We start from the raw sequence: 144,179 nt of genomic DNA, 5'->3' as shown, positions 1-144,179 counted from the left end.
GATCACTCTATCTATAGGACCCAGAGCCATCCCTCTCAAAGGTATCTTTTTTTTTTTTTTTATTTCAGTTTTGCTTTAAATAATGTGAATGTTCTGGAAAGGCCAAGTCAAAGTTAAAATATAGAAACTTTTAAAGAGTCACCAATGACAAATAACATATAACATCTGTAGCCCACTCAAACACTATACGTATAGTATCCCAGCCCCCACTGGGTTCCAGGCAATTAACTACAGTGTTATGTGGCGTTTTGTGGAAAATATGAATATGCATAAAGAAGGTCCGAACACTGCAATTCAGGAACCGTGCATTAACCACCTTACCCCCCACGGTACGGATTTCTCCGTCCCTTTTTCCACCCTTATAAAATCAAGGGACGGAGAAATCCGTACCTCCCACGCTCCCGCTGCTCGTGCGCGTGCTGCCGCCCACTCGCCCAGAGATCAATGAACGGGAAAATCCATTCCCGTTCGTTGATCTAAGCCCCCGCAATGATCTGCTGCTTCTATGAGAAACAGCGCGATCATTGTGATTTTCCCAGCCTCATAGTGCTTCCTGTAAGCGTCCTTCCGTACGCTTACAGGTCGCATGAACACAAACTCACTGTTGCCATCTTGTGGCCAAATAGTAAAACTACACATAGTTACATAGTTACATAGTTATTTTGGTTGAAAAAAGACATACGTCCATCGAGTTCAACCAGTACAAAGTACAATTCCAGCCCGTCCCCCACATACCCCTGTTGATCCAGAGGAAGGCGGAAAAAAACCCACAAGGCATGGTCCAATTAGCCCCAAAAGGGAAAAATTCCTTCCTGACTCCAGATGGCAATCAGATAAAATCCCTGGATCAACATCATTAGGCATCACCTAGTAATTGTAGCCATGGATGTCTTTCAACGCAAGGAAAGCATCTAAGCCCCCTTTAAATACAGGTATAGAGTTTGCCATAACGACTTCCTGTGGCAATGCATTCCACATCTTAATCACTCTTACTGTAAAGAATCCTTTCCTAAATAAATGGCTAAAACGTTTTTCCTCCATGCGCAGATCATGTCCTCTAGTCCTTTGAGAAGGCCTAGGGACAAAAAGCTCACCTGCCAAGCTATTATATTGCCCTCTGATGTATTTATACATGTTAATTAGATCTCCTCTAAGGCGTCTTTTCTCTAGACTAAATAAACCCAGTTTATCTAACCTTTCTTGGTAAGCGAGACCTTCCATCCCACGTATCAATTTTGTACCCTAAAGCATTTTACATATACAAATACATTAGTTTTACACAATAAATTAACTCATTACCTCCCACACTCCCCAATTATTATTTTTTTGTAATTAAAAAAAAAAAATACAATAAAAAAAAACAAAAAACATAAATAGTTGCCTTAGGGACTGAACTTTTTAAATATTTAAGAGGGTATAACACTGTTACTTTATAAACTACGGGCTTGTAATTAGGGAGGGATGCAAAACTGAAAAAAATGCACCTTTATTTTCAAATAAAATATTGGCGCTAAACATTGTGATAGGGACATAATTTAAACGGTTTTATAACCGGGACAAATGGGCAAATACATTTCATGGGTTTTAATTACAGTAGCATGCATTATTTATAAACTATAATGGCCTAAAACTGAAAAAAAAAAATTTTTTCCCATTTTCCCATTAAAACACATTTAGAATAAAATAATTCTTGGCATAATGTCCCACCTAAAGAAAGCCTAATTGGTGGAGAAAAAGATATAGTTCATTTCATGCGATAAGTAATAATAAAGTTATAAACGAATGAATGGAAGGAGAGCTGAAAGGTGAAAATTGCTCTGGTGTTCAAGGGGTAAAACCCTTCAGTGGTGAAGTGGTTAAAGGGCAACCGAAGTAAGAAGGATATGGAGGCTGCCAGGCAACTGGTATTGTTTAAAAGAAAATAAATATGGCAGCCTCCATATCCTTTTTACTTCAGTTGCCCTTTAACCACTTCAGGATCACACATTTCCCCCTTGAAAACCAGAGCAATTTTCACATCATACTCCTACCATTCATTTGCCGTGGGGCAGCACGGTGGCGTAGTGGTTAGCTCTCTCGCCTTGCAGCGCTGGGTCCCTGGTTCGAATCCCAGCCAGGGCACTATCTGCAAAGAGTTTGTATGTTCTCTCCGTGTCTGCGTGGGTTTCCTCCGGGCACTCCGGTTTCCTCCCACATTCCAAAAACATACGGATAAGTTAATTGGCTCCCCCTAAAATTGGCCCTAGACTACAGTATATACACTACATAATATAGACATATGGCAATGGTAGGGATTAGATTGTGAGCTCCTTTGAGGGACAGTTAGTGACAAGATATATATATATATACACTGTACAGCGCTGCGTAATATGTCGGCGCTATATAAATACTAAATAATAATAATAATAATAATAATTTGCCAATAACTTTATTGCTACTTGTCACACTGAAATGATCTATATATTATTTTTTTTTGCGGGACAAACTATGCTTTCTTTGCACAGTACTTTTTGCTAAGAATTATTTTATTTTAAATGCATTTTACAGGAAAGGAGAAGAAACAAAATGAAAAAAATCATAATTCCTCAGCTTTCAGCCATTATAGTTTAAAAATAAATTGTGTTATTGTAGATAAAACCCACACATTTTATTTGCTTATTTGTCCCAGTTAATACAATATATAAATTAGGTCTCTAGTACAATGATTGTTGATAATATTTTATTTGGATGTAAAGGTGTATTTTTTTCCATTTAGTGTTTTGTTTATACTATTGAAATAATTACAGTAATATACCCTCATGACATACATATTAAAAAAGTTCATAAGGTAACCATTTGTTTTTTTTCTAAATTATGTAATTTATTTTACAATGGTTAATTTGCATATATTCAGCAGTGATGCACTGGGAGACATCTCAAGCTCACTCCAACCTGAATTATCGCAAATTCTTTCTGTTTTAAGGAAGCAAACTTTTGTTTTATTTTTGTTACAAGTGTTTTATTTTGATAGCTATGAGTTAGGGGTGGAAGGGGTTAAAAAAAATAATAAAAATGTATTTAATTTTCCTATGTAATAGTGTTTTTGGGTGTATTTTTACTTTTTGACCACAAGATGGCTCCACGCTTAGTTTCCAATAAGCCAGGTACAGGTGAAGCCAGAAGACTTAAAAAAAGCCTTGTGTAATCAAGTACATACTTGCAGTAATGGCATCCTTTGGCAGGCTGGGTCCTCTGACCCCCCCCCCCCCCTCCTTTCATCCATTATAAGTCATGTTAGTAGGCCCCAACTAATGCTAGTCAGGACCTTTGAATCAGAAGTAATCAGAGGCGGTCCTTCCATGATGAAACCTGGTGGGCAGGCATCAGGCAGCATTACACCCCTCGCTCCCCGGCTGCCGCTCCTTTACCTGCTGGAGCCGGTGGCCACCATCCTCCACCACATTGTCCCTTGCCGGCTGATCCTCGGCCCTTCTTCGCTGCATGCCCAGCACGGCATGCAGCACAGACCTAAGCATGGTAGCACGCCCGCAGGCAGTGAGACAGGAGAGTGGTTCCCCTGGTGACTATGCATATACAGGAAGTAAGTACTTCCTGTACATGCAGCTACTAGGAGCAGCCGCTCTCCTGTCTCACTCATTTCCTGCGGGTGGGTCTCACCATGCTGAGGTCTGTGCTGCGTGCCGCAGCAGAGCATGCAAAAGTGTACTAGTGTAAGGCATATTTCAGTGCATGTTAGTACCAGGCATAATAAATTCAGAAGATTAGTCTTGTGGTTCAATGAAATACATTTTTTTCTTTTGATCGGAATGATCTTATCGAAAATATAATTCCCCAAAAATTGTACCATCAATGGGCACCTTCAGTCTCCTTATAGAGGAGACTAGTGCTGGACCAAATGCAGCACCCAGGAAGTAAAACATCCATATGACCAACGTTTTATGGCATGGACACAGACAAGGAACATTTGTATTGTACTATTCTTCTGGCAGACTTAAAGTGCCAGAGCTGCAGCCATTAGGAGGCGCTCAGTAGGCAGTAGCGGTGTAAGGGAGTCTTGCCCAAGGTCTCCTTACTAAATAGGTGCAGGCTTACTGAACTGGAAGAGCCAAAATTCATACCCTGATCTCCTGTGTCAGACACTTTATGGATGCAACCATATTCTGAATCAGAAAGCACATAGTCATTCTGGTAAAATTACTCAACAAAAAGTTTTCGCTCTGCTACTGTGGATGTGCTATGTAAATCTGGAGCTGTGGAACATTTTCCTCTATGAATAAGCAAACAGTTGTTTTTATCTTGGGAAATAGGGAGTTATCACATCAACACTTAAAGGGAACCTTAACTGAACGGGGGGTAAAGAGTTTCACTTACCTGGGGCTATTACCAGCCCCCTGCAGCAGTCCTGTGCCCTCGGCGCCGCTCTGGAATCCTCTGGTCCCCCGCTGTCACTTAGTTTCGTTTTTGACGACTCACCAGTCGCCGGCCGCCATGCGTATTATTGGACGCATTCACCAATGCAATTAGCGCTATTGCGGACCGCAACGCGCACAAAAATACGCGTTACCGCACATCTACGCGTGCGGAATGCGGCAACGCGTGCGGAATGCGGCAACGCGTATTTTTATTAATTGCATTGGTGAATGCGTCCAATAATATGCATGGCGGCCGGCGACTGGTGAAACTCTTTACCCTCCGTTCAGTTAAGGTTCCCTTTAAAGAGACTCTGTAACAAAATGTTTAGCCTTATTTCTTCTATCCTTTAAGTTCCTATACCTGTTCTAATGTGCTCTGGCTTACCGCAGCCTTTTCTAGTTGCACTGTCTCTGTAATAAATCTTATCTTCTTTCCTCTGTCGGCTCTGGCTGGAATGTGTGGAATGTGCAGCACTGCTTGTTATAGGCAGAAGCTTTACACACCCTCTCCAAGCTCTCCTCTCAGCCTATCACACTCTGGTTAGCAGCCATGTCTTTTGTTTGTAAACACTGCCTAAAACTGGCAATTACAAGCCAGGATCGCAGCAGGGAGTGGCAGAAACAGCACAGAGGGGCCCAGGAGAACATAATGAATAGAATGGTATGCTTTTTATTGTAATATAATGAATTGTATGTGTAGTACGGATAATTAATAAAACATTAGTAGCAAACAAAAAGAGTCTCATATTTTTATTTTCAGTTATATGGCTGTATTGTTATAACATTGCATCATACTCTAATATTTGCAGTTTACAAATTATACTCTGTATTTTAAGCTATGACAGAGAGCAGAGCTGATGACCCTTTGAGCTTTTCTACAGTAACAAAAACGGTGAGAGACAAGTTGAGATAAGTACTTCAGAAAATATCACTGCTTTCTAATTAGCCTGAGAGCTCAGAGAAGCTCTTTTGCATAGATAACAAGTGAAGTTTCTTAAAGAGAATCTGTATTGTTAAAATCGCACAAAAGTAAACATACCAGTGCGTTAGGGGACATCTCCTATTACCCTCTGTCACAATTTCGCTGCTCCCCGCCGCATTAAAAGTGGTTAAAAACAGTTTTAAAAAGTTTGTTTATAAACAAACACAGGAAGTAGGTTGATGTACAGTATGTCGGATGTCCACGCATAGAAAATACATCCATACACAAGCAGGATGTATACAGCCTTCCTTTTTAATCTCAAGAGATCACTTGTGTGTTTCTTTCCCCCTGCAGCTATCTTCCACTGAAGTGTCAGGCTGTTTCTTCCTGCAGAATGCAGACAGCTCTGCCTGTATGTAATTCCTCAGTATGTGAAAGCCCAGCCAGCTCAGAGGAGGATTTATCAAGCTTGTAAAAGATAATAGAGCAGAGAGAAGCTGCACTAATCTAAATAACACACAGGCAGTGTGCAGAGAGGGGCCTGGAGGGGGGAGATGCATCACAGAACCACAACACTGAAGAACTTGGCAGCCTTCCAGACACAGGCCGACAAGTCTGACAAGAGAAAGATAAGTTGATTTATTACAGAGATGGTGATAGTAGAACGTGCTGCAGTAAGCCAGAGGACATTAGAACAGATTTTGGAACTTGTAGGATGGAAGAAAACCAGATGAAATTTTTGTTACGGAGTCTCTTTAACTCTTCCTGTACTGGAAACATTATTAAACTCATATCTGTGCTCCTAATGTTCTATTTCTTAGCTGTACCACACATACAAATCATTATATCATAAGTTTATTTTCACTTCAGATTACCTCTAAGGGAAACCTTAACTGAAGGAAAAAAAACAAGTTTAACTTACCTGGGGCTTCTAAAAGACCCCTGTAGCTCCCCTGTGCCCACGCTGTCACTTAGCGATCCTTCAGTCCCCTGCAGCGACCCTCTTCCAGCTAGCCGATGCAGCTAGTTGATGGCTGCTGCACATGCACATCCTCGATCATGCTCCTGTCGCCAGGAGTGTTCTGCACATGTGCAGTAGAGATTTTGCATGCGCAGAGCGCTCCCGTCTACGGGGGTGTAATCAGAAAGCGCGCGGACAAGTGACAGAGGGTCGCTGCAGTAGACCGGAGGATTGCTTTGTCACGCCGCGGGCACAGGGTGGCTGCAGGGGGCTGGTAGAAGCCCCAGGTAAGTTAAACTCTTTTCTCTTCAGATTAGGTTCCCTTTAATAACTTTCTGTGATATACAGATAACTACTAACTAGTTACAGATGTGCTTGGCTTTCAAAGGGCTCCTATCAGTTACTCCCTATTCTGCCTGAAGAAGCCGGTCACACCTTTTTTTTGTTTTGTTTGAAATCGACTGAATCGAGTCATCTATGGGGAGGGGTAAATCCACCACTACCTCAATATACTGTTTTTAGTTTACTGTATATTCATCTTTTTGGCACCTCTGTTGTATTCCTATTTACAGTCCTTATTTTTAGTAGTTGGGAATGGTGTCACCCATTCTTAAAATATCCCACAAAGGTTTAAATAAATAGTTGTCCTATGTTAATATTTCATAAAACTTTTATGTCCTGTAAAAGAAAGATCCCTAAATACAACCAAGCTTAACTTTTTGTAATCATTATTCAAAACAAAAATTTGCCTTCTTAAACAAAAGGTATTTGCTATTATTCAGGTTGGAGTGAGCATATGATGTCTCCCACAATGCAGCACTGCTAAATATGCAAATCATCCTTCACAAGGAGATGTCACAGCGCTACTCACATCTGTGTATGCTGAATACAAATCACATCCAATGCATTGATTCCCCAAAGGTTCAGGCACATCACATTGCTTGCAGGCTTAAAACATTTTTTTTTTATCCATTTTCGTGTGTTTCTTGCTGAGTGACCTCATTGTTTTTCTCTAGTTTAGTTAAGTGGATGGGCTATGCCTTTTTCGCTGTCATGTGTTTATAACAATTTCCAGTTTTGCTATTCTTCTTTGTGTATTATGTTTTCTAACTCTTTTGCATTGCTGGCAGCTTGTACTCTTTGAGCATACAGTGTTCCCTTTATTTTTGTATGCATATTCTGTGGTCAAAATAAAGTTTCTTTTGAACACTAAAACAGTCTGCTGATGTCAGATGATGCACAGTAATGTGGATGCTTACCCCACACAGACTATACACGGATGCAGTCTCATGGCTGTTACCATACAAGAGGTGTGGAGCAGGTCGCCATCGTTTCGCCCCTCAATAAGGGCTTTCTATGACCTTATCTCAAGACCTAAGGGCTCGTTCACACCTAAGCATCCCTAAAGCGCTAGGTTTTTTTTTAAAACGCTAGTGCTATAATAGTCTATGGCAGTGTTCACACTTGAGCGATTATCGCTAATCTCGAGCGTTCTGCGATTATCGCTAATCGCAAACGTGTTACATGCAGCATTTTTCTGTCAATTTTGGAGAGATCGCCATTAGCATATATAGAATATATATCGTGATCGCTCCAAAAACATGAATTTGTCAGTGATTTTTTCACGTTAAATTGCGGAAAAATCACCCACGGAAAATGCTGTGGTTAGCGATTTTAGGAGTGAACGAGCTCTAAGGGTTATTGTGGGGCGAAATGATGGTCGACATTCACCGCACCTTTTGTATGGTAACAACTATGTGACTGCTATTGAAATCTGTGTATTGTCTGTGTGGGATAAGCAACCTTCTCAATATTAAAGGAGAAATGTAATCACCTTTAAGAAATGACTGTTCACTTGCTGGCCAAAACACTGTTAGGTGCCATTGTAACAAAATATTCATGTTAGTCATTGGTTTTCACACCACTTATCTGCAGTTTTAAAATTCTATTTGACTGGAGTACACATCAGTGCCTGATCTTTGCATCAACATTGCTGTGCATCATCTGACATCAGCAGACTTGTCAGTAGTTTACAGAATGTGTGAGCTTCTTAGCTGCAGGGAAAGATCTAAAAATAATGGTGAACAGTCCCCTCAATATGTTTTGCATCTGAATTACCAAAGGACAGATTATTTGTAAAATAATATGTGTACATTTTACAGGCCATGCTGTTTACAGTGTAAGTCATTATAATTAGTCATTATAGCTGCTATTATAACTCCTACTTATAACTCCTTATTATAAGTCAAACCATCAAGAGCAATTAATATTTTCATTTTACCAATGTGTTTAGCCAGGCTACATGGATAGCTGGGGATAATTCTCTGTGGAAACTGGAAAATGCAGAGCAAATTTCTAAACCACCATTTTCATTAGTCAGACTTAACAACATACAGTGGCTTGCAAAAGTATTCGGACCCCTTTAAGTTTTCCACATTTTGTCACATTACTGCCACAAACATGAATCAATTTTATTGGAATTCCACGTGAAAGACCAATATAAAGTGGTGTACACGTGAGAAGTGGAACGAAAATCATACATGATTCCAAACTTTTTTTTACAAATAAATAACGGCAAAGTGGGGTGTGCATAATTATTCAGCCCCCTTTGGTCTGAGTGCCGTCAGCTGCCCATAGACATTGCCTGATGAGTGCTAATGACTAAATAGAGTGCACCTGTGTGTAATCTAATGTCAGTACAAATACAGCTGCTCTGTGACGGCCTCAGAGGTTGTCTAAGAGAATTTTGGGAGCAACAACACCATGAAGTCCAAAGAACACACCAGACAGGTCAGGGATAAAGTTATTGAGAAATTTAAAGCAGGCTTAGGCTACAAAAAGATTTCCAAAACCTTGAACATCCCACGGAGCACTGTGCAAGCGATCATTCAGAAATGGAAGGAGAATGGCACAACTGTAAACCTACCAAGACAAGGCCGTCCACCTAAACTCACAGGCCGAACAAGGAGAGCGCTGATCAAAAATGCAGTCAAGAGGCCCATGGTGACTCTGGACGAGCTGCAGAGATCTACAGCTCAGGTTGGGGAATCGGTCCATAGGACAACTATTAGTCATGCACTGCACAAAGTTGGCCTTTATGGAAGAGTGGCAAGAAGAAAGCCATTGTTAACAGAAAAGCATAAGAAGTCCCGTTTGCAGTTTGCCGCAAGCCATGCAGGGGTTACAGCAAACATGTGGAAGAAGGTGCTCTGATCAGATGAGACCAAAATGGAACTTTTTGGTCAAAATGCAAAACACTATGTGTGGCGGAAAACTAACACTACACATCACTCTGAACACACCATCCCCACTGTCAAATATAGTGGTGGTAGCATCATGCTCTGGGGGTGCTTCTCTTCAGTAGGGACAAGTAAGCTTGTCAGAGTTGATGGGAAGATGGATGGAGCCAAATACACGGCAATCTTGGAAGAAAACCTCTTGGAGTCTGCAAAAGACTTGAGACTGGGACAGAGGTTCACCTTCCAGCAGATCAACGACCTTAAACATAAAGCCAGGGCAACAATGGAATGGTTTAAAACAAAACATATCCATGTGTTAGAATGGCCCAGTCAAAGTCCAGATCTAAATCCAATCGAGAATCTGTGGCAAGATCTGAAAATTGCTGTTCACAAACGCTGTCCATCTAATCTGACTGAGCTGTAGCTGTTTTGCAAAGAAGAATGGGCAAGGATTTCAGTCTCTAGATGTGCAAAGCTGGTAGAGACATACCCTAAAAGACTGGCAGCTGTAATTGCAGCAAAAGGTGGTTCTACAAAGTATTTACTCAGGGGGCTGAATAATTATGCACACCCCACTTTGCAGTTATTGATTTGTAAAAAATGTTTGGAATAATGTATGATTTTTGTTCAACTTCTTACATGTACACCACTTTGTATTGGTCTTTCACGTGTAATTCCAATAACATTGATGCATGTTTGTGGCAGTAATATGACAAAATGTGGAAAACTTCAAGGGGGCCGAATACTTACAGGGGTGCCTCTAACCATTTTGTCACTCCAGGCGAGGAAACCTGTAGCGCCCCCCTCCCTAAAAAAAAATAATTATCGTAATGCGGCAGCGTTTTCACTAGAAAATAATCGTAATGCAGCAGCGTTTCACCCAAAAACAATCGTATAGCAGCAGCGGTTCACCCGAAAATAATCATAATGCGGCAATGTTTCACCCGAAAATAATCATAATGCAGCAGAAAATACACATAGGCAGGACTCCACTTTCGTGAGGCACAAAGGGGGACAGAAGGAGGCACAGGGGGATTGAATATGGCACACAGGGCGACATAAGGAGGCACAGGGGGACAGAAGGAGGCATGAGGGTCAGAAGAAGTCACAAAGAAGGACATAAAAAAGGCACAAGGGAACAGAAGGAGGCACAAGGGAACAGAAGGAGGCACACAGGGGGACACAAGGAGGCACATGGGCAACAAAAGGAGGCACAATGGGGGACAGAATGAGACACAGGAGGACAGAAGGAGGTACAGAAGGACAGAAGGAGGTACACAGAGGGGCAGCGGGTGGTACAGGGGGAAAGAAGAAGGCATGAGGGCCAGAAGGAGGCACAAAAAAGGACAGAAGGAGGCACAGGGGGAGTGAAGGAGGCAAACGGGGACAGAAGGAGGCACAAATGGGGATAGATTGAGGCACAATAGGGGACAGATTAAGGCACAAAGGGAGACAAAAGGAGGCATAGGAGGAAATAAGGAGGCACAAAAAGTGGCAGAAGGAGACAAAGAAAAACAAAGGGGGCAAAGGGAGGCACATGGAGACAGAATGAGGCACAAAGGGAGACAGAAGGAGGCACATGAGGACAGTAGGAGGCACAGTGAGACTGAAGGAGGAACAGGTGGGCAGAGGTAGCACAGGAGGACAAAGAAAGGGACAAGGGGACATAAGGAGGCACAGGGGGACAGAAAGAGGCAGAGGTGGCACAGGGGGACTGAAGGAGGCACATGAAGACAGAAGGAGGCACAAAGGGAGACAGGAGGCATAAAGGGAAACAGAAGGACAAACGGGGTTAGACATAGTACAAGACACTGAAGGAGGCACAAGGAGACACAAAAGGGACAGAAGGAGGAACAAAGGGGGGGGGGGATGTACAAAGCACAGAAGGTCACAGTGGCAGCTGCCTGCAACTTACGCTAAGCAGAACACCCATGGGGCGGGGCTTAGTCAGGGCGTGGCTTATGTCAGGGGGCGTGGGTTAATCCAGCAACATGGCGCCCCCAGGACCAATGGCACTCCAGGCAATGGCCTGTACTGCCTATGCCTAGAGGCTCCCCTGGTGGCAGTACTCAGAGCCGGGTCAAGGTTCTCCAGCGCATACATATGAATTGGCTGCCGGGAGACTTGGGCACAGGATACAGCCGATACGGCTTATCCTGCTTCTGCACAAGTTCCCGGCGGCATTAAATACTATTCCCCCTCTAGGTCCATGTGGATAGTGGGGAATAATGTAATTTGGCTTCCAGCTATTGCTGGTGGCCGAATTACAGTGTTTTAGAAGCAACTTCAGCTCCGTCTTCTGACGGCGCCAAAGTTACTGACTGTGCGCCACTATAGCCGTAATACCTATTACGGCCTATGGTGGCGCCGGCAACGCCCAAATCTCCTACACTGTAATCACAGCGCTCGCCTCCAGCACCCAAGGCTGAGACACCAAAGTGCGCCCCTCCATCCCTCCCGCCCCAGCTGTCACACTCTGATTGCTATTAGACTAAGAGGCGCCCCAGGGCTAACAACCCCCCCCCCTCCTCCAACACCTTAATCATCTCTAGTTATCTGACTTGCAGTCACTGCCATTTATCCCTTTTTCTTATTTCTCTCTGCTTCAAACACAATAGGGGAAAGATAGCTGAGTGAGTTGTGCGCCCCCTCCTATACTGCGCCCTGAGGCTGGAGCCTCTCTCACCTCTGCCTAAGTCCGGTCCTGGCAGTAGTCATTATTATGTACATAGGATGGGTAAGAGACAGTCAGTCTGAAAACTTGACTAGAACTACAATGGATAATGGCTGACATAATACCATACATTCACAATGGTAAACAAACATGGATACTGCACTTTAATTTGCAGTAAAAGAAGTCAAAAACAGTCTTGCTGCACCATGACAATGCACATTCTTGTGCAGCAGTTGCAGTCATGGAGAAAATGCAACAGCTGCGGTTTGAACAATGTCCACATCTCCCATCCGTCCTAGATCAGGCATCATGTGACTATCAGGTGATAAGCTTTGTACACATGCTAGATGGCTCTTGGCCATGTACTGAGCTAGCGGCCCTGCTCCCCCATGCCCCAAGCAAGTGCTTTCGGCACCCAGAGCCGGACGCGTAGCGACTTACTTGGGCACCGCTGTAGCACTACTGCTCAAGTGCGAGCCCTGCGCATGGGTAATTCTTCTCCCTTTGAGTTACTTATCCCTCTGAGTTGCTACGACTCAGAGGGGGAATAGTATTTTATGCAGCTGTGAATTTGAGTGGCAGCAGGGTGAACCGTCATTCGGCTCACCCTGCACCCAACTCACCGGCAGCGTGCCTATACGTATGCCCCCCTCCATAGTAACAGAAAGTGTCGCTAGCCTATAGGCAATCATGTCTGAACAGTACTCAGCCCCAAACTGATGCCCGAATGATGTTCCAATCCCTGTGGATAACAGTCCTTGTAGGTGTGTACAAGGCACAATTCACAGAGGGGGTTGCGTTGGAGCTGCAGACCTGGATTCATAGACACCTAAAAAGCTTCTGGTACTGAATAATGAAGAAGCTTAGGCCCCGTTCACACTTGCGGTTTTGTCAAAACCGCACCGGATGTCCGGACCGCACCGGAGCCGGACCGGACCTGATCCGTACGGTTCCTATCCGGATCCGGTCCGGATCCGGTCCGTTTGCATCCGGTTTCCGTGCGGTGTGAACACGGTTGCGGTCCGGATCCGGTTTCTTAAGGAGATACCATCCTGTAAATACCTGGGGTCTGGGAGGTCAGCAGAAGGGTCTGGGGTCATTGTTGGAGACAGGTGGACGTGTGGAGACCATCCGTGGATACAGAGACTGCAGTTGGGACCATGGATCCAGGCATTTTTTACTCGTAAACCTGGGAATTCTCTCCTTCCTGTTGTTCGCCTCCTCGTTATCAGACATCAGACATGTTGCTGCCAAAACGAGCTCCAGCATGAAATCGCTGCTGCCCCACTCTTTGAACGCTTGGCCCATGTGGTCCCCATCCAAAATGCATAGGAAGTGGGGTAGAACGTCCGGTTTTTGTAGCCAGTGTGTTGTGCGCTCTCCGGCTCTCATTGCTTTGTATTGGCCGGATGGTGCAGTCCGGCTCCGCTCCGGATACGGCTGCCGGAGGAGCCGGACCAAAAAATAGCGCATGTTGGAACGGACGCCGGAGTCCGGATCCGGTCCGGCAGAACGGACGCATGTGAACGGACGCATAGGCTTTCATTGCTATTGCCGTGCGTCCGTTCCGTCCGTTCTGCAAGCGGTCCGGCTCCGGCACGGCGATTCCGGACGGCCACCGCTAATGTGAACCGGGCCTTACAAAACGTGAATCCACCTGCAGTGGGGCTGTGGGTAGAAGGGATATAACTATTATTTTCATAGGATCACAGTTAGCAGGGTACTTTTGCCTTTAGTCAGGGTTTACACTTGCCTTCTCTCAGCAATGCAGAATGCAGTCGTATGGATAAGCTATGCGATTTCAGAGCGGGTGCTTCATGTTGTCCTTGGCACTACAACGTGCTATAGGTATGCATAGTAGGCAAAACCCATGCTGCATTTGTTTTTAAACCCTGAATCTAAAAACGCAGATAGACAATGTGAACCACTCAAGGAATAGCATAGTATTAGCATAGTATTTCCTTGCAAGTGCATTCCGCCATTCTTGCCTAAAGGGCCTGAGCACACTTGTGCACTTTTGTGTAGTTTTCAGCAACACATCAATTATAGACTGATACGTATTGCTGAAAAATGCAAAAAGCCAAGTAAATGTGATCAGGTCCTAATTGTCTGATGCTCCCTTGTGCTATGAAACTGTGGAAAATGTATGTAGAGTCCAATGAATTTCCCTATTTTAATTTAAACACATTTGATTGAGGATGAAAGGTCCACATGGGGTAACGGTCTATTATATCAAATGCCAAAGCTACAAAATCGGACAGATGTGGTTCTGTTGTTCCCACTTCCAGCCAAGTCACACAGATGACTTGTTACTAGACACCCCAACTACTAGCTGGGCACAGTCTCCAGGATGCTGTAACCAGCTGATAGTGAGAGAGTTGCATTAGTGTTCTCCTCAAGAAAAATGGCAACCTTTAGTTGCTGGGTAACAAAAGTTAGCAATTGCAACAGTTACTCTTAATGCAAGTCCATTGTTATTCACTAGTTGTTGCAATGATGCACACCCTCTAGCGATAAGTTACACAACTCTCCTTTGTGACATGGGCCTTAAAAGCACACTTGCCGTTACTACAATTCTAATCCACTGGCTACAATATTGTTTGAATCACTCACCTGGACCAGGTATATGAATCAGGCACACTAACTCACTCCACTAGACTACAAAATTGTTCCAGGGAGATAACTCCACTAGACTACAAAATTGTTCCCGGGAGATGCATTGTTGCTTAACAAAAAAACAGCTTTCCTACCAGTAATACTATTTTTTTATACATGTTCAACATGGCAGCTTACCAATCTCTTTAATGACAGGTATGCTTTAATTTCTGTTACATCCACAGGAAAAAGCACATTGGCACATAGACCAAGACTGTACATTGGACCTTATATATGCATAGCATAACAAAATCACATGATTCCTTCTGCAGTTAGCAGTACGCTTCATATTATCTAGCACAGACAGACCATAACTTGCTACATAGCGTACTGGAACACACAGGTCTCACTAAACTCGAAACATTCTGTGAACCTATAAGGTCTCTTTCTAGGTTTACAGAATGTTTCCATGTGTCATGCCAGTCTCTAGCATGACACATGGATCAAAGTAGATATTGGAAACACAACATGCATGTTTAGGAGTACTCACTTTTACGCAGTAGCAGAGAATTGGCCCCATGGTGACATGTTTTGTGTGACTGATGATTTGTTCAGATGCTGGTGGCGGCTTGGTGTCAGGCAGCACACAGTCCTCCTGGGGCTTTGCATTGAACTCCACATCCTGCTTTGCTCGAGAAGGACGCATATAGCTATTGAAAGTGATATCTGCAGAAGTTGGGCTCCTCTGATCTCTCTGTGTATCAGTAAGTTTTAATTTGGGCACCTCTTTTGTCCCCAGAGAGAAGTGCCTCAGCCTCATCAGGCTGCCTGAACTCGGGAGTTTGAAGTGAGACATTTTGGGTAACAAAGTGCATAGTGTGGTGGGACTGTCCTGTGCCACCAAGGTGAGGTTTTCAACCGGTAAAAAGGAAGTAGCAGCTGCCTGGGAGTTGGCACAAGCTTTGGCATTTATAGTTGGTTTTTGTACACATTCTTCAGTGGATGTTAAAGTGTCATTCCTAAATCGACTGTATTTTGCCCTTTGAAGCATAACTGGATATCTGAAGAAGAATTCCTGCAGTAATTGCCAGCTGAGCTTACTGGGATCTCTCATAGCCTTATTTCCATTGTCGCCAGCTCTAATCGGTTTCCTTTTTTGCCACAAAAATAAGTCCTTGTAAATCTTAGATGCATTTACATGTTGTTAGAATATTCTGAACGATATAAAAATATAAAAGAGCATAAAATATACTACATTCTTACAGAACTCTGCATCCTTTTACATCTACAAAAGTAATAGGGGTGCATGCAGAAATGATATACAAATTCATTTCTATATTTCTATATATAAAAAATAGGATCAGAATATAGTTACAGGAGGAGCTATAGGAGCTATAAAAGAACAAGTCAGTGGATTGCAGAAGAGAAAAATCCAGGCAGGAAATATGACAGCTGAAAAACAGAAGCTGGCTTCTTTCAGGAACACAGGGCAGCATGAAAGGCCATGGAAGCCGTGGAAAGTGTCCTTCATCTTCTGTGCAGCCCACGGCACACTGGCAGCATCCTGGAGTTAAAGAGTTTGGAGGCGTTGCTATGTTCCATGAATGAACTCCACTGAATGAAATGCTCCCTATGTTTGCACGCTATCAATCTGTGAATGGAGCTGAGAATGGCTGTAATTGACTCACGATCCTGAGGGTGTTCAGCTCTCGTCCAATTACAGGATGGCAGGATGACTCACACACAGCACTGAGCTACTAGTGAAATCTCCAGCTTCAGTGTATGCAATGGATGGATGGATATAGGCAGACAGAGATAGATATCCATTATGTTATACATACATATGCAGAGAAATAAAGAATATTTATATTATAATTTGAAAAAAAATCTATGATCTATATTTTACTGAGTCAGATCATTGCCTAGTACTTGTTTCATTCATATAGCAGACATTGGGCCGATCAACAAAAGAAACTGCTATTTAAATCATCAGGCACAGGGCAATTACAAAAATAAAGAAAAGGTATAGCCTCCTTTCCATGTCCACATTCCCTCACTTTTCACCCCATAGTGACCCCTACAGCCAAGGGTCATGCAAAAGTGCGACCAGCAACATGACACCACCAATCCATAACAAGTGTGGTGACACCACCACCTGCCCTAAAGGGGGAACCCGGGGAAGCACTTCTGGCTACACCTTCAATAGTTACGCTTCTGAAAAACACCTCACACTCAGGTGTGGTGGGGATGTACTGGGGGTAGCTGCTGTATCCAGACAATCTATCTATCAGGCCTCCCAGAGATTTGTGTTAGTGGGTTGTTGTTTTTTTAAATTATACTAAAAGCAGCCCATTCTATGCTGGATGTAGCCAAAAAAAAAGGGTATTGGAGCAAAATAGACTGGCTGGTGGGTGTGAGGGAAGGAAAGGATTCACACTGGGTGCTGATGGTGTGGCAGGATTAGAGCTGTGGGACAGAAGATCAAAGTGGGCACTATTGGTGGGTGTCGTTGGAAGGGAGGGTGAGTCGCACTGAGCGCTATTGCTAAGCAGGTATTGTGGATTTCAGTGGGTGCTGGGTTTGCGGGCGATCACAATGGGTACTGCTGGAAGACATGCATATAGAAACATACAACCTTATGTCCTAGTTGGAAGGTGATCAGATGTCAGAAAGTAGATGACTATGCCATACATTCCTTAGCACAAGTCACATTGTCACACCTAGAGGGGTCTGTAGTCTGTTGTCACTAAATGGCAAATCGGCAGTGGGGCAAGTGTGTGTGTGTGTGTGTGTGTGTGTGTGTGTGCGTGTGTGCGTGCGTGCGTGCGTGCGTGCGTGTGTGTATTACAGGAAATACATACTAAACAGAGCTTCCCTCAGAAAATACAGGCTTCAAAGCATTGCCTAACCAAGGTTTATTTATTTAGTTATAAATACTCAAGTTTAGACTCACAGTCTACTTATGGCAATTAACCCCTAGGGCTGGACAAAGCTTGTTCACTAGTGATTGGAACCGGACATAGGCGATATATACAGTGCTGCCCAAAATTATTCATACCCCTGGCAAATTTTGACTTAAAGTTACTTTTATTCAACCAGCAAGTAATTTTTTGACAAGAAATGACATAGGTGTCTCCCAAAAGATAATAAGACTATGTACAAGAGGCACTATTGTGGGGAAAAAAAACATTTGTCAGCTTTTAAATCCAAAGTGCTATACCATTCCAAATAGTCCAAGTTGTTCTAAAGCATCCTAATTACCCTGATTAATTGGGAACAGCTGTTTTAATCAACTCAACTGTTGAAAAACAGCAGCTCTCTGCAGTTGGTTTGTGGACAGTCATGGCTAAGACATAGGCCAGTGAGGACCTGCGGCTACGCACTGTGGCTGCTCACAAGTCAGGAAAGGGCTACAAGGCCATTTCTAAATGTTTTAATTAAAAAAAAATACAAGATGTTCCGCACTGTGGGTAATCTCAGAGGACGTGGTCAGAAGCCAAACGTGACACCTGTGCTGGTCAGGAGGATAGTGAGAGAAATAAAAAAGAATCCAAGGATCACCACCAAGGCCATCTTGGTGAATCCAGGCTCTGCTGGTGGCAATGTCTCAAGGCAGACAATCCAACAGACACTGTACACTGCTGGGTTCCATGGATGCAGACAAAGGAGGACAAAACTTCTCCAGATAAGGCACACAAAAGCTTGCTTGGCCTTTCCAAATACTCATCTGGACAAAGAAGAAGACTTCTGGTCTTCTGTGTTATGGTCAGACCAAACAAAAATTGAATTGTTTAGCCACAATGATGTTTCCTTCATTTGGGGTAAAAAATTAGAAGCCTTCAAGCCAAAGAACACTATGCCCACTGTCAAACATGGTGGTGGGAACCTAATGCTTCCGTGATGTTTTTCAGCCAATGGACCAGGGAACCTTATCACAGTAAACGGCACCATGAAAAAAGAGCAATACATGAGGATTTGCAACGAACACATCAGGCAGCCTGCAGAGAAACTTGGCCTTGGGCACCAATGGACATTTCAGCATGACAATGACCCAAAACACACAGCAAAAGTGGTGAAGAAATGGTTAACAGACAACAACATTAACGTTTTGGAGTTGCCCAGACAGAGTCCTGACTTGATTCCAATTGAGAATCTGTGGAGGGCGCTAAACATGAGGGTGATGGCAAGAAGACCCTCCAATCTGAAAGATTTAGAGCTCATTGCTAAAGATGAATGGGCAAAAATACCTGTGGACATGCAAAAAGCTGGTCTGCAATTATAGAAAGTGTTTGATTGCTGTAAACCTCTATAATAAAACCCCTGTGTCCCTGCGTGCGCTGTCTCTGTGTAGCTGGGTCCGTGCATTTTGCTACTGCACATGTGCGCAGCACGGACCCAGCCTCACAGAGACAGGAGGACGGGGCCAGGGAGCCGGGCGCGCGTGTGGGCTGGCGGCCAGGTGTGCGGCGGGTGTGTGCGCGTGCGTACGCAGAAACATGCTGCGGGCGGCGTCGAGAAACAGACCCTGGAGCCCGTTTTTAAACGGGCTTGGGTCTACTAGTGGCCAATAAAGGCTTTTCTATTCATTATTGGAAGGGTATGAATAATTTTTTTTTTTTATATATATCTTTATTTATATCATTCCATTCATACAAAATTTATACAAAATCAATCCATAAAATCTTCAACAGATATATTCCCTTATACCCACATATACATTTAATGTTAGTTTTTTCAGATCAACGGTCTTCTCCTATCACCCCCTTAAAAAAAAAAAAAGCGTGTCCAATCCTTAGTATCTTGGGTGCTTCATCTTAATAATCTCTAATACTCATGCATTACCCTCATGCACCTCTTACTCTCATACACCTTTCATTCACACTCATCCTTCATTCATATACTGGGCCTCTTCCATTTTCTTTCGTTTTCATTCTCCCCTCTTCCTCTTTTCTCTTCTCCACCCCTTTCTTTCTTTTGTCACTGAACCCCATATGGTGCCTCCCTGATGGTCACCTTCCCCTCACCAGTCCATCATATTATCTTCCCTCTTAACCCCCTTGGCGGTATGAAAAATACCGCCAGGGGGCAGCGCAGCAGTTTTTTTTTAATTATTTTTTTTTAAAATCATGTAGCGAGCCGAGGGCTTGCTACATGATAGCCGCTGCTCAGCGGCATCCCCCCAGCCCCGCCGATCGCCTCCGGCGATAGGCGATCAGGAAATCCCGTTCAAAGAACGGGATTTCCTGGAGGGCTTCCCCCGTCGCCATGGCGACGGGGCGGAATGACGTCACCGACGTCAGCGACGTCGGGACGTCATTGGGAGACCCGATCCACCCCTCGGCGCTGCCTGGCACTGATTGGCCAGGCAGCGCTCGGGGTCTGGGGGGGGGGCCGCGCGCCGCACCGGATAGCGGCGATCGGGCGCGCGGCGGCGGCGATCGGGGTGCTGGCGCAGCTAGCAAAGTGCTAGCTGCGTCCAGCAAAAAAAAAATTAAGTAAATCGGCCCAGCAGGGCCTGAGCGGCACCCTCCGGCGGCTTACCCCGTGTCACACACGGGGTTACCGCTAAGGAGGTTAAACACCTCCCATTGAAACCATTTCTTCTCATATAAGTCCCCCTCACCCTTAACATAGCTAGTTAATTCCTCCATTCTCTGTGTTTCTATCACGTCTTTAATCCATTCCTAAATTGTTGGGCTTTGGGTGGATTTCCAATGTCTTGCTACTAATATTCTTGAGGCATTAATCAGGGATTTCAGCAAGGAATTTTTGTATTTTTTAACTGACCATCTATTACTATGTAAGAGGAAGAAAGCGGGATCCTCCTGTGTCTCTATCCCGGTGATCTGCTTTATTATACCCCTAACCTCCGACCAGAACCCCCCAGTTCTTTACATCCCCAAAAGATGTGAATAATATCTCCCCTCTCCTCCCCACATCTCCAGCACATTGATGAGGCACCTGGGAACATTCTACCCAATTTGTCCGGTGTATAATACCACCTTGCAAAGATCTTGTATCCTGCTTCCTGTCCTCTTGTGGGCATTGCTGACCTACTAGCAAAAGTTAGTACTTTTTTCCATTGTACCTGTGAATGCCTTCCCCAAATCTTTTTCCCACTTCTCCCTCAAAGTTCTTGTGTGATCCTCACTCTCGTTGAGAATCTTATATACCCTTGATAGCATCCAGTTATTTTGCCCTCTACCTCTACACATCTCCTCGAATGGGGTTAGATCTCTGCTTAGTGCCTCCTTGGACCCTTGACTTCTCACAAAAGATTTTATCTAGGCATATCTCCATTCATCCATGTATCCCCCTTCCCCTGTATCCACCAATGTCTGAATCGGGGTCCATTCTGCGCCAACTATTATATTACCAACTTTCAGCCCCTGCCCCCCCCCCCCCCCCCCCCTTCCAGTGTGGGTAATTAAGAGATTCCATTCCCGCCGGGAATTTTATATTCCCAAAAATAGGGATCATGGGGGTAGGCCAGGGCGACATACCTGCATTCTTCCTCCACTTATCTAAAGTATTCAGTGTGTGCCTCACCAATTTAGTCCCCTTTTTCTTTACCTCTATCACACTTTTCTCCTGAATCCAGGGGAGGTTACCTATCGGACTCCCTATAATTTCCTCCTCTACTATTACCCACCTCTTCTCTTCACGATTGCTATTCCAGTCTATTATTCAAACCAATACCGAGGCCTCAGCATATTTTTTTTAAATCACGGACCGCCAAACCCCGTCTCTCCCTTTCCATCGTCTGTAGCCTATAGCTCACTCGAGTTTTCCGACCCCTTTCTATAAATCTACCGATAATACTTTTCAGATGTCGATAAAAAGGAGGGGGTATTGGGACTGGTAGAGCCTGGAACAGGTAGAGAAAGCGAGGGAGAACATTCATCTTTACGATGGATATTCTGCCAAACCAGGAGAAACATGGCCGGTCCCAGGCTTCCAGGTCCTGTTTTATCCTTTCCAATAAGGGGAAGTAGTTATCATTTACTATATCCTTTAAGTCAAAACCTATTTTTACTCCCAGGTACCTCGTCATTCTATTCTGCCATTTAAATGGGAAGTTCTGGATCAATTCTTCCCTTTGTTCCCCTCTCACCCCCCAAGCGATTGTTGTACTTTTGTCAAAATTGATCTTCATATTAGAAAGCCTCCCAACTTTATCAAATTCCCTCATTAAACTAGGTAACGACCTCTGAGAGTCTCTAAGGTAAAATAGCATGTCGTCTGCATACGCTGATACTTTATGTATCTGTCCCCCAATTTCCAAGCCCCGTATGCTGGAGTCCGCCCTCACCCTACACAAGAATGGTTCCAGTGATAGGGCGAATACTAGTGGAGAGAGGGGGCAGCCCTGTCTCGTCCCATTTTTAATTTCAAAAGGGTCAGAGGTCACCTCATTAACTCTTATCCTTGCATTTGGGAAGGTATATAGGCCCATTACTCTTGCACTCATCTTTTCTCGTAGCCCCACATGTTTCAACACCCCTTCTATATAAGCCCACTCCACCCTGTCAAATGCTTTCTCAGCATCTGTGGACAAAAATACGACAGGGTTGGAGTGGGCTCTAGACCAACATGCCAGATCAAGGGTGCGGATAGTGCCGTCCCTTGCTTCCCGCCCCCCAATAAACTCCATCTGATCCGGGTATACCAATTGATTCATAAGCGGTGCCAGACTATTGGCCAAGACTTTTGCAAAGATTTTAATATCTACATTCAATAGTGCTATCGGTCTAAAACTGTGGCACTGCATTTGGTCCTTTCCCTCCTTGTGCAGCAGCGAGACGTAGGACTCCAGCATACGGGGCGTAAATCCGCAACCCTCTCCCTCCCCCTCAGTCATTCCATTGAATGCTTCCGCAAGATATCCCGCCAATTGTTCACTAAACCTTGCATAATATTCCATTGTTAGCCCATCCGGGCCAGGCACTTTACCTAGTGGCATTTGTTTTATTGCTATTTTAATTTCCTCCACCTGAATCTGACCTTCCAAGGATGAGGCGTCTTCTTCTGACAGCCTGGGCATTCCACTTTCCTCTATATGGCTTCTTATTTTCTCTCTTCTCTCCTCTTTTTCTCCCGGTGATGTCTCCACTTTCAAGTTATACAACCCTTTATAATATTCTTTAAACACCCGCGTTATTTCTCCCAGCTCATAAACAACTCTAGACTTTTTATCTTTTATACAGGGAATATAATTACTCCTCTGCTGTTTTTTTAGGGCCCTCGCTAACATAGCGCTGCTCTTATTCCCGTATTCATAGAAGGAGTGTTTGCATCTTAATGCCATATTTTTAACCCCCTGGAATAGCAATGCCCTTAAGTGCTCTCTTTCCCTCTCTAATTCCTCCCAGCACCCTTCCATGTTCTCCCCCTTATGCTGTTGTTACAGTCTTTTTATATTTTCCAGCGCATTTTTTATATTCCTATCCCTTTCCTTCTTTTTTCTAGCCCCTTCCTGTATCAGTATACCCCTAATATAACATTTGTGGGCCTCCCATACCGTCATTTCAGACGCCTCACCCCTGGAGTTCGTCAAGAAGTAAAAATCCAATTCATCTCTCATCTTTTGTATAATCCCCTCATCTCTCAGTAATGAATTATTTAATCGCCACATCATAGGTCCCTTTATTTTTTTCCCCCCACTCAAGTTTCACTATTACTGGTGCATGATCTGACAGTGTTATGGGGCCTATTTCTGAGCCACTTACTACGGAAAGTATATCATGCGACACCAGGACATAATCTCTCCTGGTGTGGCATTTATGCACCTGAGAGTAGTATGTGTAATCCTTCACCGTGGGGTTACACACGCGCCAAGCGTCCACGAGTTGTGCCTTGCACAATAAATCTCTACTTTTGTAGGTTTTCAAAGATGTCGTTGATCTTCCCTTAGATGTATCCATTCGGGGGTCCAAAGACATATTCAAGTCTATGCATATTATCACACCCCCCTCCCTAAATGACTCCAATTTATTAATAAATCTCCCCAGGGTTTCTACCTGTTTAACGCTTGGCGCATAGTATGACCCCACCGTGATCATCCTATTCTTCAATTCACCCTTAATTAACCACTTCCCGACCGCCCACTACACAGGGGCGGCGGGGAAGTGGAGCCCTGCAGGACGGCCTCACCCACAGAGGCGGCGGTCCATTTAAGGGCATGGGCGGAGCGATCGCGTCATCCGTGACGCGATCCTCCGCCGGCGCCTGTCACCGCTCGCTCGCCGCAACATCCCGCCGGCTATACGGAAGCGCCGGCGGGATGTTAACCCCGCGATCGCCGCATACAAAGTGTATAATACACTTTGTAATGTTTACAAAGTGTATTATACAGGCTGCCTCCTGCCCTGGTGGTCCCAGTGTCCGAGGGACCACCAGGGCAGGCTGCAGCCACCCTAGTCTGCACCAAGCACACTGATTTTCTCCCCCCCCCGCCCCAGATCGCCCACAGCACCCATCAGACCCCCCCCCTGCCCACCCCCCAGACCCCTGTTTGCACCCAATCACCCCCCTAATCACCCATCAATCACTCCCTGTCACTATCTGTCAACGCTATTTTTTTTTTATCCCCCCCCCTGCTCCCTGCCCCCTCCTGATCACCCCCCACCCCTCAGATTCTCCCCAGACCCCCCCCCCAGACCACCCCCCCCCTGTTTACTGTATGCATCTATCCCCCTGATCACCTGTCAATCACCTGTCAATCACCTGTCAATCACCCATCAATCACCCATCAATCACCCGTCAATCACCCCCTGTCACTGCCACCCATCAATCAGCCCCTAACCTGCCCCTTGCGGGCAATCTGATCACCCCCCCACACCAATAGATCGCCCACAGATCCGACATCAGATCACCTCCCAAATCCATTGTTTACATCTATTCTCTCCTCTAAACACCCACTAATTACCCATCAATCACCCATCAATCACCCCCTATCACCACTTGTCACTTTTACCTATCAGATCAGACCCTAATCTGCCCCTTGCGGGCACCCAATCACCCGCCCACACGCTCAGATTGCCCTCTGACCCCCCCTTATCAATTCACCAGTGCATTAATTACATCTGTTCTTCCCTGTAATAACCCACTGATCACCTGTCAATCACCTGCCAATCACCTATCACCCATCAATCACCCCCTGTCACTGCCACCCATCAATCAGCCCCTAACCTGCCCCTTGCGGGCAATCTGATCACCCACCCACACCATTAGATCGCCCGCAAACCCGCCATCAGATTACCTCCCAAATGTATCGTTTACATCTGTTATCTTCTCTAAACACCCACTAATTACCCATCAATCACCCCCTATCACCACCTGTCACTGTTACCTATCAGATCAGACCCTAATCTGCCCCTTGCGGGCACCCAATCACCCGCCCACACGCTCAGATTGCCCTCAGACCCCCCCCCCCCCCCCTTATCAATTCGCCAGTGCATTAATTACATCTGTCCTTCCCTGTAATAACCCACTGATCACCTGTCAATCACCTGCCAATCACCTATCACCCATCAATCACCCCCTGTCACTGCCACCCAACAATCAGCCCCTAACCTGCCCCTTGCGGGCAATCTGATCACCCACCCACACCAATAGATCGCCCGCAGATCCGACATCAGATCACCACCCAAGCGCAGTGTTTCCATCTATTCTCTCCTCTAAACACCCACTAATTACCCATCAATCACCCATCAATCACTCCCTATCACCACCTGTCACTGTTACCTATCAGATCAGACCCTAATCTGCCCCTTGCGGGCACCCAATCGACCGCCTACACGCTCAGATTGCCCTCAGACCCCCCCTTATCAATTCGCCAGTGCAATATTTACATCTGTTCTCCCCTGTAATAACCCACTGATTACCTGTCAATCACCTATCAATCACCCATCAATCACCCCCTGTCACTGCCACCCATCAATCACCCCCTGTCACTGCCACCCATCAATCACCCGCTGTCACTGCCACCCATCAATCAGCCCCTAACCTGCCCCTTGCGGGCAAACTGATCACCCACCCACACCAATAGATCGCCCGCAGATCCGACATCAGATCACCACCCAAGCGCAGTGTTTCCATCTATTCTCTACCCTAAACACCCACTAATTACCCATCAATCACCCCCTGTCACTGCTACCTATCAGATTAGACCCCTATCTGCCCCTAGGGCACTCAATCACCCGCCCACACCCTCAGAATGCCCTCAGACCCCAGCCCTGATCACCTCGCCAGTGCATTGCTTGCATCCATTCCCCCCTCTAATCACACCTTGAGACACCCATCAATCACCTCCTGTCACCCCCTAGCACACCTACCCATCAGATCAGGCCCCAATTTGCCCCGTGTGGGCTCCTGATCACTCGGCCAAACCCTCAGACCCCCTTCCGATCACCTCCCCAGTGCATGGATTGCATCTATTTTCCCCTCTAACCACACCCTGAGACACCCATCAATCACCTCCTGTCACCCCCCTAGCACTCCTATCCATCAGATCAGGCCCAATACAACCTGTCATCTAAAAGGCCACCCTGCTTATGACCGGTTCCACAAAATTCGCCCCCTCATAGACCACCTGTCATCAAAATTTGCAGATGCTTATACCCCTGAACAGTCATTTTGAGACATTTGGTTTCCAGACTACTCACGGTTTTGGGCCTGTAAAATGCCAGGGCGGTATAGGAACCCCACAAGTGACCCCATTTTAGAAAAAAAAGACACCCCAAGGTATTATGTTAGGTGTATGACGAGTTCATAGAAGATTTAATTTTTTGTCAAAAGTTAGCGGAAATTAATTTTTATTAGTTTTTTTTCACAAAGTGTCATTTTTCACTAACTTGTGACAAAAAATAAAATCTTCTATGAACTTGCCATACACCTAACGGAATACCTTGGGGTGTCTTCTTTCTAAAATGGGGTCACTTGTGGGGTTCCTATACTGCCCTGGCATTTTAGGGGCCCTAAACCGCGAGGAGTAGTCTAGAAAACAAATGCTTCAAAATGACCTGTGAATAGGACGTTGGGCCCCTTAGCGCACCTAGGCTGCAAAAAAGTGTCACACATGTGGTACCGCCGTACTCAGGAAAAGTAGTATAATGTGTTTTGGGGTGTATTTTTACACATACCCATGCTGGGTGGGAGAAATTTCTATGTAAATAGACAATTGTGTGTAAAAAAATCAAACAATTGTCATTTACAGAGATATTTCTCCCACTTAGCATGGGTATGTGTAAAAATACACCCCAAAACGCATTATACTACTTCTCCTGAGTACAGCGGTACCACATGTGTGGCACTTTTTTACACCCTAAGTACGCTAAGGGGCCCAAAGTCCAATGAGTACCTTTAGGATTTCACAGGTCATTTTGCGACATTTGGTTTCAAGACTACTCCTCACGGTTTAGGGCCCCTAAAATGCCAGGGCAGTATAGGAACCCCACAAATGACCCTATTCTAAAAAGAAGACACCCAAAGGTATTCCGTACGGAGTATGGTGAGTTCATAGAAGATTTTATTTTTTGTCACAAGTTAGCGGAAAATGACACTTTGTGAAAAAAAACTATTAAAATCAATTTCCGCTAACTTGTGACAAAAAATTAAAAACTTCTATGAACTCACCATACTCCTAACGGAATACCTTGGGGTGTCTTCTTTCTAAAATGGGGTCATTAGTGGGGTTCCTATACTGCCCTGGCATTTTAGGGGCCCTAAACCGTGAGGAGTAGTCTTGAAACAAAAATGACCTGTGAAATCCTAAAGGTACTCATTGGACTTTGGGCCCCTTAGCGTACTTAGGGTGTAAAAAAGTGCCACACATGTGGTACCGCCGTACTCAGGAGAAGTAGTATAATGCGTTTTGGGGTGTATTTTTACACATACCCATGCTAAGTGGGAGAAATATCTCTGTAAATGACAATTGTTTGATTTTTTTACACACAATTGTCCATTTACATAGAAATTTCTCCCACCCAGCATGGGTATGTGTAAAAATACACCCCAAAACACATTGTACTACTTCTCCCGAGTATGGCGATACCACATGTGTGGCACTTTTTTGCACCCTAAGTGCGCTAAAGGGCCCAAAGTCCAATGAGTACCTTTAGGATTTCACAGGTCATTTTGAGAAATTTCGTTTCAAGACTACTCCTCACGGTTTAGGGCCCCTAAAATGCCAGGGCAGTATAGGAACCCCACAAATGACCCCATTTTAGAAAGAAGACACCCCAAGGTATTCCGTTAGGAGTATGGTGAGTTCATAGAAGATTTTATTTTTTGTCAAAAGTTAGCGGAAATTGATTTTAATTGTGTTTTTTCACAAAGTGTCATTTTCCGCTAACTTGTGACAAAAAATAAAATCTTCTATGAACTCGCCATACTACTAACGGAATACCTTGGGGTGTCTTCTTTCTAAAATGGGGTCATTTGTGGGGTTCCTATACTGCCCTGGCATTTTAGGGGCCCTAAACCGTGAGGAGTAGTCTTGAAACGAAATTTCTCAAAATGACCTGTGAAATCCTAAAGGTACTCATTGGACTTTGGGCCCTTTAGCGCAGTTAGGGTGCAAAAAAGTGCCACACATGTGGTATCGCCGTACTCAGGAGAAGTAGTATAATGTGTTTTGTGGTGTATTTTTACACATACCCATGCTGAGTGGGAGAAATATCTCTGTAAATGGACAATTGTGTGTAAAAAAAATTAACAAATTGTCATTTACAGAGATATTTCTCCCACCCAGCATGGGTATGTGTAAAAATACACCTCAAAACACATTATACTACTTCTCCTGAGTACGGCAATACCACATGTGTGGCACTTTTTTGCAGCCTAACTGCGCTAAGGGGTCCAAAGTCCAATGAGCACCTTTAGGCTTTACAGGGGTGCTTACAATTTAGCACCCCCCAAAATGTCAGGACAGTAAACACACCCCACAAATGATCCCATTTTGGAAAGTAGACCCTTCAAGGTATTCAGAGAGGGGCATGGTGAGTCCGTGGCAGATTTCATTTTTTTTTGTCGCAAGTTAGAAGAAATGGAAACTTTTTTTTTTTTTCCTCACAAAGTGTCATTTTCCGCTTACTTGTGACAAAAAATAATATCTTCTATGAACTCACTATGCCTCTCAGTGAATACTTTGGGATGTCTTCTTTCCAAAATGGGGTCATTTGGGGGGTATTTATACTATCCTGGAATTCTAGCCCCTCATGAAACATGACAGGGGGTCAGAAAAGTCAGAGATGCTTGAAAATGGGAAAATTCACTTTTGGCACCATAGTTTGTAAACGCTATAACTTTTACCCAAACCAATAAATATACACTGAATGGGGTTTTTTTTATCAAAAACATGTTTGTCCACATTTTTCGCGCTGCATGTATACAGAAATTTTACTTTATTTGAAAAATGTCAGCACAGAAAGTTAAAAAAATCATTTTTTTGCCAAAATTCATGTCTTTTTTGATGAATATAATAAAAAGTAAAAATCGCAGGAGCAATCAAATAGCATCAAAAGAAAGCTTTATTAGTGACAAGAAAAGGAGCCAAAATTCATTTAGGTGGTAGGTTGTATGAGCGAGCAATAAACCGTGAAAGCTGCAGTGGTCTGAATGGAAAAAAAGTGGCCGGTCCTTAAGGGGTAGAAAGCCCTAGGTCCTCAAGTGGTTAAGTTAAATCTCCCCTGTGGGTCAGCATATTCTTCCTTTAAAATAAATGGGACATCTTTCGACAGTAATATGGCTGTCCCCTTCACTTTAGATGGTTGTAAGCCACTCAGGTGTATTGTCTTGTAGTGCCTGTCATAAAGATTTGGAGCACATGGGGCTTTAAAGTGGGTCTCCTGTATCTGCCCCTTCTCTATGGCACAGCCTGAGAATAGATGCTCTCTTCTCCGGGATATTTAAGCCCCTAGCGTTCAGTGACAAAATTTTAAGGCTACCTAACTTCATCTTTATGTACCTTCGTTATTCTCAATTCTGTCCCAGTATCCATTTTTTCAACTTTTCCACACATTCCTCTCCCCCCTCCCCCATTCACATCCTTCTTCTCACTCATCCTGCAGCAATCCCCCTTCCCATCCACCCTCGCCCCTTTTTTTCCCTCTAAGGAATCTTTCCACTTGAAACCCATCCCCAGTTTCTAAGGCGTGCTGCTCCGCCTTCTGGGTATTAAGCCACCACCCCCCTAAAGCGTGGAGACTCGATCTCCCCCATGAAGCCCCGCTTATTTCAGCTACCCACCACAAACTGCAGAGGGCAAAATCGTCAGGGAGGGGCGGGAGGGAGAGAGAGAGAGAGAGAGAGAGAGAGAGAGAGAGAGAGGACGAACAAAACAAGGAAAAAAAAATCCCCAAGCCATAAAGGGTCCCCCTGACTCCTCTGCCCCCCCCATGCCCCACCCCCCATACCACATCCCCTATATTACATCTTATTAAATTAAACCGTGAGGGTATGAATAATTTTGAACTGTATACTTTATGTAAATGAAAGCTGAGAATTTTTTTTACCACAATAATGCCTCTTGTACATCATCTTATCTTTTGGGAGACACCTATGTCATTTCCCGTCAAAAAATTACTTGCTGTTAAATAAAAGTAACTTTAAGTCAAAATTTGCCAGGGGTATGAATAATTATGGGCAGCATTGTAGTTCATGCAATAAAAATGTGTTCTTAAGTATGCTGAAACAGGTCTGAGCCATGGGCCGTCCCGCAGAAGTCTGGATTCAGCAGAGAAAGAAGGTTGAAATGAATGCTTGAACCTCCTAAACTTGTGTACTCAATATTGAGGCCAGTTTCACACTGCAGATTGGCTTTAGCTTTCGGGGATTACCGTATTAGTACGCGGTAATCTCCGTCTGGTAGTTGGCCAAGCAGGAAGTGACACTCACTTCCTGCGGCTGCAGCGATCACATGCACGGAAGAGTATTGATAAAAATGCGCAATGCGTAAAACTTGCGGCGGGTTTTCACACAAGTGTCGCCACATGACTTTAGTTCACGACACACAACGGTGCAGGAGCGCGTGGTAATGTAGATTTATCCTTGCTTCGGGGATACAGTGAAAAGTCACTTCTGTCTGTAAGGATCCCTCCTGTAGCGTGTTCTATCCGTTGCGGTGGAGATGCAAACGGACAGTTCTGGCTTATCTGCTTGCATTCGGTTGTGCATTCGCAATAAGTCTCATTGTCATTTTCAATCGCTCTGCAGTTCTGGGCAGCTCAGGATGCTGTCATCATTCCACCAATTGCTTGTTGCAGCTGAGCTGTGGCCAGATAGCCCTGGATTTCCTGCATGCATGTTGTTACATAATACTGCATGTATTTCTTATGGGAGTCCTTTGCATTCACAGGCAGATAGCAATTGGTAATCAAGCCAGCTCAGGATTGAATGATTACCATTCAGCTGTGTGGGAATTTGCACACCAGCATCCATTGGCTGATGCCAGCATAAAAGTCTGCCTCCCATTTCCTACCCCGCCAGACATAGCGTTCAGCTCTCTGAGTTGTCATTGGGTCTATGCTGTGAAAATTGTTATTGTAAATGTATAATGCCTTGCTCTGTATTGTCATGTCTGCTGGACGTTTGCTGACCTGTGGGGGTCAGTGAAGTCCTTCTGATTCCTTCTAGCCTAGTTCTTGAGAATGAACTATAGCAGGGGTTGCCATTAGTTCACTCCTACCTGTTAGTCTTGTCTATCTCAGTGTGAATGTTCCTGTCGCTGAAACAGCGACTAGATTGGCTGAGCATTCTGTCTGACTGTCTGTTGTCTGTCTTGTTAACTGTTATTACATGTGCTTTAGCTAGTGAGTTATTTGAGAGCTACATTTCATATATTGCGCATCAGCACGATATATATGTACTCTAGTCCAGGGGTCCCCAACCACCGGGCCGCGGCCCACTGCCGGTCCGTGGGCAGTTTCCAGCTGGGCCGCGGCGGGTCTGGCCTCTCGCCCCTCCTCCCCCGCGGCCGCCGCTCCTGTCACCTTATGAGCTGGCGGTCGCTTCCTGTCACAGATTCCCCGTAGCCGCTCTCCTCTGTGTAGCATCTCCTTGTTACAGCAGCGCTTCCTTTGCGGCTGCTGTAAGGAGGGAAGGAGGCGGGGCAGCGGCTTCCTGTAGCGGCGATCGCCGTTACCATGGGAACCGCTGCACCGCCTCCTTCCCTCCTTACAGCAGCCGTGTGACGCGCTGCTGTAAATAGAATATGCTGCACGGAGGAGAGCGGCTACGGGAATCTGTGACAGGAAGCGGCCGCCAGCTCATAAGGTAACAGGAGAGGCGGCCGTGGGGGGAGTGGGCTACACTGGGGCACTATACTAGCTATCCTGGGGAACTATACTAGCTATACTGGGGCACATGGGGAACTATACTAGCTATACTGGGGCACATGGGGCACTATACTAGCTATACTGGGGCACATGGGGCACTATACTAGCTATACTGGGGCACATGGGGCACTATACTAGCTATACTGGGGCACATGGGGCACTATACTAGCTATACTGGTGCACTATACTAGCTATACTGGGGCACATGGGGCACTATACTAGCTATACTGGGGCACATGGGGCACTATACTATCTATACTGGGGCACTATACTAGCTATCCTGGGGCACACTGGGCACTATACTAGCTATACTGGGGCATACTGGGGCACTCACTATATTAGCTATACTGGGTCACTATACTAGCTATACTGGGGCAACTATACTTGGTCACTTTGATACTAAGTATACTGGGGCAATATACTAGCTGTACCGGGGTAACTAGACTCCCTATACTGGGGCAACTGTGCTTGCTGTGCCGCAGCGAATCCCCCCCTCCGTTCCACCCCCCCCCCCCCCCCCCCCCGGGCCCCAGAGAAAACCGAAAAAGGTTGGGGACCCCTGCTCTGGTCAGTCAGTCTTTTACTTTGTAGTTATATATCTTGTAATTTATTTGTAATATTCTAGTAATATTATTGAAGTAGCATCTATTGTAATATTGTATTGTGTACCGACCTTTGTCCACTTTTCGACTACAAATCTGCCTAATCCTTCCAATATGACACATCTGAATTAACGAGTATGACCCAAATCTGTAAATCTGTAACCAACTACGTCTGTTGTGTTTTGTATCACATAGCATCTAGCCTGACAGGCGGCCAAGAGCTGCATTTGCTCTGGGCAATCTTGCTCCCTTGTTCATTACTCCTGTGTCCATCTGTGGAGCCCCTTCCAGTATTCAGCTTTTATGCTGGGGATACACGGTATGTTTCTGTAACGTGTATCGACCAGCTGATCCGGCCAGCTGATAATATTCAGCTGGCCGGATCAAGCCGCTCGACTCCCGCCCGCTCGATCCCCGCCGGCGGACAATGGCAGGGAAGCGAGCGCTGATAAGGAAGCGCCGGCGGGGGCGAGCGACAATCGATCCTCGCGGACGAGCGGGGACGCGGCGGGGACGTGGCTGGGGTCGATCCGCCGGATCGACTCGTGTATTCCCAGCATTAGCCTTGTTGCACTGGGTGGTCAGAAAGTATGACCCCTCCAGCATTACATTATGTCGGGCCAAACACAAACCCACATGGAGGAGGGCTCTGACACAGTGAGTTATGGTTCTTTGTCTTTTAAAAGATTTGAAAAGCTTGACCCTGAAACTGCAGACACATTTTTGCATGAATGTGTTAGATTTTTGTCAAACCTAGAGTTCCAAGCTACACCTGTCTCTACTTGGGCTGTTCAGTTAGTTTAAACTCTGTTCAACTTATTGATTGGGCAATTGATGTTTTGAATCACTCTAATTTGAGAGAAAAACCTTTAAAAATGATAGCCTTTGTGATTCATAACTGGTTAAAAATATCTCAATTACCATATCCTCTTTATGAGCTCCTAGCAGCTAGCCAGTCAGCTGTATCCAAAAACAATCAGGATGCAGGTGATTCCAATCAGCTTTCTCAACCTGCAGTGTCATTGCCCATAGCAACCAGTCATTTGTGTAGTTGCATTTATTTAAGACATTCCATTTTTGATCCTGTGATGCTGAGAATCCCTAAGCAATTACCTTCTGTAAAGAAAAATGCTCATTCTGTTTTGTTATTGCCCTTAGCAACCATGCATCAGGTTCCTAGCAATGATCCAGTTAGTCAAGTTGATTCTCTGTCAGGAGTAAACCAAGCCAAGTCCACTCCAGCTAGCTTCCTGCAGACTGGTCCAACTGTAAATTATGCCCAGAATAATTGTTTAGTTCCTGACAAAAATGAATGGGATCCTCCGTTTGAAAAATGGGAAATTGAAGCTTTGATTTATGAATTGTAGAATGATCGAGAATATTTCTATGAATTTTACACTGCTAAGAGTAACATAACTTTGCATGCATGCATGGAGTCTGCTTTTTCTTTGATTGAAATGAATCTGTGTGTGCATGACTTTGTGACTCCTTTAATTGATTCTTGGAATGAGATCTTGAATGATCGCTCTGGGAGTCAGTGTGAGCAACACTCAGTAACCAATGTCAATTCTGTCTCTTCATTGCCCCTAGCAACAACATCACCTGCTAGTCTTGTTCCAGATGCACACTTTACTTCTCTAGCCCGTTATAATGGTGGCAATAAGTCTTTTTTGAATTTCTTGCAGAATTGCAAAATTTTGAATTTGCGTTCTTTTTTTAGATCAGCTACTGCATTTCAGCAGTCCAGGTTTATTATCTTATGCCTGCTTGATAGCAAAATGAGAACCTGGGCTGAGGAAGTTGCTGATGAAAACGAGGAGGTTTTTGATGACCCCCTGGAATTTGTTAAATTGATCGCAAAACGTTTTGCGAAAAAATACAAACAAATTCCTACTGATTTGTTTTTTGCATCCTGCAAACCATATGATCCAGCAGACACCAATGGATGCACTGCATCAGTTCCTGAGTCTCAGCAATCATGTTTGGTAGCCTTGGAAACCCCAGCATCTGAATTTTCCAACTTCACAGTTAAAGAACTGTGGTTCAGATTCGCAAACTCTGAATCCTGATCCTCCTGTTTCAGCACCTTGCTCTAGTTACGCGAATGGTTCCGAGCATCTGTTATGTGAACCTGAAATCATTGCCTTATCCAGAAAATGTTCCAGTAAATTCGCCCTGTACCATGAATTATTCAGTAGTTCTGTCCAATGAAGCTCAGGTGACAGAATCATTATGCTGTCCAGCAGGTGCTTCCATGGTTCTGCCCTGCAACATGGATTGTTCAGTGATCCTGTCCAGTGAAGCTGAAGTCGCAGAGTCTTATGCTTCACCCAGTACTTTGGATGCTTCAAGTACTCTAGCAGAGGACTCAGAGCTTCTGCTTACTTCAGTTGGTGTTGCAGTAATATTCACCGGTTTAGCAGCTGTCTTAGAATTCACTTAGAGTCCACTCTAGTAAAACTTGATGAATCTCTGTCCAGTGAAGCAGAAGCCATTGAAGCATTGTCCTCATCAGCAAGTGCTTTATATACCTTACCCTGTACACAGTCTGATTTAGTTAATGTTGTTGAATCCCTGTCTGATGTTGTAGCAGCCAGGGAACTCCAGCCCTGTCCTCTGAATGTTTCAGAAGTCTTGCCCTGTAACATCGATAATTCTGACTCTCTGGTAAAAATAATACAAGTCTCAGAATTTCAGTCCTGTTTAGTGAGTGTTCCTGAAATCCTGCCTTGTATCTTGGAAAATTCTGGTTCTCTGTCCAGTGTGGCAGAGGTTCCAGAGGCACCTTCCTGTCCAGTGAGTTCCTCAGTCTTGCCCAGTTCAGTAGGAGTTGCTGCAATACTGACTTGTTTGGCAGCTCTTTTGGAGCTCCAATCCAGTGTAGTTGGCGATGAGTCTCTGTCCAGTTCAGAGGAAGTTGTGGAGACTATCTAGTTCAGTGCATACATCAGAAGATTTGTCCTGTCCTGTTAATGCCCCTGAACATGACTTGTTAATAACCTTGGTGGAATCAGTGACCCCTAAAGGTGCCCATACACTTGTCAGATTGGCAGCAGATAGATAAGAAATGCATCTGATGATCTATCTGATGCCCAGAAGTTTCTCTTGTACCAGTGTGCCCAGATGTGCTCTGTGTGCCAGAATGCCCAAGTGTGTCTTGTGTGTCAGCATACTCAGATGCTTCCTTAGTGGTGACATGTTCTGATTTTGCCAGTCTGCCTGCATGCCCAGAGATGGTTCTGGTCCCTAAAAGCCCTGATCTCTATGTTTGTCCTTGTAACCCTGACTCTGGAATTGCCCTAGGTTCCATAGGGGTTCTTGATAGTTCTCCATTTGAGCCTAAAGGGCGTTCTAACCTCTTGGGATCTCGATGGCGCTTCAAAGTGTTCTGGGAGATTTCTGAGGAAACTTGTCCTGGTGCCTTGGACTGGTTTGACAGTGGGTATTGTGTTGGAAAGGACAGTTCCGGTGGGCATTGCATTAAAAGGTTTGGCATTTTTGGACAGTCCCTGGAAGGTGGTGGGTATCGCTTGGAGAGTTTCGGGGGGCTTTTTCCGGAAAATCACAGTTCTGATGAGTATCATTCTGGGGCTTGTAGTACTGATGGGCATGGTTCTGAAGGTTCTGTTTCCGATTGGTTCAGTCTTGGTGTGACTGATTCTGGAATTTGGTCTTGTCGGGCTGTCCCAACCTTCATGAGTTATCGGTCAGATCAGTTTGCTGGATTTTCTGCATCTGCTTTTCTGGTTTGGGTGGTTCAGGAGAATTATGCCAGTTTCTATAGGCGTCTGGAAGCTGCCTTTAAAGGAGGGGGGTACTGTAAGGATCCCTCCTGTAGCGTGTTCTGTCCGTTGCAGTGGAGCTGCAAACGGATAGTTCTGGCTTATCTGCTTGCATTTGGTTGTGCATTCGCAATAAGTCTCATTGTCATTTGCAATCGCTCTGCAGTTCTGGGCAGCTCAGGATGCGGTCATCATTCCACCAATTGCTTGTTGCAGCTGAGCTCTGGCCATATAGCCCTGGATTTCCTGCATGCATGTTGTTACATAATACTGCATGTATTTCTTATCAAACAAACAAACAAATGGGAGTCCTTTGCATTTACAGCCAGCTAGCAAATGTTAACCTCCCTGGCGGTTTATTTATTTTGCCAGGGAGGCTGCAATGTGGTTTTTTTTAATTTAAAAAAAAAATATTTCATGCAGCCAACTGAAAGTTGGCTGCATGAAAGCCCACTAGAGGGCGCTCCGGAAGCGTACTTTCGATCGCCTCCGGCAATCGAAAGTAACAAGATAGGCCGCAATGAACGGCCTATCTTGTTTCGCTTTCCTCGTCGCCATGGCGACGAGCGGAGTGACGTCATGGACGTCAGTCGACGTCCTGACGTCAGAGCCGCCCGATCCAGCCCCTAGCGCCGGCCGGAACTGTTTGTTCCGGCTGCGCTGGGCTCGGGCGGCTGGGGGGACCCTCTTTCGCCGGCGATCGGGCAGCACACGCGGCTGGCAAAGTGCCGGCTGCGTGTGCTGCTTTTTTCAGAATTGAAATCGGCCCAGCAGGGCCTGAGCGGCGACCTCCGGCGGCATACCCCGAGCTCAGCTCGGGATTACCGCCAAGGAGGTTAATCAAACCAGCTCAGGCTTGAATGATTACCATTCAGCTGTGTGGGAATTTGCATACCTGCATCCATTGGCTGATGCCAGCATAAAAGTCTGCCTCCCATTTCCTACCCCACCCGACATAGCATTCAGCTCTCTGAGTTGGCGTTGGGTCTATGCTGTGAAAATTGTTATTGTAAATGTATAATGCCTTGCTCTGTATTGTCATGTCTGCTGGATGTTTGCTGACCTGAGGGGGTCAGTGAAGACCTTCTGATCCTGATAGTTAGATTCTGCCAGCACTATGTTGGTGACTGGCAGTATTCCTTCTAGCCTTGTTCTTGAGGATGAACTCTAGCAGCGGTTGCCATTAGTTCGATCCTACCTCTTGTCTATCACAGTGTAAATGTTCCCGTCGCAGTGACTAGATTGGCTGAGCATTCTGTTCTTGTTAACTGTCATTACTTGTGCTTTAGCAAGTGAGTTATTTGAGAGCTACATTTCATATATTGTACATCAGCACATATATATATATATACTCTAGTCAGTCAGTCTTGTACTTTGTAGTTATACAGGCCCGCCATCAGGGGGGTACAACCGTCACTTCCGTCATGGGCCCGGGCGTGATCAGGGCCCGCAGCCTCGGGCCCCCCAGGCATTAACTTCCTGACTGAGCGCTCCTGTCTCCTGTTTTTTTGGCCATTTGAACGAAATAATTCCCCTCCTACTTCTCCCCTCCAGAAACTTTTTATTAGGTACAGGGCAGAGAGGCAGGCAGGTGAAAGTGGACAAAATATAGACCTGCCTCTTCACTGCGCATTGATCTCTCCGACAATAAACTTATAGTTCCGGCTGGGAACAGAATCAGAGACCTGCTAGACTGACTTGTCTTCCAGCCGCCCCGCCCCCTACACTCACGCTGCTGTGAGAGGACTCCTGTGATCTTCCTTCCGTTCATTTACTTTATGATGTCCTGGACTCCTGGCTGGCTCCTGGGAAGTTCGCTGAGAGTAAAAAGAAAAGCTGCCTGAAAGAAAGTGTTTGGCTTTTCTAAGCGCTGTGGTCGGAGTGAGTGGTTCCTGACAGTCTGTGGTTGTAAAAAGAAAAAAAAAAGTCTGACTTCTTGCCTTTCTGTTTTGTTTTTTACTATCCCCTGCTCCCTTTCTGTCTTCACTCTCTCCCAATACTCTTCACAACGTCTCTCTCTCTCTCTCTCTCGATAGCTACCTACTGTCCATGCTACGTAATCGCAGTCCCTTCCACCCAAATCGCTACTACCTAGCCTTCTATACAGCACCCCAGCAGCAGCTACCTATTCTTCCTACTGCTTTGCTGCAGCTACCTAACTACCATTCAGCTGCAGCTACATTACCTCCTTACCTATCTACACTCCTTCCTGTCCTACAGCAGCTGCAGCTAACCTACCTACCCCCACTCCCCCAGCCACAGCTACTTAACCTCTCTCTATCCTCCCTCCAAGCTACAACTGCCTTACCTTCCTACCTACATTCCCCCCTGTCCTTCAGCAGCTAAACAATCTACCTATCCTCCCACCTAGTCGCAGCTACCCAACCTCCCTATCTACCTATAGTTCTTCCCCACCAGCCGCAACTACTTAACCTTCCCAGCTATCCACCCATCCAGCTGCGGCTACCATACCTACCGTACACTCCCTCCTGTCCTACTGCAGCTTCCTAATCTCTACCTACGCTACTTAGCCTCCCTACCTACCCCCCTCCCCCAGCTACTAAACCTCCCTACCTAGCCCCCCCACCCCGCTAGCTACTTAACCTCCCCATCCTCCCTCCAAATGGCCATGTTGGCACTCTGTGATAAATAAGTGGATTTTGGGTGGCAGTTTGGGCACTCGACCTCTAAAAGGTTTGCCATCACTGCCCTAGAGTATTTGCTAATTGCTAGCCAGCAGTTGGCTCACTCCCACCCCGATGCAGGTGCTGGCATTGACTGAGCAGCTTCCCGTCCAGGGACCCGTCCCAGCGCTCGTCTGTGCTGCATATTTCCAGCCGACCTTCCGGGCTCCCTTCTTCTCTGATCGGGACTGAGCGGCCACGTCATGACGCTGCCGCTCAGTACCTATCAGAGAGAATACCTGGGAGGCCGGAAATGTGTAGACTGCACTGTGCAGTGAATTTGAACATAAAGAGCGCGCAGGGCGGAACAGGTGAGAGAGTTAGGAATTAAGAGCCTGAGTCACACAGTAGAGTTAACACTGCCAGCACCTGGATCAAGGAGGGGGTGACAAAGCATTTAATTGCAGGCAGCAGGTTTACCAAACTAACTGTGTGGGGTGGCCCTCAACTACTATTTATGTATAGCGCTAACATCTCCTGCAGTGCTGTACAGAGTATATTTTGCTATTCACTACCAAATTAACTGTGTGTGTGGGGGGGGGGGGGGGTCACCTGAACCTTAATTATTAATATTTATATAGCACCATTGCATCTTCTGCAGGCTGCAGTGCTGCTCTGTACAGAGTGTATATTGTTGCTGGCGCCTGGCAGCCGGCTCTCTCATCACGAATAACCACGGTGGTTACTCGTGATTCAAATGAGTTGTAATTGCCTCAGCTGAGTGGCTGTATGCGGCAGGGTTAATTACCCATAATGCCACCATCCACCCTGCATTTCAAAGAGCTTGCAAGCGACCTATTCATCGCATTGCAAGCCTCGCTATGGCGCACTTCCTCCTTCCAGCTTGAAGGAGGAAGTGCGCCATAGCGAGGCTTGCAATGCGACCAATGGGGTGCTTGCAAGCTTGTTGAAACACAGCGCGGACGACGGCATTATGGGTATTTAACCCTGCCGCATACAGCCACTCAGCTGAGGCAATCACAACTCATTTGAACCACCGTGGTTACATGTGATGAGCAAGCCTGGTTGCTGGGTAGCAAACTAACTGTGTGGGGGTGGGGAGCGTGGTCACCTGAGCCTCATCTATTATTATTTAATATTTGTATAGCGCCGATACCTTCCGCAGCGTTGTACAGAGTATATTGTTTTGTTCTTCAGGCGGCGCATGACTGAATGGCTGCTGCTGGGAGGTCTCCTCTGGCCTTGATTGGGGAAATCAATACCTAGATTCAATGTAATGTTTTTCAACATCATTTTATGTATACTCCGGCCCCCCAGCAGTCTGAAGTATGTTGACCCCGCCCTTGACCGAAAAAGTTTGGTGACCCCTGTTGTAAATCTTGGTGGGCACGGGGGTGGGGTGGCTAGAGGGCGTGCACAGCAGTCAGTAGGGGGGCCCAGGCTTGATGTTGTGTGAGGGGCCCCAAAATTTCTGATGGCGGGCCTGTAGTTATATATCTCATAATTTATTCGTAATATTCTAGTCATATTATTGAAGTAACATCTATTGTACTATTGTATTGTGTACCGGCCTTTGTCCGCTTCTCGACTACGAATCTGCCTAATCATTCCAATAAGACATCTGAATTAACGTGTATGACCCAAATCTGTTACCGACTACGTCTGTTGTGTATTGTATCACATAGCATCTAGCCTGATAGGTGGCCCAGAGCTGCATTTGCTCTGGGCAATCTTGCTACCTTGTTCATTACTCCTGTGTCCATCTGTGGAGCCTCTTCCAGTATCCAGCTCTTAGCCTTGTTGCGCTGGGTGGTCAGAAAGTATGACCCCCCAGGATTACACTGTCACATTGCAGCGTACCACATCGGTATGAAAGTCCCCATAGATTTTTATAGCCGTGTGGTGGGGTGCGATAAAAATACCACACCGGTGTGAAAGGTCTCCAGTGTGTTACTTACCTGCAGCTTCTTTCAGCCCCTAAAATTCTATCTGGTCCAGTGCTGTAATTCCGCTGCCTACCAGGGTGGTGCTGTCCCCTCTATAATATCGCCCAGGCCCGCCATCAGGGGGGTACAACCGTCACTTCCGTCATGGGCCCGGGCGTGATCAGGGCCCGCAGCCTCGGGCCCCCCAGGCATTAACTTCCTGACTGAGCGCTCCTGTCTCCTGTTTTTTTGGCCATTTGAACGAAATAATTCCCCTCCTACTTCTCCCCTCCAGAAACTTTTTATTAGGTACAGGGCAGAGAGGCAGGCAGGTGAAAGTGGACAAAATATAGACCTGCCTCTTCACTGCGCATTGATCTCTCCGACAATAAACTTATAGTTCCGGCTGGGAACAGAATCAGAGACCTGCTAGACTGACTTGTCTTCCAGCCGCCCCGCCCCCTACACTCACGCTGCTGTGAGAGGACTCCTGTGATCTTCCTTCCGTTCATTTACTTTATGATGTCCTGGACTCCTGGCTGGCTCCTGGGAAGTTCGCTGAGAGTAAAAAGAAAAGCTGCCTGAAAGAAAGTGTTTGGCTTTTCTAAGCGCTGTGGTCGGAGTGAGTGGTTCCTGACAGTCTGTGGTTGTAAAAAGAAAAAAAAAAGTCTGACTTCTTGCCTTTCTGTTTTGTTTTTTACTATCCCCTGCTCCCTTTCTGTCTTCACTCTCTCCCAATACTCTTCACAACGTCTCTCTCTCTCTCTCTCTCGATAGCTACCTACTGTCCATGCTACGTAATCGCAGTCCCTTCCACCCAAATCGCTACTACCTAGCCTTCTATACAGCACCCCAGCAGCAGCTACCTATTCTTCCTACTGCTTTGCTGCAGCTACCTAACTACCATTCAGCTGCAGCTACATTACCTCCTTACCTATCTACACTCCTTCCTGTCCTACAGCAGCTGCAGCTAACCTACCTACCCCCACTCCCCCAGCCACAGCTACTTAACCTCTCTCTATCCTCCCTCCAAGCTACAACTGCCTTACCTTCCTACCTACATTCCCCCCTGTCCTTCAGCAGCTAAACAATCTACCTATCCTCCCACCTAGTCGCAGCTACCCAACCTCCCTATCTACCTATAGTTCTTCCCCACCAGCCGCAACTACTTAACCTTCCCAGCTATCCACCCATCCAGCTGCGGCTACCATACCTACCGTACACTCCCTCCTGTCCTACTGCAGCTTCCTAATCTCTACCTACGCTACTTAGCCTCCCTACCTACCCCCCTCCCCCAGCTACTAAACCTCCCTACCTAGCCCCCCCACCCCGCTAGCTACTTAACCTCCCCATCCTCCCTCCAAATGGCCATGTTGGCACTCTGTGATAAATAAGTGGATTTTGGGTGGCAGTTTGGGCACTCGACCTCTAAAAGGTTTGCCATCACTGCCCTAGAGTATTTGCTAATTGCTAGCCAGCAGTTGGCTCACTCCCACCCCGATGCAGGTGCTGGCATTGACTGAGCAGCTTCCCGTCCAGGGACCCGTCCCAGCGCTCGTCTGTGCTGCATATTTCCAGCCGACCTTCCGGGCTCCCTTCTTCTCTGATCGGGACTGAGCGGCCACGTCATGACGCTGCCGCTCAGTACCTATCAGAGAGAATACCTGGGAGGCCGGAAATGTGTAGACTGCACTGTGCAGTGAATTTGAACATAAAGAGCGCGCAGGGCGGAACAGGTGAGAGAGTTAGGAATTAAGAGCCTGAGTCACACAGTAGAGTTAACACTGCCAGCACCTGGATCAAGGAGGGGGTGACAAAGCATTTAATTGCAGGCAGCAGGTTTACCAAACTAACTGTGTGGGGTGGCCCTCAACTACTATTTATGTATAGCGCTAACATCTCCTGCAGTGCTGTACAGAGTATATTTTGCTATTCACTACCAAATTAACTGTGTGTGTGGGGGGGGGGGGGGGGGTCACCTGAACCTTAATTATTAATATTTATATAGCACCATTGCATCTTCTGCAGGCTGCAGTGCTGCTCTGTACAGAGTGTATATTGTTGCTGGCGCCTGGCAGCCGGCTCTCTCATCACGAATAACCACGGTGGTTACTCGTGATTCAAATGAGTTGTAATTGCCTCAGCTGAGTGGCTGTATGCGGCAGGGTTAATTACCCATAATGCCACCATCCACCCTGCATTTCAAAGAGCTTGCAAGCGACCTATTCATCGCATTGCAAGCCTCGCTATGGCGCACTTCCTCCTTCCAGCTTGAAGGAGGAAGTGCGCCATAGCGAGGCTTGCAATGCGACCAATGGGGTGCTTGCAAGCTTGTTGAAACACAGCGCGGACGACGGCATTATGGGTATTTAACCCTGCCGCATACAGCCACTCAGCTGAGGCAATCACAACTCATTTGAACCACCGTGGTTACATGTGATGAGCAAGCCTGGTTGCTGGGTAGCAAACTAACTGTGTGGGGGTGGGGAGCGTGGTCACCTGAGCCTCATCTATTATTATTTAATATTTGTATAGCGCCGATACCTTCCGCAGCGTTGTACAGAGTATATTGTTTTGTTCTTCAGGCGGCGCATGACTGAATGGCTGCTGCTGGGAGGTCTCCTCTGGCCTTGATTGGGGAAATCAATACCTAGATTCAATGTAATGTTTTTCAACATCATTTTATGTATACTCCGGCCCCCCAGCAGTCTGAAGTATGTTGACCCCGCCCTTGACCGAAAAAGTTTGGTGACCCCTGTTGTAAATCTTGGTGGGCACGGGGGTGGGGTGGCTAGAGGGCGTGCACAGCAGTCAGTAGGGGGGCCCAGGCTTGATGTTGTGTGAGGGGCCCCAAAATTTCTGATGGCGGCCCTGATATCGCCAACTCCAGCACATGTGTGCCTCCCGCAATAACACTGCCATGGTGCTTGCACGGTTTACAAAGACTTGAACTGTGCAGAATGCGCCCAGCCACAGCAGCGCTATCACAAGAGGTGCATGGCACACCCATGCATGCCCAGAAGCCAGTGGCCTGGCCGGGGTTGGCGATCTTACAAAGGGGACAGTGGCACCTTGGAAGGCAATGGAACTGAAACACTGGAACACGTTCACTTCTAGGGGCTGGAAGAAGCCAGGTAAATAAAGCTTTTTTTTTTTTTTTTTTTTTTACAGCTCAGCTGTGTGTTTGCACTGGTGAGATTTTCCCAACCTGACTTGTCCAGAGAGAAATTGAAACTACATTACTACAGAGAGGAACACAACCCTTTCAGTTCATAACTACACACTGCAGGGATAAATGGTACAGTATTCGGTAGACCTTCTCTTCCAGCAGGAGTGTTCATGTTTACTACCTGTCAATGGATTACTGTAGGGTTGGAAAATGATTAATTAGATTCAACTCTTTGCAGCTAATTACTGGGTAAAAGTAATTTTACACTAAGTATAGATCATAGGCTTGCAAAGAAGTGAAATTTCAGCTTCTATTAGTGTAAGTGGTTAAAGTACATTTTATTGGGAGAATACATTTCCCCCCAAAACACCTTCTATACCAGATCTATTACTGCCACACACTACAAATAGATTTTATCTTAAAGAGAAACTCCGACCAAGAATTGAACTTTATCCCAATCAGTAGCTGATACCCACTTTTACATGAAAAATATAATGATTTTCACAAACAGACCATCAGGGGGCGCTGTATGACTGATTTTGTGCTGAAACCCCTCCCACAAGAGGCTCTGGTACCGTACGGTACTCTGGGCAAACTGCCACAATGTAACAATGACACACACAGGAAATGGCTGTTTATAGCTGTCTGTTAAAGCCAGAACAGCTACATAATCTGCCCACAGTAACAATGTCACCATGTAATACATGTCAGAATGTGAATCTGGGAGAGGAAAGATTTTACAATGAGCAAACTCTGACTAAATCATGTATACATAATTATTGTAAAAATTAAGCACCTTTTTATATTAAATTATTTTCACTGGAGTTCCTCTTTAAAAAAACATATGGAACTACCGTGCAGGGCCAACTGCCGAGCTGCAGGTCTCCCACCCCCCCACCCCTCTCCCATATAAAATGCTTCCCTGGACGTGTTGGCAGCGTAGCGCGCACTCACCTGTCCACTGGTGCGCCTCTCATGTGTCCTCTCTCCATCCCTGCCGATGCACCTGTACCCCCATAACCATGCGGCATGGTCTCGTAAGGTACGTGCCATTGGGTCACGTTAACGCAGGTTGAGCGGGCTAGCAGAAAGGGGAATGTCTGCTCTGCTGCTAATAGTGTATGTGCATCTTAAAGGGAACCTGAGGTGAGAGAGACATGGAGGCTGCCATATTTATTTCCTTTTAAACAATACCAGTTGTCTGGATATCCTGCTGATCCTTTGCCGCTAATTTTTGTAGCCACAGAACCTGAACAAGCAAGCAGCAGATCATGTACTCTAACTCAGGTTGTACTGGATTAGCCATATGCGTGTTCCAGGGTTTTGACTTCGACACTACTTATGCCAGAAGCTCCACAGGGCTGCCAGACAATTGGCATTATCATTCCAGCGGATCTGGAGGTATGTTTAGCTTCTAAGGGCAACAATGGTTAATTTGCATATATTCAGCAGTGATGCACTGGTAGACATCTCGGAGCTCACTCCAACCTGAATTATCGCAAATTCTTTCTGTTTTAAGAAAGCAAACTTTTGTTTTCCATAGCATTTTAGTAAGGGGCTTTTTACACAGACCGTCTGGTTGCCTAGCAATAATGTAAACACATGCTGAGGAGCTCAGCGGAGCTCAGCTGTTACAATGGCAATTCCTACCAGAAGTGGATTATACCACTGAAAACTAGGTAGGCAGGAGTTATGGTTGTGAAATGAAAGTTAAAAAAACACCCCTAACAAATGGATTAGCCTCCCAGTCCGTCATCTGTCACTGTTTACATTACATGTTGTATTGATGAAACCATTCATTTAAAAAAAAACAAAAAAACTTTTTACACTATTTTAGAAGGGTGTTAAATAGTTTATGCATAAACCACTTTTTATTTTTTTCCTCATTCATGAAATAACCCCTTTAATGGTGTCCTCTACAGACCTATTTGCCCTATAAGTAAATTGATGTGAGTAAAGGAGGACATTGGTGGAACGCTCCAAAAAGGCAAGAAACAGTCGCTCAAAATTCATGATGGTCAGGGCCACTGGTCTGCAATTCCTGCGATCTCTATTTCACAGTTTTTTTTGGGACTGGAATAATCATGGACCTTTTAAAGCAGGAGGGAACCTTGCTCTCCGCTAGGGACCTACTGTATATGGAGGGGAGGATGGAAGCTAGCTGATCCAAGTAAGTTCTCAAATCAGATTGATGACAAGCAATCCAGGCCTGAGGCCTTTCTGGGTTTGAGCTTGTGGAAGGTGTCGCAGCACACCCACCTCCTGGACTGCAACTGTTGCAGAGGCGCTGCAGCCCCCGGGGAGGGTGGTGTTAGTGGGGGAGGCCTCCTAAGTCGTGGACGCCGAGACACCAGGCTGCTTGGAATGATGCTCGTATCTACAGTAGAATTCATTGAGTCCCTTAGCCAGTTGAATGCTAGGGAGGTAGGGAGAGCAACAGTGTGCTCAGCCATAGCTGTCGTAATAATGAGGCATGATCTTTAAGTGACCTTAGGGACACCTCTCCATATGCTCGATTCTTAGCTAAGATGGCCCCAAATGACCAAGTTCCATCTAGTGTGGGTATACAATTTAAAAAAGTTTTATTACTGAATTTGCCATTAAACATCCATTGGAATGGCAGTTCCTATCACTGCTACACTCTATGCTGGGGAGACAGATGACACTACATATGGACTAAAGCAGCAGAGGCTCTTTCACCTCATGCTACACCGCCGGACATCACAGAAAAACTTCAAAGCGGCCCAGACCGCGACTCAGAGGAAGGATCGTGGGCAGGTCACATACACGCTCATTTTAAAGAAACCTGAATGTAAGCGCAATATTTTATTGCATATCTCATTAAAAAGTTAATGCACTATTGGAGCGCTTCTTTTTCTTTGTTTTTCACTGTCTTCAGCATCTGGCACCACCTAGTGAGAAGCAGCTCCATAGTGCACCAACAAAGGATAACACCATTTATGTGTACATAACTTTATAACTTCAATTAGATAGTGCAGGGTAATATACCGTATTTTTCAGACCATAAGACGCACTTTTTCTTGCTGAAAAGTAGGGGGGGAAAGTCAGTGCGTGTTATGGTCTGAATGTTAAACTTCGGCCCGGTGCCACTGAGTCTCCCGCACTCCCCGTCATAATTTGGCAGCTCAGGCAGGAACCTGAGCGTGGTGGAGTGAGCCAGTAAGCTCGGTCTGTGCTACTCCCACCCCTAGGTTTTACCTGCCTGTCTGCTGCCAGGACTGGGGAGCCATGCGTAGGTAAAGAGGAATCTGGGACTTCCGGTTCCGGCGCCTGCATGATCGGAGGCTAGCAGAGAGAGCTCTGTGCGGCCTGCGGCTTCACCACTAACCGACAACGAAACGAACACTTGGAGGTGAATCTCCGAGTGACCCACTATCCCCAGCACACACAGAGCAGCCGATGGATAAATATCTTACCCGCTCATCGCGGAAAAAGGCGGAAAATAACGCCCGTCAAGACACGCGAGCAGACAAGATGGCGTCGGGCAGAACGCACCACACGCAAAGCCCCGAGAATCACTCGCCTGCCAGAGCTTGGGACACGGATAGTGTCGGAGATGATCGCCCCAGGGGTGCACTACATAGCGAAGACTATAAAGCAATAGCCTTGGAGGTGGCCAAGTATATCACCCCGGACCTTCAATCAATTGTAGAGGGTGCTGTAAAGAAATCCCTCGGCCATGTAACGTGTCAGCTTCAAGAGCACTCAGGGAGGATCGGAGAAGCGGAACGCCGCATAAGAACCCTGGAAAAGGACGTGGAAGACACAACCAAGCAGCTCGAGGAATCTCAGCGACATGAGACGATGTTCTATGACCGCATTGAGGACTTGGAAAATCGCTCAAGGCGTAATAACCTCCGCGTGGTAGGCCTTCCAGAAAAGTACAAGCTCCAAGACATAGACGAATTCTGTGAAAAGACCCTACCTGAGCTGCTGAACATAGAGGGGATTTGCCGAGCGGAACGTGCACACAGAGTGGGCCCTCAGAGAGAAGAGGGAGATAAGAGGCCTCCCAGGCTAGTGATGGTACGTTACCTAGATTATAAAGATAAAATTAAATTACTTTCGGCTTTTAAGGCAAGAAGGGAACCTCTGCTGTTAGATGGCAGGAAGATTATGATCTTTAACGACTACTCAGTAGATGTTACCAAACGGCGCCAGGCCTTCAATGAAGTCTGCTCGGAGCTAGTGGAGAGGAAGATCAAGTTTGCCTTGATGTATCCAGCAACCCTAAAAATCAACGCGAAAAATGGAGAGACATACATCTTTAAAAAACCTTCGGAAGCAAAGAAGTTTCTGGCGCACCCGACTGCCTTTAACAGCCCGGCAAGAAATTCTCCACAGCGCCAAGCTGAGGATTCAGAAATGGACACCTGACCCCACTCCAGTTAATGTAAGTTGGTTAATGCTGCAAGCTGGGGACTGTTATAGAATGTTAAAGCTAGTTCACATAGTTGTGTACAAATCCTAAGCGGTTCGTTTAATAGAAAAAAGAAGCCAAAGGCACAGGAGGTTAAGTTTCAAAATGGAGGAGCCGGTAACTGCTGCGACATGCAGGGAAGAAGAGAGGTCTGATGAAAAGGAGATAACGATCGGGGAACTGAACTCACAAAGGGAAATAGTTAGCAAATTTGGTTGTATTAGTTCTAAGGGTCAGAGATGGGAGGGTGGGTTTCATAATGGTCACTCCTTGCTTTGGGAACGTAAACATGAAAAAGTGTCAGAAACTGCACAGATGTATAAGATGAAGGTTCCGATTCGGAAGCGCCTTGCTGAACACACCCTGCTTTACGTATATTCCTAAAAGTATAAATGACGATTAAAATTGTTTCGTGGAACGTGAAGGGCCTGCGGTCCCCGTTAAAGAGATCGCAGGTCCTGCGTCACCTGAAAAAGCTACATGCAGATATTGCGCTTTTACAGGAAACGCACCTTAGAGTGGGGAAAGCTAAATTCATGCGTAAGAGTTGGGTGGCAGAATCATATGAATCTCCAGCACCAAATCGTATAGCAGGGGTCTTAACACTAATCAGCAAAACGATTCAAGCTAAAACGGAACTATTATGGGCAGACGGAGAAGGGAGATGCGTAGGGATAAAGCTCAATCTACCTGGGGAATCACTTGTAATATACAATGTCTATGGACCTAACGGGGGCACGAGTCAATTCTTAAGTAATATACAATGGCAATTAGTTAAAGAAACCCCCAATGATCTCATAGTAGGAGGTGATTGGAATGCAGTCGTACACCCGCTAGAAGATAGAACAGGGGAAAGGCAAACCCGGCCACACCAGCAAGGCAGGGAATCACCCCTGTCTAGATTCCAAAGAGATCTCCAGCTCACAGACTCCTGGAGGTACATCCATCCATATGATAGGGAATACTCTTTCCACTCTGCAACGCATGGAACACTGTCACGGTTAGACTATATATTTACGAGTGAACGCTTAATAAATAGAATACAAGCGGCAGAAATAGGGGATCTGGTGATTTCTGATCACGCTCCGGTATTCCTGGATTTACATGAAAAAATCCAAAGAGGCTCAGAAATATCATGGAGACTTCCATCTTTTTTATATGGGGATGAGGGATTCCATGCGTTGCTGAGGGGCTGGTGGTGCGAATATAAGGAGAATAATAGCAGCCATGAGACAACCCCCCTTCTCTTTTGGGACGCAGCTAAGGCAGTTCTAAGGGGCCGCATCATAGCATATACCAGCACAAAAAAGAAAAAAACCTCAAAAAAAATACATGGAGGCGGTTATAAGAGTTAGGGAATCCTTCAGGAAATACAAAGTAACCCCAACCACACAGGCAAAAAGCGAATGGTTAGCAGCAAAATCCAACTCTGATAAATGGTTTAAAGACCGAGAGGCACTATCCAGATCATATATGGAATTAAAATTCCATAAGCACGGTAGCAAGGCCGGCCGTATTCTGGCCCGCATGGCAAGGGGACATTACACACCCACAGGTATACATTCCATACGGGACGAGGGAGGAAGCCTGATACACCATCCAAAACAGATCAATGAGATATTCAGACAATTCTACGAAACCCTTTATACAGACTCGGGTGAAATAGATATGGAAAACATTCAAAACATACTGCAGCAGATCCACCTTCCTCACCTTACCCAAGAGGAGGTAGAAGGGCTAAATGCCGACATCACGATACAAGAGATCAAAGCAACTATTAAGAATCTAGCCAATCACAAGGCCCCGGGTCCAGACGGCTTTCCTGGGGAATTTTACAAAATTCTACAGGAAGAGGTAGCCCCGACACTCCAGCGAGTCTATGACACCACGCTAAAGGGAAAAGGCCTTTTAGGAACAGGGAATGAGGCACACATTAAATTATTACTAAAACCTGGAAAGGACCCACATAACCCAGGATCCTACCGCCCAATATCATTAATAAACCAGGATGCCAAACTACTAACCAAAATAATGGCAGACAGACTGGCTGAGCTAATGCCTAAATTAATTCAAGGGGACCAGGTGGGATTCATAAAGGGGAGGGCAGCAGTCGCGAATATCAGAAAAGTACTTCTGATTCTCGAACAGGTAAAAGCTTATCCTAAGTCATACAAAAATTGTGCCCTAGTAACCTTTGATGCTGAAAAGGCATTTGATGCCGTCAGATGGAAATGGGTTGAAGCTGTCCTCATTAAAATGGGATTTCAGGGACCATTCATCAACATGTTTAAACTAATATATAACACTCCCCAGGCTCGGATCTATACACAAGGCTTCCTCTCTCTCGTCCCTTTATATTACAAAGGGGCACGCGGCAGGGTTGCCCCGTCGCCCCTTTTGTTCAACCTATCCTTGGAACCTATGGCGAGACTCTTACACAAGGAGTTGGAGGGTCTACGTTTTGGGAACACAAAACTGGTACAAACACTTTTTGCAGATGATCTCCTGCTATTCCTCACAGAACCACCACAGCAGCTACCGAAAGCCCTGCGAATCATACCAGACATAGGTAGACATTCAGGGTTCAAGATAAATGCGACAAAATCCGAGATATTAATGCTCTCTAAACTAGCAGATCGGGAATCAATCAGAGGGCTGGGGCTACAAGTAGCAAAAGAAAAAATACGCTATCTGGGCATTGATATTGGCACAGACCCCAGCTCACTATACGTACGTAACTTCCCCCCTCTTATCAAATCTATTATTGGCCAACTCCAGAGCTGGAAAGAAATACCATTGGGGGTCACTGGGAGAGCAGCACTAATCAAAATGATTAGCTTCGGGAGGCTACTGTATCCCATGCAGGTCATCCCTATGTTACTAAAACAAAGATATTAGAATCCTTAATTCAGAGTTCACTAAATTCCTCTGGAGGGGTAAGCGTTCCCGCATCAGCCTAACAAGACTGCAGCTCCCAAAAGAGATGGGGGGGGACTTAGTTTCCCAAACATTAGGAAATATAATCTAGCCTGCATGTTTAGACATGTTAGAGACTGGGTAGCAAACACCAACCACTTCTCCAATATAGCGCTAGAACAGGCCATAGCTGAGCCTTGGGAATTAACAGGGCTACTGCATGCGGGCTGGTCCTCCCTACCGGTCAGATTAAAATATAATGTAATTTACAGAGACACCCTCTTAACGTGGAGGGAAATTCGCAAACTTTTTCATCTCCCCTGGAAGGTCTCAAAATATATGTCCCTAGGGGGAAACCCAGCATTCAAGCCGGGATCCCTACATGAACATTATGCCATCTGGGCCGAGAAGGGTATCACAAAACTGGGAAATCTGTTGGATCTCCGAGGCCATAGATACTTAACTCTAAGAGAATTATCTCAACTCCACAATATACAGAGAACGGACTTTTTAATTTACAGCCAAATTCAATCATACGTCAGAGCCAATCTGCATAATATAACCTCAATAGCTGAAATATTACCATTTGATCTCTTCCTAAAGCCAAGAGGAGAGAGGCTATCGCTCTCTGAGATCCAAAAAACTATAGCAGCAATTGGAATGGAGGAGAAAGCAATACACAATATGAGCAGCTGGTCGAAAACATTTCAGATCCCCCAGCTAGAAAAGAAGATATTAGAGGGAAATAATTCAATAAGACGGGTCATAGTGAGTGAGAGGTGGAGGGAATCACACCTCCTGATGATTTACAAAGCCAAATACGCGTTTAATATAACTTATAGAAACCCAAAACCAGGATACATAGACCACTGCCCCAAATTTCAACAGCTCCAAGCAAATATGGTACATTGTATATGGGAATGCCCTGTGATCCAAAAATTCTGGGACTCTGTGTGCGTTTTTGCAGGCAAAATGGGAAAATGTACTATAGAGAAAGAACCCCTGCTACTACTATTCAACGCCACCTCAGCGGAGGATACGACAGACCGCCATAAAGCACTACCAGACATTATTCATGTGATTATGCTCGCGGCAAGGAAATCAATCTTTAATAGATGGATATACTCAACGCCTCCTACCCTATGGGATGTTCAAGAAGAATTAAGACATCTCATGCTCATGGAAAAGTTGGATGCCACTATAAATATGGATAAAGGAACTAAAAAAATTCTTCAGTAGATGGAAACCTTTCCTGCTCCACACAATGTCAGACCCGCACTTACAACAACTTGTTCAACCCTTCAAATATACTGCATGGTATGCAAAAGCAGACTTATCTGGCTCTCTGGGCAGGCTGAGAATTAGGACCAGAGGAATCATTTCTACATTGAATTGAAATATCTATAGAGTAGGGTCTAGAGTAGGTCCTTACAAAATATCCTTATAGAAGCAGGAGTGACCATGGGTGGAGGGAAGGATGGTTGGGAGGGAAGGTAAAGCTGGTCTGTTTGTTCACTCGGAGTTATACTTTCGCTATGAAGGTCATTTCATCTGTCATTGTTTAAATGAAAAATGAATAAAACATTTTGAAAAAAAAAAAAAAAAAAAGAGGAATCTGTGGATTGCGGGGTGCTGGGCACGGTGCAGGGAACTCTTTCAGCTGGCGAGGAGGCGAGAGGTATTCTTCCTTCGTGTGGCTGATGCATTTGGTGAAGCTGCCGAGTCCCGGGCTGTCATTCCGCTGCACCCTCTCCATACAGAGTCAGGAGTCTCTCCTCATCGTGTGGGTGCAGTGGCGGCACTGGTAGGAGGGCTTGTAGAGGAGGTGGCTGCCGAAGCAGATGGCGCGCATGGAGGAACTGCCGATATCTGGGCTATAGTCCTGCTGTCCGCTCCTGCACACAGATAGCCCACTAGAGACCCGGAGCAACCTGGAGTACTCTTTCCCCTGTCGAGGAGGCGGCAGCTGGTGTGGGAGGTGTTCCTCCTCCTGATGCGATGTGGCTGGTGCTCTTGGTGGAGCTGTCGAGTCCCGCGCTGTCATGCCGCTACACCCTTTTCTTACAGAGACAGGAGTCTCTCCTAATTGTACGGGTGCAGCGGCGGTGCCTGATAAGAGGACCTGTTCTGGAAGAGAAGGCGGCGCCCAGTGCAGATGGCATGCACGGAGGAGCTGCCGAGGTCCGGCCTACAGTGCTGCTGTCTCCTCCTGCACACAAACAGTGCACTGCTTGGCATCGAGACTGCTGGAGACCTGGAGCAACCTGTGGCTCTTTACTTCCTCACCACTGCATTTCCGGGAGGGTGCCAGTCTGCATAACCACATATACACGTCGGCCTCCAGCACCCTGGTTGCTTTGACTTCGTCAAGATGGCTTAGAGGCAACCATGTGACTATCAGAGGTGGTTATGTAAGTCCTCTTACTGTACTTAGTGTAACTGTGGTGAAAAAGTAGATTACTCTAACTGGGAGGTTGTTAATGTAATGGGACCTTACTGTAACTGGGGTGGGGGCCAGGGAATGTAACTGGGGGCTATTAATGTAATGGAGGTATTACTACTATAACTAGGGTGGGGCCAGTGGATTACTGTAACTGGAGGGTATTAGTATAAGGAGGGGGGGTATTAAGATAATTAGGGGGTAGGACTGTAACTGGGGGGTGTTACTATAAATGTGTAGGGGAGAATACTGCAACTGTGGGGATATTACTGCAACTAGGGCGGGATTACTGTAGTTTGGGGGTGAGAAGCTACACAAGATGTTCCTGCACCATGGACTCATCAGGTGTAGTTTTTTTTCCTGGTTTTTGTCCTCTAAACCTAGGTGTGTCTTATGGTCCTGAGCATCTTATGGTCAGAAAAATAGGGTACTTTTGTCTTTCACTTCTCAAATATCACTGTGTGTGTGTCTCCTATATGATATATTTCACTGACTTTTTTTTATTGTAACCACCAACGATTTATACAGGAAAATCATGCCGATTAACAAGGATGCCCAAACTTTTGCATCCCACTGTAACTGTATGGGAAATAAAGAGTAGGGAAATACGCATTTATTTAATGTTATACCAGGTTAATTCAGCTTTAATGTTATACAATTTTATGGCAATAATTTTGGCAGCAAAGAATATCCAGTTTAGACAAACAAGTTGGTATAGTAGGTTTTTTTTTTCTCAGCTGCCACTCTCTAAACGCCCAGGACACTTTTGGGCGAGAAAATCCCAAAAGAGTCGTTTCAGAGTTGTTAACACCAGCTCCTCTTGCCCCGACGATTAGTCCTTGTTCAAAGTCACTTAAAGTGGACCTGAACCCTTGCACAGGACAGAAGGAAAACAGACAAATGCACCCTGTAGAGAGTTTAGTTTGTGTAATTCCCCTTATCTGTGTCTAATCACAAGTTGTAATTTGAAAAAGGTTAAGGATTTCACACGAAAACTGTTAATTGCGAGCAAAAATTAGCGATCGCGCGCAAACACGAAAACGGCCGTGCTAACAGCACTCTTTTGTGAATCAAGCCCTATGTCTGCTTCCATGAAAGCAGGAAGTAGAAACACTGGAGATTTTAGGCTTTGTATCAGCTGTTACAAAACTGTTTTTCTTTAAAGGTTATTATGCTGTTGCGTACCTTTTGGAGCAGAGAGGAATTTCTGAGTTCGGATCCACGTTAAATCTTTTGTCTTACCCATTTTTTCATTAACTTCCATGATAACTACGTTGTCCGAAGCTGAGCTTTCCTTCTATAAGCAACTCTGCATTGTAACGTCACTGTTAGACTGCTTCATTTTCTAATAAAGGGTATCTGTAATTCTTGTTGGTCACTCAGTGTATGTATACATACATATGAATTTTAAACATACACAATATAAATACAGTCCAAAACAGCTCAGGGCCTGTGTCTGTTGCAGATATTCTAAGGTATGCATATTATGGACTCTGTTTAGGATACACAATGTCATAGCCATTTATATCTGGTGGAAAAAGGTATTTTGATGGACTTTTGGTTATCAGTTGGTAACTATCTATTGCCAGTGTATTCCCTGGATGTGTCACTATATGTACATTTTGCATGGAAAAAACCTAAAGAAATTCTGAATAGAATAAGATTATGATTTCAGGAGAGCTTTTGGAGTGTGCTGGTCTCTACGATGTTGTCTTGCCAACTGCTTGTACCTTAATATTGAGAAAGTGAGTGCGGCCAAAAATTCTGTGATTGACAGAGTATATAGTTATTGCACTAACTGTTCTTCAGAAGGATTCACAATCTAATCTCTACCATAGTCGTATGTTTATCATAGTCTAGGACCAGGGGTGTTGCTAGGATTCTTAAGGTGCCCATACACTTACTCGATTTCCCGCCGACAGAAGATTCGATCACTGATCGAATGTGCAGTGAAATCGATGCGCAAACGCCGACCGACTTCCGTCCGAAATTGGTCGATCCCGATCTGTCTGTGCGGAAAATTTCACTCAATCGCCGGTGGGTCTGGAGTGCAACGATAGCGGCGTTAGAATGTCCGATGACAGACGCTAGCGGCAATACATTACCTGTTCCGCCGGCACGTGTCCCACTGTCCCTTCTCCGCGCTGGGCTCCTTCTGGCTTCACTTACTTCCTGTTGGGGGAAGTTTAAACAGTAAACAGTAGAGCGCCCTCTACTGTTTAAACTTCCCTCGACAGGACGTAAAGTGGAGCTGAAGAGCGGAGAAGAGGCTGGATCAGGTAATGTATGCTGGGGGCGGCGGCAGCAGCTCCACAGATTGTGAATCGATTTCATAGTGAAATTGATTCAAAATCTGTTTGCAGTGTAGGCAGCCAATAGATCCCTCTTTGATCACAGAGGGATCTATCTGTTGGTCGATCTGGTGGCAATCGACCAGTGTATGGCTGCCTTAAGAGATCCGGGGCACTTTTGGGCACTCTAGCCAAAAATGGGAGTGGCCATGCACCAGAATGTGGGTGTGGTCATGGGTGGGGCCAAATTTACATGAACTTAGCAGTCTAAGTAGGCCTGCCCAGCAAAATGTTGTATAAAGCCCCCCTCTCTATTAATACAGAAAAATAAAATGCAGCATATAACAAATAGGCTGTGCCCCTCAAAAGTATACCAGAGGTGTAAAATTAAAAAGATTTTATACATACATGGGGCTTCCTCCAGCCTCATGCGCTGATCGCTCCCACGCCGCCGTCCTCTGCCACTTGCAGCTTCGGGAACTGGGTTCCCGCACTTCCATCAGTCGGATCCAGTCTGGCGTAATAGAAGTGCGCCCTCTACGTATCTCTCCAGCAGCTGCTAGAGAGATACGCAAAGAGCGCACTTCTCCTGTGTAGCTGGCCGCGACTGACGTGACCGGGTTCCCAATGAGCGCTGTAATTACAGCGCAGGAGATTTGGGTGCAACCGGCGCCAACATAGGCCGTAATAGGAACTACGGCTATAGCGGCACACAGTCAGTAACTTCGGCGCCGTCACAAGACGGACCTGAAGTTGCTTTTTAAAAACACTAATTCAGTCGCCAGCAATAGCTGGAAGCCAAATTACATCATTCCCTACTATCCACATGGACCTAGAGGGGGAATAGTATTTAACGCCACCGGCAACTTGTGCAGTAGCAGGATAAGCCATATACTGGCTGTATCCTGCACCCAAATCTGGAGGAAGCCCCAGGTATGTATAAAATCTTTTAAATTTTACAGCTCCAAATCCCGTTAAACATATGGGACTTGCTGGATGCTGTGTTGTGCCATGCAAGGCACTGTGGTAACTCTATGGGGCATGTTTGGTGTTGTGGTGACATGCTGGAAGCTGTGGTGCCTGGAGCCTCCATAGGGAGCATGCATTGGTTTGTGTGTCCTCACTATTCTTTCCAGACCCCCTCCCAGCAGAATAGCACAGCAGGAGGAACTAGTCATCTCCTCCATCCGCTCTCCAAGTCTAGAGACATACTCTGTAGCTGGCGATTCTCCCCCTAACATCCGAGAATCCGATGCTAGGAGCTCTAGCGTCGGATTCATTCTCAGACACTAGTGGGAGAAGCCCGGAAGAGAAGATGTCTGCAGACTCTGTAGACTAAGCTGCCGAAAGTGAGTACTGTTGCACGCTGCCTAGGGACATCTGGGGTACCCCAGAATAGATCCGGATCATTGCCACTGATCTTTGGGGCTAGCAATGCCCCTGTCTAGGACCAATTATTTTGCAGGGGGAAGCAAACTAACTAATCTGTATGTGTTTGGGATATGGGAGGAAACCAGGGCAGAAATGACAGGAACATACAAATTCTTTGCAGATAGTGCCCTGGCTGGGATACAACCCCACGACCCAGCACTACATGGCGAGAGCCATTGTACCCAATTACACAAAAGCACAAGGACACATCACATCTACAATCATTCATTTATTAGAAGGAAGAAAATTCACTAGTATTTACATAGTGCAAAAGGCTGTTATTACTCCAAAAAGAACAATAAAAATTAACCTTCATTCAAAAAAACCCTTCATGTATGATTAGGAATATTAGTTCCTTCATTATAGGTCAGCCGATTAACTTTTTCATTAGCAGAATAGGTTTCAGAACAAAAAGCACAAAATTGCAAGCCAACAGATTTAAGAAAAAAAAAAATGAACTATTGCTTTAGAAAGACAAAAATAAAGCTAGCATGTGAAAAGATAAACTGCAGTTACAAGCAGCAATTAATAATAAATGCCACAATATACAAGGATACACACTTTTTTTTTCAAAACATGCCCATAATGAAAAAAACTCAAAATCATCTAGAAATGTTGCCACAACTAATGATGTTATCGTCTTATTATAAAATGAAAAACTTACATTCAACGTTATATTATGTGTAGGATCATCTCATATCTGTTACCAGATTTACCTTACCATTTTCAGGGCATGTGTTGCAAAATGAATAATATTACAGATCAATACAATAAAAATGTCAGCTTCATCTGTACATAAATACGTAGTAGGATTACATTTTTATAAACCATACCGGTAACACTTAAGAAAGAGGCGACTTGTTTTATATTAAGGTGGACCTGTTGTCTCCAAATAAAAGCTCAATCTTGACTTTTATATTGACAGACGCACTGAACAGCTGCTTACCTTTTATAGTGTAGATTCTAGACCAAAATTAGCTGCTGAACAGGCTGAGAAGTGCTTATTGTGGTCCACCCTTGCCTGGGCACAGCAGAAATATCCCAGCTTCACCATGGGCTTCTGACAAGCTTTGGATGGTGAAAACAGCTTGGTGCAATTCCTTTAGCTGTATTATGGAAATTATGCATTACAACGGAACTTTTATTCAAGCTGTGGTATGAAGGGAACATTTTTTAGCATTGCTCAATAGGTCCAAGCTGTGATATGAATGGAATATTGCTCAATAGGGCCACTTCAAAGTGTACCTGAGATGAAACAAAGACCAGCATTTATATTTACCTGGGGCTTCCTCCAGTTCACTGTAGGCCGTGGGCTCCCTTGCCGTCCTTCTGGGCTGCTCCATTGCTCCGCAGTCATCTCTGGTGAATTCCTCAGTCATACTTCACTGTGCATGCGCTGTCCCGGCCACGCCCACCGCCCGCAGTTAGTCTTAGCGAATGCTTCCAGCCACAGGAGTGTGATTGGGCAGCATGCATGGCTGGGACCTCGCAAGTGTAGTGGACCGCGACTGAGGGAAACTGAGGAATTCACTAGAGCTGAATGCGAGACAAAGGGGAGTCCAAGGCGGACAACAAGAGAACACACGGCCTACAGGGAGCTGGAGGAATCCCCAAGTATAAATGCTGGTCTTTATTACTTCTCAGTTTTCCTTAAAGTTTATAGCAATGTTCCTTAAACACAACCATTGCGAACTGTAAAGGATTTTAATAGCGACATACTTATTTGATATGACAATCTATACATGAAACACTGTATACATAGATCTGACATAGGCCTCGATCACAGAGCAAAGTCCATTACTTAAAGCAATGGTATCCCTTCAGTTCTTTGCATTTTTCCATACTGCCCAAAGACAATGTTAACGGAAATAAATGGAAGACAGACAACAAATAATACTTATTGATTTAAATATTCACACATAAAAATATATAATTATTTAGAAATTATGAAATGATGACAAAACGATCACAGAAAATAATATTGGGTAAAAAGAATGAGAAAGAAAGCTTAAAGGACATCTGAGATGAAAATAAACTGATGAGAAAAAACATTGTATCTATCCTCAGTCTACTAAAAATGACTTAGATATCTCCGTTTTATTTTATATTAAAAATCTAATTTTTTTTTTAGTTTTTACTGTTTCATTGTCTCTGCTCAATGACAAGTTCATTGAAGTATGTCAGAGCTCAAATCAATGAATTTATTATTGACCCTTTTTATCCCTTTCCTGCTCTCAGAAGCCATTTACTGACAGGAAAGTGTTTTACAGCTGTAATTTATTTTAGTGAGGGTTATGCTATAGTCTGACCCAGTTCTGACCCAGGCAGAATCGGTCACTACCTGATTAACTTTTTCAGGCATAGAAAGAAAAAAAGGACCACAGCCCCGTTATTTGTGTGCTTGGCACTATACATACATATGTATCTCATCATGTCACCTCGGTTGTCCTTTAAAGCCTAACCAAACCAAAAACAGAACAAAGCAAATTCTCAAAGCAATCCTGTTTATTAGTGTAAAATATGAGTATTACCTTAATATTGACAATCTTCCCAACAGAATAAAAATCATTGTGCATCTCTGCTTGCCTGCAGCTGTGCACTTATCTATGTTGACTTAAGACCTTTTCTCTCTGCTAGTTTCCTCATAGAAATGGTGGTCTTACAATTTCTCACCATCTACTTCCTATGAAGTTTCAACTTCTCATATAGACAAGTGGTAGTACAGGGATGCTGGGACATTTATTATTGTTCTTACTTCAGGTGTCACAAACTCACACCCGATAAGCCTCACACTAGCTGAATCCAGAATGGAGAGCAAGTTAGCTGAACTACCTTTAGCCCATAAAGCAGGTATATTTCTCCACCACTCTGTTTCTATACACTCATCACCCTGTTTGTTATTAGAACTTGCCTTGTTCATTGTTGCATTTATTTGATTTTATTTGAACTGCAATAAAGAATTTCTTACAATGTGAGGCACTGTGTCATGTGGACTCTGTGACAAACATGACCAAATTCTAATATACCTCTTTCTATCCCTTTCCTACCATTAGCACAGTAGAACATTCATGAGAAACAGGAATTGCTTTATACAGGTATGTGGAACTTTTCCCCCCCAACTGTTTACCCAAAACTTGGATATAGCCAAATGTGTTACCAAATTAAAGGGGCTCTCAGCTCAACAGCAGGTTCTGCTTACTTCTGCTTAGGGTACTTGTACTCACAGCTATAGGTCATCTGTTGAGCTTTCTGCAATGCATTTCACTAGACCTCTTTTATGCCTACCATTTTGTGACTACGCTCTCTCAACTAGTTGCCAGACAGAAGGACATTCTCAAACAAGACAGGCAAGCTGCTTGCCAAGTCAAAACAGAGAGATTGGTCAAAGACAATTCACATTATTTTTAACAGAACTTTATACTAAATGCATGTACATTTTCAGCTGGATAGCCAATTCTTATAAAATACAATGACATGTATTGGCCTCCCCTGAAAAATACAATAAGAGTAAATAAAACACACAAAGTTGCCATTCCTGGTGTGGCTATACTCCATGACATGAGTATCGTGCTGATGAGATGAATCCATTTCAGCCTTCAGCCAATCTTAAAGTACAGAGCCTTTATTTTTTGTAGTCACTATGGCTGGAAGGAGGAGGAAATTGGTTCAAGCTCAGCTGAAACAGCTAGGTAATGACCTAGCTAAATATCACTGTCTGTTAAGATCAAGAATTAAAGTTTATCGTGAAACTTATGTACTACAAGTTCATAATTCTGTCATTTCCCAAAACAAGACAGCGCTTGAATAAAAAACGGGCTAAAGTCTGTCGTAATATGATAAGGTGATAAGCAACGTGTACAGGTCACTGACCTAATGTAGGGACACAGCCTTGCTGTAGGCTTAATTACCAGCCAGCCTATGACGTCATCAAGTACCAGAAATATTGTCACAAACGCTGCACATCTAAGACAGTCCCTACAATATATGGCCAATGAATACCTTTAAAAGTTGACCTCATTCCTTAGCCTCTGCACATCAAGACTTGAAACTAGACTAGAAAATAGGCCTACTTAAGAGAAGAGAAAAGATACTGTACAGTAAGCCAGTTACCTGATAGAAATGTTACCACAGGCAACAACAATTCAGCAATTCTCCAACACTTAAATACAACCATATATCTGTAAAACTGTAGTAACTAGTAAAAGACTTCTGGATCCACAGAACTGAAATCCCTTCAACAGATATTGTATATGTACACAAACATGTTAAATCACTCTCACTTGGGAAGGTGACGATACATTTACATTGCAAAGGTTGTTTAATAAAGACAGATCCTTTTTGTTCTGATTATGACATGCAAAGCTTAGAACCACCTTTAAACCCATGCCAAATATCTTAATACAAAAGAAAAAAATGACATCAGCACAACAGGATAACATTACAAGAGGTTAGTGGTAATTAAAAGAAAAATCAACATCATGCAGCATCTAATGGTCACCCATCATAGGAGAAAATCTGTAAAACAGACATTGAGGTATAAGCGCTATACCTGTCCAGATGTATAGTCTAGGGACAAGAACTGTTGGGTAGTTTAGTAAAGGAGATCTGCAATGAAGCGGTGTTCACTTCAGAACAGCTAATAATGCAGCACAGAAATGTTACTTTTTACTTGTCCTGCACTACACCCAAATATTTAAAGTGAAAACCATTTGGTGCTCCAATCTTTAGTAGACCATCTGAAGTGTATTCACTCAAAAACACGCATTTTTCAGATTGCACCAAGTAATTGCCAATATAAAAAAGACCCACTATTACCATCTGCATGTTTAGTGGGTTTAAAACTGGTTCTGATCTTAAACATAAGTTACATACAGTTAAAACAATCACACAAAATATAATAAAATATAATACAAACATAAAAACCAAAGAAAAATAATGTTGAAATGCTTTTTTTGCCAGGGATAATCTTAGACTTCCTAATATTTATTATAACCTACCGCACGGTGTAGCAGACACCAATTAATGAATAGCAGTATTGCAAAAAAGCTGCAAAATGAATGACCCCCTGACTGACGCACTAGGCAACAACTGGCAATGAATGTAGCTTGCTATAACAGATGCAGGGATCCATGACAGCTGTGTACTATCGCAGCTGTTTGTGATTGTTACAGGTCACAGCACCATGCAGCAAGTTTCACTGACTTCCAGTTGGCACAAAGTTTGTTAAAGGAGAATTCCACACAATGTTAAGCAAATAATAAAATTGTAGCAAGAATTACATCCTGGAGTAATGAGTTCTTATATAGAGAACAACATCTCTAATTTCAACTGACCTCTTGTGATAATGGCATCCACTGTCAACTTGGGACATTAAACTAGCTTGGCTTATCCACATGTCAATATGAAGTTGACAATTTTATATGTTTAAGATGCCAGCATCACAGTAATGAAGTATAATTTTTAACCACTATTTTTAACCTATGTTAAAGCAAACCTATGAGGGTTTCTGCAGCCTATGTTGCATACTTACCTCAGGAGGGGAAAGCCTCTAGATTCTAAAGAGGCTTCCCCCATCCTCTTCTGCCAGGCTGATCCAGTGATGAGACCCTGGAAGCGCTGTTGCACTGCTGCTCAGTAGTATGGACCCGCACGGGCTCTGGTGGAAAAAGCTGAGCCCAATCTGGTCCATACTACTGCACAGGCAGTTCACACAGCAACACAGACCCGATCAGGCTCAGCTTTTTGTGCCCGAACAGGTCTGAGATACTACGCATGCGCAAGATGTCGACAAGCAGGTTTTTGGGGGTCTCTGCGCCAGAATGGCCTGGTGGAGGAGAGTGGGGGAATCCTCTTTAGGATCCAGAGGCTTCACCCTTCCAAGGTGAGTACCCGGTAGTGTTTTTTTTCCCCAACAGGTACACTATAAGTACACTTGGTGGAGTACTACGTTAACACTTCAGCAAGTCAGTAGGAGGAGCTATCAAACTGTTAATAGCACAACGTGGTACCTGCAAAACGTGCAGCTCAAAATAAACTGCTCCTATTAATTCAATTATTTTATTTAGAATTATTTAGTTATAAATATAAAATGAATAGAAGCCTAAACAATATAAAATTATAGAACACAAAATTAAGCTGAGCCTATATTACAATGCGGAATCAAAATAAAGTTCCATTTGTTAAACTGATGCCGATAAACCGCTTGTGGTCATATTCTCCCCCACTCTATTTTAAGCAATGAATGAACTGCACATACTGTATATTACAGACCAGAAGTGTGACTTATTTTGGAGTTTATAAGTGCATGTATGTGTCCACAAACCAGATGTCAGAAGACAAACATTCCTTAATACACCCTCTAGTGCTAAGATAAAGAAAAAGTAACAAAGGACATTTACATGTACAATTAATACAAATAGCATTATTTACAAAGAATTAAATATAGATTAGGCATTTAACCAGTGCAAAACATTGAGATGAAACATGTAATGGAATGGCTGAAACTCATCCGAACGTTCTGTAAATGGACCAATTCCTGAGTTTGTTTGATTTGCTATTTTTTTTTACATAAAATTAGAGTCAGAGCTCTCTTTTAATAATGATCTCCCACCACTTTGAGTGCTTGATCCATTTCGTGCAATCTTTTCTGCTGTCCGTTCCTTGCATTCAGCAACTGGTTCTACATGATCAGAGGGCTCCACGTCATCATCATCACTCTGCTCTACATTATCCTCCTCAGGGCTGTTCACAAGCTGGAGTGTCTCCATAGTCCGCTGGGTCTCTGATACCCAGGACTCTATTCTGCTAACTGAAATAGGTTCCTGGTGATACTCATCATCATCCTCTTCATCGTCATCTTCTTCCAACATTTCTGGCACCAAAGTGCTAGTTGTACTTGTCATGGAGGAGTTGAGGACATCTCTGCCACTTCCATCCCATGACCCAGTTTCAGTACTTTGCTGAGATGCCCATTCCAGATTGTCATCTGGTTTCACTTCTTCCTTCTCAACTGGTGGTAACTTGCCAGGTTTACTGACTGAGGTAGCAGCACCAGGAGCTTTCAATGGCATTTGTTTAACTGTGCTGGCTTTGCCATCAGATTGGACATTAATGGTGTGTTCTGAATCCACTGTCCTCACAGAACAGTCTTCATTTTCCGATGTTTCAAGGCCATCAGATGTTTCTACCATATTTCTCCAATTTGTTTCTGTAAAAGACAAATGCAGAAACAACAGTATTAATAAAGTGTTATGTTTGTGCAAGTCATCAGAGAGATATAAAAGAATGACTTACATGGCTTAACCCAGTATCCTTAACTTTGTGTAAATGCCCTTGTTTGTTTTAAATTTGTGATGAACGGGATGACCTTCTGCATTGAGAAGGTACTCATGTCCTTTAAGGCTCCTACACATGTCCAACAAAAGTGCATAAGCAACCCGATGACAGGACCAAATGCAGGCATAAGCGATGGCACACAAGTGGCACGATATGGCCACATAAAAAAAAAAGTACAAGTCATTCAAACGGCTTGTACCAGACCACCAGTCGTGTGAGTTGATTCACCGGTTGGATCAGACAAACCGCCTGTTATCAGTTGCTCATCTAGTCATTTGTCACCAGTACACTATTGTCCAACAGACTAAGTTTGGACGATAGTTGAGCGGAAAAATTACACATGTATACAAGCTTTTACAGTAAATTTTATGTAAGGTCACCAAATAAAACTAAATTTGTTGTTTTTTCCTGAACTGTGTACCAAATTCTATTGTCATTGTGATAAAGGGATACAAATAAAAGGTTTTCACCGATTACCCCTTCTAGACTTTCCAAGCTCACCAATAGTTCCTTAGATGAATGTTGGAGATGTGGTGCCAGCCCAGGTGAATTCAAGTTTAGACTGGGTGTGTGTTCAAGCATTTTGGGGTAAAGGATGATAGGGGCTGATAGAGAAGTGGCCACTTAATCGTAACAGGAAACAACTGGTACGAATGTTATTCTTTTAGAAAATCAATTGCACTGGAATGGAAAACTGAAGTAGAACCTCTAATTAAAATATGGTTTAAACTGGTCAATAAGGCCCTTCCCTTATTCAAGTTAACATGGCAAATAAGAGGGTCTCATAATACATTTTATAATACATGGAATACTTAGTTAGAATGCCACAGCTCTAAATAACCTAAAACTAGATATTAGTCCAAAAAAATCTGGATTATCGTATTTGTAAAGCTTAAAGGAGTACTGTAACCTGAATTTAAAAAAAAAAAAAAAAAAAAAAAAAAGTTTAACTTACTAAACTCAGAGGGGAAAAAAGTCTAGATTCTAAAGAGGCTTCCCCCTTCCTCCTCAGCCAGGCTGATCAAGTGGTGAGACCCATACTACATTACTCTACAATCCTCACTGTGGCTCGCTTCCGTTTTTTTGTGACTTGAATATCGCAAACAGCTACGCCTGCGCGGCCCTGGTCACGTGCTTCCTCCCTCCCGCTGATGTTGGCGGGAGCTCCCTGCACAGGCACAGTACACGTACTGCACAGGGAGCTCCCAGCGAAGGCAGCGGGTGCAAGGTCATTTTGTTCAACCTTCATCCAAAAACTTACCATAATCCTTTTCATTGACTTCTGATATAGGTTCAGAGATGACGCTGCAGAATGAGATGGCGCTGGCTGCAGAAGGGTTGCGTGAGTGGCCCATGTGATGAGGAACTTTTTTAACATTTTTTAGAGCTTCTTCAGCCTGTTCTTGTTCCATTGAAGCCACCATATCTTTGTATGCCTTTCTAGCCTCTTCCGTCAGTGCCACTAAGTTGTTAAATAGGTTCTACAAAGAAATGCTCAAAGTAAGTGCAAAAATACCATAACTCACAAGAATGATTTTAAACAAGCATACAGCAACTGGATTATCAAGACAGGTGAATAAAACAAACAAACAAACAAAAAAACTTTAGCAAATGCAAACAGAGCAACTTCATGGCTATTGCGCAAGTTTTCTTTGCACGTGACTTGAGTAATCAGTCCCATAAGGTTTAATTTTTCAATTTTCATGCATTCATTCCTTAAAGTGAACCAGGGACGAAGCACCCTCATGTATTTTACCATATAGATCAGTGGGAACATTAGAGAAAACACCTACCCTGCTCTGTTTCATTCTTCACTGCTTAGCCTGCTTCTTATCAGCCCTGATAAAATCCCCGACTGAGCATTCAGTGTGACTTTGCTCAGGAATCATTATAGCGGAGTCATTATAGCAGAGTTAAGGAAAGGTGGGGGGGGGAAAGGCTGCGCATCCCTAAACACATGTTGCAAATGAATGGTTAATCGCACAGGCATACTCCGCCTCTGCCAGACTGAAAAATGCATGCCCTGCATCCTAGACAAGTGCTAACATTTATTAAACTAGGAGGTACTGTAGCTTCCAATATGGTTTGCATGCAAAGTATATTATACTAGACACTTGCGCTATATATATATATATATATATATATATATATATATATATATATATATATATATATATATATATATATATATATATAAATTATAGCAGAGCCAGAATGGGGCAGGCTTGGGCTGCCATCAGAGATCAGACATCAGAGAAGACAGACTCCGCTATTATGATTCCTGAGCAAAGCCAGACTGAGTGCTCAGTCGGGGGTTTTATCAGGGCTGATAAGAAGGAAGCTGAGCAGTGAAAAATGAAAGAGCAGGGTAGGCGTTTTCTCTAATGTTTCCACTGCTATACTGTATATGGTAAAATACATCAGGATGCTTTGTCTCTGGTTCGCTTTAAGGCTTGGTTCCCACAGGGGATCCAACAACACCTACATTGAGATGAATGTGACCGTTTATTGTCGATGGGGCTCAAAACCCAACTAGGGAAACCAATGCCACACACTTTTCTGCTTGGTTGCAGAAACGTTTTTAGCATCAGCTAAACGCACCACCCCAGCCCATGTGAACCAGCCCCAACACTAGTACTAAAAATTTTGCAATATATTATTTTAAACTAAAGAAAATGAATTTATTAAAAATAAAAATTCGATATTTGTTTAGAGTAGTGTTGGTGTTTGAATTTGGCATTGCGAATTCACAACACCCATATACTACCAATTTCCGCTGTTCGGCACTGAACAAGTTGATGGGGTCAGGAGGTCACTGACTCAGGTGCCACGTTGCCTTCCATGTGACTCCGATACTTCCTCCCTTCAGTTTGGAAGTAGGATGCATCAGAGTCATGTGAAATGCAACTCTGATCTCCTCCAGACCCGGTTACCTTGAACAGTGTTGAACAGTGGTAATCGGTGGTATCCGGGTGCTGCAAATTCACTATGCTGAATTTGAACACACACACTAGTTAAAGCGGACCCAAACTAAACTTTTTTAATTAAAAATATTTAGTTACACCACTCTGACACATACAAAGATAAATAAACACTCCTTCAAACCTATGATCATTTCAGTGCATGCTTTTCCCTCTTCTCTTTTCATAGCTAGGGTTATACTGGGGGCAGCCATTAGCAATTCCTCCATTGCTGGACTCCATCTACTCCACCAGTTTGCTGGAAAAATCCCGGCAATTTGAAAGGAAGGGAGGGGTTCCTCCAATAAATGTAAAATATTTTATATTTGTCATCATGCAGCTGAAAAAAGGCTGCTATTATAATTTAGAAAATAGATTTTATTTCTGAAATCTTGTATTTTTAATTTGGGTCCACGTTAAGAGCTCCACTTACTGTTCTGACTAGAACGCTATATGAAAGGAAAATCTAAAAAAAAAAAAAGGATCTTTCAAGTGACTATGTGCACAGCAATATCTGGCTCTACCAAGAGGCATGTATTGAACTATGGAGAGCAAAGGGAAAGAAGCAGAAGACCTCTCATGGCAGGAAGCACAACAGTAATTGCAGAAAATGTGTCTGAAGGGGGTGGTAGACACCTGAAGGAGTGTCATCTAAAAGGATCAAAACTGTTCCAACTCCAAGTGCTATGAAACTCCCATTATGTGGTTACACCATTTTCCTGGATCACACACAATTTACCAGCACATCCAATTACCAGTTTAACACTGACAATGCTTATTGAAATTCATATTCCCTTGATGCACAAAACATATTGGCTTAAGCACTGGAATATAGCTTTCAGGCATACAGCTAAACAATAGCTATTGTTTTTGTTTTACTTTCTTCAGCATGATGCATCACTTCGCCTGCTGCTTCACAAACCCATATGAGTTTACTGTTTATATTTTTCTTAAAGGAAAAACTATTGCAAACATTGGTAAAACATAAAATACGTGAGTATTAGATGTACATTTGCCCTAGAGTAAAATGCTCGGTACATTTTTTTCCTATGAAGCGGTCTCTAACAGTAGCTAGTAAAAATGTGAAAGATAGCCCATCTCCTCACGGGGAGATTTTCAATAATTCGGGTGCACGGTGGCATAGTAGTTAGCGGTTCAAATCCCAGCCAGGTCAACATCTGCAAGGAGTTTGTATGTTCTCCCCCTGTCTATGTGAGTTTTCTCCAGGCACTCCGGTTTACTCCCAAGTCCATAAAACATATAGATAAGTTAATTGGCTTCCCCCTAAATTGGCCCTAGACCAGGCATGGGCAAACTTGGCCCTCCAGCTGTTAAGGAACTACAAGTCCCACAATGCATTGCAGTAGTCTTACAGCCACAGTCATGACTCATAAAGGCAAATGCATTGTGAGACTTTTAGTTCCTTAACAGCTGGAGGGCCAAGTTTGCCCATGCCTGGGCTAGACTATGATACATGCACGATACATACATAGACATGAGTATGGTAGGGACTAGATTGTGAGTCCTTCTGAGGGACAGTTAGTGACAAGGCAATATATTCTGTACAGCACTGCGTAATATGTCAGCACTATATAAATACTTAAAATAAATATTTTCTTTTTCTTCTGTTATAAAGCTCTCACTGGAAAGTACCTTTGCAGTGGTGCTGGAAAGCTAGTCTCCTCCTGTGCATACTATTCTGGCAGTTGGAATGTGCCACTGCCATCTAGCGAGTGCTTTTAAAAAAATACAAGAATTCCTGAGAACCCCCCATGAGAAGATAGATTAGTCTAAAATCATTGAGATCAGTCACATCTCTACAGCCTAATGCAAGTGACAAGAACATAGGAACATTACACATTTTCACTATAGTAATCCTTTAAGTAATGCAAACAAACCTTTGACCCTCCTCTCTCAGACCTTTCCTCATCCCCCATGCAGGTTGGTTTTGGTTTCAATATATTTTTTATTGATTTTCAAATAAAACAAGTTAAACATGTAAAGGCAAAAATTAAGTTGGCCCAACTTAAACAATAGTACAAACAGGTAAAAGTAACAGGAATAGTCCCCAGCGGGACGCAGAGAGAAGAGTTTGTAAGGATTCCAAAAATATATGGCAACATTATTACACCATGTAGATAACATCCTTTCAGAAAATAAAAAAGGCAAGAAGAATCTCATACACCAGTTATACAATATTCTCAGATATATGCCGATCAAAAATGCCCCATGCAGGTTGTGAGATCCACTGCCTGGACAATGCCAACATGGCATAAATCTAATAGCAAAAAAAAAAAAAAAGGTTTCCAAGTTACAGGAAGGGTTAATACTCAAACTTCTACTTTATTCAGAATCTGATAAAATTGCTCTTGCCATAGCAAGATTGACTTGAGCCATATTAAGCTGTGTAATAAAAATGCGGAATAGCTTCTTCTGTATCCAAAGGGTGAAGCAAAGAATTCTCTCTACTTTGCACAAGAAAAACAAAAGTTTGCTTTCTTAAAACAGAAAGAATTTGCGATAATTCAGGTTGGAGTGAGCTTGAGATGTCTCCCAGAGCATTACTGCTGAATATATGCAAATTAACCATTGTACCCTTAGAAGCTAAACACACCTCCAGAACCGCTGGAATGCAATGGTGTGTCAGCTTGTTAATTTGTTCAGAGCCATAACAATCCAACATGCATACAGACTGTTTCGGATTGTTTGATCCTCATCAGTGCATGGCATGGATTAATTTGGCTCTATGCAGTAGGGCTTGTAACACCTAGAGGTACAAACTAACCAGCAAGCTCATGGTGATCCAGAACTCATTGGAGTGTGTAAGGGACTACAATGGTCCTAAAATTGTTGTTTGCACAACAATTACTTAATTGCAAGACAATCTGACCATTTGTACAGCAACTGGCAATTGCTATGCAATGCTGTGTTTATTGTTTCAGAACAAAAAAGTATATTTGAGTTTCATACCATTTTAATATGGAAAACACTCCTCAAGAGAAGGACAGTCCCCTCACCTCCATCAAACAGCCTTGTCCATGCTCAAACCCACCTTCAGAGCAGAGGAAAAAGTAATGGTAACCAACTTAAACATGTGTGCAATAGCACCCTCTGGGGTTGGACTTTAGAAGGTCTTTATTAAGGGACTTTTAAAATGTCAGGTATTTACATTTAAAGCTATGCAGAAGTTGGTAGCAATGTATTCCATATTCATTAACTTGGGGGAGGCTTACTAGTCCTTCCAAAAAACTGCCATGTTACCCTGGTAACACTGATTGGACTATTTGCACAACACCCACTGCATAACTGTGTGTTACCTGCACATGATCGGTGGTATGTTAATCAACGCATTGGTATTTTAGGGAAATGAACAAATATAAAAGAATAAATTATTTTGTGTTAACAGTCTTACCTCTGCCCCAGAGTAGCTGAAAATGCCTACAACGCTGACAGGTACCAATTTGTTCACACAACGTCCAAGCGCCTTTCTTCCCAGAGCAAAAACAAAGGGAATTTCTTGCTCTCTGGCCATAGCAATTACATTGTAGAGTGCCTCATCTAACCCACCTGTGGAGGGGAAAAAAAAACACCAACAAAATGTATTAAACTGCTCGTAATGCTTTATTATCAATATAGCCCCAGTTATACAGTAAATTTTGCTTACACAATTTTAAAAACAAGGTGACACAATATACCATTTTGATGACAATATCCATTATAACTGATAATTTTATAGCTACCACACAAAGATTATTGTAGAAGGTAAGCCGAGTGTAACTTATATTACATAATTCAAAAATAAGATTTTTTCCAGACTTACAAAAAATAAACGCTGAATAAAATAAACCAACTTGTGTCAAAATTGTTCATGCATGTTGGAGAATAAAATAGGTTTGATAAAAAAAAATGATATCCAAGCAATGAGGGATTTTACACAAGACCGCTCTCAAAGGACCAAAGCACCAGTAGGCCCTCATCCTCCACCAATTACAGCAGCTTTGTGTCTGGTTACATGGTGTTAGTGAACATCTCAACACAGGTATATCATTATGCATGTTCATTTCTTTCATAAGCTAGATGTGTCAAGCATCACACTGTGCCTCTACTTTTTACTGTCATCTTAAGAGGCTACCAAGAGACCCAAGCACAGAAAAGCAGTAATTTTCATGTATAAAATGTCCCTTTTTCCTTGCCCCATTTTCTTTTGTTAATCTTACAATGTTTATTGGAAAGAAGAGAAGAAAGTTGACAAATATGTGCAGAACGGAATAATCAATGGCACCAATGTGTAATTTAACAGGGTTATGAATAAGTACAGCAAATGACACACAATAATTATCCCGTCAATCAACAAGCATACATCACATGAAAGGACCAGCTCAATCATATAAACCAATATGGATCAAATATACAGTATAGCATAAAGGTAGTACAGTTCATACTATAAGATTATTGTTCAAAGTCCTATTCTGTCTCTGACCAACTCAAAACCAGCAAAACCCCGGTTGTTTAAGCCTGCCAAGTCCTTTAAAATGTACTAAAGGCATATTTTACCCCTTACTCCAACCAAATTAACATGCTGTGTTGTAAGTCAAGTAAAAACAGCCTTAAAATACATTCCTACCTTCCTGAAGGTCTTCATGGCTATATGTAATGTGCCAGCTTCTTACATTTGCATTTTAAACAATACTATTTTTGCCTGGCTGTCCTGCGCCTCTAATTCTGTTAGCCATAGACCTTGAACAAACATGCAGATCAGGTGATCTGACTGAAGTCCGACTAGATTAACCCAATGCTTGTTTCAGTTGTGTGATTCAGACAGTACTGATGTCAGAAAGATCAGGATGCTAGGCAACTGGTATTATTTAATAGGAAATAAATATGGCAGCCTCCATGTTTCCCACCTAAGGTTCCCTTTAAAAGGGCACTATGACAAAAAAGAAAACCTGTAAAAAGTTAAAATACATGTGCTCACATTTACATTTATCTCAGAATAAAATTCTATGTAGCTGTCACAGTGTTTTTAATCTGATGGATATGATGTATTACCACCAGGTTTTGGACTAGTCCATCTCCTCATGGGGGAGTCGAATGGTTTTCTTTATTGTCAAAAGAACTTACTGGACAGTAGTTTATTAATCTTACTGCCAGAATTGTGCGTGAGCAACTAGACTGGCATTCCAAAATCTTTGTAGAGATCCTTGTCCAGGAGTACCTTAAAAGAATAAAGGAGAACTTTAGGTTCCCCATGAGGAGAGGGGCTGGTCCAAAACCTGCTGGTAACATGTACGAACCCATTAGATTAAAACCACTTACAGCAAGTGACCGCTACATAGAAATAAAGTAATTTACAGTGCACCTAACTCTGGAACAAATATATATATATGAACAAGAAACATAAATAGACTAGAGTTCCATGGCTTGTTAGTTACATTCTTGGTGTCCGCCTGTCAGTGCTTTTGATCCAATCCTTGACATGACCAGAGGCGTATCTAGGGAAAATAGCGCCTATGGCAAGCACTGAAATTGCGCCCCTCCATAACACCAGATAAAACACTCTTTCACTTACCTGGGGCCTCCGCAATCTCGTAGTTTCCTCGCTGACCTACTGGTCCTCATCCTTGGTCCGCTGTGGCCCGGTAAGGTGTGTGACGTAGCTAGGTCATGCAATACTAACCCATGCACTAGCCTGGCGGCATGCCTACTTGATTGCACTCCTGTGGCTGGGAGCATTCTGCACCTGTACATAGCATTTTACAGGAGTGCAATCAAAGTGCCTCGCCACCAAGCCAACACATGCACAGTAGTGTATACAGTTTACAGGGAGAGCTAGAGAACTACAAGACTTCAGGGCGTGGATTCTGGCGGAAGCCCCAGGTAAGTAAAAGACCTCACATGAACAATTATTTTCAACTGCAAGGAACCTTAGGACACTCATTTAGTTTCCATACTACAGCAGGCTCCTGCTTACCCACATTTCAGTAGTTCTTACAAACTTCCATCCATTCTACAGCTGGCCACTGCAGTGCTTACCCACTGAATTTCATTTCTGGGAAAATCCCAGAACTTATAGGAAAGCAGTGGCCTGCTGTAGAATGGATGGAAATTGTAAGAATTAAAATGTGGGAAAGCCTGGGCCTGCTATAGCATGGAAATTGTAACTGAAATAAAATGTGGGACAGTGGGAAAGTAGTGGCCAGTAGGGATGTAGGCCAACCGTTCGCTGGTGAACCCCTATGGGCCGCTACTACTTCCGGGTCGCTATGACCTGGAGTAGTACGGCTGCTCTGGGCCGGCGGTGCGTGTCTTTGATCGTGCGCCTGTTGCCGGGCACTCTCTGCGCATGAGCGGGACGTCACGCACATGCGCAGAAAGTGCCCGGCAACAGGCGCGGGATCTAGGATGCGCACCGCCGGCCCAGCGCAGCTGTACTACTTCGGGTCATAGCGACCCGGAAGTAGTACAGGGTGAGGTGTTCCCGAACCATTCGCCGACATCTCTAGTGGCCAGCAGATGCTGTTGCCCTGCAGAACAGATTTTATAATAATGGGTTTTTACAGTTCATTTCTAACTTATAGTTTGATTTCTAACTTAGCTTCAGCTCTGAGATGAAATAGTAAGCTGTCCTGGATTTATAAGGGCCAGTCCAGTAGCCCCAGTGGAAAAGAAATAAGACAATAAAGAGTTAAACGTACTGCTGTGGATGCAAACAGTCTTAGCACACAGTGTGGTGAAACAAATTAACACTGTGTGCAATAAAAGTTTTGAATGAGACTGTGTGGGTGTGAGTGTGCGGCCCCTCGGCAGTGATGAGAGGGGGATATCAGCCTAATCACTAGTGAAGCCCCACAGACAGCCTGCTGTGCAGTCTTGCAGATAATTACAGGCTACACGCTGTGCTGGCACATCAATCTTTGTCCCCTTACCCTGATTCCTGCAGCAGCTTACAAACTTGACTTCAGCAAGTCACTGGCACTGCACACAGTCCAGCGGGAGAAAGAGGTGACGTCACATGCTCTGCTCTGTCCTTCCCTGCGTTCCACTGCTTGCCTGCTGGGCTTCCTGGATAGAGGAGGGATGAAGGGAAGCCACTTCTGCATTCTGTGCTGGAAGTTGCCGATGTTGCCAGGACAACGAGAGAAGCTTACAGGATGCTGTGCTACACTGTAAGTGTGTCAGACCTCTCCTCCAGGCAGGGTGTACAGCGCTGGCGGCTGCGGATTGTGGGAAGGAGCATGAGGAGGTGCTCGGACTTGATGGAGGGGGGTGATTTATTTGTTCAGAGATGCGCCCCCCCCCAGGTGAGCGGCAAGGGGCGCCTATAGCAGCTGCCCCATGTGCACTCCTGTAGATACGCGTCTGGACATGACACCTAGGTTACTGTATAGTTATATGCACTCAAATGAAATAACTGCTGAAGAGTTAAAGTAGTCCCAAGAAACAAACCTTTTGACTGTATTTTCTCACAGTTTGGAGAAATAATCACACACTTGATCTTGTTTAACTTCATGTGTTTGGTGACTTCTCGTAAACCCATGACTAGCCTTCGCTTTGACTTAGCTTTCATTGGATCTTTCTGGTACACTCTCTCCTGGAAGCTGACCAGTTCTTGCAGTAACACAGTCACACATTCATCAATCTCCTTACTTAGCACTTGATTGCAGTACCTAACAAATATGATATATACAGAAAATCAAAAAAGGGCATATATAAAAAAAAATCATCACACCCTAACCATAGTAAGTTTAGTGGAATTTGAAAACATGATGAAAGAAACTATCTTGAAAATTGTCTATCAACTCTTTACCTTGTACAAAGTTGCAAGGGTCATGTGACTTGCTTTTTTTAAATTACATTTCTTCGGAACAAATGCATCAAATTCACCTTTACTCACAATGAAAAATCGGGGGGTGAATTAAGGGTTTAATCTATTGGTCATAGAATACCTGCAAACATGGCACAGTAAGTACCATAGAGATTTTTTTTCTTTGTCTAGAGCAAAAGGGAAAAAAAGGTTTTATATAATTGTTCCTTTTCAGGTCATGTTCCTGTATAGTCACGTGGTGGCAAGTGATTTAATTGTATGCGAGTTAAGGCCCATACACACGTCGGATTTTTCTGAACGACCCGTCGTTTGAACGTTCCGTCGTTCAGTCGTTCGCACGTCAAATCCGACGTGTGTACAGACTATCGTTCGCGTGATAAGACTGGTTTCCAGCGATCCGCCGGGCGGATCGCTGGAAACCAGTCTTATCATGCGAACGATAGTTCGTACACACGTCTGATTCCGCGTGCGAACGACTGAACGACGGGACGTTCAAACGACCCGTCGTTCAGAAAAATCCGACGTGTGTATGGGCCTTTAGCCTCCATTTTCTGTTAGCCTATTCTCTGCTGGCTGGTACTTAAGATTGTAGTCCTGGAAACCTATGTGCAGGGTAAGGCTGAGAGAGGAACGACAGGGATCTGAGGGTTTGGTGACATAACATCACGGGAGAGGAAACTAGACATACCGTAGAGCCTTAGAAAGGGTAACAGACCCCTAGCCACGTCACCCATGCATTGTAAATCCCACCTGCCCAGCTGACGCAACTTCCGGGCTTCTCCACTGTCTCCCCCGAGCAACACCAGGCACGTGTGTGTGACATCATACATGCGCCATGTGGTAGACGCACCACCAAGTGGTAACGTTTGGTGTGATGGCGGCGCTCGGAGGAGACCAGGAGTTGGTGCAGCTGGATAGGCAAGATTTACAAAGCACTGATCCAAAAACACAAGTTTACATTAGGCGACTGTAAATACAAGGCCTCTTTCACAGTGCGACGTTAAAGTCGCGCGTTATAAAATATTGTAACGCAGAGTAACGCACAGCAATGCAAAGTCTGTGCAACATGCTCAGTGCACACATTGCGTTAGTGTGTAACGTGTAGCGTTATTAGAAAGTGCTACATGCTGTGCGTTTAGCAATTAATCTGCTGCGTTACGTGTGTTGCACATGCTCAGTAATGTTTTCTTTTTATTCCGCATGCCCCATTTTCGTTCCATAGTAAATACATTTTCTAACGTGCAACTTTAACGTCGCACTGTGAAAGTCTATATGCATTGCTTTAGGGCCGCGTGGTACGACCTTAACGTCGCATCAAACGCAACGTCCTACTGTGAAAGTAGCCTAAAAGTGTACCTGAGACGAGGTAGCATAAACGTTTTATACATGCCTGGGGCTTCCTCCAGCCCCTTCCACGCAGTCTAAAGGCTCCTAGAACCTCCCGTAGCAGCCCCATTCTCTGCGGCCAGTAGTACTGCGCAGATGCAAAACACGCTCCCGGCGACAGGAGCACGGCGGGAACATGCAGCCAGGCCGTGCTTGCGCAGTATGCTGGCCATGAAGAATAGGTCTGCTACGGGTGAATCTAGGAGGATTTAGACCTCGGCGAGGGAGCAATCTGCGTGGAGGTGGCTGGAGGAAGCCCCAGGTATGTATAAAACTTGAATGCCCCCTTGTCTCTGGGTCACTTAAAATTAAATTTTCAGCACAATTTCAATAGATAGTAGCCTCCATATTCCTCTCAATATAATTTGAATTTAAAGATACACTAATAAAGAGTATAGACACATGATAACACAGGGTTTGCAAGGAAAAAAAGTGTTAATACATCCATGAAAACAAAGCACTTACTCTCTGAATCTCTTGCTATGGACTTTGGTGATGGCGGATGAGGCCATGGGACTGCCAATCCCAGAACTTGCTGGAGAACCCTGTGACACAGGTGTCATACAATAGGGCGAGTTCTGACTTGCTGGTGACAGAGAGGTATCACTTGGTGCACTGAGGCCTGCATCTAATGATTTAGATTGAAGTTCACATTAATAAGAAACTATACATTTAAAACAACACTTTAGTAAGAGTTAGCAAGATTGTCAATTAAAATGCTGCAGTTGTGAAATGTGCACAGCTGTAGTCACTATGGCATATCAAGGAGAAAGGGATTGTTCTGTCCCATAATGCAGTAGATTTTTTTCACAAAGGGTTATGGCTGACAGCACCGAATAATCATCTCTCTCTACCTCCCATAACAGTGAGAATATAAGTATGAACATGTATATGTTTAACTGCTACAATATGAAGGATGTAAATCCCGTAGTCTCTCAAAAAGAACTTTTAGAGGGTAGTGCATTATATGTATATCACCATGGCAGGATTTTTACTCTGGTTAAAATGGTTTCTTCATTTTGCAATCATGGCCTTGGGCAAGTGTCTGTACTGCGCATGCATAAGTAAGGTCTGTGCATGCCCAGTACAACTAAATAGCTTGTGTACAGCTGTTTTATTTCAAGCACAAGCATTTCATTTTACTGGGCATATGCAGACCTTAATTGTGCATCCCTAGTACAGAAATACTCTCCCACAGTCACACATACTGAAGAAACCTATTTGACCCAGGAGGAACCCAGCAGTGGAACTGTGTGTGAGTGTATATATAGAAGGAGGCATTTCGAACGAAGGGAGGCACCATATCTCCCAGCATGCCCTCCTCCATTTAGTATTGGAATGTCCCCAGAGCCAGCTGCCAAGCCCCCAATGCCTCCCTCAGTGTGCATAGTGGTCCCTGGGGCCCCTGCAGAGTATTCACAGCAGATCACACTCACCTGCCCAGGCAGAACTCTCCTCAGTCTATGCGCTTCATCCTCATGGACACCTCATTTCTGTGACCTGGCGGCATGTATATACTCATGTGCTGCTAGATAACGGGAGCTGTGGTGCCTTTATGGAGCGGAGAAGCATGTTGGGAGCTGTGGTGCCTCTATGGAGCAGCATACTGGGAACTGTTTTGCTTCTATGGAGGGGCATGCTGGGAGCTGTAGTATCTCTATGGAAGGAGTATACTGAGAGTTGAATTGTCTCTATGGAGCAGAGGAGCGTGCTGGGAGCTGTGGTGCCTCTGTGGCGGGGCATGCTGGGAGCTGTGATGCCTCTATGCAAGAGAAGGAGCGTGCTGGGAGCTGTGGTGCCTCTATGAAAGAGAATGAGCATGCTGGGAACTGTTGTGCTTCTATGGAGGGGCATGCTGGGAGCAGTGGAGCCTCTATGGAGCGGAGTAGCATGCTGAGGGCTGTGATGCTTCTATGGAGCGGAGTAGCATGCTGAGGGCTGTGGTGCTTCTATGGAGCGGAGTAGCATGCTGAGGGCTGTGATGCTTCTATGGAGCGGAGTAGCATGCTGAGGGCTGTGGTGCTTCTATGGAGCGGAGTAGCATGCTGAGGGCTGTGGTGCTTCTATGGAGCGGAGTAGCATGCTGAGGGCTGTGGTGCTTCTATGGAGCGGAGTAGCATGCTGAGGGCTGTGGTGCTTCTATGGAGCGGAGTAGCATGCTGAGGGCTGTGGCGCTTCTATGGAGCAGAGAAGCATGTTGGGGGCTGTGGTGCTTCTATGGAGCAGAGAAGCATGCGGGGAGCTTTGGTGCTTCTATGGAGCAAAGTAGTATGCTGGGAGCTGTGGTGTTTCCAGTGGGGCCTCTATGGAACAGAGTAGCATGCTGGGGGCTGTGGTGCTTCTATGGAGCAGAGAAGCCTGTTGGGAGCTGTGGTGCTTCTATGGAGCAGAGAAGCATGCTGGGAGCTGTGGTGCTTCTATGGAGCAAAGTAATATGCTGGGAGCTGTGGTGTTTCCAGTGGGGCCTCTATGGAACAGAGTAGCATGCTGGGGGCTGTGGTGCGTCTATGGAGCAGAGAAGCATGTTGGGAGCTGTGATGTTTCTATGGAGTAAAGTAGTATGCTGGGAGCTGTGGTGTTTCCAGTGGGGCCTCTATGGAGCGGAGTAGCATGCTGAGGGCTGTGGCGCTTCTATGGAGCAGAGAAGCCTGTTGGGAGCTGTGGTGCTTCTATGGAGCAGAGAAGCATGCTGGGAGCTGTGGTGCTTCTATGGAGCAAAGTAATATGCTGGGAGCTGTGGTGTTTCCAGTGGGGCCTCTATGGAACAGAGTAGCATGCTGGGGGCTGTGGTGCGTCTATGGAGCAGAGAAGCATGTTGGGAGCTGTGATGTTTCTATGGAGTAAAGTAGTATGCTGGGAGCTGTGGTGTTTCTATGGAGAGGCATGCTGGGAGCTGTAGTGCTTCTATGGAGGGGCATGCTGGAAGCTGTGGTGTCTCTACAGTGGGGGATAAGAAATGAGCCACCACCTAATGCTGCTTCCTGGGTCGGGTTGGGCTATGGGGTTTAGGAAAAGGTGCTCACAGTCATACAGATTTAGCAGCAGAAGCCATTTTCAGCCAGGCATGGGATCCAACAGCATGTAGCCTCTCTTCTGTGCACTGGGGAAAGCTAGGTAGGTAAGTTCCCTCCCCCACCCTCTCCCTCCCCCCTATGCTTTTGCATCTGGTATCGGAACTTCAGAAGGGAGGCTAGAGAGAGTACAAGTAGCTGCCACAACACTCCTAATCTATGCACAGAGATCTCACAATTTACTTGTGCTCTGGGGTTTCTGACATGCTATAGGTCATCCCCATGGCACAGCAAGACCTCCGTGCCGCAGCTGCCTGCAATCAGCTGATTGTGCAGTGCATACAGTGTGCTACTTGTCTGTTCCTCCTCTTTAGCCACCCATTGAACAGGCTCCAGTGTGAAAAGTCATGCAGGCGGCTGTGGACAGACAACAATGATCATGGGAATGGGAAAGGTGCCTTGGGGGCCTTTCCACAAATCTGGCCCTGTAATAGTGTAGCCTCAAACGTGAGTACGATTGAAAGGTCATACTTTGATCCACAGCTTGTGAGGTACAGTATTTGCAAGTAAACTCATCAGTCACTTTACTTTTTTGCCTTTATCACTGGTTGCAATATGGTAGCTTTAATTCAAAAATGTAAGACCAGGTAGATCATTTCTCACATGAAAATCGAATTTGCACTCTGGTTTTGACTCAGTTGTATCTTTGTTTGCCAATAATGTACATGTAATCTTTTTAAATATTGCAGTTGACAATATATTTCAAGTTACCTTCCTGAGATGCCAACTCCTCAGACTGATCATCTGCAAAGCTTAAAGGACTTTCCTTTTGTTCATCAGAACTCAAAACATTTGGATCCACAGTCAAACGTCCTTTCTTTTCTTCTCTTTCCTTCAAGATTATCTACAAGGGTATGGTTATTTAGTTCTGGCTCTACATTAACAGAAAAGCTTATCAGCACAGTTCATTTATTAAACCCAGAGGAATGAAAACAAGGCCAAGACGCTCTGTACTGACTGGAATTTATCTGGCTGCTATGTTAAAATGTCCAAGTTACTTTCTGCGAATAACGGGCCAAAAACCATGCTGAAATGAGCTACGGAAGAAGCCATAAAGCACCCGAAAAGTAAATACATAAAAATGGAAGAATATACACTCACACATTACATACAGTATATAGCTCAATCAGTAGACAATAGTGCCCAAGTCACCCAATACGGCAAAATTAGCCTTAGGTCAACAAATAAGTGCAGTAGTCTGAAACGTCAGCTGAAATTAGCTAGGAAGCTTATGGTTCTCTATATGTCTCAGGAAAGGGCTAGGCTATGGTTATTATTGGTTATGTTCATTATTGGATAGGGCAAGTTATTGCAAGAGTATATAGTCAACAATAAAGTGAGAATGGTTCGTGTTCGCTACGATTTAGTAAGCATAAGGTAATGGGTCAGAGTTTAGGTTAGGCATCAGTATACAAGTATACAAGGGATTTTGGTTAAAAAAAAATGAACCCTGTGAGAAAGAATTTCAGAGCCTTAAAGTTAGACTACCCAGCAAGCTCATGGTGAACCAGAACTCCTAGGAGTGAGCTACAAAGGACCAAAAAGCCCTCTTACTAAAACGTTATGCAAAACAAACATTTGCCTTCTTAAACATTTGTGATAATTCAGGTTGGCGTCAGCATATGATGTCTCCCACAATTCATCAGTGCTGAATATGAAAATCATGCTTTGTTGTTCCTGTAAGCTAACCACACCTCCAGATCCACAATAATCCAACATGCATACAGAACGTTTCGGATTCGTTGACCCTCAGTGCACGGCACTGGGGCTACAAAGGAATAAAAAGATAAAGGAGAGGGAGACAATCGGCACTGATTCTATTGCTATTTAATCCAGAGTGCGGTGAAACACATGTAAACAATCCAAGACAGTGTATCTTCAAATTGTGGCATCAAAAATATTCATTCAACGTGAACATACATGAACATACCATTAAGCAAAAGAAAAACAGGAGCGCACCTCTGGTGCAATAAAATGTTTTACTTGAGTTAGACATGCTTAAAGGTTACCTGATGAAGGCGTGGCTAGCGCCGAAACGTTGTGATGTCAGACGGCATCCCCGCGACCTGGCTCCGCCCACCGGTCCTGACTCCCACGCCAACAACATCGCTCCCCGCTGCTCTGGCCAAGCGCAGGGGATAGAAGAGGGTTGCCGGCAGGCCTGACAGGCACACATTTACTTCTGCACACCGTGAGTGTAACTTTTAACCCTCCTGGCGGTTTAAAAAAATCCGCCAGGGGGCAGCAAAGTAGTGTTTTTAAAAAAAAACGTCATAGGGGACTCCCATCCACCCCACAGCGCTGCCTGGCACTGATTGGCCAGGCAGCGTACGGGGTCGGGGGGGGGCGGCCGCGGCGAATAGCAGCGGATCAGCGGGTAGCGGCGGCGATCGGATGCTACACGCAGCTAGCAAAGTGCTAGCTGCGTGTAGCAAAAAAACAAAATTATGCAAATCGGCCCAGCGGGGCCTGAGCGGTGCCTCCTGGCGGCATAGCCCGTGCTCAGCCAGGGAGGTTAAGAGTGTCTAACTCAAGTAAAAAATGTTATTGCACCAGAGGTGCGCTCCTGTTTTTCTTTTGCTTTTTGTTAGATTTGCTGGCACCACCCAGCACCTGAAGCAGCACCCACCCATCCATCTCCGTCCATCAGTCAAAGACAGAGCAGGGATTGTTCTTTTGTCATGAACATACCATTATCTGAGGTGGTGTGGTGGCGGTGGGTGCTGGGTACAGATAGCCTTACAGCCGTTTCACACAAAATCTGCGCTTCTACGGAGGCTGCAATGTGTGCTGTCACTTGCTGGGCTTTATACTGTTGAAAGCTCAGCATGCGGCGAAAATGGCAGCTCTAGACCACCCACTTGGCTCCCCATGCGACCAATAGGGTGCTGGAACGCTTCTGCACTCCAGACAGGATTGGATAGATTAGAGGGAAGTCAAAATACTTCCTCTCTCAACGGAAGCCTGAGCAGTTCACACTTCATTAGGTGACTGCATAGCTTTTTGCTGATCAGGCTAACCACATAGGGATAGATGCTATCTGGCCAAAATCTATAATGCAGCACTTATGTGTTACTTAATGATTTCCAATGTGCAGAAAAGCTTATAATTATAATTAATAATTAGATTAATTATAATTATAAGCTTTTCTGCACATTGGAAATTATTAACACAAGTGCTGCATTATAGTTTTTGGCCACAAGATGGCATCTATCCCTATGTGGTTAGCCTCAGCAATAAGCTATGCAGTCACCTAATGAAGTGTGAACTGCTCAGGCTTCCGTTGAGAGAGGAAGTAGTTTGACTTCCCTCTAATCTATCCAATCCTGTCTGGAGTGCAGAAGCGTTCCAGCACCCTATTGGTCGTATGGGGAGCCAAGGGGGCGGTCTAGAGCGGCCATTTTTGCCGCATGCTGAGCTTTCAACAGTATAAAGCCCAGCAAGTGACAGCACACATTGAAGCCTCCGTAGAAGCGCAGATTTTGTGTGAAACGGCAGTAAGGCTATCCGTGCCCAGCACCCACCGCCACCACACCACCTCAGATAATGGTATGTTCATGTATGTTCATGTTGAATTAATATTTTTGATGCCACAATTTGAAGATACACTGTCTTGGATTGTTTACATGTGTTTCACCGCACTCTGGATTAAATAGCAATAGAAGCAGTGCCGATTGTCTCCCTCTCCTCTCCTTTATCGTATTGCAACTTCTAATCAATCAGAGCACGCTATCAATACCAGAAGTGTGGATGAAGAGGTGTGTGTTATATGCTATATCCTTTCAAATTCAGCGCTAATACTGTAGTGCTGACGCTTTTCTCCTGTCACAGAAAGGAATAAAAAGCCCTCTTAAGAAGGCACATTTTTGTTTTGCAGAGCCATAGGATTAATAATACCAACTGTGACGGCTGCATAGAAAAAAGGTAATTTACAGTAAACTTTACTCCGGGACAAATGTACATTTTTACATGTGCACATGTATTTTATAATACCATTTTATGGGATAGTGGTCCTTTAAAGTGAATCTTAAGTAAGAAAAATGAAACAGATTTTAACTTATCTGGGGCTTCTTCCAGCCCCCTGGACTCCTGTGCCCACGACATCCTCCTGGTCCCCTCTGGGCAGCAGCTGCGACCCCCGCAAAGCTGGGATGTCGGTGGCCCCGAGCAACATGCACCCTGGTCATGCTCCTGGCTCCAGGAGCGTTCTGCACATGCACAGTAGTGCATTACACGTACTGCACGTGCAGAACGCTCCCGGCAACGGGAGCACGACCAGGGATCGCATGGCTGAGGGCTACGCAACAGCCCAACTTTGTGGGGGTTGCCATAGCTGCCCGGAGGGGATCAGGAGGACATCGTGGGCACAGTAGGAGTCCAGGGAGAAGAAGCCCCAGGTAAGTTAAAATCAGTTTTATTTTTTACTTAAGTATCCCTTTAACCACTTCCCGACCTCCTAACGCACAGAGGCGGCCGGGAAGCGGACCCCGCAAGGACCAGCTCACCCACAGAGGCGGCGATCCTTGTAGGGGCATGGGCGGAGCGATCGCGTCATCCGTGACGCGATCCTCCGCCGGCGCCTGACTCCGCTCACCCACCGCAACATCCCGCCGGCCATACGGAGGCGCCGGCGGGATGTTAACCCCACGATCGCCACATACAAAGTGTATAATACACTTTGTAATGTTTACAAAGTGTATTATACAGGCTGCCTCCTGCCCTGGTGGTCCCAGTGTCCGAGGGACCACCAGGGCAGGCTGCAGCCACCCTAGTCTGCACCCACACTGATCTCCCCCCCCCCGCCCCCTGATCGCCCACAGCACCCTTCAGACCCCCCCTGCCCACCCCCAGATCCCTGTTTACACCCAATCACCCCCCTAATCACCCATCAATCACTCCCTGTCATCTGTCAACGCTATTTTTTTTTAACCCTAAACTGCCCCCTGGGGACTCCTGATCACCCCCCCCACCCCTCAGATTCTCCCCAGACCCCCCCCCCCCCCCAGTGTACTGTATACCTCTATCCCCCTGATCACCTGTCAATCACCCATCAATCACCCCCTGTCACTGCCACCCATCAATCAGCCCCTAACCTGCCCCTTGTGGGCAATCTGATCACCCACTCACACCAATAGATCGCCCACAGATCCGACGTCCGATCACCTCCCAAGTGCAGTGTTTACATCTGTTCTCTACCCTAAACACCCACTAATTACCCATCAATCACCCCCTATCACCACCTGTCACTGTTACCCATCAGATCAGACCCTAATCTGCCCCTTGCGGGCACCCAATCACCCGCCTACACGCTCAGATTACCCTCAGACCCCCCCTTATCAATTCGCCAGTGCATTAGTTACATCTGTTCTTCCCTGTAATAACCCACTGATCACCTGTCAATCACCCCCTGTCACTGCCACCCATCAATCAGCCCCTAACCTGCCCCTTGCGGGCAATCTGATCACCCACCCACACCAATAGATCGCCCGCAGATCCGACATCAGATCACCTCCACAGTGCATTGTTTACATCTGTTCTCTCCTCCAAACACCCACTAATTACCCATCAATCACCCCCTGTCACTGCTATCCATCAGATTAGACCCCTATCTGCCCCTAGGGCACTCAATCACCCGCCCACACCCTCAGAACGCCCTCAGACCGCAGCCCTGATCACCTCGCCAGTGCATTGCTTGCATCTATTCCCCCCTCTAATCACACCTTGAGACACCCATCAATCACCTCCTGTCAACCCCTAGCACTCCTATCCATCAGATCAGGCCCAATACAACCTGTCATCTAAAAGGCCACCCTGCTTATGACAGTTTCCACAAAATTGGCCCCCTCATACACTACCTGTCATCAAAATTTGCAGATGCTTATACCCCTGAACAGTAATTTTGAGACATTTGGTTTCCAGACTACTCACGGTTTTGGGCCCGTAAAATGCCAGGGCGGTATAGGAACCCCACAAGTGACCCCATTTTAGAAAAAAGACACCCCAATGTATTCTGTTAGGTGTATGACGAGTTCATAGAAGATTTAATTTTTTGTCAAAAGTTAGCTGAAATTGATTTTTATTGCTTTTTTTTCACAAAGTGTCATTTTTCACTAACTTGTGACAAAAAATAAAATCTTCTATGAACTCGCCATACACCTAATGGAATACCTTGGGGTGTCTTCTTTCTAAAATGGGGTAATTTGTGGGGTTCCTATACTGCCCTGGCATTTTTGGGGCCCTAAACCGTGAGGAGTAGTCTTGAAACAAAAATGACCTGTGAAATCCTAAAGGTACTCATTGGACTTTGGGCCCCTTAGCGCAGTTAGGGTGCAAAAAAGTGCCACACATGTGGTACCGCCGTACTCGGGAGAAGTAGTATAATGTGTTTTGGGGTGTATTTTTACACATACCCATGCTGGGTGGGAGAAATATCTCTGTAAATGACAATCTTTTGATTTTTTTTTTTTTTTACACACAATTGTCTATTTACAGAGAGATTTCCCCCACCCAGCATGGGTATGTGTAAAAATACACCCCAAAACACATTATACTACTTCTCCTGAGTACGGCGATACCACATGTGACACTTTTTTGCAGCCTAGGTGCGCTAAGGGGCCCAACGTCCTATTCACAGGTCATTTTGAGGCATTTGGTTTCTAGACTACTCCTCACGGTTTAGGGCCCCTAAAATGCCAGGGAAGTATAGGAACCCCACAAATGACCCCATTCTAGAAAGAAGACACCCAAAGGTATTCCGTTAGGAGTATGGTGAGTTCATAGAAGATTTTATTTTTTGTCACAAGTTAACGGAAAATGACACTTTGTGAAAAAAAACAATTAAAATCAATTTCCGCTAACTTGTGACAAAAAAATAAAAACTTCTATGAACTCACCATACTCCTAACGGAATACCTTGGGGTGTCTTCTTTCTAAAATGGGGTAATTTGTGGGGTTCCTATACTGCCCTGGCATTTTAGGGGCCCTAAACCGTGAGGAGTAGTCTTGAAACAAAAATGACCTGTGAAATCCTAAAGGTACTCATTGGACTTTGGGCCCCTTAGCGCAGTTAGGGTGCAAAAAAGTGCCACACATGTGGTATCGCCGTACTCGGGAGAAGTAGTATAATGTGTTTTGGGGTGTATTTTTACACATACCCATGCTGGGTGGGAGAAATACCTCTGTAAATGACAATCTTTAGATTTTTTTACACACAATTGTCTATTTACAGAGTTATTTCTCCCACCCAGCATGGGTATGTGTAAAAATACACCCCAAAACACATTGTACTACTTCTCCCGAGTACGGCGATACCACGTGTGGCACTTTTTTGCACCCTAACTGCGCTAAGGGGCCCAAAGTCCAATAAGTACCTTTAGGATTTCACAGGTCATTTTGAGAAATTTTGTTTCAAGACTACTCCTCACGGTTTAGGGCCCCTAAAATGCCAGGACAGTATAGGAACCCCACAAATGACTCCATTTTAGAAAGAAGACACCCCAAGGTATTCTGTTAGTAGTACGGTGAGTTCATAGAAGATTTTATTTTTTGTCACAAGTTAGCGGAAATTGATTTTTATTGTTTTTTTTCCACAAAGTGTCATTTTCCGCTAACTTGTGACAAAAAATAAAATCTTCTATGAACTCACCATACACCTAACGAAATACCTTGGGGTGTCTTCTTTCTAAAATGGGGTCACTTGTGGGGTTCCTATACTGCCCTGGCATTTTATAGGCCCTAAACCGTGAGGAGTAGTCTAGAAAACAAATGCCTCAAAATGACCTGTGAATAGGACGTTGGGCCCCTTAGCGCACCTAGGCTGCAAAAAAGTGTCACACGTGGTATCGCCGTACTCAGGAGAAGTAGTATAATGTGTTTTGGGGTGTATTTTTACACATACTCATGCTGAGTGGGAGAAAGATCTCTGTAAATGGACAATTGTGTGTAAAAAAAATTAAAAAATTGTCATTCACAGAGATATTTCTCCCACCCAGCATCGGTATGTGTAAAAATACACCCCAAAACACATTATACTACTTCTACTGAGTACGGCAATACCACATGTGTGGCACTTTTTTGCAGCCTAACTGCACTAAGGGGCCCAAAGTCCAATGAGCACCTTTAGGCTTTACAGGGGTGCTTACAAATTAGCACCCCCCAAAATGCGAGGACAGTAAACACCCCACAAATGACCCCATTTTGGAAAGTAGACACTTCAAGGTATTCAGAGAGAGGCATGGTGAGTCAGTGGCAGATTTCATTTTTTTTTGTCGCAAGTTAGAAGAAATGGAAACTTTTTTTTTTATTTTTTGTCACAAAGTGTCATTTTCCGCTTACTTGTGACAAAAAATAATATCTTCTATGAACTCACTATGCTTCTCAGTGAATACTTTGGGGTGTCTTCTTTCCAAAATGGGGTCATTTGGGGGGTATTTATACTATCCTGGAATTCTAGCCCCTCATGAAACATGACAGGGGGTCAGAAAAGTCATAGATGCTTAAAAATGGGAAAATTCACTTTTTGCACCATAGTTTGTAAATGCTATAACTTTTACCCAAACCAATAAATATACACTGAATGTTTTTTTTTTTAATCAAAAACATGTTTGTCCACATTTTTCGCGCTGCATGTATACAGAAATTTTACTTTATTTGAAACATGTCAGCACAGAAAGTTAAAAAAAAATCATTTTTTTGCCAAAATTCATGTTTGTTTTTTTTGATGAATATAATAAAAAGTAAAAATCGCAGCAGCAATCAAATAGCACCAAAAGAAAGCTTTATTAGTGACAAGAAAAGGAGCCAAAATTCATTTAGGTGGTAGGTTGTATGAGCGAGCAATAAACCGTGAAACCTGCAGTGGTCTGAATGGAAAAAAAGTGCCTGGTCGTAAAGCCCACGGTCCTCAAGTGGTTAAGGTTGCACTATATAAAAGCGTTGGGGGAAGGTTAATGTTGGTAGAAATGTATACTGCTGTTGCCCAAAGAAAAAATAAATAAATAATAAAAATGTACACAATGTAATGTAAAGTTTTAGCGTACTTACAGTTAAGTGTGGTTAAAATATCTTCAATTTGATCCCTTAATCAATAGTGCTATTTATTTTCATTACTAATGTAAGCCCTATTTTTACAGAGAACCATATTATCCAGTGTTTTTCTTAGACTCTTGGCTAGTCAAACTAAAACCCCAAAGTGCGCACAGGGATGCTGATAATAAAGATGTGGTCAGGGTAGACAACAGAGTGCACATGAACACTTAGGGTCTAAACAAACGTACGCATTTCTGTGCTCATTTCAGCAATGAGTATCAGCATGAGACACTGATGTGTTGCTGAAAATCATCATAGAAAGGCACAAGTGTGCTCAGGCCCTGAACAAGAGAGTTGGGGTAAAGAAACCCCCTACAGAGATCAGCACACAAACAGCTTGTGTATCAGTATATAATAAAAGCAGTACTCTGCATTTAAATTAGGGAAATACTTATAAAAGAGTATAAACTGCATTACTGATCAAGACCCCATTTTAGGAAATTTTAAATACTTTTATTCTAAAAAGCCTTCTTTCTAATAGCCCTAGTACACAAACTTACCTTTTTAAGTGCAGTCGGACGTTTTAATTTTGGGACTTCTTTTTCTTTTCCCCTTTTGATCCTTGGAGCAGTAGAGTCCAGAGGATTAGGAGAACCCACAAACGTTTGGGCCTTTGTAAACACATTCCTGGTTGTGTGATCTTTGGTGTGAAATGGAACAGCACTGCCAACTGAAGAAAAACATTTCTCAGTATGCAACAAGGTTCCTAGCAAGAAACATACAAACTTAGGTCTGCTAAATTACCATCTTTATTTGCCTCACATAGGGAGTTCATATGCAAGTCATCTTTTTAAAGCAGTACGGAAGCAAGCTGCAAAAAATACTTACCTATGGAGAGGAAAGGCTCTAGAGCCCATAGAGCCTTCCCAATTATCTCTCCACCCCCTTGTTCCACCACGGGCACTGAGGAAATTCTTCTACCATCTTGGACAAATACCTCTTTGGCCCTCTTTGAGCAGCCTCTCGAAGTGCTGGTGTCCATGTGTACTTCCGAAGCGGAGGCGATCTGTGCTGCACATGTACATGTGCAGTATGGATGGGCTGGTCTTTGGAAGCACTTAGGGACACAAGTGTTTCCGCAGCCTACCGAGGATTACTGAAGGCGCAGAAATTTAACAGGTGACAGTAGTGGAACGGGGACAGAGAGAAGACTGGAAAGGCTTGCTTCAGTATTCCTTTAACCACTTAAAGGGGAACTGAAGAGAGATGTATATGAGGCTGTCATGTTTATTTCCTTTTAAGCAATACCAGTTTCCTGGCAGCCCTGCTGATCCTCTGCCTCTAATACTATTAATCATAGCCCCTGAACAAGCATTCAGCAGTTCAGGTGTTTCAGTGGTTCAGACTTTAAAGTCAGATCTGACAAGACTAGCTGCATGCTTGTTTCTGGTTTTATTCAGATACTACTGCAGAGAAATAGACCAACAGGGCTGCCAGGCAACTGGTATTGATTAAAAGGAAATAAACATGACAGCCTCCATATAACGCTCTCTTCAGTTCCCCTTTAAGTACCAGCTGTCTCTGCCCCCTTAAGGACCAGAGACTGTTGGTACAAGAAAAAGCAGAACGGCAAATGCCAACGAATCGCCGCACATACCCGCCACATGCCGGCAACCTCAGCCACCCACTCTGCAGTGTCTATGACGGCAGAGTTCCTGTGAGCCGGTCAGGAGCCGCTTTCATTGGCCTCTGACCATGCCTATCAATGTAAGCCAATGGGAGCTGCTTACGTTGATAGACAGGGTCAGGAGCCAATGAAATCGGCTCCTGACCCGCTCACAGGTCTCTGCCATTATAGAGACGGCAGAGCAAGTGAGCTGCGGCGGGGAGACAGCAGCGGGAGCAACGACAGCGGCAAGAACACAGTGTAAGTGTATTGAAATCTACGCCCTGGCAGCCAGATAGCCATCAAAACAGGGCATAGATTTCAATTAGCATGGTCTTTAACTTGTTCAATATATCAAAATTTGATACAATGCCATATCTGTCACACTGCACATTTACTCAAGACTTTTCATATACATATAAAGCCTTAGCTACACTGTTAAAGTGCACCTCAAATAATAGGCATATGGAGGCTGACATTTATTTCCTTTGAAACAATGTAAAATGCCTGGCTGTCCTGCTGATCATCTGCCTCTAATACCTTTAACCAAAGACCCTGAACAAGCATGCAGATCACATGCTCTGACTGAAGTCTGACTAGATTCACTGCATTCTTGTTTTAGGTGTGTGATGCACACAGTAATGCGGTCAAAGAAACCAGGAGGGCTGGCAGGCAACTGGTATTGTTTAAAAGCAAATAAATATAGCAGCTTCCATATGCTTCTCACTTTAAGTTCCCCTCTACCTCCTCAAAATCATGCATTTACAGTGGCTCTTCAATGCAGTATCAATTCCTCCACTGACCTACTAATGTCTTCCTCACTTAAATATCTCAGGCATGGTGAAAAGTTTTCCTAGCACAGCCACCATTCTCAAGGCTCTTCTGTATCCTATTAGGCTTGCCACAAGTTAAACCAGGCTCTCTAAACTCACCTCATCTTAAAGTCAATGGGAATCATTTAAAAAAACAAAACAAACAAAACAGCCAGAGGAGAGGGAAGGCTCAGGGTCCTATAGAGGCTTCCCGCTCCGCTCTTGGTCCCCGTTCCAGTGCTGGCTCCCCGGTAGCTGTCTCTGCCACTTCAGAAGTCTTCGGGAGCCCGAGTGCTCCTGAAGGTGGCCGCTCCATACTGGGCACGCGCGGACTCGGCTCCCTAATTCTGGATACAAACGGTGCGTTCGCGCACTCGATTTTCCCTTCGATTCCCGTCGATTCAATTATCTCCAACATGTCCGATTTGGATTTCGATGGATCGTTAGGTCGATTCGGCATACTTTGCATGCGAATCGACCTAACGATCCATCGCAATCCAAATCGGACATGTTGGAAATAAACAAATCGACGGGAAAATCGAGTGCGCGAACGCACCGTGTGTATCCAGCATTAGACTTCCAAAGTCCCCCGCAGCGGAGAATTTATACAGGGAAGCTAGAGCTGCAACGAGGGGTCCGGTAGAGGAGTGGGAAGGCTCTATAAGACCCAGCGCCTTCCCTCACCTTAGGTAAGTATCTGTCTTTTTTTTTGTTTAAACGATTCTCATTGACTTTAAACTAATATTGAACAGAGGCATGTTTAGATCAAAATGCAAAATTACCTAAACAAATTACTGCTGCATTTGATTGGTAAATTATCAAACTGCATATTTGTATAAAATGATCTTAAAATTTCCACCAACATGTAAATATTTACATCTCACTGAATGTTAAAGCGGTATAAAGCCCTGACATAATATTCAATAAAAAACATGTTCAGATGCATCCAGCTTTCTCTGCAATGAGCTTGTAACTCCTGTGTTTAACTAATTGAATGCTGTTCTAGTAAAAAAAGAAATGGTGGTAGCATATAATATGATGTAACTAATCTTTTAGAGCAAAGAAGAAATGCTAGGTTTCATTCCGCTTTAATGTTGAGCAAATGCAACACCAAAAAAATGAGCGCAGGAGCCGTCATGGAAAGAAGGGCAATGCCAGAGGCGCCCATTATAAAAGCTTAGAATTTGCAGTAATAAACGGCTCCCTACCCAATAATGACGCAATCTGTATAGTGGCTCGGCACCCATGTTTTTATAAGGCTGTGCGGGGGGGGGGGGGGGGGGGAATGGGGGGCTGGGAGATTGGGTAGGTTGGAGGTTAAGACGGGGGGTGGGGAAGGGTGTCAACTGTTATGCTCCACTTGAGGGGTGGGAGGGTTAAGCATCGGTGGAGGAAGGGTTATGGGTTAGGTATCAGTAGAGGGAGGGTTCTGTGCAGGCTGTGTGCATGTGTAAATAACCAAAGTGACGCAATGCAACAGAAACTTGCATAGGATCTAAAAATAAGACCTAAAATGTAAGATTAAAATCAAAATCAAGAGAACCATCATACATGCAGAGCATAGAATTTCATCCGATCAGTTAGCTGTGGATCCGCCTATGACAAATAAAAGTAATTTACGGTTCATTCTGGAAGAAACGTACTTCTTATCTTATGTTGGTGTCTCTTACAGTAGGTAGTAGAAATCTGACAGTACCTCTTCATGGAGGATTCTCAGCAAGGATTTTATTCTTTATACATTCCCTGAAAAGGATTTATACAATGATGCTGGCTAGCCTCCATGCTTGCTGCACACTTTTTTGGCAGTTGGACAGAGCAACTGCCATTCGCTAAGTGTTTTTGAAACTAAACAAAACCATGAGAATCCCCCATGAGGAGATGGGCTAGTCCAAAACCTGTCAGTTCTGTGAGATTTCTACTAACTACTGTAAGCTACAGGAACATAGGAGAAACATAATTTATGGCTCATTTTGCTCTGGAAGAAACGTACTACTTATTTGTATGTGTACGATTTTTTGCGATAGTGATCCTTTAATGTATCATTGGTTCGAAGTGCCAACACCACAAATAGTGCCTTCATCCTGTATGTACTGGCAACTTTCAACTTTACCCCTGCTGCTAGGCTGGCTTTAAGTAATTATGATGTGCTCTTAGCTGCCAAACATTTTAAAGGCATCTATAAACCATGGTCAGAAAGATGGAAGAATAACCATTACAGGACAGACTATTCCCAGAAAACAAGAAATCTGAAGACTGTAACAAGATCGATCATTTACCCGTGTAGGATAAAGGTCTGGTGTTGGTAATCTGACGAGCTTTCATTGCCTGTTGTTGCCTCTCCAGTTCTGCCAGCATGTCTCCAAGGTCCAGCTGAACAGGGGTCTTGCTTTTTTTACCAGATGCTTTAGAAATGGCGTCCTAGGTTGAAAATATTATATAAATATATTACAGCAATAATATATCGGTATTATATTATTTGGAAATAAAGGTGTATTTTTCGGTTTTAGTGGTTTTTCTGTATACGGCCAACAATTACAAGCCCTTAAAAACTGAGTCCCTAAGGCAACAATTTATATTTATTTTTTTTAATGTTAATGGTTTTTAGTGTTTAGTTTGTTTTGTTTTTTTGTCTTTTTTTTTACAAGTGTTTGGTAACTGGGAAGAAAGGTTGGAAGAGATTAATTTATTAATGAAAAATGTGTCCTGTTTTACCTTTGTTTTTTGCTGCTGGATGGCGCTGCAAACACTATCCTGGGTTACCAGGAAGTGTTACATTTTTTACACTTTTATTTTTACATGTTCATTTATTCCAGGCACTGTGAATGGCTCAGGGATCACTTGTTCCCCTTCATATAAATGCCACTGGGAACAAGCGGCAGGCGTGCACACCCGCCACAGTAACACTGGACACCTATATGCATCCAGTTAGACTTTAGCACCAGTGTGAAGCTGATGGCAAATTTGTCAGAGAAAACCCAATCTTCAGAGGGCAAATAGTCCTGCAGCCAGCTGAAAAAGGTTAAATCCCTACTACGGTGTTTATCCTAGGCTGATTAATATTCAGTCTTAGAAGCACTGACTTGTGGGTAATGGCATCACAAAGTGCCTTGTTGGTTTTTAAATAGATTATACAGCTAATATTCAAGGCATGATATCTCTGCACTCATCCTCCTACACACACCTAATTTAGAGGGTAGGTAGGTAGGTGACCCCTTCCCGGGACCCTCCCCCTAAACTACATTTGTGCCAAATTGCAGTCCTCCAGCCCTGCTGGTATACAAGAGAGCTTTTTATACCATTTAGCAGGAAGCAGCTGGACGGGGACTTGAGTGAGATTTGCAATTGTGACAAAATAGCAGCAATTTTGCCATGTATTTCAGTGGGAAGCAGAGCCCTAAGTGATCTGGATACCTTTGGGTAGCTAGATAAGAAAAAAAGGGGCATGTTTTCAACTAAGGGAATAAAAAAAATACATTTAGCCCTGCATGCCAGTAGTAAACATGATTCCTCCCACACTGCATGAGGCATTTTTTTCTATACCACACTGACAGGGAGAAGAGGATTTTTTTCTCCTTTGCTTATTCTTTACCTCATAACATACTATTCCTTTGTTTTGTAAAAAAAAAAAAAAAAAAAACAAAACACAACAACAACAACAAAAAAAACAACAACAAAAAAAAACCCCTCTCCCTTCCTACCGTTCATTTTCAATCCTTAACTTAAAGGGGAACTGAAAGAGGTATATGGAGGCTGTCATGTTTATTTCCTTTTAGACAATACCAGTTGCCTGGCAGCCCTGCTGATCCTCTGCCTCTAATACTATTAGCCATAGCCCCTGAACAAGCATGCAGCAGATCAGGTGTTTCAGTGGTTCAGACTTATAAGTCTGATCTGACAAGACTAGCTGCATGCTTGTTTCTGGTTTTAATCAGATACTACTGCAGAGAAATAGACCAGCAGGGCTGCCAGGCAACTAGTATTGATTAAAAGGAAATAAACATGGCAGCCTCCATATACCTCTCTCTTCAGTTCCCCTTTAAGGCGACAGTGCAGTGCCCAATGCTGTAAACACATTCCATTGCTGTGGAGCGCGGGGGGGGGGGGGGGGGGGGGGGAAGAGGACGACTGACAGAATGGCACACAACTGAGTGACACAGAGCAGGTAGCCAGCGGTTAGTAGAATCAATGCCCTCGGCCTGTGTTCAGCTGAGGTGATACGGTTCACTGACACACTGAAGGGGGTTGGGCTTGCTGAGCACATGCTGAATTCTCAGCAGAAGTGGCCCACATAGGCCGTCTCTGCCAAGAACCATCTAGCTTGTGTACAAGGCTTAAAGAGAAACCATAAACCAAGAATTGAACTTCATCCCAATCAGTAGCGGATACCCCTTTTCCCACGAGAAATATCCTTTTCTCAAATGGATCATCAGGGGGCTCTGTATGGCTGATTTTAGGTGGTGAAACCCCTCCCACAGTGTGATGTCAGCGCCTCACAGCTCTGAGGTTCTGACATCACACTGTGGGAGCCTTGCTGCATTGTGGGAAATAACCGCTGTTTCCAACTGCCAAAAAAGCAAGCAGCATCTCATTCCAGTGGCATCACCTGCCAGCAGTAAAAATGTCACTATGTGAAATGTCAGAATGTAAATCAGGGAGAGGAAAGATTTTACAATGAGCAAACACTGACTAAATCATCTATACATAATTATTATACAAAATTAAGCACTTTTTATTACATTATTTTCACTGGAGTTCCTCTTTAAGTTTACTGTTGGCAACCAGGCAATTTACATGACAATGTAAAAAACCAAAGATGGCAGAGTATGAATGTTTTAAATTCTGTTAACTCTCCTCACACGCCTCTTTATACTGCCCCAATACAACAGATATTTTAGACTCCACACAATAATTAACCTAGCCAAACATATAATTGCCTGTAACACTGAAGCAATGAGGCATTACTTCCTCATTCCTCTCTTCAGGTTTTCAGGCTAATCTTGGCCTAAAAAGCTAGTTATGTGACACCTTGCCAGTCTCGCAGTGTGAGCCCATAAAACATATACAGTCAATTAAAAGTGCTGTACATTATGGTGTACACAGGTTCGTAAAAACACTGAGCAATAACCAACAGCACTCTAGATACTGTCAAAGTTGCTGCAACTTTATTCTGCAAAATGCATGAATAATGATAGTGATTGGCACCTTGAGAAAGGCAACTCGCCAATATTCAATATTTCCTACATTGTGAAGCATATACTGGTATTCTAGCTCTTTCACTACATATGTAGTGCTGTTACCCACTGCACTAGATTGCCAAAAATATTGCTCCTGGTACTGCCAATTTATAGTTAACATCCAAAGCGGATATAGAACAATTGAAGCCAAAATCCAAGCAATCAGGAAAATGCACATCTGATCTAGAGTATATGTGCAATGTTTTACGCCTGTCAAGAGATGTAACAGAGTCCAGACAATCTGTGGTTTATAGCTCGAGACAATCCCGGCAAATTAAATGGCCAAAAAAAAAATGTTGCTTGGATTAAGCAGAGCAGCAATATAATGATAAATTATAAATGTCCTTTCTCTTCTTATAAGAACGTTTACAATGTAAAGCTGTGTACACACAGAACAAATGTTACCTCAAAACTAATATTCTTGTTTCAGGTGACATTTTCCCTGATCAATGTACAGGTGTACTGCTCAGCAAACCATTATGGCCAATAGATAAGGGTGGTTCGGGGAAGCCACACAATAAATGTCCTGGTGCAGAAGGAACTACAACAACATTCAGCCAAGTAGCATTTTAATTTAAGTGGACATGTAATGTTGAATGACCACAAATCACGTCAGCCAACAAATCACATACGTGTAAGTGGTTCAAGTCTGCAAAAAGGATATAATAATATTTAATTTTCTGAGCCTAATATAATACTTTTGATTGTAAACTTACCTACAGGTTGAACTCTCAGATTTTATAAGGTTTGTGGATAAAAAAATGACTGTAGGTAGGAACAAAATGTTCTGCTGGGTATGCAAGTGGAGCAAAGGTAAGCAGCCATCCCTTAGAATGTTGCCACAACAGATCCCAGAATACATGGTCAGTCCACAAACAAGGCTACTACAGGAAAACAAATATATTTTCTTAAGTGCCATCTTGAATTAGAAATAAGGAATCTTTTACAAACCTGTAGCTTTCTTTGTTCCATACTAATCTCAGAGTATTCCTGGGCTGTGGCCAAGGCAGCAGCAAGCGCTTTTTTCTTCTGACTCTTAGCTCGCTTTGGTACGGATGTTGTGATGGGGATTGGGGTCTGTACAATGTTAATTGGGGAGTTTTCAGGTAAATCATCCAACTGAAAATAAAAGTTTGGCCATATTAATGAAATGGCAATCAACTAACTGGTGTATTTTGTTCGTTCTGCAAAATAATCAGCAAGTCCAGAGCAAATCATAATATACCAGTACCTTTCTCCCTAAAGTTCACAATGAGTTACTTACCACTTTATTGGTCATCTTTGACTGTGCGTTCTCATTTCTAGAGCTCCCATTGCTGCTGATTAGTTCTGGAAATTCATCTTCATCCTAAACCGGTTGTTAAAAGCTTGATTAATAAGAACACTTAATTTCAGCTTTATTCTACAAAATGTAAATTGTCAGTTAGGCAAGCATATCTTAAAGAGGAGCTGTCATGTCAGCCATATCGTCTCAGAAAAAAAAACCCTAAACACATATATAAGTAGATAAATACTTGCTCTACTTACATATGTATTGCACTGGCCACATTTTGATTTTAGTGATTTTTCTATTGTGAAAAAAAGAGAAAATCCTTAGGATTCTCTATTTTAACTGTGTATCTTGAAGCCAATGCTAATGTCATTTCCTCCCTTACTCTCCTCTGCCTGATTGTGTATGCATTGCCCGCCCTCCTCCTAGTCTTCGGACACTCCCACCCAGCTCTGCAATAGAAAGTGCATCGTCTCCGCAAGAGAAATATTGGTCAGAGAGGAACAGAGGTGTGGGAGGGGAAACAGGAGGGAAAGAGGGACTAAGAGACTAATACTAAAGCTCTGATACTTAACCGGGGCTTCCTCCCGCCCCATAAAACAAGTCTAAAAAAAAGAACAAAAAACACAACCCAGTATGCCCTGCAACTTCCTTTGTGCGGCAGAGGTACCAAATAAGAAAATTAAGAGTGATTTTTAACTTTTGGATTGCCTGGTTAGCATCCTTATTACTTGTTTACCTGATAAAAATAAAGAATTTTTGATTTCATGCCCGACAGTTACACTTTAAAAATATATTGTGCTGAACACCTATTATGCTGTTGTGATCACCGTTTAATATACTGCAAGCTGAAATCTGATGCACCACAACAACATAAGTGTATTCCATAAAGAAAAACAAACAAAAAAACCCCCACAGCATGCATTTCTTTTTAAGAATGCACTAAGATGTACGTGGTGTCACCAAGCCCTATGGGAGAATCTGGACTAATACAATTAAGTCTAGTTAAATGAATACTATCAATACCCAAGTGTTCTAAAATGACAATGTACAAATAATGTCTAAGTAGCTGTGTACACATTTTCCTAATTTTCACGTTAAATATCAGAGGCAAAAGCTTTAATTCATTATGTGTAGGATTTAACGCTATTGGGACAAATCATTTGCAAAGGGGTGTCTGCTTCAATGCACAGCCAGTGTTTTTTTGTACATCAGACTACAGAGTATTTTTCCCTGAAAGCAAAAAAGGTATGAAAAGCTGTGGTGTTACAGACAATTATAAATGTTTAAAACAAGTTACATTTCCTCTGCTCTCTGCAGACAGCTCAGAAACACAGGCAGCTTCACAGAGACACAGAGAGCTCTCTGACACACAGTTACACACTCTCCCATCACAAAATGAGCAGACTGCAGTCAGTTCAGAGTGAAAGGAATTTGTTACAGTAAACAAAAGAGATAAGCAAATTAAATGTATACATCATTATTTACCAGCACTTCAGGAACTCTCAAACGCAGGTTAAAAACACATGTTAATCGATGGTATCCCTTTAAGGTGTGGTTTAAAAAGATGTTTAACCACTTCTCAACCACAGGGTTTTTCACCTAAAAGCCACAGCAATTTTAACATTTCAGGGAGGCAAGGGTTAATGGGCTTAATGGGGGTATAATTTATTTTTTTTAAAAACCTCACTGATGCTGATCACTCACTAATGCTGTGTTAGTTATCTGAGATCCTCTCATGAGTGATCTCAGTAACTGTAACAGCATAGTGACTGATACAATGTTTACACACATTCTGAATGAATGAGCACGGTCATTGGCTTTGGCAGTGCTCATTCAAACTTGCAAGCACTTTGATTGGCTTTGTAAACACATGTTCACTTCAGCCAATCACGGACCAGCGGGTGCCCGACGCGTACGCGCATCCGTGTTAGGGTGGCCATCCGTCCGGATTTAGGCCGGACAGTCCGGATTTTGGAGTGCTTGTCCTCTGTCCGGCTCAAGGCAAGGAAGAACGGCCAGATGTCCTCCTTTTTGAATGCTGGGCTGTGTGGAGGAGGGAAAGAGCGCAGAGAAGAGGGAGCAGTGGGCACAGTGGGAAAGGGGGGACATATCCCCACCCTCTCCTCACCTTTGGGCCCCCCCTTCCTCGGTCTACCCTCTAGAACTAAAGTTTTGGGGTGGCTGGCAGCGGGCGGGACTTACCTTGCCTCACTCCAAGCGCTGCATAGTGACGTCCAGTTCATGAGTTATTTGAGCCTGTTCTTTTCTATGAGTGTAATGATCCAACTCATCCACTGAACCAAATCAGTTCAGTGGATAAGACAGGAACTGCAGCTGCAGTTCCTGTCTCATCCACTGAACTGATTCGGTTAAGTGGATGAGTCGGATCATTAAACTCACAGGAAAGAACAGGCTCAAATGACTCATGAACCGGACATCACTACTGCTTCGCCGTGGAAGGAGGCAGAGGTAAGTCCCGCCCGCTGCCAGCCACCCCAAAACTTTAGTTCTAGAGGGTAGAGCAAGGAAGGGGGGGCCCAAAGGTGAGGAAAGGGGGGGGATGTACCTACCACTCTCCCTTCACTGAGCTCGCCCCTCCTGCCGGGGGACACCTGGCTAACTATTCTGGGGACACCTACAGACCTGGCTACATATACTTGGGACACCCATAGACCTGGCTAATTATACTGGGGACAACTACAGACTTGGCTATACATACTGGGAACACTATACACCTGGCTATCTGTACTGGAGACACCTATACACTTGGCTTACTATTCTGGGGGAACCTAAAGACCTGGCTACATATACTGGGGACACCTATAGACCTGCCTAACTATTCTGGGGACACCTAAAAACCTGGCCATCTGTACCGGAGACATCTATAGACCTGGCTAACTACTCTGGGGACACCCAAAGACCTGGCAACCTATTCCTTGGACATTATATACCTGGCTACCTATTCTGGGGACAACTATACTCAGGACTACTTATACTGGGGACACCTATAGACCTGGCTACCTATGCTGGGGGTACCTATTTTGGGGTAACTGCTGTCAGATTATCTGTATTTATGGGGAACCGCTGTTAACAGATTAAGTGTATTTTGGGGAACAGCTGCCAGATTATGTATGTTAGGGGCACGGCTGCTGCCAGATTTTGCGTATTTTGGGGAACTGCTACCAGATTGTGTATGTTTGGGGGACCACTGCTGCCAGATTACATGTATTTGGGTGTTATGTGTATTTTGGGTGATCCGCTGCCAGGTTTCGCGTATTTTGGGAACTGGTTCCAGATTATGTGTATGTTGGGGGGGACTGCTGCTGCCACATTGTCTATTTTGGGGGAACCACTGCCATATTATTTGTATTTTGGAGGAACTTTTACCAGATTACGCATATTTTTGGTGAAATGCTGTCAGATTACATCTATTTTTGGGGGCTACACTACGGCAGAGCTCAAACTTCCCCGGCAGACCATTTACACCACTGCTAAGGTCATGTATATTTGGCCCCACCCGTGACCACACCCACTTTATGCTTGACCACACCCACTTTTTTGCACACTCAGTACGAGGTCCTCCTTTTCAGGGTGTGATGTCCTTTTTGGGGTTTTGCAAGTGGCCACCCTAATCCGCGTGCACCGCACACAGCAGGAAAATAAACAGGAGTTGCTTATCTACGCCCCTGTGACTCAGGTGAATTTTTAAAGGGGCGTAGATAAGCGTGGCAGAGGTTGCCAAGTGATTAAATATAGAAAACCACACAAGTTCAAATATTTACAACTCCACTTAAAGAGGAACTCCAGTGAAAATATTGTAGTAAAAAAAGGGTTTCATTTTTTACCATAATTATGTATAAATGATTTAGTCAGTGTTTGCTCATTGTAAAATCTTTCCTCTCCCCGATTAACATTCTGACATTTATTGCATGGTGACATTTTTACTGTGGGCAGGTTATGTAGCTGCTCCTAGCCGTTTTGGCTGTTAGAGACAGCTGTAAACAGCTAATTCCTGTCTGTGAACATTGTTACATTGTAACAAACTGCCAAAAGTACCGCGGTACTCAGAGCTTCTTGTGGGAGGGGTTTCAGCACAAAATCAGTCATACAGCGCCCCCTGATGGTGTTTGTGAAAAGCATTATATTTCTCATGTAAAAGGGGGTATCAGCTACTGATGGGATAAAGTTCAATTCTAGGTTGGAGTTTCTCTTTAAGAACAGGAAAGATCACTCTCACAGCTTTCATAGCCATCTGACAGTGCAGACAGAAAATTATCAATCCCTCGTTCTGTGAATAGCGTGGACAGTATCAGTCAGATGTATTGAAGCTCCCATGCAATCACCCCCCCCCACACACACACACACACACACACACACACACACACACACACACAACAAAAACAAACACAGCAGAAAATCAACAGTGGGAAAGAAGGTGAGAAGTTACTAAGGAAACATACTTTTGTGGCAAGTCTTTTACTGCAAGATGTACATAGACATTAGACAAAGATGTTTTTCTACACTTGTGTACATTTGCCATTTACCACACCACTGTCTGTTGTTGCCATAGGCTGCAACATTCTCAAAAAGATTCTGTCCAATGCCCACCACCTTGCAACCTGAACGCCAACACAAGTACAGCAGCAGCCACAGAGTCTGAAACTGACAACTGAACTCAAGCTGCTTCTGGTTATTCGATTCATATTTTCAGACATTTTGCAACATTTAAGCCCTGTAATTCTTAAAAATATGTGCCTGGAAAAGGCCTTTAAGTAAAGGCTCTCCTTAAAGCGTAACTGTCAGGCAAGAAATGAATTTATTTTTATCTGGTAAACAAGTAATAAGGATGCTAACCAGGCAACCCAAAAGTTAAAATCACTTATTTTTCTTCTCCATAAAAGATCATTCCCCAGTTTCTCTGGCTCTTATTTGGTACATCTGTCACACAAAGTTACAGGGCATGCTGGGTTTTCTTTTTTTTTCTTTTTTTTTCTTCTTTACTTTCGCCTCAGACAAAACTAATGCAGCCTGATTGGTTGAAGCCTCTTTCCCTCCGGTTTTCCCCTCCCACGCCTCTGTTCCTCTCCGATTGGCCAATATTTCTCATGCTGAGACAATGCACTTTCTAATGCAGACCTGGGTGGGAGGAAATGATGCAGGATTGGCTTCAAAACAGAGTCAAAATGGTAAGTCCTAAAAAGGATTTTCTATTTCTTTACTATAGAAAAATTACTTTAAAATCAAAATGTGGACAGTGCAATATATGTTATGTAAGTAGACCAAGTATTTATCTACTTATATAAAAGTTTTTTTTTTTTCTGAGATAGTATGGCTGACAGCTCCTCTTTAAAGACTGTCTGAATGGTTTATTGATTTAACATTCAATAAAACTAGCCATCTAACAGTCCATTTTAAGCAGCAAAGCACAGCACAACAGTGCATTGCCTGCCTACTTCAACTGGAAGGAGCAGTGCCACAAAGTCAGCAGGTGGGATGTTTGCCTGCATTCTGCAGCACTGATAATTGTTACTACATTGCTCAGCAGCACGTATAAAAGGCTGTGACTTGCTCTGTATTCATCTGTAATCATTTCATTTTAACAGATCTTATTTGCAAGAACAATACCTCAAAGTATAACTGTTCAGGACTCTGGTCAGGTCTGTTTAGTTGTGCTGTGGTCCCTGGTTTACTGTCCTGCTTCCTTTGAATGTTCTGTCGCCTTTCCGAAGACGTGCTCTGTCCTCTCATACGGTACCCAAGCTAGAGTTAAAACACATGCAGAAGTTTCCAGTCATTTTCTCGTTCTGTAAATCTGTAGACTGTTCTCTTAGTTTATCTTTATTGGTGAGAAGAAAATAGGCCACCAATTCTTTTACGGTAGTTAAACACTCTACATAAAAGGTATTCTAAGTTGGGTTTCAAGTAGTTTAGATGAATTTACCATGTGCAATATTTAGTAACATTAAGCATGCAACTATGGTTCAGTACTACTGTAATGTTACCTGAGCATTATTTTGTAGTTCAGCCTGTCTTCCACCTCTATTAAAAGCTTGATTTTTCTCATTCCAAGGCTTCTTCTGGGTAGCTTGTGAAGCTACACTAGCCCAAGTTCCGCCGGCTGTTTTTAGCAGAAAGACAACAGTTATAATCTATACACCTGTCAGCGATTCAAAGGGAAACAAAAAAAAACCTTAAGTTCTACAATCTCTTAATTATGGAATGAAGTATCATGATAGAGTGTACATTATAAACTATGAAGAATGCTTTGATCTGAACATAACTGAGGCAGACTGATTGGATTGTCAAGTGTGGCTTTAATCTAATTGAGGGAAGGCAGGCAGCTGTTAGGGTGGTTCACATCTGGCCCTTCCCCGCCGCTTGCCCGCGATCACATTCGGGTCTGCAATCGCAATTCGGTGGGTTTAATTGGTGATTTGCACTTGTGATTCCCGTTCAACAGAACGAGAATACCACGTGATCGCCCCGAAATGCTGCATGCAACATTTTTGCGATTGATGGAAATCGCAAATGCTGCAGTGTGAATGTATCCATAGGGATACATTAGCAGCAGCACTTTGCCGATTGCCGGTGATCAGCAAAGCGCTGAAAGAACTAGCCCTGACACTGCACACTTTTATAAATGTGCTGTATAGAATAAAAAGCATTACCTGTGCATACTGTTGGTTCTGCAATCTGGAAAGAAACACAAACATAAATCACTGAACAATTCTGGGTTGATAAACGACCACATTTTTAATAAGACAATGACTCAATGTGAGAAACTTATAAGAAGGTTTCAGCTAAAAATAATTTAAAATTTAAATGGTCTCCCATTTCTGTCTGGAAAAAATGATTAGTAAACATATTAGTGGATTAGTGGTGGTTTCAAGTGTGGTCCTGCCCTCTGGATAACAAATATTAGAACCCAGCAATTTAATTTTTGGGTGATCTTTTACACTAACCGTAATCTTAGAGCTTAAAGGAAACCTGAAGATAGAAAAAAAAAAGTTTCACTTACCTGGGGCTTCTGCTAGCCCCCTGAAGCCCCCCCTCCCCCGTGTTTGCGTGGTCTTCAACGACCCTCCGGTCACCCGCTGCGGCACAGTTTCGGTACCGCCGACTTGTAAGTCAACCGGTACTGTACCGCCCCGGCCGCAAGCATCTTTCTTCGCGCTCCCAGGTGTGGAAGCTTTCTGTGCAAGCGCAGTACGACAAAATCTCTACTGCGCAGGACACTCCTGGTGACGGGTGTGCAAACACTGATGCGTGCGGCCAGGCCCACGCAGGCACAGTGGACAGTGACTCAGCGAAACTGAGCTGCACCGGGGAGACTGGAAGATTGTTAAGGACCAGTGCGAGCACAGGGAGTTTGCAGAAGGCTGGCAGAAGCACCAGGTTAGTTAATCTTTTTTTTACCCCTCTAAGCCCTGTATATTTTGGGAGCTTTTGGAGATAGGTCTTGTGGGAAACACAAAAAAAGTATGGTAGTAAGGATTTGTATTAGTGAGGTTTCCTCTGTATTATGTAAAGAAATTCATAATAAAATGGAAACTAACTATGGTCCCATCCTTAGATGAATGGGAGAATTTGGTTAAGCTTACCCTGCCTCTTTATAAAAGTGAACTTACCAATCCTGTAATCAACCTAGGAAATTCGATCAAGTTCGAAATGTTTCGGTGGAAGACTTTGAAACAAACTATCCCCATCTTAGATATTAACCAGTCAACCCGTGATTCTCAAAATAATTGCTCACCTGAACTGCCACAGAGCACCTGCTGCCCAACACTTCAGCCACAGAGCCCAGCCACCCACCATAATTATTTTTTTTTTTTTTATTTTAATTCGATTTGAGCATTCCGATCCCTTTTTCCAATTGCCACAGTTCAGGATAAAAGAATCATAAACTCCGAAAAAATTGGTTGGTTAGGAAAATCAAGAGAAAAATATACTGAATAGTAGCATACAATTTTTTTTCTGGTTGAATACAATTTCACAATTCATCACACACAATACAAAATACAATTCTTGATAAAAATTGGTCTGCATTTTCGATCATGTCCAATCAAAACAAAACAAAACAAAAAAAGGAAATTAGATCGGATTTCTAGATCAAAAACCTTTTGATTTTTTGGGACAGCTGATTGTATTTATCGAATTGGTGTAAAATTGGATATTTTAATTGTATGGCGTGTGGCCACCTAAAAGCCTGTGCACAACAACTGCCCCTAACAAGTGATACAAGTGCGGCATCGCATCACTTCCGCTGGCGTCCGCTTCACTTCCGCCTCTCCCGAGGCGGAAGTGTATGGAGGGGATGGCGGGCGGATGCATGCGAAACGGTCCGCACGCAATGGAAACTGTTCCTTTGCCTACATTGAGTTTAGGACACCCGCTGTGCGATGCGTCCATGTAGCCATTTGTAGTAGAAACAGGCCCTAAGCTGCCGCCTGCAACTGTGCTGCCCACACTAAGCCATCGCCCAGGGTCCATGCAGGCTTTCAACCTTCCATTACTATATAGGACTCTTGGCAGATTGACGGTTGAATGAGCAGTTACTGATTGCTAACCTGGTACTGCATTGTAGGCAGAATGATTGACATTCATATATTATATGGATTCTGTATGCCTTGATTAATTTTCTATACTATTGCACTGTGAACATGCTTTAGTCTGGATTGTTTTTGCTGTTTTTTTTCCATCTTTCTTTTTTTTGTGTCTGACACTACTTGCTGACCAGACAAGCAAAGGTGTCATTGTCTGTCATCTTGCTTTTTGGAATTCTGGTTAGTTACCTACTTAGAAAACTATGCTCCAGAGTATACTACTGATTGAAATTTAAGATCTTTTCCACAAACACTAAAAAATATTAACATCCTCTGCAGCTTCCCTGAAACCTGTTTATTTACATAAGAAGGGGAAATCATGGTTCAACACTCAGGCATGACTGTGGACCCTTATACTGGGCATAGAGGAGTCGACCCGGCGGCTCGATTAGCCGCCGGATCGACTCCCGCTCGAGTCGGGTATTAATCCGGCGGGTCATCGGACCTGTCGGATATTATCAATCGAGCCATCAGTGGCTCGATTGATAAGGAGGTGTCGACCCGTCTATGCCCAGCATTAGAGACTATGACAGTGAAAGACTATCGTTTCCTGAAAAGGAGCTTCAGACAAAAAGGTATGGGTGGACTCATCCTTGTCTCAACCCGAAGATCAACTCACCCCCAAGACGGCTGATCCCATCCCCCATCAACGGAGGAGCGGCATAGCTTGCCAGCATGATGTCACGTACACACCGTTCCGTTGTCCCCCACCTCCCAGTGTCGTCAGCTACACAACTGACTCACGTCTGTGCCGCCTGGCCTAGCGATGTCACCCAAGGGAATCAGGTCCCGATCCCAAACGACATCCATCAAAGGTGCGTACACTTTTAGTGGAGTTTATTGATTGCTTGGTTTGCAAACAAGCTCTTATTCAGATGTGAAGAGAGCTAAGTAGACTAAAGAGAACCGGAACTGAAAATAAAAAATCAAAATAAAAACATACACCGGTCATACTTGCCTCCCATGTAGTCTGCTCATCAATCTCTTTCTCCTCTCCTGGGACCTGTTTGTCCACTGTAATCAATGAAATTATCCATCCTCCATTTTAAAAATGGCCATTACCCCATAACAGCTTCCTGGTCAGCACACTGTTAAACTGTAATATCACTCACTTGAGCCATAGGGAAACATGGACATTACCTTGCACATTCAGTTGTAACTGACAACAGCTGATCTATAACTGACAGAAACTGGTATATTTCAGTTCTGACAAAAGCTCGTCAGAACTGGAAGGGATCACTGTAAGAAAATGGTGAGCTTCTGAGAGGAACGGATGGCGAAGTAAGTATGTAACATTCATTTGCAGCTACATCATGTGTTTATTTTAAATAATTTTACTCAGTTCAGGTTCCCTTTAAACTTATGTCATCAGGCAACAGGTTTGGAAGATCATTGTACAAATAGGCTGCTTAGTTTTTGCCATGCAGTCTTATTTTCTATGGAGCGCTATGGGGCACATATGCGCAATCAGCTACCTGCTGATGGAAATTCCTCTTAAAGAGGTACTGCAATGACATAGTAGAATGTACTACTTTATTCCCAATTTTACATTAAGGCCCGGTTCACATCTCCGGTTTTTTACGGAACGTAACCAGAACGTATACTGTACAAATGGAACGGATGTGAAAGGATCCAATGTTAACCTATTGGACCGTTCACACGAGTCAGCTGGTACGGATACATTCCGTTGCCCGGACCAAAAAAATGCAGCACACCCTAATTTTCAAGGCCGTTCTGCCTAGCGGAATGGAACCAGACAAAAAATGCTGCTGCATTGGGGCAATGGAAAACTGAATGTTTCTTCACACTAGACTGTTCCACGGGGGATGTGGGGACCCGAACCTGAGCGGCGGGAGAGTGCAGCAGACGGGCAGGTGAGCGAGGGTGAACAGGGCCGAAATACATACCTAAAGGCCAGCGGTAGAGGCTTCCGTCTTCTTCTGCACCATGTGACTAGTCACATGACGCGATTACACAGCACAAGAAGAGGAAGCCTCTGCCATTAGGTATGTATTTGCTGGCAAACGAAGTGAAAACCGATCCAATCCATCGGTGATCAGATCAGTTTTCACAATCCGTTTGCCAATGGGCACAGAGCCTTCCGGATCCGGTGAAGCGGCGAATGGATCACCTTATCGGATCAGTTTGGCTCAATATTTCTAATGTGAACCTGGCATTATTATCCGGGTGGAAGAGAAAACCCTTATGCTGAACTAATGGTAATCACACATACGACATTTGGAACTATAGCACGCATTCCACAAATACATTCTGGTTCACCAATATAAGGTTGGTATCACATTAAATAAATAAAAAGAGCCATGCGGTGTTTTACATACACTGACCGTTGAAGCAGCGCAATCTGCATGCCTAGAACACATTGCAGCTGCCTGGCAGTGCTTTGGACTGCAGTATCCACTGTCACTGTCAATATCTGCTTCACTTGCGCCTTGCTCACTGGAAGACTCTGTGGGATGAGAAGACCTTCTGCGCCTCACTTTTGTTTTCCAAGGTACTGCACCCATACTTTCAGAGATAGATTTGTTGGCTATCTCATTTGGAAAATCTACAGAGAAAAAAATGATTATTATTAACACTGATCGTTTGCACAGATAATGTAAAAGACAGTTTTACTGTACTTACCTGTCTGCTGACAAGCATCTACCAAGAGGACAATTTTGGACCTATAGTCTGGACCTGATGCACAAGTTTCCTTTTGCACTGCCACACTCTTCATTGGAGGTCTCTTGCATTTGATTAGTGGCATGGCTTGCTGAGGCTGTAGAAGAGTGAAAAGAAAAGTCTGACGTTTATGTACAGGAAGACAAAACATAATGGATAGACCACCTCATATGGGCAACATGTTGTGCCAAATTCTCACTGTATTGCTTTCCATGTCATAGCAATAAATTAATGTTATTTACCATTTATGTAAGTGCAGTCATGTTTTTCTGCTAAACTGCTTAAAAAGAGATTCAGTGTTATCCATCTGCAACACAGTCTTTATCAACATATGCTTCCTATTAGTTAATAGAAGATTTCAAAGAGCAGTAGCAGAGAGTAGGAATGATCAATGATATGCACATTTTTCCAATTTTATGCACATTTTTATGCAAATATATGCAGCTTAAAAAAAAAAAAATGGACCAATCAATTTAAACCCAGTTTTAAACTGATTGGTCCATTTTGAAGCTGCATATATTTGCATAAAAATTTGCATCATCCCTAGCAGAGACAAGTAGTTGTCATATGCCTACAATGAATCAGGCTTCCCCGTCTCCCTCTGTGAGCCCAATCGCATGCTGGCTCACACAGCTACAATAATAGTTACAGTTGCCTGCCTGCACAGGCACACTAGTAGCTTTCCACTCGGAGAAGAAATGGCCGATCCCGATCAGGTCAACTCATCTGCTCAGACGGCGTGCGCAGTAGAGCGGACCTAATCAGGCTTGGCTATTTCTGTCAGAGCCTGAGGGGAAACCGATACTGCACCTGCGCTAGGCTCCTGAAGAAGCGCCGACGAGGGGATTTTTAGGGGTCCCAGTGCTGAATCCCCTCTGATGAGAAGGAGGTGGGAAGCCTCTTTAGGAGGCATATCCTCAGGGATGAATTGGTGGGCGGCTCTCGTCACCAGAAAAAGCTCTGGATGCTCAGGAGGTTGCAGACCGTAACCGGCAACGCAGCGCAATTTGTACATTTAATAGGCAAAGGACCCATATCAATAGTACATACTTTTGTTGCTGGACTGTGTTGAGCAGAAATGGTGCTAGCGTCAGTTTAGGTGCATGGCAGTGGGTGCAGGGTGAAAATGGGCAGCCTAACGGCCATTTTGTATGGTGATACTTCTTCCGGAGGTTAACCTCAGTCTCAGAAGAAGCACCGCCGTGCAAAACGGCAGTTAGGTTGCTCGTTTGCACCCTTTACCCACTGCCATCCACCTCACCGGACGGTAGGACCATTTCTGCTCAATGCTGTCCAGCAACAAAAGTACGTCCTATTGATATGTGTCATTTGCCTATTAGATCTACAAATTGCACTACATTGCCGGACGCTTGCGCTGTAGAGTGGACCCGATCAGGCTTGGCTACTTCCGCCGGAGCCCTTGGGGGAAGATAGTACTGCGCCTGCGTTAGATCGTAAAGGTAAATATTGCTGCCAGGCAGCAAGGGATCCATGCTAAACGGGAGGAAGAGGGAAGCCTCATTAGGATCCAGAGGCTTCCTCCTATCAAGCTAAGTACCCTCCAGGGGCACTTTTTTTGTTATTACAGAGTTTGTTTAAACATGAAAATGCTATATTCTTAATTATACAAAGTATATCTTAATCAATCATAGGTATACACTTACTTTGTGTATAAGAGGTGGTCTAGATGGATTTCTGCTCCGCTGGTTGGATAACACATTGACTGGTGTTTGCTGGTTTGACCGGTCATTACAATCGATGGAGATGGCATTAACTGTGTTGGTGGTCTGAAGTGGAGTAGGGTAAGTGGTAGGAAATGGGTGATAAAATCCCATGACTTGAGCACAAGATGTTGGCATAAGCTGGTAATACATGTATTCAGTTGAAACAGGTGGTTGTGCAGGAACAATAGGATAAGCAAGATAAGGTCCAGGAGGGTTTGAGTTTGACTGTTGCCATCTTATATCATTTAAATACAATGGAAATTGCCTACAAAATGAGAAAAAAAATGAGAAAAATATGTAAACATATACATTTTTAAGTACTTTATTTACACTTATAAAAGAGCAAAGGATGTAAACATGGTTATGCAACTGAATATTAAAAAGTGCCCTAAGTTTGGCTTTTAAGTGGTTTTATTTCACAGCAATTCATTGCACTATAGTTTGCTGACAAAAAGTCATGCATGCCTCTTTATACGCAGTGTTTTAAAAGATGCAATATACTGAATGTCTCTGCATTATAATGCAACGCACCTTTATGCATTCATTCTACAACAGATCTGAAGGGCTGAATTCTAACAGAGCGACAATGGTGTCCATTCCCATTACTCTGCTTGTCACATGCATTTTGCAAGATACTCACCTGCCGCCGTCCATTCAGGTCCCTGCAAATACCAGTATACAGATCACAGAGCCCCAGCAGAAGCATCTCAGTCTCTCATTGGTTGCAATAGACCAATGGGACTCATTTGCCCCCAGGGAGAATTCTTATTGGTTCACTGAGTAGTGGACCAATGAGATCCTTCGTAGGGAGGGACTATTCCCATTGGTCTACTGCAAGTCAACAGGAGCCTGTGATGCTTTTGCTGGGGTTCTGTGATTGGTATAGCAGCGTTTCCAGCACGCAGAGGACCGGAACAGATGGCAGCGGCGGCTGAGGATGTGAATGGATGGGGGCAGCAGCTGTGGGGGAATGCGGAGAACAGGTAGTGCATGGAACGGATTAGAAAACCGGATGCACATCAGACGCGTATCTGGAGGGATGCAGGCGTCATGACACATGCCCCAGGCGATCTCCCTCTTCAATCATCAGGGGTACGCAGTGCTGCTGACAGCATTCCTGAGTCTAAGGCGAACATCTCCAAATCCCTGGGGCTCTTACTACTTCCGGGTCGCACTGACCCGGAGTAGTACGCCTGCGCTGCCCGGCGGAGCGCGTTCTAGATCGCGCTCCTGTTGCCGGGCACTTTCTGCGCATGTGCGTGACGTCATGAACGACGTCATGCTCATGCGCAGAGAGTGCCCGGCAACAGGAGCGCGATCTAGGACGCGCTCAGCCGGGCAGCGCAGGCGTACTACTCCGGGTCAGTGCGACCCGGAATTAGTAAGGGCTCCAGAGATGTTCGCCGGGAGAACAGTTCGCCACATCTCTAACAATCATCCAGCAGCCTGCCCGTCTCAGCCTTTGTCATATATCTACATTACAAGCTATTGAGAGGTGAGCTCCGCAGTTTTCCCTCACTCCCTACCATGTCTCAGTCCCCCGAGATAGCAGCAGATGCTCCTGGTCTGGAGGTTACAAGATCTCACATCCATTCAGCTCTGTCATTCACACATTCCTCAGCCTTATCTCAGTGTGCTGTTTACTTACTTTTATTTATGACACTCTCTGCACTTTAACCATTATGCTGCCGGCATCTCTGTGGCCAGATTTAACAACCTCTCTCTTGTACAGTATACCTCAGTTGTTAAAATGCATTATATTTCTAGCTCAGTACCTATCTACTGATATTTAATAGGTTGTCAGGCTTTTATTATGTTATAATCGTCACTGCAAATGTTTAATTGCTTTCATTCATATGAGTGGTGGCTGCCATATTTATTTTCTTTTAAACAATACAGGTTGCAAAGAAATCATGCTGATTTTTCTGGTCACTAGGGTCTAAATCACACACCTGAAACATGCATGCAGCTAATCTTGTCAGATGTGTTATAGACATTTGATCTGCATGATTGTTCAGGATCTATGGCTAAGGCAGGGATCACACTTGTTTTTCAGTTTTCAACTCGGCTTTTTCTGCGCACATTTCCTGCACACCAAGTGTGTTTGTATACAGAAAAATGTGTGCTTTTTTCACAACAGTTAATGTAATTGATACAGAAAACTGACAAAATGAGCAGAATTATCATGCAGAATGCCAGTTTTTTTTTCTGTGCAAGAAAAGCACATTGAGGGCTTGATTCACAAAGCGGTGCTAACCTACTTAGCACGTCTAAAGTCTTTAGACGTGCTAAGTAGGTTAGCACCGAATTTCTGATCAGATCGCGCGCTAAGTACCGCGCACAAAGTTTTGCGCTTGCAAAGTCCTATGCATGCGCTAAGTCCCATAGGCTTTAATGGGCACTTCGCGCAGATCGCCCTACGCTCTGTGCAGTGCGCGCATAAAGTTTTACGCGCATAAAGTTTTTTTGTGCGCGAAAAGCTCGTTTAGATGTGCTAAGGGGGTTTTCACAGGTGTGCTAACAGTTAGCACCGCTTTGTGAATCAAGCCCTAAGTGTGAACTAGCCCCTTGATTAACATGAGTTTTCAGTTCTTCTGTGCAGAAAACGCGTATGAAAATAGTCAAGTATGTTCCCTGCCTTAAAGTATTAGAGGCAGAGGATCAGAAGGATAGCCTCATTTATTTCATAGTGACTTCTGGTATTTGTGTGTGCGTGTGTGCTCTGAATGCATGATGGGGTTACCCTGTCCAAAAAGGTTAGACAGGATGCTGTTGATTGTAGGTGTGTGTGTGTGTGTTTGTGGTGTGTGTGGTGTGTGGTGTGTGGTGTGTGTGTGTGTGTGTCACAATTTTAGTATTTGCCATGGGCGCTGTCTTGCCTAGATACGCCACTGTGCACAATGTAAGAAGCTTATCCATTTAAATGGAAAATGGATCAGTTGGATCAGTTCTTTATCTGGTACAATGTGAACCGGCCGTTAAAGTGTACCTGAGACGATATATTAAAAAAAAAAAAAAAAAACCAAACACTGTATACAACTGTATACATAGCTGGGGCTTCCTCCAGCCCCTTTCAGGCTGATCACTCCCTCTGCATCCTCCTGTGCCACCTGGATCCTCCGCTAGGTGGCCCGATGGCTGCGTGTGCTCCCTTCGTCACGCTACTGTGGCCGACAGCGCTCTGCACCTGTACAGAACTGCGCAGGCACAGAACACTCCCGGTGACGGAAGCGCAATGGGGCTCGCACATATGCAGTACTCCCAGACTGGAGAAAATTGATTAGCTTAGCAGGATCCAGGCGGTGTGGGAAGGCAGCAAGGGAGCGATCAGCCTGAAGGGGGCTGGAGATAGCCCCAGATATATAAAGTTATTGTTTATCGTCTCAGGTTACGTGCAATCCTGGATGTGCCCAGCTTTCACCATATACAGTAACAGAGCATTCACCATCCTAAAAATGTGTTCCCATTTTGAAGTAAAGCACTGTACTTCCAAGGTTTGCATGCGTGAGCTGACAATGATGAATTATTATTACGGATTTAAAAAAACCTCATTTTTAATGGCGCTGTACAGCATAAAAAACACACATGGGGTATACAATACAAACAATGGTATACAGTGGTTTGCAAAAGTATTTGGCCCCCTTGAAGTTTTCCACATTTTGTCATATTACTGCCACAAACATGAATCAATTTTATTGGAATTCCACGTGAAAGAATACAAAGTGGTGTACACGTGAGAAGTGAAACGAAAATCATACAGGATTCCAATTTTTTTTTTTTTTTTACAAATAAATAACTGCAAAGTGGGGTGTGCATAATTATTCAGCCCCCTTTTGTCTGAGTGCAGTCAGTTGCTCATAGACATTGCCTGATGAGTGCTAATGACTAAATAGAGTGCACCTGTGTGTAATCTAATGTCAGTACAAACACAGCTGCTCTGTGACGGCCTCAGAGGTTGTCTAAGAGAATATTGGGAACACCACCACTATGAAGTCCAAAGACACACACACACCAGACAGGTCAGTGATAAAGTTATTGAGAAACTTAAAGCAGGCTTAGGCTACAAAAAGATTTCCAAAGCCTTGAACATCCCACGGAGCACTGTTCAAGCGATCATTCAGAAATGGAAGGAGTATGGCACAACTGGTAACCTACCAAGACAAGGCCGTCCACCTAAACTCACAGGCCGAACAAGGAGAGCGATGATCAGAAATGCAGTCAAGAGGCCCATGGTGACTCTAGACGAATTGCAGAGATCTACAACTCAGGTGGGGGAATCTGTCCATAGGACAACTATTAGTCGTGCACTGCACAAAGTTGGCCTTTATGTAAGAGTGGCAAGAAGAAAGGCATTGTTAACAGAAAAGCATAAGAAGTCCTGTTTGCAGATTGCCACAAGCCATGTGGGGGACACAGCAACCATGTGGAAGAAGGTGCTCTGGTCAGATGAGACCAAAATTAAACTTTTTGGCCAAAATGCAAAACGCTATGTGTGGCGGAAAACTAACACTGCACATCACTCTGAACACACCATCCCCACTGTCAAATATGGTGGTGGCAGCATCATGCTCTGGGGGTGCTTCTCTTCAGCAGGGACAGGGAAGCTGGTCAGAGTTGATGGGAAGATGGATGGAGCCAAATACAGGGCAATCTTGGAAGAAAACCTCTTGGAGTCTGCAAAAGACTTGAGACTGGGGTTCACTTTCCAGCAGGACTACGACCCTAAACATAAAGCCAGGGCAACAATGGAATGGTTTAAAACAAAACATATCCATGTGTTAGAATGGCCCAGTCAAAGTCCAGATCTAAATTCAATTCGAGAATCTGTGGCAAGATCTGAAAACTGCTGATCACAAACGCTGTCCATCTAATCTGACTAGATGTGCAAAGCTGGTAGAAAAACATACCCTAAAAGACTGGCAGCTGTAATTGCAGCAAAAGGTGGTTCTACAAAGTGTTGACTCAGGGGGCTGAATAATTACGCACACCCCACTTTGCAGTTGTTGTTTTTTAAAATGTTTGGAATCCTGTATGATTTTCGTTCCGCTTCTCACATGTACACCACTTTGTATTGGTCTTTCACGTAGAATTCCAATAAAATTGATTCAGGTTTGTGGCAGTAATATGAGAAAATGTGGAAAACTTCAAGGGGGCTGAATACTTTTGCAAACCACTGTACACAAAATACAGGCATTGGTACATTATACAGAATTCATAGACATAGTAATTACATTGACAAATTTAACACAATGAATAAAATGTATAGAAAATTCCAAGAACCAAAAGAGTGAGAGAGCCCTGTCATTGCAAGCTTAAAACCTAAAAGATAAATGCAGGTATCACAAGACTGCATGCACAGCCAGCCACCAACCGATTTCAAAGTAAGCATATTAATAACTCAGTCCCCTTTTACACTTGTTGAAAAGTGTTGTGATCTAGAACAATTGCATCACAGCTGAAAAGTTGCACTGCGAGTTCTAGCTGAAGACAAACATTAATATGTGACTTCCAGTGCACTTCAGGATTTACCATGCAAGTCACAAGGTAACACTGCAGCTTGTGTGTTACCTGGAGCACTTCTGTTGCATTGTGTCGCACTGCAGGCAGTATGTCATCTCTCATCGACTTTAATGGCCGCTGCTTTGAGCTGCGGCAGGGCAGAGTTCCGTGATGCCACTCACGACCCTATTTGTAAAAGGACCCTATATGTTACTATTTTTGGCCTGTAGATGACTAAAGAGGAGGAGCAAGTTCAGAGAAGACAGGAATTTTGTGAATCTCTGTGTACATTAAAGATTGTAAAATACAGTATAAAAAAGATCCATACAGGTCTCTTGTCAATCTGTATTTATGCAACAGTGTCAGGTTCCAAATGTTACATAATCAAACAGGTTTGTTTTAGTGCACGTAATTCTATCCAGGAACAGTCTGACCATGTTCCAAGCATAATTCTAATTGGGCAACAAAAGCACAAAATAGCATCACAATTAATTTGCTATAAATAGCACTGGGAGGTTTGGGTTAATAACACACTTGCATTGTGTTACCATGACTAAGCAAATATAACTGACTAAACTCAGCAGCATTAACATAACAAGTACACAAAGTAAACAGCAAAATTCACGTATTGTCAACTATAATGTACAGTACTCTAGATGACGTACACTTGTAAGATAAGCAATTCATTGTTCCTGTGTAAGGTCACTTCACACACTGAAATCAGAGCAGCCCAAATATTTGCATTCAGTTTATAAAGTGACAGAAGCCATGCAAATTACCTATTAGACTGGTTTTCCTGTACAAACGGGTAACATGTTATAAGGTAGCTTGGAATAGGAGTTGGCTCCAGTCCCCCTACATTTCCCCCTTCACCAGGTAGAGCCACCGGAATTGTAAGAGCTTCAGTCCCCTTCTTCTGAGGAATGAATGGCTCAACTTCCGCAGATAGTTTTCCATTCTATAGAAGAAGAAGAAGAAAAAAAGAGCATTTGTATTGTATGTTCAGTATCAGCACTATATTTTCACGTTAAAGCTCAAATTTATATTTACTAGTACTTAAAGTGGACCTGGACCCTTGCACAGGACAGAAGTAAAACCTAGAGAAATGCATCCTGTATGTATTTTAGAGAGTTTAGCTTGTGAAATTCCCCCTCATCTGTGTCTAATCAACACTGTAAATTGATCCCTTGGCTGTGTCAGCACAGGAATCTCCTCTGCCATGACAGAGCAGCTAATTGGTAAACACACGATGTTAACAATAGGTCTGCTTCCAAGAAAGCAGGAAGTAGACACACTGCAGATTTACTGCAGGGTTTGCATGAGCTGTAATAAAGAGATGTTTTTGTATAAAGGTTATTATGCGTTGTGTATTTTTTAGAGCGGAGAGGAAGTTCTGTGTTCAGGTCCGCTTTACAAGTGACAGTTTCTGGCTGCATAGCACTATTATGATCACATCACAGAAAGTGAATTTCCACTTTCCACTAACAAAAAAGAAATTCTGCATGTTTTTTTTTTTTATCTTTTCTACTTCAAAACCACTCGCTGGTAAATAAAACGCTTGATGGAGCTCCACTGTAACTCAAAGCTTAAAGAGACTCTGTAAGATCAAAAAGTTCCCCTGGGAGGTACTCAACTCGGGAGGGGGAAGCCTCAGGATCCTAATTAGGCTTCCCACGCCGTCCTCTGTCCCACGGGGGTCTCGCTGCAGCCCTCTGAACAGCCGCCCGACAGACCCGACAGCCTGTTTAATACTTACCTTTGCAGGATCCAGCGGGGGTGCTGTTGCGGCTTTCAGCTGCAAAGTAGGTGGAAACACCCAATCTTAGTCGGATCCGCTCTACTGAGACTTGTGCCTGCGCAGTAGAGCAGACCCGACGGCGATCGGGTATTTCCGCCTACTTTGGAGCAGACAGCCGCCAGAGTGCCTGCGCAGGAGCCGGGAAGGTAAATATTTACATCCCCACTGTTTGGAGGGCTGCAGCGAGACCCCCGAGGGACAGAGGACAGTGTGGGAAGCCTCATTGGGACCCTGAGGCTTCCCCCTCCCGAGGTGAGTACCCCCCAGGGGACTTTTTGACGTTACAGATTTTCTTTAGATGAGATTATTAATTGTGTGTTTTACTAAAGGTAAAAAGAACATAGAACTGAGTATAATAATTTCTATTTCCAGTTTAAATCCTTTATTTTAAAGGTGGCCACTAACGGTCCAATTTCTAGCGAAAAATCGTTCGAACGATCAGAAATTCTGATCGGACAAAAATCGTTCACTACACCATCAACTAACCAATCATTGCTTCCTATCTATCACGACCACCAAGAAAATCCAAATTTTGTTTGACGAAAATTCATTCGGGCGACATTTTTTTTCACTCGTTCATAATCGATTGTGTCCACCAATGGAGATTATTTACAACCAATCTGATCAGAATTTCTGATCGCTCAAACGATTTTTCGCTAGAAACTGGACCGTTAGTGGCCAGCTTAAGACTAATTAACAGCAGCAGTGACAAATCTGCCTTGCTGAGCTGAAAAACAAAAAGATGTAATGACCCCTTAAACTTTCCAACAAACTCATTTACATGAGTTAACAACTAGTTTTTTTTCCTTTACTGCACTGGAAACCAGAAAAGGACTTTAGACAATTGTCTTAGCGGGGCTAGTAATATAAGTACCGATGTTTGTTGCATCAAGCCACATCTCATTTTAAGTGTGGTTTAAGGCTGCTTACACACAGGGACGTTACAGGCGCACGTTCGTGGTTTTTTTTTTAACCTATTTTTTTTTTTATTATCATGTAGCTAGCCTAGCGCTAGCTACACGATTTCCCCCTGCCTGCGCCATCCCGCCCACCCCTATAATTGCCGACGGCGATCATACCAAATAGGAAATCCCGCTCTGAACGGGATTTCCTGTTAGGGCTTCCCTCGTCGCCATGGCGACGATCGGAATGACGTCATCGGCGTCATGACGTCAGGGGGAGTCCCAATTCACCCCACAGCGCAGCCTGGCGGTGATTGGCCAGGCTGCGCTGAGTGTCTTGGGGGAGAGGGCCCTCTTGCGCGGCGCATAGCGGCCGCGATCAAATTAAACACGCAGCTAGCAAAGTGCTAGCTGCGTGTTTACAAAAAATTTTTTTTAAAAAAAAGACCCACCAGGGGCTGAGATATCCACCACGGCGGTAATGGTCGAGCTGAGCTCGTCCATACCGCTAAGGTGGTTAAACATCATTTAACAAATTTCCATTAAATGGACTCATGAAAATGATCATTCGTTGCGGAAAAGTCGCAAAAATCATGCTGTGGGTACGGGCTTTAAAGTGTACCGGAGATGACATGTGACATAAAGAGATAGACATGTGCATATACAGTGGCAAGCATACAGACACTTATGCTGTGCTCCTTTTCTTTTTTCCTTGCCTGAAAAAGTTTATAATTAGCTATGGAAGTGAGGGCCTGTTTCCACTACACGCAGATTTGATGCAGATTGGATGCAGAAAAACTGACTCTAATGAATTCCTATGGGCCTGTTTCCACTAAACGCGATTATTCTGATGCAGATTTTCCCATAGGCATTCATATGGCAGTGATTTCACTGCCGCGATTGTTGCCAATTGCGGGCAATTCACGATCAGCAGCAATTGCAAAACATGTCACATGTGGAATTTTACCGTGATTCCAGAGTGATCGCAATTAGAATGCTAAAATGCGTTAATCGCGATCGCTCAAAAATCACAAGTGTACCATGCACATACAAAGCCAAAATCAGCTAACACTTATTAAATTCCATGATATTGTGATTTACATTAACCATTGCAACAAATCTAGGACATGGAGGATTTTTTAAGCTCTGGTTTGCCTGAAAGGTATGCTAAAACTGAAAACCCAGGTATAAAGTATTATAAAGCCAAGGTTGCAAATACCTGGAGTAAAAACGTCTAGCAGCAGTTAATGTACAGTTCAGATATAATCGCTCATTGTATACCCCTATTTCCATTAATAGGATTAGCTCCATGACGTTGCAGACTACTGATCACGGTAATCCATTAAAGGATAAAACTAACCATTCTAAGCTAGGATGTATTACATCAAAGGCAAGTACTGTCCAACACATTTCCTCTAATCAAAGGCTACCAAGGTTGGGGTCATTGTATGCAATCACTGTAAGTTTAGGTAATTGCTGACTGAAAATTAAGATAAGCATGGATTAATGGAACTACTTAGAGAAACTAATAAAGGCCTATACATAATGCTGACTGATGTCACTGGGCCAAAACTGACAGATGTGAAGTCAGTTGAGTAGCTGACAACGTGCTCTGTGGCTATGTGGGGGGGTCCAAGGGAGGACAGACTGGTGCATACGTGACGTCATGCAGCGGGAAGGGCAGTGCAAGTACAATGGAGCTGGCCATCTCTCTGGCAAGTTGATTTTCCGGGCGGATCGCTTGCGGAGCGGCAGTCACTGTACACACGCATGACTATCGGTTGAGGCAGTCGTTATTGGATGACTTGGATCATGCGCATGTACGAGCCTTAAAGGAAAGCTAAAGGCAAAAAAAAAAAAAAATCAGTTTAACTTACCTGGGGCTTCTTGCAGCCCCCTGGAGTTTCCTGTGCCCGCGCCCTCCTTCCGAGACCCTCCGGCTAACAGTGGCGACCCCCGCAAAGCTCGTCAGTCACGGATCTCCTTGCCGCGTCTCTGTTGCTGGGAGCGTTCTGCGCATGAGAGCATTCCTGGCAACGGGAGTGCAATCAGAGTGCGCCCGGCTCGGGGCCGCACATGCACAGTAGCCTCTGACTAGCGAGCTTTCAGAGGATGGCCGCTGCTCGCTGGAGAATCGTGGAAGGATGGCGTGGGCACAGGACGACTCCAGGAGCCTGCAAGAAGCCCCAGGTAAGTTAAACTGATTTTTTTTTTACTTTAGTAATCCTTTAAGGCGTGTCAGAGTGGAGTCGCAGTCAAAGCAATTTTTGGGTACCTGGAGTCGGAGGTGGAGTCGGTGGTTGCATAAAATGAGGAGTCGGAGGATTTTTTTACTGACTCCACAGCACTGTTGTCCATGTTTCCCTGATACAAAGACGCATGTGAAATGCTGATGTATATTTTTACAATATAAGCTACAAAATAAGATATAAACTGATTTCTCAAGGATTGTGTTATTAAGTTACCATACATGAAATAAATGCACATATGAGTAATCAAACTTCAGCAGCAAATGAAAGCCAAAATGATAAGACTAAGTACCAGGAAAAAGTAGAGTGGAAGTAAGGGGTCCAGGATATGTACAACTGTGAAGGAGCACACTTAAAGCGGACCCAAACCAAACATTTTTTTTTTTAATTCAAAATATTTAGTTGCACCACTCTGACACATACAAAGATAAATAAACACTCCTTCAAGCCTATGAGCATTTCAGTGCATGCTTTTCACCCTCCTCTTTGCATAACTAGGGTTATACAGATGGCAGCCATTAGCAATTCCTCCTTTGCTGGACACCATCTACTCCACCAGTTTGCTGGATTTTTTGCCGGCAATATGAAAGGAAGGGAGGGGTTTCTCCAATAAATGTAAAATATTATATATTTGTCATCATGCAGCTGAAAAAAGGCTGCTATTTATTATTCTAATTTAGAAAATAGATTTTATTTCTGAAATCTTGTATTTTTAGTTTGGGTCCACTTTAAATTGGGTCATTATTCAAAACTCTAGTTTGGTTAGCATAGGGGGGGGGGGGGGGGGGTGGTGAGTAAATCCATCAGTTTCTTAGGGCTAGTTCACAGTGCTCAGTTGCGTTGCAGAATAATTCTGCACGTCAACTTACTGCCCATACAATTCTAAGAGCCTGTTCACAGTACTGCATTGTCTGTGACCCCACTGGGGAGATTTTCTTCTCACTTCCTGCCTATCTATCAGCCTGCAAAGACATAGCAGTCTGATAGATGAAAACTTCCAAAAAGAATAGAAAAACAATCTCTTCCTTCACAACGGTCAGCAAAAGAGGCGCCTAAAAGCCACCATGCACTACTGTAAGCGGGACCTAAACTCAGAATGTCCTCTCTGCTCTAAAAGATACACAACAGCATAATAACCTTGAAACCAAAACTATTTCTTGGTTACAGCTGATACAAATCCGAAAATAAATCTGCACTGTTTCTACTTCCTGATTCATGGAAGCAGACATATTATTAAGAGCATGTGCTTTCAAATGAGCTTATCTGCCATCTCTGCTGTGGCAGTCATATGACACAGGGGATAGATCAAATTACAACTTGTGATTATACACAAATGAGGGAGAATTAGGCTAAACTCTCTCCATACAGGGTGCATTTCTCTATGTTTCCCTTCTGTCATGTGCAAGCGTTCAGGTCCACTTGAATATTTAATCAAAGTTTCCAGCAGACTCAATCCCTTTTGGCCACATCTGACCCCCTGGCCACAGCAAAGGGGGTCCAAAGAAGGAACAAATTGCCACACAGCTCGGTACAAGGTTATCAAGTGCAGCAGCTCAATCTGACCAAGTTTAAAGTATAACTGAAGTGAGAGGTATTTAGAGGCTGCCATATTAATTTCTGTTTAAACAATGCACATTGGCTGTCCCGCTGATCTTTCTCAATCACACACCTGGAATAAGCATGGGGCTAATCCAGTCAGATGTCAGTGAGAAACCCCCGATTTGTATGCTTTTCAGGGTCTATGGATAAAAGTATTAGACACAGAGAATCAGCAAGACAGCCAAGCAACTTGCACGGTTTAAAATCAAATACATGTCGGCTTCCATATCACTCTCACTTCATGTGCTTTAAAGTGAACCTGAACCGAGCAAAAAAATTAATTAAAATAGGCACATGCTGTACCTGCAAATGAATATTACATAATTACCTAGCTGTCAAGTTCCTCTCAGAAGCTCACCATTTCTTCTAACAACAATTCCCACCAGTTCTGACAATATCCCAGACTTGTCTCTCTGGAAGCTGAAAGCCTCAAGGCCCCTTTTCACTAGATCAGTCGATATCCGTTAGATGTGCAAGGTAATGTCCATGTTTCCACTTTAGCTCTAATGATATTACTGGTTAATGGAGTGCTGACCCAGAAGCGGTTATGTGGTCATCGCCATTTTTGAAATGGAGGATGGAGAATTCCACCAATGACTGGACAAAAGGAACAAGCGCAGTTACGGTAATGAGCTTAACCACTTGCCGACCGCCCCCAGCCGATGGGCGGCGGCAAAGACTGGGCCCAAACGACCGCAATACGCCCATCGGCGGGGGCAGCTGCGGGAGTGGCTATGCGGCGATCGCGTCATTCGTGACGCGATCAGCCGCCGGGGACTGGCTCCGCCCACCGCTCGTAGTAACCCGCCGGCCGTTCGGAAGCGCCGGCGGGTTACTAGCACCCGGATCGCCGCATTTACATTGTATAATAGGCTTTGTAATGTATACAAAGCCTATTATACTGGCTGCCTCCTGCCCTGGTGGTCCCAGTGTCCGAGGGACCACCAGGGCAGGCTGCAGCCACCCTAGTCTGCACCCAAGCACACTGATTTCCCCCCCCCCCTGCCCCCTGATCGCCCACAGCACCCCTCAGACCCCCCCCTGCCCACCCCCCAGACCACTGTTTGCACCCAGTCACCCCCCTAATCACCCATCAATCACTCCCTGTCACTATCTGTCAACGCTATTTTTTTTTTTATCCCCCCCCCCCCCTGCCCACTGCCCCCTCCTGATCACCCCCCACCCCTCAGATTCTCCCCAGCCCCACCCCCCCCCCGTGTACTGTATGCATCTATCCCCCCTGATCACCTGTCAATCACCTGACAATCACCCGTCAATTACCCCCTGTCACTGCTACCCATCAATCAGCCCCTAACCTGCCCCTTGCGGGCAATCTGATCACCCACCCACACCAATAGATCGCCCGCAGATCCGACATCAGATCACCTCCCAAGTGCAGTGTTTACATCTCTTCTCTCCTCTAAACACCCACTAATTACCTATCAATCACCCCCTATCACCACCTGTCACGGTTACCCATCAGATTAGACCCTAATCTACCCCTTGCGGGCACCCAATCACCCGCCCACACGCTCAGATTGCCCTCAGACCCCCCTTTATCAATTCGCCAGTGCAATATTTACATCTGTTATTCCCTGTAATAACCCACTGATCACCTGTCAATCACCTATCAATCACCCCCTGTCACTGCCACCCATCAATCACCCCCTGTCACTGCCACCCATCAATCACCCCCTGTCACTGCCACCCATCAATCAGCCCCTAACTTGCCCCTTGCGGGCAATCTGATCACCCACCCACACCAATAGATCGCCCGCAGATCCGACATCAGATCACCTCCCAAGTGCAGTGTTTACATCTCTTCTCTCCTCTAAACACCCACTAATTACCCATCAATCACCCCCTATCACCACCTGTCACGGTTACCCATCAGATTAGACCCTAATCTGCCCCTTGCGGGCACCCAATCACCCGCCCACACCTCAGAACGTCCTCAGACCCCAGCCCTGATCACCTCGCTAGTGCATTGCTTGCATCTATTTCCCCCCTCTAATCACACCTTGAGACACCCATCAATCACCTCCTGTCACCCCCTAGCACACCTACCCATCAGATCAGGCCCTAATTTGCCCCGTGTGGGCTCCTGATCACTCGGCCAAACCCTCAGGTCGCCCTCAGACCCCCTTCCGATCACCTCCCCAGTGCATTGATTGCATCTATTTTCCCCTCTAACCGCCCCCTGAGACACCCAATCACCTCCTGTCACCCCCCTAGCACTCCTATCCATCAGATCAGGCCCAAAACATCCTGTCATCTAAGAGGCCACCCTGCTTATGACCGGTTCCACAAAATTTGCCCCCTCATAGACCACCTGTCATCAAAATTTGCAGATGCTTATACCCCTGATCAGTCATTTTGAGAAATTTGGTTTCCAGACTACTCACAGTTTTGGGCCCGTAAAATGCCAGGGCAGTATAGGAACCCCACAAGTGACCCCATTTTAGAAAGAAGACACCCCAAGGTATTCTGTTAGGTGTATGATGAGTTCATAGAAGATTTTATTTTTTGTCACAAGTTAGCGGAAATTGATATGTATTGGTTTTTTTTTTTCACAAAGTGTCATTTTCCGCTAACTTGTGACAAAAAATAAAATCTTCTATGAACTCACCATACCCCTAACGGAATACCTTGGGGTGTCTTCTTTCTAAAATGGGGTCACTTGTGGGGTTCCTATACTGCCCTGGCATTTTAGGGGCCCTAAACCGTGAGGAGTAGTCTAGAAAACAAATGCCTCAAAATGACCTGTGAATAGGACGTTGGGCCCCTTAGCGCACCTAGGCTGCAAAAAAGTGTCACACATGTGGTATCGCCATACTCAGGAGAAGTAGTATAATGTGTTTTGTGGTGTATTTTTACACATACCCATGCTGGATGGGAGAAATCTCTCTGTAAATGGACAATTGTGTGTAAAAAAAATCAAAAATGTGTCATTTACAGAGATATTTCTCCCACCCAGCATGGTTATATGTAAAAATACACCACAAAACACATTATACTACTTCTTCTGAGTACGGCGATACCACATGTGTGACACTTTTTTGCACCCTAACTGCGCTAAGGGGCCCAAAGTCCAATGAGTACCTTTAGGATTTCACAGGTCATTTTGAGAAATTTTGTTTCAAGACTACTCCTCACGGTTTAGGGCCCCTAAAATGCCAGGGCAGTATAGGAACCCCACAAGTGACCCCATTTTAGAAAGAAGACACCCCAAGGTATTCTGTTAGGTGTATGATGAGTTCATAGAAGATTTTATTTTTTGTCACAAGTTAGCGGAAATTGATATGTATTGGTTTTTTTTTCACAAAGTGTCATTTTCCGCTAACTTGTGACAAAAAAAAAATCTTCTATGAACTCACCATACTCCTAACGGAATACCTTGGGGTGTCTTCTTTCTAAAATGGGGTCACTTGTGGGGTTCCTATACTGCCCTGGCATTTTAGGGGCCCTAAACCATGAGCAGTAGTCTAGAATCCAAATGCCTCAAAATGACCTGTGAATAGGACGTTAGGCCCCTTAGCGCACCTAGGTTGCAAAAAAGTGTCACACACGTACACCAAATGTCGCAAAATTACCTGTGAAATCCTAAAGGTACTCATTGAACTTTGGGCCCCTTAGCGCAGTTAGGGTGCAAAAAAGTGCCACCAAATGTCGCAAAATGACCTGTGAAATCCTAAAGGTACTCATTGAACTTTGGGCCTCTTAGCGCACTTAGGGTGCAAAAAAGTGCCACACATGTGGTACCGCCGTACTCAGGAGAAGTAGTATAATGTGTTTTGGGGTGTATTTTTCCACATACCCATGCTGAGTGGGAGAAATATCTCTATAAATAGACAATTGTGTGTAAAAAAAATAAAACAATTGTCATTTACGGAGATATTTCTCCCACCCAGCATGGGTATGTGTAAAAATACACCCCAAAACACATTATACTACTTCTCCTGAGTACGGCGGTACCACATGTGTGGCACTTTTTTGCACCCTAAGTGCGCTAAGAGGCCCAAAGTCCAATGAGTACCTTTAGGATTTCACAGGTCATTTTGCGACATTTGGTTTCAAGACTTCTGAGTATGGCGATACCACATGTGTGACACTTTTTTGCAGCCTAGGTGCGCTAAGGGGCCCAACGTCCTATTCACAGGTCATTTTGAGGCATTTGTTTTCTAGACTACTCCTCACGGTTTAGGGCCCCTAAAATGCCAGGGCAGTATAGGAACCCCACAAATGACCCCATTTTAGAAAGAAGACACCCCAAGGTATTCCGTTAGGAGTATGGTGAGTTCATAGAAGATTTTATTTTTTGTCACAAGTTAGCGGAAAATGACTAAAATCAATTTCATTGGCCAAAAGTCCAATGAGCATCTTTAGGCTTTACAGGGGTGCTTACAATTAGGCACCCCCCAAAATGCCAGGACAGTGAACACACCCCACAAATGACCCCATTTTGGAAAGTAGACACTTCAAGGTATTCAGAGAGGAGCATAGTGAGTCTGTGGCAGATTTCATTTTTTTTTGTCGCAAGTTAGAAGAAATGGAAACTTTTTTTTTTTCTTTTTTTTGTCAGAAAGTGTCATTTTCCGCTAACTTGTGACAAAAAATAAAATCTTCTATGAACTCACCATGCCTCTCACTGAATACTTTGGGATGTCTTCTTTCCAAAATGGGGTCATTTGGGGGGTATTTGTACTATCCTGGAATTTTAGCCCCTCATGAAACCTGACAGGTGCGCAGAACAGTCAGAGATGCTTGAAAATGGGAAAATTCACGTTTGGCACCATAGTTTGTAAACGCTATAACTTTTACCCAATCCAATAAATATACACTGAATGTTTTTTTTTTTTTTATCAAAGACATGTAGCAGAATAACTTTCGCGCTCAAATGTATAGGAAATTTTACTTTATTTGAAAAATGTCAGCACAGCAAGTTAAAAAAGTCATTTTTTTGCCAAAATTCATGTATTTTTTGATGAATATAATAAAAACTAAAACTCGCAGCAGCAATCAAATAGCAGCAAAAGAAAGCTGTATTAGTGACAAGAAAAGGAGGTAAAATTCATTTAGGTGGTAGGTTGTATGACCGAGCAATAAACCGTGAAAGCTGCAGTGGTCTGAATGGAGAAAAAGGCTCTGGTCCTTAAGGGGCGAAAAGACTGTGGTCCTGAAGTGGTTAATGCACTTCGCATGTGCAGAATGCTCCCAGCCACTCAGCAGGGGCGATGCATTCACAGTAGTTCCTGACTGGTCTAAAGTTGAGGACTTTACTGGGGCTATGGTGGCGCAACTGGGGGGTTGGAAGGATGGTGAGTGAGCACCTGGACTACAGGGGGCTGGAGGAAGCCTCAGGTAAGTATAAATCCTTGTGCTAAAATTGTCTCAGGTACACTGCTCGTACAAATGCTAGATGGTTCTCATCCGAACTGAACACTCAAGGCCACCATACACATGCTAAGCAATGCTAGATGATTCTCTGCCAAACTGAACACTCAAGGCCACCATACACATGCTAAGCAATGCTAGATGATTCTCTGCCAAACTGAACACTCAAGGCCACCATACACGTGATAAGCAACCCCGAGTGGCCACTATGGTTACCCCATAGTGTTGCCGAGAGATCCAGAGTGCCAGACTGTTTTGGCAAAGTGTAGGCCATGCCCATTGTTCCCTCTATTCATCTTGCTGTGTCCCTTTATTAAACAACAGAATGTGTCGCTAGCCTGTAGGCTATAAACATGTCTAAAGCACCTGAATGGTCACCCAAGGGTTTGAGTTTTGATCCCTGTGGGCAACAGTTATTGTGCACGTGTACACTTTCAGTCATTAGCCCAGAATGAACAAAAAAATAATACAACTGTGCAGGTGGTCCAATTTGTCAATGCCACATTCCGTCCTGTGCCTGAATGTGGTGGTGCTGAGTAAATAAAACTGCTGAACTAAGTAGATCAGCTTGGGACCCAAATCAGCAATGGCAGCTTTCAAAACCTCTCAAGTAAAAGGACCAAACCAATTTTGACCTTTTAGCGCTCCTCCATTTCATTCGCCAATAACTATCACAACTAAATTATCTATATCTTGTTTTTTTGCCACCAATTAGGCTTTCTTTGGGTGGTACATTTTGCTAAGAATTATTTTATACTAAATGCATTATAATGGGAATAACAAAAAAAATTGAAAAAAATTCTTAGTTTTCAGCCATTATAGTTTTAAAATATGACACACTACTGTAATTAAAACCCACGTATTTGCCTATTTGTGTCAGTCACTAATTACAAGCCTTTATTTGCAAAAATAACAGTAATATACCCTTGTGACATACCGTATATTCCGGAGTATAAGACGACTGGGCATATAAGACGACCCCCAACTTTTCCAGTTAAAATATAGAGTTTGGGATATACCTCGCCTTATAAGACTACCCCTCTTCCAACTTACACCAAATAACAATTTTAAAAAATTGTATACTGGTGCTATGTATGAACAGATACTGGTGTTGTACTGTCTGTGATACCCAGTATATAACAGTATATAGTCAATTGACTGGTTGGATTGGTCAACTCTCCCTCTCCCTAAGTGGATTGGTCAGCTCCCCTTTTCTACCTGTTTATCAGAACGGTATGCAAGAATAGATCGCGCTGTGCCCATAAAACATGCCTCTTTCACCTGTCTGGCCCACCCTCGTATCCTATTTACCTCCTTCTCTGCCTCTCAGATCTCACACATGTGCGCCTGCGCCGCTTCACTACAGTCCTCAGCAGCGAGACCTGAGAGGCGGTAACAGGATAGGAGGTATCACCCGGCATCAATGACACCTGGCGTATAAGACGACCTCCAACTTTTCAGAAGATTTTCAAGGGTTAAAAAGTAGTCTTATACGCAGGAATATACAGTACATATTAAAACATTGAATCCCTAAGGTACTTATTTACATTTTTTTTTTTTCAGAATTTTTTTTTATGTATCTTTTTAATATGCAAATGTTTTATTTTGGTAACTATGGGAGAGGTTAATTTTAATGGGATATGTAAGTATTTTTATTGAAGCAATGTATGCAACTGTAATTTTACTATTTGGCCATTAGAGGTTTCGAGGTTTACTATTTGGCCATTAGATGTTTCGTTGTCATTGATCACAGGCACTTAGATCGGTGAATGCTGTGTTCACATTAACGGATCTGTGCACTAATGGGCGGTAAAGAGAATGCGTGTGGGAGCGCGCACAACAGTGGTGGGGCGGTAGACTAATATCTACATCCCTGGGACTTCAGATATAGTTCTGAAGGGCGAAAATATACAGCAACTAGTTAACATGAACCCGAGGTGAAAATAAACTGAGGAGATAAACAAATGTGTTATCCTCCTACTCCTAAAAAATTACGTTTTTTAGATAGCCCATGGTTTTATTTAAAGAGAACCCGAGGTGGGTTCTAAGAATACTATTAGCACACACAGAGGCTGGGTCTGCATATAATGCCCAGCCTCTGTTGCTATACTTTCTCCCCAAAGGCCCCCCCCTGCGCTCTGCTGGTCCCCATAAATCAAATCACCGTGCTAGCAACACGCAGCTCGTCGCTAGCAAGCCGTTTACATCCACACTGTCACTCTCCGCCATTCCCTCTATATCGTCGCTCCCCGCCTGCGTCCCTTCCCTCTCCGCTGATTGGAGGGAAGGGATGCAGGCGGGGAGCAGTGATACAGATGAGGCGGGGGAGCGGCAGAGAGTGACAGTGTGGATGTAAACAGCTTGCTAGCGACGAGCTGCGTGTTGCTAGCACGGTGATTTAATTTATGGGGACCAGCAGAGCGCAGGGGGGGGGGGGCCTGGGGGGGAGACAGTATAGCAACAGAGGCTGGGCATTATATGCAGACCCAGCCTCTCTGTGCTAATAGGATTCTTATATCCCACCTCGGGTTCTCTTTAATAATGTAAACATTTACAAAGTAGATTGAATGTTTTGTTGTCTCTGCTCATTGGAAGACTATTAAGTGTCCCTAAATGAAAATACATGAATCATTTACCTTTTTCTATCTCCCCCTGCTCCTAGAAGTTGTATTCTAACAGGAAAATGTTTATGGCTGTAATTTCTGATCAGTGATGTTCTCTATATTCATGACAATGTACAAACAAGACAGAAGCTTTTACTTCCATGCCTAAAAATGTATTCTTTCAGGCAGCAAAACAACAAGTAAAACAGCTTGGTTGTTAATGTTTTTCACTGTACATACACATGTTTAACTCATCATGTCACCTCGAGAAACTTTAAAGTGAACCAGAGATGAAGCACCCTCATGTATTTTACCATATATATCCGCGGGAACAGAGAAAACAGCTACCTTGCTCTCTGTTTTATCCTTCACTGCTCAGCCTGCTTGTTACTAGCCCTGATAAAATCCCAGACTGGGCATTCAGTCTGGCTTTGCTCAGGAATCATTATAGCTGAGTCATTATAGCAGAGCCAGAAGGGGGCAGGCTTGTGCTTGAAAAGACACTAGAGAAGACAGACTCCGCCATAATGATTCCTGAACAAAGCCAGACTGAATGCTCAGTCTGGGATTTTATCAGGGCTGTTAAGAAGCAGGCTGAGCAGTAAAGGATGAAATCGAGAGCAGGGTGGGCGTTTTCTCTAATGTTCCCACTGATATATATGGTAAAATACATGAGGATGCTTTGTCGCTGCTTCACTTTAGGGCTATGAAGCTTGATGGAGATCTGATGTACAAGAAGTGGAGGAAAATCTCCAGTGTATAAAACAAACAGCAATAAAACCAAAAGAGGTTCTGTAACATTTCCACACTAAAGAATGAAAACAATCAAAAACCTTATAGTTGGTCGATAAAATACATACCTATTTGACTGCTAAAAACAGCTGGAAGGTCATCTAAACTTTCTCATCTACGCACAGTAATATACAAGTAGATAGCTATAGTTTAAAGTATGTATGGATTAATCAAAAACCGTAAACTGAATTGTCCTTTGTTTTCTGTAATCCTAGTGGACTCGCTGACAGCTGCATATAGAAGATGTCACTAGTAGGAACAAGCTGGTATTAAGCCCATATCCAAAGTACTGTATATTTCTATAAAATGCCTTTGTGTATTGTCTCAAAAACATAGGCTGAATGACAAAATTGAATTTGCAGGTTTCCTTTAGACCTAGCATACAAGTGTCTTCCATATAATCTTATTTGGTAGTGAAGCAGCTAATAACAAAAATTACCATGTAGTAAACACACTTGTAACATCCAATCTCTTGGAAATGAAATACTTTAAGGCTCATACACACATGATCAAAGCCGATAATGACAGCCTCAGCCAAGGTACAGCGACCCCCGACCCCAGCTCTGCAAGCGATCCATCCAGCAGATGAACTCACCGGAATAATAGCAGACTCCATTGTGCTTGCGCCCACCCGGCTACCCCGTGACATCACGTAAAATACACAAGTAAATACACAAGTAAATACACAAGTAAATACACAAGCGCTGTCAGCTACGCAGCCGATTTCCCATCTGTCAGTGTTGGCCAGCAATGTCGCCTGAGGGATCAAGTCCCAATCCCAGACAGGCGACATCAGTCAGCAGTGTGGGCCTTAAAGAGACTCATAGATGAGTCATGAGGCTGTTTTTTTTACTTACCCGGGGCTTCCTCCAGCCCCATAAGCATGGATTCATCCCTCGCTGTCCTCCCGCAGTCCTCATAGAATCCTCCGTTCAGCCTCAATCAACCCCCGGTATGCAGCTCAGTCTGACTGAGTGACGTCAGCTGGGATCTTCTGCGCTTGCACAGAAGGTCTGCGCATGCGCAGAAGGCCCCTGCTGATGTCACTGAGGCGAGGGACACTTCCAAACTTATGGGGCTGGAGGAAGCCCCAGGTAAGTAAAAAAAACTGCCACATGACTCATCTCTGAATCTCTTTAAAGGAGAACTGTAGTGAGAGGGATATGGAGGCTGCAATATTTATTTCCTTTTAAGCAATACCAGTTGCCTGGCAGCCCTGATGGTCTATTTGCCTAAAGAACTGTCTGAATCACACCAGAAAACAAGCATGCAGCTAATCTTGTCATATCTGTCTAAATTTGTCAGAAACACCTGATCTGCTGCATGCTTGTTCAGGGCCTATGGCTGAAAGTATTAGAGGCAGAGGATTAGCTGAATAGCCAGGCAACTGGTATTGCTTAAAAGGAAATAAATATGGCAGCCTCCATATACCTCTCACTACAGTTCTCCTTTAAAGAGAAACCGGGACCAAGGATTGAACTTTATACCAATCAGTAGCTGATATCCCCTTTCCCATGCTAAATCTTTTCCTTTTCTCAAACGGATCATCAGAGGGCTCGGTATGGCTAATACAGTGTTGAAACCCCTCCCACTGTGTGATGTCAGGACCATGGTGCTGACATCACACTGTGGGAGCCTTGTTGCATTGTGGGAAATAACTGTTTCCAACTGCCAAAAAAGCAAGCATGATCTCCTTCCACTGACATCATCTGCCAGTAGTAAAACTGTCGCCATGTGATAAATGTCAGAATGTAAATCAGGAAAGAGAGAGGAAAGACTTTACAATGGGCAAACATTGACAACATCAATTATACATAATTATTGTAAAAATTAAGCACTTTTGTTCATTACGTTATTTTCACTGGAGTTCCTCTTTAAGGCATACTGGTGTTGAACAAGAAGATCGACAAATATGCAAATTCTTGTTCAGTTACAAGTGAAATGTGCTTCAAGGCAGGAAACTTTTCACAGGGCAAATCAGATTTGGAAACTGCAATATCATTCTCCTCGTCCTTGCACGTGTTTCCTGTGAGCTTTTCTTTCCCTTCCAAATCCGAAAAGCATACTAATAAGTTAACTGATGAAGTACATAAAATTTACTTCATTAACACCTTAAAAACAAGTCAAATTTCCTTGATGTTCCCTTGAAACCTCTGAGAAAATACAACAAAACATATCTGAAACATTTCACATTCCGGTCAATAAAATTCAGTCAACTAACAAATTAAATGTGAAAATCTATTTAGAGACTTCAATGTGACAAGCCTGGTGCTGTGACTGACATTAAAAGGAATGACAGTAATGTAGCCAAACGAGATGCACTATGAACAAGGTTGATTTCAGGAAAGTTCAGCAACTCATTAGTTGTAAAAACATTACACTTACATGAATAATGCAAACGGATCACATTAACATGAACTACAATAGCAGCATTTTGTGCTACAAAGATATACGAGTTTAGCATATGCCTATTTAAAGAGACTAACAAAATTTTCAGCCTTATTTCTTCTATCCTATAAGTTCCTATACATGTTCTAATGTGGTCTGGATTACTGCAGCCTTTCCTAATTGCACAGTGGCTGTATTATCTCTGTTAAATTATCTACAGGATCTTCTCAAAAAATTAGCATATTGTGATAAAGTTCATTCTTTTCTGTAATGTACTGATAAACATTAGACTTTCATATATTTTAGATTCTAATACACACAACTGAAGTAGTTCAAGCCTTTTATTGTTTTAATATTGATTATTTTGGCATATAGCTCATGAAAAACCCAAATTCCTATCTCAAAAAATTAGCATATTTCATCCGACCAATAAAAGAAAGTGTTTTTAAAACAAAAAAAGTCAACCTTCAAATAATTATGTTCAGTTATGCACTCAATACTTGGTCGGGAATCCTTTTGCAGAAATGACTGCTTCAATGCGGCGTGGCATGGAGGCAATCAGCCTGTGGCACTGCTCAGGTGTTATGGAGGCCCAGGATGCTTCGATAGCGGCCTTAAGCTCATCCAGAGTGTTGGGTCTTGCGTCTCTCAACATTTCTCTTCACAATATCCCACAGATTCTCTATGGGGTTCAGGTCAGGAGAGTTGGCAGGCCAATTGAGCACAGTAATACCATGGTCAGTAAACCATTTACCAGTGGTTTTGGCACTGTGAGCAGGTGCCAGGTCGTGCTGAAAAATGAAATCTTCATCTCCATAAAGCTTTTCAGCAGATGGAAGCATGAACCCACTTTTGAACCAGAAACAGTGGCAGAAGCGCCTGACCTGGGCTACAGAGAAGCAGCACTGGACTGTTGCTCAGTGGTCCAAAGTACTTTTTTAGGATGAAAGCAACTTTTACATGTCATTCGGGAAATCAAGATGCCAGAGTCTGGAGGAAGACTGGGGAGAGGGAAATGCCAAAATGCCTGAAGTCCAGTGTCAAGTACCCACAGTCAGTGATGGTCTGGGGTGCCGTGTCAGCTGCTGGTGTTGGTCCACTGTGTTTTATCAAGGGCAGGGTCAATGCAGCTAGCTATCAGGAGATTTTGGAGCACTTCATGCTTCCTTCTGCTGAAAAGCTTTATGGAGATGAAGATTTCATTTTTCAGCACGACCTGGCACCTGCTCACAGTGCCAAAACCACTGGTAAATGGTTTACTGACCATGGTATTACTGTGCTCAATTGACCTGCCAACTCTCCTGACCTGAACCCCATAGAGAATCTGTGGGATATTGTGAAGAGAAAGTTGAGAGATGCAAGACCCAACACTGTGGATGAGCTTAACCTTCCTGGCGGTAAGCCCGAGCTGAGCTCGGGCCATGCCGCCGGAAGGCACCGCTCAGGCCCCGCTGGGCCGATTTGCATATTTTTTTTTTTGCTGCACGCAGCTAGCACTTTGCTAGCTGCGTGCAGTGCCCGATCGCCACCGCTACCCGCCGATCCGCCGCTATCCGTCGCGCCGCAGCCGCCCCCCCCCCCCAGACCCCGTGCGCTGCCTGGCCAATCAGTGCCAGGCAGCTCTATGGGGTGGATCGGAATCCCCTTTGACGTCACGACGTCGGTGACGTCATCCCGGCCCGTCGCCATGGCGACGGGGGAAGCCCTCCAGGAGATCCCGTTCTTTGAACGGGATCTCCTGATCGCCAGAGGCGATCGGAGGGGCTGGGGGGATGCCGCTGAGCAGCGGCTATCATGTAGCGAGACAAAAAAAAAAAAAGATTTGCTGCCCCCTGGCGATTTTTTAGCAAACGGCCAGGAGGGTTAAGGCCGCTATCGAAGCATCCTGGGCCTCCATAACACCTGAGCAGTGCCACAGGCTGAGTGCCTCCATGCCACGCCGCATTGAAACAGTCATTTCTGCAAAAGGATTCCCGACCAAGTATTGAGTGCATAACTGAACATAATTAATTGAAGGTTGACTTTTTTTGTTTTAAAAACACTTCTTTTATTGGTCGAATGAAATATGCTAATTTTTTGAGATAGGAATTTTGGGTTTTCATGAGCTGTATGCCAAAATCATCAATATTAAAACAATAAAAGGATTGAACTACTTCCGTTGTGTGTATTTGAATCTAAAATATATGAAAGTCTAATGTTTATCAGTACATTACAGAAAATAATGAACTTTATCACAATATGCTAATTTTTTTAGAAGATCCTGTAATCTTTCCTCTGACGGCTTTGTCGGGCTCAGGCAGGAATGTGCTACTCGGTTTGTAATAGGATAGAAGCTATACACACCCTCTCCGTGCCCCTGCAGGCATTGTGTGAGTCACAGACTAAGCTCCTCTTTGCCTATCACACTCTGGTTAGAGGCCATGTCTTTTGTTTGTAAACACGGTCTAAAACTGGCAATTACAAGCCAGGATCGCAGCAGGGAGTGGCAGAAACAGCACAGAGGGGCCCAGGAGAACATAATGAATAGAATGGTATGCTTTTTATTGTGAGAATTTTAGAGTACAGATTCTCTTTAAAGCAGAGGAGAGAAACCATGCACAAGTAGATAACACAGATTTGAAAGCAAGTTAACATATAAAACGTGAGTCTTGAGGAATAGTCCAAAATTTTATATGAAATTCTTTAGGAGACGCATCATCCAACTTCCTAATTATGACTAAAAAGTAGTCTCAAGTTAGGTCTAGCTAATCGAATTCATGATTGTAATGAGGCTTAATTGCCTCAGGTGTGCGGCTGGAAGAGAGGGGGTGAATTACTCAGCTGCCCGCTTCTTCAATGCGTATCACAGCCTCGCACGTGTCCAATGGGATGCGTTCCACGACTCAGTACCGCACACTTCCTCCTTTTGGCCAAAGGAGGAAGTGCGCGGTCCTGAGTCATGAAACGGCTGTGATACGCATAGAAGCAGCGGGCAGCTGTGTAATTAACCCCCTCTCTCCCAGCCGCACACCTAAGGAAATTATGCCTCATTAGAATCACTAATGCGAGTAGCTAGCTACTCGTAATCACTCGTAAACACATCCCTATCCATAATAAGTGCAATTTTCTTTTTCAACCTCCATGGCGGTAACCCAGAGCTACGCCCGGGCTAGTCGCTGGGAGCTCAATGCAGAGCAATGGAGCGCAGCAGGCGTTTTACTCTCCTCCCGAGGGATCCAGACGCAGGCAACCATTCTACTTCCTCTCTACGGAAGCTCAGAATCCCTCTGGTGAGATCGCCGTTAGTGATCTCACTACAGAGTTACAGCGCCACCAGGAGGATAGAGGGAAAATTGCAGCACTGGAGCCCAGGGAGGTGAGCGAGTGCTGAGGCTGCTGCTGGCTTTCTGGCAGCATGATTTTTTCCTGCTTTTAGGGTCTGAAATGTTCAGAAAATACGCTAAAATCCAGAAATAATCATACCGCCCAGGAGGTTAAATGTTCATTTATATCTATTCCATCCTGTTAGCCCAGGTGGGTGGCGCGGTCCTTTTAGTGTGGGTTCTCTAAGCATCAGACAAGGAGCAAGAATTTAAACGGGCAATAAAAGCATGAGTTTTTAAGTGGACCTCAACTCTTGCACAGGACAGAAGGAAAACAGAGAAATGCACCTTGTATGCATTTAGAGAGTTTAGCCTGTCTAATTCCCCCTCATCCGTGTCTAATCGCAAGTTGTAATTTGATCTCTCCCGTGTCAGCTGACTGTCACAGCAGATAAGCTCACCTGAAAGCACAGGATGTTAATATGTCTGCTTCCGTGAAAGCAGGAAGTAGAAACACTGCAGATTTATTGTAGGATTTGTATCAGCTGTAATAAAGAAATGTTTTTCTTTAAAAGGACTCTGAGCACCTCTCATGGGCATGCCTTTAAGCCAGACGACTTCCAACAAAGTCGTGCTATGACCGCTCTGAGGGAGCCTCTTGCAATGGCCATGCGTGTCACTTCCTCTTCCAGCTTCACTCAGTGATGCACTTCTCTAACAGAGAAGACAGGGGTGACCCGGAAGGTATAACATAGCCAAGATGGCAGCCTCAATTTTTAAGTACTTTGCCGTACTGGTTGCATACCCATTAGAGGTGCTTGGAGTCCCTTTAAAGGTTACTATGCTGTGTGTCTTTTAGAGCAGAGGAAGTTCTGAGTTCAGGTCCACTTTAACCCACATCTCTCTATCCTAAACTAAAGCTTGGCTGGAGTTCCACTTTAACAAAGGCATTCTGTATTAACTTCCAAGTACTTTTAGGCCCCATTCACACCTAAGCGCAAAACGTTGGCTTGCGGGAGTGATTTTTCCGCGATTAACGCAGGAAAAAAAAAATCACTGGACACTGCAGCGATTTTCCGCGATCGCTTTTAGCGCTTCTATAGCACTAAATGCGATCGCCAGGAAATCGCCTGAAAATGGTGCAGGCTACACGTTTGCATTTGGCGATTTGCGTTAATCGCCGGCGCCCAAGTGAGAACGGGCCCATAGGGTTTTATTGTACTAGCGCTTTAAAAAGCTCTAGCACTTGAGCGTTTTGCCGAAATCGCCAGCAAAACGCTCTAGTGTGAATGGGCCCTCAAAATCCACCTAAAATCACATCCAATGTGCACATTTCAACGGAATGAGTGTTTCACAGCAGCCCAAAAAAAAATGCCACGCACTAGCAGGTTACCTGCAAATAAAATCTTAAGGTCTCTTAAGGCACATGTATAGCATATCTGCTTTCTCATACAATAGTTATTCCTTGTAAACAATTTAAAGAGAATCTGTATTGTTAAAATCGCACAAAAGTAAACATACCAGTGCGTTAGGGGACATCTCCTATTACCCTCTGTCACAATTTCGCCGCTCCTCGCCGCATTAAAAGTGGTTAAAAACAGTTTTAAAAAGTTTGTTTATAAACAAACAAAATGGCCACCAAAACAGGAAGTAGGTTGATGTACAGTATGTCCACACATAGAAAATACATCCATACACAAGCAGGCTGTATACAGGCTTTTCTTTTGAATCTCAAGAGATCATTTGTGTGTTTCTTTCCCCCTGCAGCTAACTTATACTGAAGTGTCAGGCTGTTTCTTCCAGCAGAGTGCAGACAGCTCTGCCTGTATGTAATTCCTCAGTATGTGAAAGCCCAGCCAGCTCAGAGGAGGATTTATCCAGCTTGTAAAAGATAAGAGAGAAGAGAGAAGCTGCACTAATCTACATAATACACAGGCAGTGTGCAGAGAGGGTCCTGGAGGGGGGAGATGCATCACAGAACCACAACACTGAAGAACTTGGCAGCCTTCCAGACACAGGCTGACAAGCCTGACAAGAGAGAGATAAGTTAATAGTAGAATGTGCTGCAGTAAGCCAGAACACATTAGAATAGCTTTTGAAACTTGTAGGATGATAAAAAACAGGATGCAATTTTTGTTACGGAGTCTCTTTAAATGAGATGTATGGCTCAATTATTTAACAGATGTGTGGACATGATAAGTCTATTTTATTTACCCCTGCTAAATAGGAATAGTAAATTGATTGGGAACCCTCAGATCTATCACATTTGCTCATAACAGTTGATGGGCAGTTTATTTCTATGTTCGCAAAGTTACTACATATTTTTTTTTTCTAAGTTGTTTTTACACCGTTTCTCTCGAAGTTATTCTGATGATGAATTAAGTTGGCCTACACTTGAATATTGCTACATTCAGGCTACTTACACACCAGGACATTGCGTTTAGGGGACGTTATAGGGCACATAACGTGCCCCTAACGCAACGCCTGGTGGCGTTGAAGCAGGACGCTACCAAGAGCCGCGTTACAAGCAGCTCTTGGTGCGCCTGCTCTGTCGGAGGCGCTGCGGAGACCACGTGAGCGGAGCTCTCCGCATCACGTGGTCCCGCCAGCCAATCCGCGGCCACTCCAAAGAGTAAACACTGCAAGTGCAGTGAATGCCAAGTAGCCATGTGCCTGGCTACGTAGCGGCCTCTCCCCGCCTTCTCTCCGCCCCTAAAATAAATAAAAAAAACCCGTACTGAGCATGTGCAAACAGTCTAATGCGGCTTAGCCACGTATAAAGTACTGCATGCTCTTGACGTGAAGCGTTACTGTGTAACGCAACGTGGGCACTGTGAACAGCCCATTGATTTTTCATTGGTGTGCGGTGGGGGTGCGTTACAGGCTGCTCTAATGTGCGCCTGTAACGTCCCACTGTGAAAACAGCCTCAAAGTGGGCGTTGCATCCACTGTAACAGCAGAAATGCGAAAAAATGAGAAAGCAGCACCACACATTATTTGCGCATTGGGTCACATACAGTGAAGCATACAGTCAATAAAAAGTATGCTTCTCTGTACCTGTTACACACTGCAACACACTGGGCCGCTGCAAGCCGTTAAACAGCACCCACAGCAGCACTGTGAATGGCTCTAAAAGTGATGCAATTCAGCGTGGAAAACTGCATTACAAAGCGGCTGTTATGCTGCACCGCAACACAGAACATAGCCTTACTGGTTCACCTCAGCTACAGTACAGTAACCATTTTACAAATGTAAATACCTCCAAAAATCCATCAAATCTCACATGACCTGAAAGTTCCTAAGCAAATCCCTGAATGCTTTCTCACCTAGTACATTTATGGATATTTACAAAGGCAAGATTGTCAACACCAAATCCATGTTGCATTTAAAATTTCCACTTTACCTGAAAACTGCAACAAACATATCAGCTCTCAGGCCTGGAACCCACTGCAAACCGCAAACGCTAAACGCAACCGCTAGCGTTTTGTCTGAGCGGTTTGCAAGCGGATTCATGCGCGTTTTTGGTCGTGTTTTGCAACATTGTATTTTTTTCCCCAGCGGGTGCCTAGCGTTTTGCGTTTTGCGTTTTTATCCTGATTGGTCCTGTGAATTATTTTTCATTTTGTTACAGTGTGCTGAACCGCAAAACGCTAGCAAAACCGCTCAGTTTAGGTTTTGCTGAGCGTTTCTGCTAGTGTTTCAATACTTTGCATTGAAGCGCTAACGCTCCCAAAATGCTGCATGTCCTGCGTTTGCGTTTCTGAGAAACGCAAACGCTCCTGTGGAAGTTGCCCCATCCATTAACATTAGCCCAGCGTTTTGGCAAACTGCTAGCGTATCGCAGTGCTGCCAAAACGCTGCCAAAAGCGCTCCTGTGGGTTCCAGCCCTCAAAGATACTTTTTGCAATTTAATGTTACAAAGTATCTTTCCATTTAAAACTGCTGCCAGCTATGATTTTTTTTAAAGAGTTTTTAGCAAGCTTGGACTCTGTTTAGATTATCAGTGAGATGCTAATTTTAAGTTTATTGCACATCTGTTTCAAATTACACCAGTTAAAACCTGGTATACACATCCAATTTTTATTGACCAATATTACCACTACTAGGTAGTAAGTAGTATGAGAGCTTAACTACACAATCTGTTCAGAGTATTCAAAATCTGTTGGGCCTTAAACTACATGGAAGCAGTGAAATTGGCCAATTAAGATTGCATGTGCGTACGCACGTTAAGAACTGAAGTCAGAGGCTGCTGTATTTTAATTGGCTTTTTGTCAGGCTACATGCAATTAAGCATCTGGTTGATAACGTCTACACCCCCGTTACTCTTTCATCTAGTTACGTGATGGGCACCAAAAATGGACTCTACCATATTGTTGTAGCGCTTAGCGCCCATATTCCATAACCATTATTTTTGCACATTTTAGTTGCTCACATGTTAACATGCTGAAAAAAGGTCTACCCTTGTACACCATACATAGCTGACTAGTATCATCCTACTTCTCTTTCTGGTGTAGAATAATAACGCAATAATCTCTACCAACACTGAAATATCAGTACTGTATCAGCTTGGGATGTTTTGTTAGCAAAGAAAAAAAAACACTGTACAAAGTCACAAGGAAAGCATTAAACGAAGAATATAAACATCTATGTACTTTGACATGTTCCAAGACAGCTTTAGAACAGAGTGGTGCTGGGTGTTGTCAGATGTCTCTGATTTACAGCGACTGTCACAGTTTCTAAATACAGTACGTATACTCTATGTCCCAAGTAACTTTGTTTCATTGGAATCTAGACCATAACAAAAAATACTTAAAGAGGAACTGTCGCAAAAATCTTAAAATTGAAAACACATAAATAAGAAGTGCGTTTCTTCCTGAGTAAAATGAGCCATAAATTACTTCTCTCCTATGTTGCTGGCATTTACAGTAAGTAGAAGAAATCTGACATTACCAACAGATTTATTTTGGGCAGTTGGACGGAGCAACTGCCATTCACTAAGTGCATTTTGGAAAAAAAAAAAGAAATCCCTGTTAACCCCCTCATGAGGAGATGGGCTGGTCCAAAACCTGTTGGTTCTGTCAGATTTCTACTTCCTACTGTAAGTGACAGCAACATAGGAGAAGAGTAATGTATGGCTAATTTTACTCTGGAAGAAATATGCTTGTAAATTGTATAGGTTTACATATATTTTAAATTTTAAGGTTTTCGTGACAGAGGTCCTTTAAATTTTTCAAATAATTGTCATTGTCTTCTAACGTTTAACTCTTAAAGGTTTGAAGATAGGATAAGGGATGTAGTGGGTTGCTATGTAGTGGCTTTGGATCCTGCTGGGTGTGAGATGAGTGAAAAGTTGTGGCATGAAAACCACACATCAATATATACTGGCAGCTATGGAGAGATGACGGGTGTGAAGTGTACAGGGCAACAAGTCACTTCTGCAGGACGGCAGACCGCTAAGTGACAGAACAGTGGGGTCAGCACTGGGGGTGGCATTATGGTCTACAGCAAATAACTACAAGTCCCAGCAAGCCACGCTGATCAGCCCTCAGAGGACAGTGGCACTTGCTGCTGGGAGCCCAGGGCTGCCTGTGAGGTAAGCAGCATGCAATACCTGCTCGTTCATCTCCATGGTTGCCGGGCCTAGTGCTGAGGAGCCGCCGCCGCGTATACAGTCAGCTGGAAGCTTCCTCTAGTCAGCGTGTAAACAGGGAGCCATGGCAGCAGCGCCAGCTTCGTCCATCTTATTCCTGCCCGCTCTCCTTCCTGTCCCCGGGCTTGTTGTTCTCACCACCTCGGCCTCTACTCACACCCTGACTGACTGACTGAGCCGCCCAACTACGTAACAGCCGCTGTAGCGGCAGCCGCGGCCCTGGGCGGAGCAGCCTGTAGTGTGACAGGGAGTCAGCTGTGACGGAAGCCGCCCAGGGCCACTCTGTGTCAAACGTGCGCGGTCCCTGTCACTGTGCACAGCTCACGTCACGGCAAGGCTGGCCTGCCAAATCGAGAATACAGGCATAGCACAGAGCTACTGATCAGAATATGGGTGTCATCAAGTAGATAGTTCTAGTTGCTTACTAGAAATTAGCTTGAATCAACGGACGCTTTTTGCTACACATGAACTGGGATGAACACAAGCAGAACTTTTTTTTTTGGGGGGGGGGGGGGGGGGGGGTGTTATATGAAATGGCTGCAAAGGTCTGTGCCTTGGGCAGCTGCTGCCCAATTGGGCGTCTGGAGATGGAAAAGGTGCAGCTGCAAGTCAGGTGCAGCACTT

General features: G+C 44.1%; 2 protein-coding genes across 3 annotated transcripts in view; both read right to left on the bottom strand.

Moving 5' to 3' along the window:
* SHC4 (SHC adaptor protein 4) overlaps positions 1–16,463 on the bottom strand; it is a 130,050-nt gene extending 113,587 nt beyond the window's left edge. The window contains exon 1 of the mRNA XM_068272512.1: positions 15,354–16,463. Within this exon, the coding sequence (XP_068128613.1) occupies positions 15,354–15,917 (564 nt within the window). The 5' untranslated portion in view covers positions 15,918–16,463. The remainder of the gene's footprint in view (positions 1–15,353) is intronic.
* Positions 16,464–58,036: 41,573 nt separating this feature from the next.
* SECISBP2L (SECIS binding protein 2 like) lies at positions 58,037–143,817 on the bottom strand. Of its 2 annotated transcripts, none has more exons than XM_068275418.1 (18): positions 143,517–143,817; positions 117,658–117,836; positions 111,320–111,644; positions 109,617–109,752; positions 109,313–109,539; positions 105,039–105,063; positions 104,373–104,488; positions 103,996–104,130; positions 98,362–98,445; positions 98,049–98,216; positions 94,140–94,281; positions 89,946–90,115; positions 81,070–81,202; positions 77,753–77,915; positions 75,523–75,743; positions 71,489–71,643; positions 66,378–66,597; positions 58,037–64,988 (listed from the first exon to the last, which is right to left on the bottom strand). In XM_068275418.1, the coding sequence occupies exons 1-18, from the start codon at positions 143,532–143,534 to the stop codon at positions 64,345–64,347; spliced, it is 3,261 nt and encodes a 1,086-aa protein (XP_068131519.1). In that variant the 5' UTR covers positions 143,535–143,817; the 3' UTR covers positions 58,037–64,344. The 2 variants fall into 2 exon arrangements, with proteins under 2 accessions (XP_068131519.1, XP_068131520.1); XM_068275419.1 differs by having other exon boundaries at positions 109,319–109,539.
* Between the last annotated feature and the right edge of the window lie 362 nt (positions 143,818–144,179).

The sequence above is a fragment of the Hyperolius riggenbachi genome, chromosome 3 (assembly GCF_040937935.1).
Source record: "Hyperolius riggenbachi isolate aHypRig1 chromosome 3, aHypRig1.pri, whole genome shotgun sequence".
NCBI classification, from domain to species: Eukaryota; Metazoa; Chordata; class Amphibia; order Anura; family Hyperoliidae; genus Hyperolius; species Hyperolius riggenbachi.
Note: the sequence above shows the minus strand (reverse complement) of the source record. Positions and strands in the feature narration are given on the sequence as shown.

What these genes read in the sequence shown, in the direction of transcription:
- SECISBP2L (XM_068275418.1), bottom strand. An exon ending in AGAACCAACAGTATGCACAG is followed by an intron (nt 104,489 to 105,038) that starts GTAATGCTTTTT and finishes TGCTAAAAACAG; the next exon opens with CCGGCGGAACTTGGGCTAGT. An exon ending in CTGAACAGTTATACTTTGAG is followed by an intron (nt 98,446 to 103,995) that starts GTATTGTTCTTG and finishes CAACCGGTTTAG; the next exon opens with GATGAAGATGAATTTCCAGA.